This window comes from Dasypus novemcinctus, chromosome 9 (assembly GCF_030445035.2).
Source record: "Dasypus novemcinctus isolate mDasNov1 chromosome 9, mDasNov1.1.hap2, whole genome shotgun sequence".
In the NCBI taxonomy this organism is placed as follows: Eukaryota; Metazoa; Chordata; class Mammalia; order Cingulata; family Dasypodidae; genus Dasypus; species Dasypus novemcinctus.
This window is the reverse complement of record NC_080681.1, coordinates 79115081-79236976: the sequence shown is the minus strand read 5'-3', so window position 1 is coordinate 79236976 and position 121896 is coordinate 79115081. Positions and strand designations below refer to the sequence as shown.

The 121896-nt window shown below is 50.8% G+C and overlaps 2 protein-coding genes and 1 pseudogene across 5 annotated transcripts; 1 reads left to right on the top strand and 2 right to left on the bottom strand.

Moving 5' to 3' along the window:
- The first annotated feature begins 11145 nt into the window (after positions 1-11145).
- Positions 11146-32612, top strand: PODN (podocan). 4 transcript variants are annotated; one of them, XM_012529122.4, is made up of 12 exons: positions 11146-11405; positions 11872-11928; positions 18414-18721; positions 19812-19905; positions 21204-21268; positions 22102-22211; positions 23294-23450; positions 23759-23874; positions 24367-25024; positions 28098-28246; positions 29190-29400; positions 31698-32612. In XM_012529122.4, the coding sequence occupies exons 1-11, from the start codon at positions 11213-11215 to the stop codon at positions 29371-29373; spliced, it is 2091 nt and encodes a 696-aa protein (XP_012384576.2). In that variant the 5' UTR covers positions 11146-11212; the 3' UTR covers positions 29374-29400; positions 31698-32612. The 4 variants fall into 4 exon arrangements, with proteins under 4 accessions (XP_012384576.2, XP_004468886.2, XP_023447603.1 ...); XM_023591835.3 differs by lacking the exon at positions 11872-11928 and adding an exon at positions 16055-16169 and having other exon boundaries at positions 11283-11405; XM_012529121.4 differs by lacking the exons at positions 11146-11405; positions 11872-11928 and adding exons at positions 15164-15247; positions 16055-16169.
- Positions 32613-33907: 1295 nt separating this feature from the next.
- SLC1A7 (solute carrier family 1 member 7) lies at positions 33908-85051 on the bottom strand. Its single transcript, XM_058303570.2, has 11 exons — positions 84802-85051; positions 77986-78065; positions 57790-58005; positions 45467-45509; positions 43068-43290; positions 39799-39898; positions 38854-39087; positions 36806-37000; positions 36035-36169; positions 35546-35648; positions 33908-34972 (listed from the first exon to the last, which is right to left on the bottom strand). The coding sequence occupies exons 1-11, from the start codon at positions 84976-84978 to the stop codon at positions 34754-34756; spliced, it is 1725 nt and encodes a 574-aa protein (XP_058159553.1). The 5' UTR covers positions 84979-85051; the 3' UTR covers positions 33908-34753.
- LOC139439567 (growth hormone-inducible transmembrane protein pseudogene) lies at positions 48853-49874 on the bottom strand (annotated as a pseudogene).
- Positions 85052-121896: the final 36845 nt, after the last annotated feature.

Here is a 121896-nt window from a genome sequence, read left to right as displayed (position 1 = left end):
TTAATATTGATCTCCTAAAATGAGAATCTAGAGAGATAACATTTGTACCTAAAACAGATAAAATCAGTTATTCAGTGTTAGTTCCTTTATTGTCCCCACCACTACCACCACCTGCCACTGTGATATGTGATATGATATCTGTAGTGCTATACCTCACTTTTCATCCTTTTTTTATTCATTCATTTAACAAGTATTTGAGTGCCTAATATATGTAGGGTCCAGCACTAGGCATACTGGAGATAGTGGTGAGCCCCTCCCCTCATGGTACTTACAGTCTAGTAGGAAGACAGTCAATCCGAGAGAGAATAATTATTACAGACAGTGAAATACCGTGCAGGAAATGGTCAGGCTGCTGTGGCACAGGATAACAACAAGGAACCTTCTTTGATAAAGTGATTAAGGGAGACATTGTTGAGAAGTTAATATTTAAGGTGAGATCTGAAGGTTGTGAAGGAGTGAACCATGCAAAGAACCTTGAATGAAAAGATGAAAAGAGCTTTGCTTGTTTGAAAAATTGAAAGGAGGCCAATATGAGTGGATGGAAAGAGCAGAGGAGGAGGAAAAGACTAGCCTGCCTTACTTACCTGGCTGCTCTGACAAATATCACACAATAGGCTGGCTTAACAGCAGCAAATAGTTATCTCCCAGTTTGAGATTATAAGGCTTGCTTCTTGCCAGGGTTGGTAATGTTCTGGCAGGCTGGCAGTCCTCGGGTTCCTTGGCTTTTCCTGTCATATGGTGATGCCCTCTCCTTTCTCTTTGGCTTCCACTGACTTCCTGCTTCTGTCTCCTTCCTGTGGCTTTTTCTATCAGGCCTCCAGTAAAAACCAATCCCGGGGAGCAGATGGGGGCAAACGTTTGAGCACCTGCTTCCCACATGGGGGGTTCCGGGTTCTGTTCCCAGTGCCTCCTAAAAAAAAAAAACAAGCAAGCAAACTAAGAAACCAACCCAGAGGAGCCAATATGGCTCAGTGGTTGAGCACCAGCTTCCCACACGAGGTCCCAGGTTCATTCCCTGGCCCCTGGACCTCAAAAAAAAAAAAAAAAAAAGCCTGATTCAGTTGGCCACGCCTTAACTAAAAATAACATCTTCAAAAGGTCCTATATACGTTGGGTTCACACTCACAAGAATGGGATTAAGATTAAGGTTAAGAACATGTTTTTATCTGGAGAAAATAATTTAAATTACTATATGGCCTAAAATGAGATTAGACAGATACATGGGAGCCAGCTATATTGGAATTTGTTCGTTATGATATGACATTTGTGTTTCATTCTTAGTATAGTTGGGTGCCCTTCAAGGTACAGCTCTAAATATGTGTACTTCTCACTCATGCTGCATGTCTACTTTGCCATCATATCCTCAGTCTGGAACCCAGGCTGCTAGAGCACCCACTATCTGGAATACTGTGATTGCAAAGGCCGAGAAAAAGGTGATGTATTAATACACCTTAACTCATAAAGCTTCTGCCCAGTAGTGATATACATCACTGCTACAAAGATTTTATTCATCAAAGCAAGTCACGTTCTCATCCTTCCTTGTACTGGAAAAAAAGAATGGAGTTGGAAAATTTTTGAACAGACCTGATGACTATGGTGGAAAGCTGTCAGCAGGTGAATGAATTGAGTATGTAGAGAACGTACTGGGGCAAAGGACTGGAGAGTGGATGCCCAGGTGCAAGAAAATGGTGTCCTGGATTAGGGTATCAGCAGTGGAAATAGGTGTAGAAAAATAGAGGTAGAACTGACCAGATTTGGCAAGTGGCTGAAGGGACAGGACAGCTGGCCAGATTAATTGCGGGTCACTGGAATGGCAGGGGAAAAGCAGGTTTCAGAGGAATGGCTGAAATAGTAAGTTCTACTTTTGAACTTACCTTTGAGATGGCCTGAGAGGTTTCCAGGTAGAAATAGCATGGAGGCAGTTGGATTTACTGGAGGTGATGTCAGCTTGGAGGCATACATTTGAAAGTCCTGGCGTATGGGTGGTATTTAAAGCTATAGGAATGGATATCAATTTAGGTAGGGGAGGAGTAAGCCTTGAGGAACTAGCTTTTAGAGATAAGGTAGAGGAGGAGGGGCCAGAGAGGGAGAGGGAGAGGTCAAACTCAGAGGAGAGAGTATTGTGAAAAAGTGGGAATTGGCAACTGGTCAAATGCTACTGAGAGGTTAAGTAAGATGATGTCTGAAAAGTGTACTGGATTAAATTGTGCAACGTGGAAGTCACTGGTAACCACTATAAAATCAGTTTCAATGGAGTAGTAGGGATAAAAGATAGATTGGAGTTGGGTCCATAAAGTTCTATGAATAAAAAGAAGAGTTCCATTTGATGGGAAGTGTGTTTCAAATGAAAAATATAGAGCAAGCACATTAGCTAATACTTTTAACTCTAAAATTAGAGGTCATCTTGTGCATGCTCTTCTCTTTGTCTGCCCTTATAATCCTATGCCCATCCCTCCTTATCCACTCGGCAAATTCCTGTTCATCTTTTAAAACCTACCCCAGGTACCCTTGCTTTCAGGTAGCTATACCTGTTCACCACAAATAGCACTAATCATTCCTTACTAATAATTTGTTTCTGTCTCCCACAGAACAGATTGCTCCTTCAGAGCATGGACTGCATCTCATACTTTCATTTGGATTCCCACCCCCACCCCATCTTGGCTTATTACTATTGTTAAATGAATGAATGAGATTAACTTGGTCACAATTTTATATTCATAGGAAGCTTTTTTTCCTTAACATTTATTTATTTATTTATTTCTCTCCCCTTCCCACCCTCTCCACCCCCCCCCCCGCCCCAGTTGTCTGTTCTCTGTGTCTATTTGCTGCGTCTTCTTTGTCTGCTTCTGTTGTTGTCAGCAGCACGGGAATCTGTGTTTCTTTTTGCTGCGTCATCTTGTGTCATTTCTCCGTATGGGCGGCGCCATTCTTGGGCAGGCTGCACTTTCTTTCACGGTGGGCGGCTTGCCTTATGGGGCACACTCCTTGCGCGTGGGGCTCCCCTATGTGGGGAACACCCCTGTGTGGCAGGGCACTCCTTGCACACATCAGCACTGAGCATGGGCCAGCTCCACACGGGTCAAGGAGGCCTGGGGTTTGAACCGCGGACCTCCCATGTGGTAGGCGGACGCCCTAACCACTGGGCCAAGTCCGCCGCCACAGGAGGCATTTTTGAGGATAGGAGCCTAGTCACGGAATTGTATGCTACAATTACCTTCTGTTGTCCTGATGATGGAAGACATTAAATATTCTCCCTGAGCCAACTTAATCCTGATCTTTCTTTGAAAACATCTGCAGCTGCTCAGAACAGTCTTTCAACTTCAGACTGAAGCAGCATGAGGTAGTAAAAAAGGTCAGTTTGTGACTTTAAAAAACACAAAATGGCCTACTGGGTTCTGTGAGCATTAAAGTCAGTAGTCTTTTTGCATTACTCAGGCTCTCAGATTTGTATAATCCTTGTTGAATATGTAGAGAAAAATAATGGAGAGCATGACTATGAAGTTGAGTGTAGAGGTGGGTGCGGTCACCCCTCGGGCTGAAGTGTGGTTTGCTGGCCTGGCGGGGGAGCAGCTGCGGCAGGCCAAGCCGTTGTCCCCATAATAGGGTGGCTGGTCGGACTCACCGTCACCCCTGAAGGGAGCTCGGCATGGGCGCAGAGTGCCCTCGGGTCTCCCCTTCTCGGCAGCCATGCTTCCGCGGCCGCCCCTCCTCCCGGATGGCGCCAAACGATGCCTGTGGGGCGGCACCCTTCTTCTTCTTTCTCCCTGAGCAGGCGCAGGGCGGAAAATTCCAGTCTGCCCTTTTCCCTCCCCCCCCCCCCACAGCAGCAACAGCCAGGCGTGGGCGGAAAACTCAAGTCTGCCCTCTAACCCAGCAACAGCAGCCACCAATCACTAAGCCCTGCCACTTCCCCCAGCAACAGCAACAGCCAATCCCTAATCACCACCCCTCCCCCATCCAGTACCGCCCACTGACCTTTCGCTGGCAACCAATCAGAACAGGGCGTGGCTTCGACCAATCAGCCTTCCCCAGCCCCTATAAAACTGTTGCCTCTCCCTCAATAAAGTTGGACTTGCGTGTTTACCTTGTCTCCGCGGTAGTTCTTCTGCCGTGCGCCCTCCAGTCCTGAGAGCCCCCGACAAGGGCCTGGCCTCCCTTGTTCCCAGTTCGTCGCCTGCTTCTCCGGGCGACCCCCTCGTTGCCGGCTTCGCCGGGCGACCCCGTCAGCCGAACTGCGCAACCCCTGTGAGACCGACCCCTCGTCCCAAGCGGGACCGATCCCTCGTCCCAAGCGGGGCCGACCCCTCGTCCGCAGCCAGACCCCACCTCTACCGACCGAGCAAGCCGCTGCAGGTGGGGTGATGGAGAGGAGTCACTGAGGGGTGATCAGAGGATCCAGGATCAAGACAGATCAGGTCTCTGCCACTGGGAAGTTTAGTCAGGGCAAGTCATTTAGACCTTGCCCAGTCTTTACTTTCGTCCTCAGCAGAAAGAGATACTGTTCTTTTATTTTTTTTCTGATAATCACTCTCATTAGAACACCTTGAGGCTAGAAACTATGTTATTCATCTTTGTGTCTCCTATACTAGGGCACTATCCACCAGAGTAAACATCAATAAATGTTTCCTGAAAGAATGAGGACTAGACAATGATCATTATATTTTTAAATTGTAAAATCCTTGTTAAAGGTTCAATCACAAATAAATATAAGCTCTGTCCTTTTCCCCCATATATGTTGCCCTTAGAGAGAAGAAATAAGAAATTAACTCCTACAATTAACAACTCTATCTTCAGAAACTTTAGCAGTTTCAGAATATAAGCAGTTTAGAGTACAGTGGGAAAACTTTGGGACCCATCAGATCTGGGTTTTGGTCCTAGTTCTGGCACTTTAGCTGTGGAATCCTGAGCTATTAATAAGGACTCCAACCCTGTTTCCCCCCTCTGTAAAAAGGGAATAATGATACTTGCCTTGCTGGTTGTTGTTGCCAGGATTAACAATTGTGAAGTAAAATGTCAAGCTCATAGTAGGTACTCAGTGATGCCTAATGTTATTTGAGGAATTGTTTTAACATGTTTTTTGTTTTGTTTTGTTTTTTATTTCTCTCCCCTTCCCCCTTACCCCCTGTTGTCTGCTCTTCTGTGTCCATTCGCTGTGTGTGCATCTGTGACCGCTTCTATCCTTATCAGCAGCACCAGGAATCTGTTTCTTTTTGTTGCGTCATCCTGTTGTGTCAGCTCTCCGTGTGTGCGGCTCCATTTTTGGGCAGGCTGCACTGCACTTTCTTTCGCGCTGGGCGGCTCTCCTTACGGGGCGCACTCCTTGCGCATGGGGCTCCTCTACACGGGGGACACCCCTGCGTGGCACAGCACTCCTTGCGCATCAGCACTGCGCATGGGCCAGCTCCACACGGGTCAAGGAGGCCCGGGGTTTGAACCGCGGACCTCCCATGTGGTAGGCGGATGCCCTATCCATTGGGCCAAGTCCTCTTCCCTGTTTTAATATGTTCAAATTCATTCATTGGAACATCTTGTGAAAATCCTTTGAATTCAGATAACCAGCTGGCTTCAGAAGTGAGGACAATTTGTATTTTTTATTGATTGTTTACATCTCTACATTTTTCTCAAGAACCACTGAAATTTAACAGTCTCCCTAAGTGACCGGCTATAGAATTGTTTAGTTGATTTTCAGAAGGTTTGCATATCAGCCCAAGAAACCAAAGAGTACAGGTCTAGTGGCTCATGGCGTAGCTGCTACTGAATACAAAGAAGTTGCTTGATGTTATTGACTTGAAAAAAAGGCAATCAGCCAGATTTTACCTCTGGGTAAATTACTCTGTAGGATTGAGTTTGTTTAGAGACCACACTGATATGAATTAGGCATTTGGGGTATAGTACTAAACAGCATGTGCTATCAGGAACCACAACCCATCTGGCCAAATTTTATTTTTTCTCAATAGAGAGTTATAAAATTTACAGGAAAGGTCCAGTATTATATCTATCTGGAGACTGTATAAACAAATAGCCCTTAGTTCTTGGTAAGAACAAAGAATATTGGGCCAGATTTCTGGCCCTTAAGAAATGTGGAGTCTGATTCCATTTGAGCAGGAAGTTTAATCTGGTACAGAATTTTATCCAGCTTTCTTGGAGTAATTTTTTTTAATGTGTCAGGTCTAAAGCTGATTGCAAAAAGTGATGCCAAGTCCATTTAGTTTACCTATGTTATTAATAGTTATTTAAATACTTTATAAATATTCACAGTGCTGTTTTTAACAGCATGTGAGTACTTGACCTTATAGTTCCTGACCTTGTGGCCATAAACTTTTATGTAAAATTGGGAGAAATTCATTGTAGTCTGCCATTTATTTAAATTTCAAGCAAAGAAGCAATAAATGCTTCAGTTTTATAACCAACTACCAGTGATACATTTTCTTTTCCCTTGCAAGATATCTTGAGAGACAAAGTTCACTTTTAGAATATGGCACCTTCTGTAGTGTGCAGAGTGCTCTATTCAAGATCAGGCATTTCAGGGAGTAGATGTGGCTCAAGCAACTGGGCCACATGGGAGGTCCCAAGTTCGATTTCCGGTACCTCCTGAAAGAAGACTAGCAGACAGATGAGAGAGCCATCTGGGGTCGGTGGGGCTGGGGGGGAGGAGCTAAATTTTTTTTTTTTTAAATTTAAAAAAAGACCAGGCATTTCATCAGAACAGAAATAAACAGAAGTTCAGACATGAAGACTTAGGCAAGCTGAAAAAAGCCTTCAGTTTGGCAAAATGATACCCAAGGGCAGAGAGTGTGATATCAGTTCACAAATATTTGAGAAATGGAAAGACCAAAGAAGGAGAGGAATGATTTTGCTTAGTTACTGGAAGTAATGGGAAGAAATATAGAAAGGAAAATTTCAGACTGAAAATCACAGAAACTTTCTGACAACTTTGCATTTGGTCATGAGTGGGTTTGAAAGCGCCAGCCACAAAGATGCTCCTAAACCCAGAAAAACAAGGCATTTCATTGTGGGAGATGTATTTTAATAGGGGCTAAACAAGGAAATGGTATCTCATTGATAGCCACTCTTTTGAGAATTTATCCTTCTGCTGTTTATCAAAACTTTTTTCTTCTAAGTGCTAGAGAGAATATTTGATACTTGATTTACTTTATACTCTGACTTGTTCTATGACTGACCAAATAACTTTGGAAGAAATAGAAAGAAATAAGTATTCAAAAGTCTTTAAGTTTTCCTAGAGTGAAAGCAGACTGCATCTTTTTTTGAGTCCATTATTTATTCAGCTTAGATAAAGTAGTAAATCCTGAAACCACAGAATGGCAGCGGCAGTGCAGGAGACAGCACTCACTGGGGTTGAAACCTGAAGACTGGAGTTCGAATGCTGACTTAAGAACTCTCTAAGGCTCTCTCTGCCTAGAGGAGCCTGCACCAAACCTCGATGTGTATTTCCATCTTTTTCTCCCATTTTTCAGTGAGCTCTGTTCTTTCCCCCATTTCCCAATTAACTCTTTTTACTGGCCTAACTAAAAAAAACAAAACAACTCACTAGTCACCTGAGCAATTTTTGTAACCTCTCTGAGCATCAGTTTCCTGTACTAAGGAGGCAATGATACTATTATGCTTGTGAAGATTAAGTTAAATAGTGTGTGGGGAAAATGCCACACCAGTGTTATCTGTTAATGTTTCTATTGGTTTTCTATTGCTGCCATAACAAATTACCACAAGTTTAGTAGCTTAACACAACACAATTTACTACCTCAGAGTTATGTAGTTCAGAAGTCTGGGTGGACTTGGCAGATTTCTCTGCTCCAGTTCTCACAAGGCGGCAATCAAGCTGAAGTCTGGGTCTGGGTTATGATTTAGAGGCTCTGGGGAAGAAACTGCTCCCAGGCTCATTCAGGATACTGGGAGAATTCAGATCCATGCTGCTGTAGGGCTGAAGTCCCTGTCTGCTTGCTTCTTGCCTGGAGTAGTTCTCAGCTTCTGAAGTCTTCTGCATTACCTGGCTCCGTGCTCCTCTTCATCTTCAAAGCCCACAAGAGCCAGTTGAGTTCTTCTCACGCTTCAAATCTCTCTGACCTCGGCCCCTCTGCTTCATCTCTCCTGTCTCCATCCAGAGAAAACGCTCTGCTTTTAAAGGCTCCTCTGATTAGATTAGACCCGCCTAGATAACCCAGGCTAATTTCCCTGTTCTAAAGTCTATAACCTTAACTAACTCTGCAAAGTCCCCTTTGCCATGTACATAACGGGCATAGCGTCTAGGGATTTAGCTTATGGACATAACTAGGGGGGCATTCTGCCTTCCACAATGTTGTTACTTTAGAGCTCGAAAGAGACCATATAGATTATGAGACAAAGTTCTTGTTCTGGAGGGTTTATAATCCAGTGAGGGAAAGATGAAAAAAATAATATCAGAGCAAGAAAAGTTCAATAATGAAGAGTTTGTATGGGATGTTACAGGATCCCAGAAGGCTTTTTGTGTACCTGACTTGGCTTCTGACTTTTCCATCATATTTTGTTTGTTCCTCAGTGAGCCTTGTCATTTATAAAAATCCTTCAGATGTCTCCGTATATATGAAACACTACCATGTGATTTGATTCCTTAGTGGCCGGAAAGTCAAGATGCTGCCATAGCGCAGTATTTGGGACTCTGCTACTTAATAACAATAAGTTTGTGATTTTTACAGTTCAGGTATAAGAAAAGGTCTTGAGCCTTTGGCTCAAAGTAAAAGGAATTATTTTCTTCCCTGATGATGAAGTCTAACACCAGCTCATTGGCCCTTAGTGACTCTTATCAGCAATCCCCCTTGAGAGCTTCCTTGTCTTAGCTCTCTCTAGCCATATGTATGTCTTTACTCCTTCCCTCTTTTGAATTTTGTTCCTTATTTTTGATGTCTGATTATTTTTAAACTTTTTATCTTGAAATACTTTCTAACATATACAATAGTTTCAAAAATAATACAACCCCTTTACAGAGAACTCTAGCATATCCCTATTCCCCTCATAAATACCCAGATCCACCCATTTTAACATTTTGCCACATTTGCCATATCATTCTATTTGTTCTTTATTGTTTTGAATTAGAAAGCTCTTGCCCTAGGCAGTGTAGAGGTTTCTGTTTGATTCTTGTCACTTGTTTCTATTTTCAATAATAGATGTTAGCAATAGTTTTGTAATAATATTAATAGCAGCTACCCTTTATTGAGCACTTACCTGTGCCTGGCGCTGTGCATAGCCCTTGAAGTGCATTTTCTTATTTAGCTACGGCATTGTACAAGGTGCCTTTATCTTCATTTGAACCCAGGTCTAAGTCCAAAGCTCATACTTGACACCATGCTCTACTGCCTCCATTTTTTTACAGTAATATCAAACAGGAGTGAAACTGAGGGACAGCATGAAGGAATGGAAACAGCTCAGGTAGATTTAGGAAACCTAATTTCAAATCCAACTGTCTTGACAGTGCTTCTGAAAGTTAGAGGACTTGCTTCTAAAGCACCACAATGATTGCCTCCATTTTTCCACCAGACACTTGTCACTTAAGTGATTACAGTTTGTGTCCATAGCACTGGGCAGCCACAGAACACACGTGGGCATTAGAGGATGCATTCTGTGGCTGTTCCCTAAAAGACACGAGCCCCAGCAGTTACATGCTGGAGGTAACATAAAGAAGAGCTTCCCCATAGAGCTGGGATGATTAATATACATATTTAAGGATTTCGCATGGTGTTTGGCACATAGTAGCTCTCAGTTTGTGTTGGTTCCCATTATCCTTGTAGAAGATTTTCTTTAGCTCATAGGCATTCAAAGCAGTAGAATCTTGTCCTTTTAGCCCCCCTTGAATCTAGGCTCAGTGCTCAGGGTAAGACATGAGATGCATTGCTGTGTTGGCCCCTATCCAGTCCTGTGAATCATACCAACTCTTAAGTTTGAGCACAGAAAGAACTGGAATTTGAGGCCAAAGAAGGCAAAATATTTCCCCTTCCCATTCTTGCAAGTGCTTGAATGATTGGTGTAATGGAAACAGACAGTCTTGGGTTCAAATCCAAGCTCTATACTTGCATGCTCAGTTACCTGCCTGTTTTCCATCACAGAAAGAACTTGGGCTGTGGAGAAGGGTAAACCTGGCTGGGTTAAAAACTGCAGCTCTGCCAATTAATGGCCGTTTTACTTGATCACTCATTCACTTACCTTTCCCAGGCTGTCTCCCTTCCTGTAAAATGCAAATTCTTCTTTTACACCTTACCTTGAAAAATGCAAGTTCTTCCCTTGCATGTTGTGAACATTAGAGAACAATGCATATAGTACAATCAGGAGGCCACAGCAGCAGCATGGAGTGAGCCATTCACCCAGGGCCCTAGGAATTTAAGCTGAGCAATTGGTCCCAATTTTATTTATCCTTCTACTCCAGCAGGAGGGCATCCAGGTAAGGTAGCTGTGGGTGCCCTGCTCATAGGCCAGAGCAGTATGGCAGGAGAGGCTTACTATGCAGTGGAGATGTCATACCACCTAAACCCAGTCCCACCGTGATTAATTGCCGAAGCCGCTGGCACCAGTGTTGCTTCAGCTGCTAGCAGTTAATGCTCATTTACTTGGAAACATTCTCAGCTCCTGGGAGCAATATGGTGCCACGAGGGCTCACTGCTTACCCGCCCATTCTTGCAACTGGGATCCACATACAGCCCACGCTGGGTCCCATTTACTTCCGTCAAGGCTCACCAGGCTGTGGGTCCAGGGCCAAAGTGGGGGAGGGGTGGGGAAACTTTTCCGGGCAGGGGCGCAGCAGGGTCCTGGCTAGCGACCCTATTAGCCATGGCCCGGGACCCCAGGTTGGGAGAGTGAACCGAAAGGTACTCGTGGCTGGACGGGTTGCAAAAATGCTGTCATGAAGAACAAACTGCGCTCTGCGGCACTGGGTCGAAGGGGCCCTCTTCCCAGGTGCTGGGGCCTACAGGGGGTCCAGTTCCACCGCGGAAGGCTGGGAACAAGGAAGCGCCGCGGGCTAGACTCCCCGCCTTCCCGGTTTCCTAGGGGGGTGGGGGCGTGGCGCAGCGCGCCCGCCGGGCGGAGAGGGGTCCGTGCGGCCGCTCTGCCTCCCCGGGAAGTGGGGCCCCGCCAAGTCGAGCACCCGGGGCGGGGGGGGGACAGGCCCTCCGCTCCCCGCGCCTGTGGGGACCCTACGCCTGTGTCCGAGGAGGCCGGCGTCCAGCAGATGCACGCGGGCGGGGGGCGGGGTGGTGGAGGGGGGCCGGGGGAGGCGGGGAGGAGAAAACCCACAACAAAACTTGCGTCGCGGAGCTCGCGGCTCGTCTTGAATGGAAGGAGCCCGCGCCCGCCGAGCGCAGCCGAGACGCAGGAGAGCGCGTTTGGCCCGCGGGGCGCCGCGCCGCGCGGGGTCGCAGCAGGTACCGGGTCCGGGCGGCCGGGGTGGGCCGAGGGGCCGGGGACCGAGCCGGGACAGCGGACTTGGACTTCTCCCTCGTCTCCGGACGGGGCCGGCAGCTGCCCCGGGGCGGGGCCGCCGCGTCTAGCCCCCTCCCTCAGACCCCTGAGCTGAGGCCCGGCTGCGGAGCTCCTCCTCCGGGATGCGACCCTGGCGCCACCGGGACCCGGCAGGGGCCCTTTCTCCTCTCCGGTCAGAGGCCGCCTCAGCCCCCGGGCCCCTCCCGCTGCAAACATCTGGAAGGAATCTGAGGGCGGATGAGGGGGGAGTGGGAGAGCGCGGGCGGGGCGTCGGAGAATATGGGGGGCAGGTGGAACCGGGGAGGGGCATAGACCCCTGTACCCAGGCCCTGGCGTAAAGTATCCTCGCATTTTTCCACGTCGACTCATCAAGGGCCTTGGCGAGTCTAGCCTTCGACCTCTTTGTAGACGGAGAAACTGAGGCCCAGAGTGGGGCAGAGATCAGCCCTCGGGAGGTGCTGGCAGGTGAGGCCGAGCCCGGGCGTCCGCGGCGCGGATTTCGTGTTTCGCCCCCGGGACCTCTGCGCCGCCCCAGCCCAGAGCCCCGTACTCCCCGAGCCGAAACTCTCAGCCGGCGGCCTGGCATGTCCGTCTGTCTGTCTACGCGGCTGACTCCCAGCCCGGGCGATCGTACGAAGGAGGGGGCGGGGGTTGGAGGCCCTCGGAGCGCGCGGAGTTAGGGGTGCGCCCTCCAGCTAGAGCAGCGGACGCCCCCTGTCCTGGAGCGGGGAGCTAGACGCGACGGAATACCTGACGCGCGGTCAGGTGGAAGAGGCGACGGCGGCGGCGGCGAGCTCCTGGCAGCCTCCTGGGCTGCGGCCAGGGGTGGGAGGCAGCTGCAGCCTGAATTTCCAGAGGAGCAGCCGCCGCCGCAGGAGGCAAGCGCCCTGGCCTAGCTGCGTGCGGCGCTGACGGCCCGGTCCCGGGTCCCCGAGGCGCTGAGGGATGCGCGTCTAGGACTCGGCGTGCAGAAGCTGCGGCCTGCCTTAGCTGTAGGTGTCGCCTCCTCCGAGAGGCACCGACGGGCGTGAACCGGGAGAGCCCCTGCGTGGTCACATCCTCCACCCCTGCCTTGTATAGGAACCTTGCTCACTGGGAAGGCCATGCCCTGAGCACAGTGGGGCAGGAGGGGGCTCACACCACACCCCGGCAAGTTACTCAGAAGAACCTGTAGGCTGCCCTGGGACAGAGCAGTGACTGGTCCGGGGGTTCCCTCTGGCCTGCCGCCCTCAACATCCGCTCTTAGGGTCCAGCGCCTAGTCGAGTACAAGTTAAGAAGTCAGATCCACAGGGCCATTTTCATGAGCTCCTGTGGGAGCATGCTCTGAGGCTTCTGTCTGCACCTTGGGTAGGGGGTGACGAAAGCATGGCTAGGCGGCACCTTTAGGCCTGGCGTAGCTTGGACCATGACCCGCTTGGCGCCCTCGATGCCTCCCTCTCAGTGACACCTTAGCCCTTGGCAATCTGGTTCTCCATTCTCTGGAACTATTTACCCTTCCCTGAACCACCCCTGTCCCCTGCCGCCGCCACCACCGCTATGCCTTTGCAGATGCTATTCCCTCTGCCTGAGGCGCCTTTCCTCCCCTTTGACTTCTTGGAGAACATCTCCTCAGTCTTCAAGACCTGCTCGAGGATCTGGGCAGGAGTCAGAAGACCCACAGTCTCGTCCTGGCCTTGCCATGAACATCCTCATTCGTGAACTCGGGGCTGAACCAGATACTGTAGACTTTTCCAACTCTGCCTTTCACAAATTCAGTTTTCAGCCAACATTTCCTGAGCACACTCCATGCCTGGGAGTCAGGGAAGGCTCAGCTGAGCTTTGAAGGATGAAGGCATAAAGGGGTTGGGGTGCTATGAGAGCCAAGAGGGCAGGAAAGTCTTCCTGGAGCAGGAACATTTGTACAGGGCTTTGAAGAGGTGTAGAAGTTGGCAGGGGATGGGCAGCAATGGGAGCCCCTTTGTGCCTCAGTTTTCTCATCTGCAAAATGGGAAGACTAACTCCTAATCTCGGGATGCCTATTCCAGTCAACAAGATGCAGCTATATGGGGCCCAGCATGGAGCAGGTGTGCAGCGAGTGTTTGCTGAATTTGAGTCCCTTTGCAATGTATGGAGGAGGAAAATGGTGCTGGGGACTGAGAATTTGCCTCCTGAGGGTCTTCCTTCCCCTTTTGTCCTCTTCTGGTTCTACTTCAAGACTCCACTCAGGCCCTCCCGGGCTTAAGATTTAGTTCTCCAGGGGAGCAGATGTAGCTCAAGTGGTCAGATGACTGTTTTCCCTGTACGAGGCCCTGGGTTCAATCCCTGGTACCTCCTAAATAAAATAAAATAAAAAGATTCAGTTCTCCAGGGGAGAGGCAGCAGGTCAGTAACAGTAACCTCATGTAGGCTGTACTTGTCTGGTGCCAGCAGCAGGCTGGGCATATCACCAGTGTCATTTCATTTAATTCTCATGAGATAACTCCCATCTCCTTTTCCTCGACTAGAGAACTGAACCTCAAAGTAGTGTAGTGCCTCATTTGGGCTCATACAACAGTCAGGATGGGAGCCCACCTTCTGTCTCTAAAGCACTCACCTGCAGACTGTGCTGTCCCTCTTGCCCAATACTTGCTGCCTGAGGGTTTGAGTTTTCCTCTCCAGGACCTGTTCCCTCTTCTGTTCTCCACACACCTCCTGCAGGGCTGGACACACCGAGGGGGCTATGAGGGCTTGTCGTCTGCAGCATTCCTTGAAGAACAGGTAGGAAAACTGAGGTTTTCAGTGATGTGTGGGTCAGTGATGTGACTTTGATCACATCAAAGTGGGGTTGGCACTGCCCAGGATCCCAAGGTCCTGAGAACATCTGACCAAGCTGGGGGAAGAAGAAGGTGGCACTGGGGCCACCACTCCCCAAGCGCTGTCTGTCCTTTCTGTGTCTCCCTTGAATCTAGCTCTTCCTCTCCATCCCTGTAGCCCAACTCCTCCCTTTCCACCCAGACCAGGTTCATAATCACCTGCCTGCTTCACTGCACAGCCGCTGAGCGCTCCCCACTGGTCCGTCCTCCATGCGGCATGAACCTACTCTCCTGCTCTTCAGTGGCACCTCATCTTGCCTAAGATAAGGGTCACACTCCCTAACCTGGCCTCTTCCTGCCCTGGACTTGTGGCCCCTGCCCACTTCATCACTCCCAGTCCCGGACCCCGACCACACACTCCAGTGAGCTCAGGAGAGCTTCCCAGCCTGGACTCCTGCCCCCAGCCTTTGCACGTGCTCCCCCCTCAGCTTGTGTTTCCCTTTCCCTGTCCCTTTCGCCTGATAGTCATCCTTAGTGGCTAGATCAGTCATCACTTCTGGAAAGCCCTCTCTGGCCCCAGGCAAGGTTAAGTCTCCTCTGGGCCCCTTTGGGAGCCAAGGATCCACAGTCACATCTCAGATCACACAGATTATTCAGCTTAGGCTGGGACTGCCCAACGGAGACTGGGTGAGCCACAGATGTAAAATTTTCTAGTAGCCACATTAAAAAGAGTCAAATGAAGCAAGTGAAATCAATTTTAATAATTATCTTCTTTAACCCAATATATCCAAAGTATTATTATATAATCAGTACAAAATTACTGAGATATTTTTGGAGATAATAATAATATGAATGTGATCTTTTTCATTTTTTTTCATACTAAATCTTTGAAATCCGTGTACACTCTGGTTTACCCTCAGCAGCACATCTCAGTTTGGAATGGATGTAGTTCAAGGAAATGCCTGTAGCCACAAGTGGCCAGTGCCTCCTGTACTGGACAACGCAGCTCGAGGTGGGAGCCTGCATCTTCTGCTGGGCTTGGCCCAGGGAAGGGCAGCAAGACGTGATGCTTAAGATCTGGGATGGGAGCTCAGCTTTGCTGCTTAACACCCGTGTTACGCTGAGCCTCAGCTTCCTGATCCTTAAAACGGTGATGATCATATTTTCAAGATGGTCAGTAATGCTAATATTTATTAAGATATGTTGAATATATCTATAGACACAAAGCTGAAGATGAAGGAAAAGGAGTTTGTCCAGTGAGTGTGCAGGATACGTGAGGACCAGAGCCCCTTGCCCTGGGTCCTCCTCCCTGGCCCCTGCCCTGGTTGACTTTGGGCCCTGGGTTGATGCCCTGGGCTGCAGTGGGCGCAGGTGGGCGGGGAGGAGGCTGAGGCCTGCTCTGGCCTAACGCTGTAGAACGGGTGCAGTGGGTTTTGTTTGTTCCATGAGAATGGTGGTCCGTAGACTGACCGAGGATGGAGTGCCCATTGTGGTCAGCAGGGGCGTGGTTGGGTGGGCAGTGGGCCAGGCTGCTGCACGCGTCACTCATCGCTGCCCACGGTGCCGGAACCCGGGAGCTCCCAGTTCTCTGCCCGGCAGTGGCAGGGCGCCAGTCTGCTTGGGCCTTGTGGTTTTTAATGGTCACGCCAGGCAGGCTGCCGCCCTCTTCTCTCTCCTCACACCTTTTTCACTGGGGCCTCATGTTCTCTGGGACCCCTTTTACCTGGTAGCCTCAGTGCTCACCCAGCCTGGGTGGATAGTGGCGATTGGTCCTGGGGTCTGGGACCTTATCCACGTCCCCCGTGTCCCCTGTGTCCAGCATGAGGCCGGGCCCAGGCGGGGTCTCACCTCGGAGAGCTGGCTGAGCCAACGAGCGAGACAGTTGTATCCAAAAGACCGCAGCAGCCACAAGGGCAGCTGGAATTCACAGCAAGGTAGAGTCTGCAGCATCTTCTCGGAGGAGGTGGGACTGGGTGGGGTCAAGAGCATGGCAGGATCTAGATGAGGGAGGGGGGAAGCAGGGGACTCTGGGGCGGGCTGTGGTGTGGGCAGGATGTGGGCCATGCCCACGCATCACATGACTAACGCCAGAGGAGCTAACATTTACTGAGCACTCACTGTGCGGGGACGTGGGTCCCACTGACTGCTCACCACCTCCCCGAGGACGGTTCTGTCATCGCCATGGATGGGTGAGGGAGCTGGGATTTAGGGGTGTTACGTAATTTAGTTTCCTAGGCTGCGGTAACGAATTCCCACACACTGGATCGTTTAAAACAACAGACATTTATTTTCTCAGTGTTTGAGCCAGAAGTTGAGACTCAAGGTGTCAGCAGGGTTGGCTCTGCGGGCTCTGGGCACAGTCGGTCACATGCCTCTCTCTTGCCTGGTGGCTCCCGCGAGGTGGCCGTTCCTTGGCTCATAGGTGCAGCGCTCCAGGCTCGGCCTCCACCTTCCCGTAGCCATCTCCTCTGGCATCTTTTCCCCTTCTCTTTTCTGATAAGGTCACATCTTTGGATTTAGGGCCCACCCTACTCCAGGGTGATCTCATCTCAAAACATTTAATTTAATTACATCTGCAAAGGCCCTTCTTCCAAATAAGGTCACATTCGCCGATTCCAGTGGCCTTGTCTTTTGGGGGTCACCATTCGATCTACTGTAGAGCCTACTTTCTAGCTAGACATCGGTGTCACCGCCATTTCACAGGCCCAGCATCTTGGCAGGTCCTTCTGACTGCTCTGTGGGTCTTGGTCCCTGGGCTACTGGTGGGGAGAGAGAGGCTCAGCCTGGGTGCCCCGAGGCCTGGACCCTTGCCGCTCTGCCGCTACTTTCTTAACGCAACGTGTCAGTGCCTGAAAGTGCGACAGTAGAGGCAGCTGGTCCAGGGACTTGGTGTCTGTTACCTTGCAGACCCCTCCCCGAGGCTGGGAGTTTAGACATATTATCTGCATTACAGATGAAGAAACAGCCCAGCAAGGTCAAAGCCAGTAAGTGGCTTTCGAGATGGGCCTTGAACTGGGGTGGGTCTGTGGGACTCCAGAGCCAGTGTTTGCCTGTCTCCACGTACCATGGGCAGTTTGCCCAGAGATGTTTCCTAAGCGATTCCTGGTAAAGAGAATTCCAGGGACCCAGCCTTGAGCCAAGCCTGGACCCACAGGACTGTTGGGACCACGGGACCCCCCAACATCTTCCTCAGTGGCCCTGAGACCAACCCTGCTGCAGCAGGGGGCTGTGCGGGAGTGGTCTCCTGCAGGTAGCAGAGGTCGAGCAAGCACATCAGGCCCTGGTGAGGCAGCTGAGGGTGTAAACGTGAGGGGCAGGACTGGGAGGCGGGGGGCGTGGCGGCGGCAGCTCTGTTCCCTGATGGCTCCGTGTGCCCAGCTCCGGGCGGGGCCTAAGGCCAGACACGGTGGCTTACAGCGCTGTGTGGGCGAAAGCGCGCGTTCGGCTAAGGGAGCGGTTTATGCAAAGCCCTGTGGGAGCACAGGATGGAGAGCCCTGGGGCGTCTGAGTCTTCTCGGGGAACACAGTGGAGGAGCTGGTTCTTGGAGGAGGAGGAGTCGCTCATTGCACAAGAGAGGGGAAGGGCATTCCAGGCAGAAGGAACAGCATGTGCAAAGGCTGGGGGGAGGAGCTACTAAAGAGTCCTGTGTACCTGCCGGGAGGGAGTTGAAAAAGAGACAGAGGCTAAGTCCTGAAGTTCCTAGAGTGGCGCGCTGAAGAGCGGAGGCGAACGGTGCCGGTGCTGGGAGCCTGGAGCCCTGGCTCGCCCGCTGGCCCTGCCGTGGCCTGCGACTTCTGGAGGACGGAAGGGCCTCCCGGCACTGCCTGCACCAGGGCAGCAAGGGCTCAGCAAAGCCCAGCCCAGGCCTTGCAAAGGACAGCTCTTCCTGGGCCTCAGCTTCCCCTGCTTTGAAATGGGAGCATCTGGGGAGGAACTGTGAAATGCTTGCTAGAAACAGCCTAGAGTGCTTGGGTCTCGGGAAGGTTTTGCGATGAGATGACTCGCCCTCCCTGTCCCTGGCCAGAGAGCAGCCCTGATGAGGGTGGGCCCACCACCCCGGCCCCGCCCTGTGCTCAGGACGGCTGCGTTTTGACTCCCGTGGGCCCTCGCCCCTGTGCCCACGGTACCTGCCAGGTCTGCCCTGGCACGAAGGTGAGTCTGACTCGCCCCCCCGCAGGCACCATGGCCCGGAGCAGGGCGCTGCTGCTCCTGTTGCTCTTGCCACAGCAGCTGGGACGCGTGCTGGCGGCGAGGGCCTCTGCTTTCGGCCGAGCTGGGGCCCACAGCCTGAGCCCCGAAGAGAACGAGTTTGGGGAGGGCCCGGTGCTGGTCCTGAGCCCCGAGGAGCCCGTCCCCGGCCCAGCCACTATCGACTGCCCCCGAGACTGTGCCTGCTCCCAGGAGGGCGTGGTGGACTGCGGTGGCATCGACCTGCGCGAGTTCCCGGGGGACCTGCCCGAGCACACCAACCACCTGTCCCTGCAGGTGAGGCCAGTGCTGGGCCAGCGGCCACCACGGGCTGCTCCCCGCCTGTCCCAGGACCCCCAAACTCCCAACGCCCCGCTCTCCTGGAACCCCAGCACTCCTGGCTCCCACCTTCCCGGATGTAGGGTGCTAGTGCAGGTCAGACACATGGAGTCCCCCCGCCTGCGGCACCCCCTCCTGATAGCCCAGGTTCGGCGCGCACAGAGGCGCCCGGGAGGCGGAGTCAGGCTCGCTCTGAAGCTGGCCGCAGACTGACCAGCCGCTGACCTCTGAGGAGGGACAGCCAGGGCACCCCAGCCCCACTGCAGGCTGAGCGGAGCGGGCTCTGCGGGCTCAGGGGACAGTGTGCTCCCTCGCTGAGGAGCCGGGAGCCTGCTCAGGCCTAAGGCCAGGCTGGCACCTGGTACTGGGAAGGGGGAAGTGGCGTTCCCAGCGGGGACTGTGGGCCGCGGAGGCCCCCTGGGGGAGGGAGGAGCTGTACTGCCGGTCGATTTCCAAAGGACAGGCAGGCCCAGTGAGGTAAAGTGGCCGGCTCACGGCCCCCAGGATAGCCAGAGGGACAGGGAGGAGCGGAGCTCATTTACTGTGTGTTCTTTCAATCTCATTCCTAATGTATTTCCTGGGTACCTGCTGGACACTTGTGGCCCCGTGTGGGATATACTAGGGGTGCAGGGAGGACGCGCCCTGCCCTTGGCAGGGACCTGAAGAGGTAGCGGTGAGCCCGGGGGTCAGTGCTGTGGGCCAGCGCCGGCTCCCCACCCGGCCCTAAGCCAGCCCAGGAAGCTTCTGGAGGAGGTGCTGCCTGACCTGGCTGGGCGTTGAAGCTTTCCAAGGGGCAGGGGGCAGCAGAACCATGGGAGCGAACCACAGTGGGTTCTGGGTTGGGAGTGGGGACACCTGCCGCCGCGTGGGAACACAGCGGGGAGCGGGTGGGGGAGACGGCAGGCTCCGCGCTGGCGCAGCTTTGGTCGCGCAGTCCTGGTGGGTGGGCTCTCGGGCCAGCGCCTGGCTCCCCGCGCCCCGGCCTCAGGTGGGGGCGGCTCCGCGCCTCCCCCAGGGCTGCTTCCTCACAGACCCTGCCCGCCCCCAGAACAACCAGCTGGAGAAGATCTACCCCGGGGAGCTCTCTCGGCTGCACCGGCTAGAGACGCTGAACCTCCAGAACAACCGCCTGACTTCCCGAGGTGAGGGTCCCGCAGAGCCCGGCCCCGGGGCTCCAGGCGCGGGCTCGGGCCGGGTGCAGCCTGCACACCCTGGAACCCCCGGGGGCGCTTGTGCCTCTGCCTGAGACGCGGGAGGTCGGGCCAGGAGGGAGGCTTCAAGGCGACGAGTCCCGGATCCTTGTCATAGGATCTTCAACTCACAGAACGCCCTTAGAATCAGAGTCGGAAAGGCCTCAAATAATAAGAAGGTACTTTTTTTTCCTGATGCGAAAAATAACATTTCATTACAATAGAGAAATTGAAAATGTGGAAAAGAAAATGAAAGAGAAAACCACTCGATTCTGCCACTGGGAATTAATACTATTGACATTTTGGTAGATTTCTTTCCTTTTTTTTCCCAACTGCTTTATTCAGGTATAATTTACATACCATAAAATGTACCCAGTTTAAAGGTACGGTATGATGAGTTTTAGTAAGTTTGTACGGTTATGCAACCAGCACAAGCCAGTCCACTCTTTCTCCTTTGGGCTTTTAAATACGTAGCTGAACCCATACTATAGATACTATGCCCTGCTTCCTTTCACCTAGCAGTGAGCTCAGGAGCATTTCCCGGTTGCCCAGAACTCTCAGTAGCCGTCCCTTTAAGCGGTGGCAGGGTATTCTGAGGAGAGGATGCTCCACGGTTTATGTAACTGTTCCCTCTCCTTAGCTACTTGGCTGAGCCCCAGCAGCTGAGGGTCTTGGAGCCCAGAACCAAGTGTCAGAGGCGGCCTCAGGGCTGGAGAAGGGCCAGGCTGGCCGGGCTCCCAGCGACAGCCGAGTCTTGATGCCGCATCTGCTGGATGGGGCGGGCGGGCCAGGTAGCAGCACGGGGGCGACCGGGGGCACCTGTCCTGCCCTGCGCCGAGCCGTGCCTGGCTCGGCCCCCCTGCCGTGGGCTGGCGGTGAAGCGAGGCTCTGCTCCTCTGGGGCTGCCACAGAGGGGCGTCCTTCCTGGGAGGGCCCCCTGCCCTGTGGCCTGACCCCCTGGGATGGATCCCACCCCAGGCTGCCCCAGCAGCATGAAGATCAGTCAGTCACTCAGCAAACAATCACTGCCTCCACCTCTGAACTTGGGCCTGTTTGAACAAGGGGACGAAAATGGGGCAGGGCAGGCCTTTTGGGACTGATTGGGAAGGAGTTAGTGGAACCTGCCTCAGGGGGCACCCACCCCATCCTGGCAAGTGGGGTGGATGTGGGGGAGGGCAGGTCAGTGCTTGGCATGCTCCCCCGTAGCATCTCCTTCATCCAGGGCTCTGACCGCTGCCTGTCCTTTGAAGGGCTCCCAGAGGAGGCGTTTGAGCACCTGACCACTCTCAATTACCTGTACCTGGCCAATAACAAGGTGAGGGGCCTGGGGCAGGGTGGAGGTGTGCTGCCCTATCCCCTGGGTGTTGTCTTCAACTGAGTTCAGTGAACTTACACCAGGGCCTCTTCTGGGCTGGCCGCTGGGTCCCAAGGCTGCTTAGACATGGCCCTGTGTGTGTGGGGGGGTGGGGGGTGCATAGACACAGACCCCACACCTGTAATCCAGGGCGGTGTATGGTCAGATGATGAAGACAGGCCAAGGCTGGCAGGATGTAGCTGGGAAGAACTTGGAGGGCTTCCTGGAGGAGATGGCATTTGAGCGGGAGCAGGGAAGTTAATAGGATTTCAGCCAGGGACCCTTGAGGAGGATGGCACAGCAGTAGCGGGGCCAGCGTGAGTGAAGGCACAAGGACTCAATCTCAAAACATTTGACAGGCTCCTTCTTTCTCTGACATCTCCTGAGGTGACCCACCCGTTCCTTGGGCTTAACTCCCATCTCCGTGTATGTCAGTCTCCAGCCCTTTCCATTCCTAGGGACTCGAGGCTCAAAGACCCACCTGCCTGCCTGACCTCTCCCCTAAGATGACTAAGGCATCACCCTCACCCCAAGGAGAAGTACCAGTTCCTGCCCACAACCCCCAAACCGAATCCTCCTCCTCTGTAAAGGGCGTCACCAGCTGCCCACAGCTCCGTTAGTCTAAGTCAAGAATCCAGGAGCACGCCTGGGTGCTGTGCTCGCCCTCACCCCATCTAGCCCCGTGGAAGTCCCCACCTCCCCACCAGCACCGGCCGATGAGCGTCAGGCAGGCGGGGGACCCAGCCAGCCCCTGCCGCTCCACTGGTCTTTCCGCCCTGTGCCTGCCTTTCCAGCTGACCCTGGCCCCCCGAATCCTGCCCAACACCCTGATCAGCGTGGACTTTGCTGCCAACTATCTCACCAAGATCTACGGGCTCACCTTCGGCCAGAAGCCAAACTTGAGGTCAGAGGGCAGAGTGGGCGGCCCCAGCTCCAGCGGGGGTGGGGGGGTACTGGAGGGAAACCAGGGGCCAGAGGGGCCCAGACCACTCAGGCTGCCTGAGGAGGTGACCTGAAGGTTGGGGGGGATCAGTCCAGGAGGTAAGGACGGCGCGAGCTGCCGCGGGATTGCGCAGAGCCGGGTGAGGTGTTTCCCTCGTTCCAGCCCAGGAGAGGCGGCATCTTCCACTGTCCCCGTGTGAAGGCTGCCCTGGGAGGGCTGGGCTCCCCTCTGGCACAGGCGTGTGAGCGGGCAGGTGGTGCTGGGCGGGGGAAGTCGGCCTGGGCAGGCTTGGTGCCGCTTCTGTCCCCAAACCTGCCATCTCACTCGATTCTCTTCACCCCTTGAGGAGCCAGGGTTGCTGTGCATGGCCCCATCTCACAGATGAGAAGGCTGAGGCCCAAGGGGACCCATAGACGGCTGAGCTGTGCCTTACACGTGTTTCTCTGGCTCCTTGTGCCCTCCCCTGCTAGGCTGTCGCTCTGTGAGCACAGGGGTCTTGGCGTGCCCACTGCATATCTCCCGAGCCTAGAGCAGCCCTGGCACATAGTGGCTGTTCAGCATTGCGGGGTCACCCCCTGTGGCACAGGCCCTGTGCTGGGGGACACAGAGGCAAAGGGGACAGGCCCCGTCTGCAGGAAGTCCCCAGGACTGAGAGCGGGGCTGTGTGGGGCTGACCGACAGGAATACAGGGGCTGAGGGGGAGGGGGGGCCCAGGGCTGGAACGGGGATGAGACCTTGAAGGAACGGAGGAGCATGGGCTGGGGTCAGGAAAGCCGGTCTGAAGCCTCTTTCCGCACTGGCTTGCTGGGTGGGGGTTTCCCTCCTCCCCAGCCCTGGGTCAGGAAGCGTCCCCTCTGGGGTCACTGCCCCACCCGGGCCTTGGATCCCTGGGCTGTGCAGGGCCCCCTAACTCTACACTTGGGGTTCGGATGGGCTCAAGGAGGGCGCCCTGGGCCCCAGAACCAGCCTGAGTGAGGATTTGGAGCTGGTGCTGGGCAGAGGGCGACGGGGGGTGCAGGTGGCGTGAGGACTGTGCCCTTCAGGTCCGTGTACCTGCACAACAACAAGCTGGCAGACGCCGGCCTGCCAGACAACATGTTCAACGGCTCCAGCAACGTCGAGATCCTCATCCTGTCCAGCAACTTCCTGCGGCACGTGCCCAAACACCTGCCTCCCGCCCTCTACAAGCTGCATCTCAAGGTGAGGAAGGGAGAGGGTGGGAGGGGCAGAGCGCGGCATGGCCAGGGCGTGACGGCAGGATGTGCGGCAGGGGGCGGGCAGGTCCACATGGGCACCGGGAGGCTGTGGACACCTGCCGGAGAGCAGAGGCCACTGCGGAGAACCCGGTGGAAGCCTGGGCACCTGGCCCTCGGTGCAGGTTGAGGCGGGGAGCTCTGAGACGCTCCAGGCCTGGGTCCTCCCCATGGCTCCTCCAGACCCCTCTCCATCCTCACCCTGCGGCCCGTCCTTGCCCTCAGTGCTCCTTCGTGCTCCCCTCCCACCCCCAGAACAACAAGCTGGAGAAGATCCCGCCAGGTGCCTTCAACGAACTGAGCAACCTGCGTGAGCTGTACCTGCAGAATAACTACCTGACTGACGAGGGGCTGGACAACGAGACCTTCTGGTGAGCCCCAGTGTGACGGTGGTGTCTCTGGCAGCTCCTCAGGCCCCCCCCCCCCAGCCAGGCCCACCTTCCCTGGTGGGTTTCCTTGGAGAAGAAACTTCCAGGATTGTGCTTCTGTGGAATGTGTATCCATTAGTCCTGCCAGGCTTCTCCTGAGGCGAGGAAGCATTTGCAGAGACTGTTTCCTTGGTGTGAAATGCACACACAAGCGTTCTTGTTGAAGGCAAATGTATTTTGGTATTTTTTAGGGTCTGGGGTAGCCACAGAAGACCTAGTTAATTGGTCTTCAAACAGAGGGACAGAAACTGTGTTCAATCTTCCCCCCACGAATGTAGCATTCAATTAACCCAACGAGAGGCTGGGCCATGCCCCCCCCGAGCGGGTGGCAGAGCTAGGGTGAATTAGAGGCAGTGCCCCTGCCACCTCCCTGGAGAATAAGGGTGGACCCGGAGGGGCAATGTGGGCTCCCGCCAGCCTCCTGCCTCCCCGCAGGAAGCTGTCCAGCCTGGAGTACCTGGATCTGTCCAGCAACAACCTGTCGCGGGTGCCCGCGGGGCTGCCGCGCAGCCTGGTGCTGCTGCACCTGGAGAAGAACGCCATCCGCAGCGTGGACGCCGACGTGCTGACGCCCATCCGCAGCCTCGAGTACCTGCTGCTGCACAGCAACCAGCTGCGCGCGCGCGGCATCCACCCGCTGGCCTTCCAGGGCCTCAAGCGGCTGCACACGGTGCACCTGTACAACAACGCGCTGGAGCGCGTGCCCAGCGGCCTGCCGCGTCGCGTGCGCACCCTCATGATCCTGCACAACGACATCTCGGGCATCGGCCGCGACGACTTCGCCACCACCTACTTCCTGGAGGAGCTCAACCTCAGCTACAACCGCATCACCAGCCCGCAGGTGCACCGCGACGCCTTCCGCAAGCTGCGCCTGCTGCGCTCGCTGGACTTGTCCGGCAACAGGCTGCACACGCTGCCGCCCGGCCTGCCCCGCAACGTGCACGTGCTGAAGGTCAAGCGCAACGAGCTGGCCGCCCTGGCGCGCGGGGCGCTGGCCGGCATGGCCCAGCTGCGGGAGCTCTACCTCACCGGCAACCGGTTGCGCAGCAAAGCCCTGGGCCCGCGGGCCTGGGCAGACCTGCCCCGCCTGCAGGTATGGAGGGAGGGTGGGCCCCGGCAGCGCAGGTCCGGGCACTACTGGTGTGGCTGCCCTGAGCCCACCCAGTCCGCTGGGGTGGGGATGGGGCAGGAGGACTGGGCCAGGAGGGGGTTGGCTGAGCTCATTCACTGGCAGGTACTCGCGCTGGGAACCGGGACATGCTGGGGTTACGGCTGGCACGTCTGGGTCAGCCCAGCTTAGTGAAGGGCCTGGCGGGACAGGCCATGGGCAGAGGACAACCAGGCTGAGCTCACCACCTGCCGGTCCAGGCTTGAGGAGAGCTGCAGGGGTGGGGGCAGGTGGCGGGGCCCATGGTTCAGGATTGCTGGGGGCAGCGTGGGTGGCTTGGGAGAGGGACGCTCACTCACCAGCAGGTGGAGGAATGGGCGCTTGCGAAAACGGGGGGGTGGGGGGTCATAGCTGGTACCACCAGACCTGCCGCGCCAGTCTGCAGAGGGCATATGGGGCGCGGATCCTCTTCTGGGCATTCTGATTCTGGGGCCAGTCAGAGGGTTTGGCTGCTGTGGCTGTGGTCACAGAGGCCGGGGACATCTGGGCTATGAACTGAGTTGAGTGAAACCACCCAACTCAATCAGCGTGGGCCAAAGGGAATTCACCAGAGAACCCAGGAGGGAGGGCCAAGGGGCCGCCGGATCCCAGACTGGCGCTGTGGGGACCCTCTCAGCAGCTCACATGGCGCCCTGGCACGGCCCCCCCACAGCCCTCGTAGCAGCGCCGGCGCCCCGCCCTTCACCAGAGCAGACCTGAGCAGGAGGCCGCAGGGCGTCTTTGTCTCAGGCCCAGCACTGCTGTTCCCTCTTCCCCCACAAGTGCTGGCTTGCTCCCCCCCCCGCCCCCCCCCCCCCCCCCCCCCGCCCCGGCTCCCGTCACTGCCCCCCTCACCTTCCTCTGCTTTGTTTTTCTTGGTCAACTTCACCCCTTTGGGCATTCGCTCATCTATTTGTTTGAGGCCTGCCCCTCCCACTGGAATGAAGGGCACTGTCGTCACTGCTGGACCCCACGCCCTCCACGTGGTGGGCTGGCAGGAAGTGCTTGGGGACTGAGCCTAGTGACGGCTGAATGAGCGAATGCAGGCGGGAGCTGTGGGAAGAGGCATGTCTGCCCGGAATGCAGGAAGGAGCCCCAGAGAGCAGCGCTCACAGGGGCCGCCGTGCCCAGGCTTCCCTGCTGGGGGCTGGACACCCGTATCCAACCACCTGTGCCCATCCCTCATGGCATCCTCGGAAGCCATTCCCACACCCCGTTGTCTCCTCCTCCACACCTGCTTCTCCTGCTGCCTTTTCTTACTCAACGATGGGGTCGACATCTACCTGGTGCCCTCAAGGAACCTGGGAACTGCTCTGACATTCCCTTCCCTCTCACTGCTGGCCCCCACCAACTCTCAGTCTGTCTGCCTCTCTCCATCCCACTGCCCATACCCCAGGCCAGGCCACCCCCAGGGTAACGCTTTTGTGTGCAATCAGAGGGTGTCTTGAAAAACACATGCCCATCTCCTGCTCCTGCAAAGAACCCTTCCATGACTCCCCATTGCCTTTAGAATCCATGCCATGGCCTTCAAGTCTGCCCCTGCTCCCACCAACCCAGCCTCCCTTCTCACATTTGCTGCATGCACTGGGCTTGAGACACTTCCCACCTTCCTCACTAGAGGTGCCTTCACATTCATTCATTCATTCCGTGAGCCTGCACTGAGCTCCCACCATGTGCCAGACACAGCTTTCACACTGGGCACCCGGTGGGGAATAAGACAGATGGAGGGTCTGGAGCTTACAAGGATTCAGCTCAAGTTATCTGGGAAGGGCTGTTGCTCCCGTTTGCCAACAGTGGGCACGTTAGGCGCCTGCCTGAGCCTGGGCGAGTCCACCAGGTATGGGGTGTCTGGGATGGGGATGCTTCCTCGGACTGCTGGATATTTTAGCACGTAGCTATTCCCTCCACTTCAGAGTCCCCGTCCCTAACACCCCTCCCCATCTGCCCTGGCTGCCCTCGACTTGGGCGTCTCCTCCCTTGGGTGCTTTCCTTGCCCCGCACCAGGCTGAGTTGGGCCCCTTCTCCAGACTCCCTCTTCATAGCCCTATTTTGCTAGGTGGGCATTGTCTGGTTTTGTGTCTGTCTCTCCCACCAGACTGGCTCCCGGAGGGTGGGGGCAGTGTCTCAGTGTTTTCCACATCCTCTGCAGCTGGGAATGGTAAAGATGGTTGGAATGAATGAGGAAGTGCTAGAGCAGACGTGTGTGGAGGGCCCTGAGTGCTGTGGGAACACAGTGGGAAGGGGGGCCCCGCTGGGCAGGGGAATGGGGCAGGGAGGCTTCCAGAGGAGGCAGAGCTTCAGAGCCCCTTGGGCCCTGACACCACCCCCAGTTTCCTGAACTCCAGCCTGCCGGGGTGAGGAGGGAGCCCAGAGACCACGGAGTTCTGCCCTCTGGCTGCACAGGGTGTGTGCGGGGTGGGGTTTGGGGCTGCCTGCGGGGCCGTGAGCTTGGCACCAGAGCCTGGCGCATCACCCCGGTCTCCTACCCACCTCAGGGTTTGTTCCACTGCCTGGAAAACTCACTCCCAGCTCCCCGACCAGCTGGCTCTAGGAGCCTAGGCATGTGCCTGCATCCTCACACCCTCCCTGCCCTGCCCCTGCCCACGTGACCCCTGCACTCCACGGATGAGCAGCCCCACCCCTGTGACCCCCACCCTCCACCCTCATCCAGGCCATAGGGCTGACATTCCAAGGCTGGGGCATCTCTGGCCTCTGCTCACCTAGGGCCTTTGGTCTGATATGGTGACAGGTGTGTTATGGAGGCAGAACTGTGACACCCGAACATCTTGACTGTGAATTCATTCAGTAATTTAGGCACATGGACTCCAGCCTCTTCCAGGCTGTGTGACCTTGGACAAATTGCTTGCCCTCTCCGAGCCTCTGTTTCCCCATCTCGAAATGGGATAGTTACAGATCCTACCTCGGGGAGTTGTCCCGAGCCTTAGATGGGCCAGGGACTGGTGGGAGCTTTGCATGCTGTGTACAGGAGGGGCCCTGACTGCCCTGGTCACCCCTACAGCTGCTGGACGTCGCTGAGAATCAGCTCACGGAGATCCCCGAGGGGCTCCCCGAGTCTCTCGAGTACCTGTACCTGCAGAACAACAAGATCAGCACCGTGCCTGCCAATGCCTTTGCCGCCACACCCAACCTCAAGGGCATCTTTCTCAGGTAGGAGACCCCCGGGAACCCGCACGTCCCCTTTGGGGGCGGCCGCTGCTCCACCAGGACAGTCAGGGCACCTGGGAGCAGCTTGCAAGCGGAAGTCACCATTGGAAGCTTGGCTGTGCCGCCGACTGCCGGGTGGCCCTGGGTATGTCACCAGCCCTCAGTCCCCGTTTCCTTAGCTCTCAAGGGTGGGGACACTCCCGACTGCTCCAGGGTCACCCTGGGCCTCACACCCTCAAAAGTTTGTGTAAGGGCTTTGCTGACTTGAGAAAGTGTGTGCAGGGGTGTCATTGATGTGACTGGGGCAGGAAGAGGTCCCGAGAGCATCCCCCACCCCCAATTCATAGCTGGCAGGGCTGGACCCCGAGCGCACAGAGCACGCCCAGGCTCCTGCAGGGCGCTGAGGCTAGAGCGTGGAGGGGCCTGAGAGCCGAGCCACACCCCAGGGCGAGCCCCTGCCCCCGCTCGGCCCTGGCCTCACCTGCATGTCACCTGCACCGTGCACTGCGGTGACCCTGGACGCGCCGGGTCCCCACTTCCCAAATTACAGTGAGAACGTATATAGTGTCTCCGCTCTCCGGGGCCGCTGTAACCCAAGTACCACAGACTATTTGGTTTAGACAACAGAAACGTATTGTCCCCTGGTTCTGAAGGCTGGAAGTGACGTCAAGGCGTCGGTGGCCGTGCAGTCCGCAGGGCTGTGGCAGTGGCCGGCCACCCGGGACGTTCCTTGGCTTGTAGCTGCAAAACTCAGTCTCTGCCTCGGGCCCGTGGCTGTCTGTCTGTCAGCTCTGCATCCCAGCTGTAGTGGGCCGCCCTTGTCCCGTGGTGCACCACGCCTCTGGGCCCGTGTACCCTCTTCCTGGGTGCCCGCCCCCCTTTTACCTTCTGAAGTGGGTAAGGCCGGGCTCCTGGCATCGACCCACCCTGTGGGCGGTCCACCCAGGTTCAACAAGCTGGCCGTGGGCTCCGTGATGGAAAGCACCTTCCGGAAGCTGAAACACCTGCAGGTCTTGGACATCGAAGGCACCTTTGAGTTTGGAGATGTTTCCAAGGGTCACAGGCACTTAGAGGAGGAAGAAGAGGAGGATGAAGAAGAGGAGGACGAGGAGGAAGAGGAAGCTAGATAGCGACAAGGTGAAACGGATCTGATCCTGGTAGGTGAGGTGTATGGGGCAGCACTCACCTCTCCGCATGGCAGTTTCCTGTCCCTGTCCCTATTCTGGGACCGTCTGTCAGTTCCTCACTCTCTGTCCCTGCGTCATCCCTTCATTCTGCAAACACATGCAAGCACTTGGTATGTGCTGGGTACAAATGGGAGATGGTGATGGAGGGTGATGAGTGCTGCGCGGTGGTGCGGCGTGGACGTGGGGCCCACAGGAGGTTCCTGCTGTGTCCACGCCAGCGGTGACAGGGGCTGGGCACCAGGAGCAGAGACGGGCAGCTGGGGCCAGAGAGCCTGCTGGGCAGGGGAAGGGGCCGGGAAGGGAGAGTCTGCGTTTCTAGCTTGGAATTCCAGGTGGTGTGTCGACTAAGTGGGAGAACAGGTTTGTGGGGGGGGAAATGTTGAGGTTGAGGGGCCAGAGCATCGGGGGATCTCTGCAGGCGTGGCTGGATGTGTGGTCTGGGGCTCAGGAGTGAGGGCTGAGCTGGAGCTGGGACCAGGCGTGGTGGGCCTTGGAACGGTGTCTGAGGCTGCCGCAGGCCAGTGAGCTTGCCAGGGGGATGGAGTGAGAAAGGCTGGGCAAGTGGGGGCGGGGGGTAAACTGCAGAGCAGGAGGGAGCTGGGAGAGCCGGGAAAGGAGGTGGCAAAACCTGGCAGCCAAGGGCAGGGGCTGTTTACACACATGTGAAACAAAGCACCCACACATGTGTACAACACATGCATGCACACACACATGGCTAAAATGTGCATAGGACAGAATACATACATGTGCACACACCCATGACACACCTACATGTACAAAGCATGCACATAACTTGCACACGTGCAGACACACAAATGTGCACACCCATGGACACACAGAGACCCTTACCTGCGCGTCCACGACACGTGTCCCTTCTGACAGACTTGTACAGAACACATGCCCATGTGCACATCCCTGCACGTGTATACCAGGCCCCCCACGCGTGCACTTCTCCAGCAGTGGGGCAATCACAGTGCTGCTGCCGGGCTGCCCAGGGCCCACTGATGTACCTGCAGGAGGGTCATCCCTGACCTTGTAGAGGGGCTTCAGGGGACGAGGGCGCGGGGAGAGTGGCTGGACGGGAAGTGCATCCAGGCGTGTAGACAACTCCTCCAAGAAGTTTGGCAGTGAAGCGAGGAGAAGGACGGTGGTCGTGGGAAGGGAGCATGGTGTTCACGAGAGGCTCAGTTCATTTTACGCTTTTTGAAGGAATTGGGCCCGTTGAGCGCTCATGGGGAGGGGCTGGCGGGGAGGGAGGAGGTGAAGACAGAAGAGGGAGATGGGGTGAGCAGTAGGCAGGCTGGCTTTGGCAGGAGGGCCGGCGCTGCCTCTGAGGCTGAGGACGGGGGGCGGCTGCAGTCACAGGCAGGGGTGGCCCTGGGACTGGACACGAGGGCACGTCAGCCGGGCCTGCAGCCCGGGTTCATCCAGGGCTGGGCTTGGGTCAGATGTGGGGCCAGAAGGACAAGGAACAAGGAGGCAAGAGAATGGCTGGAGTCAGGGATCCTGGGAGGCAGCTGGGTGGGGAAGGGGGCACACACAGCAGGGGCTCGGGAGGGAGAAGGGGGTGGACAGCCCCGAGGAGAAGAGAGGGTGCTGTGGGTAGGGGGTCGGCGGAGGCTAGGACTTCTGTGCGGGCTGTGCGGGTGCTCACAAGACCTGGTTGGGGCGGGGGACAGCTGTTAGGATGTGGAATTGAAGGAGGGCAGCGGGGCAGAGAGGAGCTGAGCTGGGTGTTGAGGACCCCCTGGGGGGTGACACGTTGGGGGGGGGGTTTGGAAGGAGTCCTAGCTGGTGACAGGAGTGCGCCTGGGGCACTGCGCAGGAAGCTCCCTCTCCCTCCTGGGACCTGGGGGCGGGCAGGGGCCTGGAGCCTTCTTCTCCCAAGGCATTGTCCTCAGATGAGCCAGGGGTCAGGGACAGAAGGGACCAGCCTTCAGTGAAGGGCTGCGGAGTCCCAGCTGGAGGAGGGGCCGTCGCCTCTGCAGAGTCACCTGAGCACAGCCCTGAGGCCCCAGGGAGTGGCCAGGGGGCCGGAGGCTGAGGGCCCAGGACGCAAAGGCCCCTGTGCCTGGCCAGGAGCACCTTCCGGTGGGCGGCTCCCCAGCTCTGCACCCGGGGGCGGCTCCCCTGCCCACCCACAGGAGCCTGTCTTCCCGAAGCCCCCTCCAGCAGGGCCCCCTAAGCTCTCACCCACCTCCCCCAGGCCAGTCGCGGCTGCTGGGTCTGCCCTGGGCTGGCCTCTGACCCTCCTCCATGTTCTGCAGGACAGTGGACCACCGGACTCTTTTCTGCAGCCACAGGCTCTGCCCCGTGAGCCCTCCCTTCTGCCACTCTCGTCACAGATGCCACCAGACACACCCAGCACTGCCCCCGTGGCGTCCACAGGGACGCAGGCTGAGCGCGCAGTCCCGCCCTTCCTGTGCGTGCCCCCCGTGCAGACACACGCCTGCACAGCACACGGCTGCACAGACACGGCTGCACAGCACAGCCACACACGCACAGCCAGCTGCACGCCGCTGTCCAAAGGTCACACTTCCTGCGCACACCCACCACGGCCATCATACCCTGAGTCGTGCGGACTGGGGGGAAGGGTCCGACGCACACAGGCACTGTTGGCTCCCCCATGGACACACGTGTGCACACACACACAGACATACACGCGCACACACAGCCATACGTGAAGAGCGCCCGCGGCCTAGCCCACCAACAGCTCTTACCCAGCCCAAACTGTCCAGGACAGCTTGCCATCTGCCCTGTCTGTCCATCCATCCCCTGGAGAAGACACAAGGTGATCTCCGTGCTCTGTGCGGCCAGGTGCCTGCCGCCCTCTGGGACTCACAAAAGCTGGCTTTTGTCCCTTTCCTTCCCTTTGTGGGCAGGAGCCTGCGGGACTGCTGCCCTGCCCCTCCCAGCTCTGGGGCAGTCGCTCGGCTGAGCCCCCGCGCCGGCCACGTCCTGGCAGGGCCACAGGCACCCCGACTGGCAAGCCCCACCGGGGGCCAGAGCAAGGAGGAGGGGCCCCACTGCAGCCCACGAGACCCCTTTCTCATTCCTTGGGCCTGTGGGAATGTTCCGGCTGCCTTTTGATTTTTATTCTTTTTAAAGAAAAAAAATGATAAAAATCTCAAAGTTGATTTTTCTTGTTACAGAAAAACTAATATAAAAGCATTATCCCTGTCCTTGCCGCTGTGGCCGTGTCTGTGTGGCTTCAGGGGTGGGTAGGATACAAGCACCTCAGCACCCCGTCCAGACCTGCAGGAATCTGGGCAAAGATCTGTTCTTGGGGCTCCAAACCTAGTCGTGCAGGCAGAGGTCCAGGGAGGCAGGGCTTCGTGGCAGGGAAGGAGGGGCCCGGCAGGTGGGCCGGGGCTGCCGCTACGGCCTGTGAGCCCCCACTGCCTAGCCTCGGGCTGAGCGTGCAAGCCGAGCCCCTGCAGCTTTGGGCTGCTCAGGTCCCACCAGGAGGGCGGCTGTGCACTGAGGGGCATTACCCACAGGGCATCCCCGGTGTCCCACAGAGGATGGCTCAGGTGAGCAGAGGTGCCTGAGCACCCAGTCAGATTCAGGAAGAACCTGTGATCGCGGAGCTGCCCCAGGGTGGGCCAAGATGTAGGAAGTGGTGACCTCCCCGCTCCTGGAGGCATGTAAGCATGGGCTGGGGCCCTCCTGTCAAGCCTGATAAACAGAAGATTCCTGCCTCATGCTGGGACACACCTGATCTCCCCCAAGGGCCTTAGGGATGTGACACAGGGAAGGGGTGAATAAGCCAGTCTACGCTGGTGGCAGTGACCCCAGCTCGACGTCTGCCCTCTGCAAGGTGGTTAGGCCTTAACCAGGGCAGGATGCGCGAAGGGTGGGCCTCAGCGCCCCCAGCCCCGCGGAGTCAGGCTGCTGCTCCCTGGCAGGGCTGGTGGCCCCGGCCCTGGGAAGAGGGTGGGCAGTAGTTCGTAAGTCGGGGACTGGGAGGCAAGGGCCCTCCTGAGACCGAGTCACCTTGGGGAGGCCCGTCCCCAGCTTCCTCCATTCCAGAGACCACCAGACCCTGGTGCTGCGTCCTCGTGCCAGGGCACACCCGGAGCACGCCGTGTGGCCAGGGCGGTCCTGCGTCTTCTTCCCTGGAGGAGCCCGAGGGGTCGGGAGAATGAGGGAGAAAGCCTGGGAATGTCCTCGGCCAGGCCCCTCCCTCACGTGAAGCGTTCACAAAGGGAGCCAGACTCGCTGAGGACACTGGCTCCTTTGTGGGGCTGTGTCGGGGCCCTGTCTGCAGAGCAGAGCCCAGGCAAGGGCAGGGTGCTCTGTGCACACCTGGACAAGGCCCGGCTACATTGGGGGCCAGGTGGGCCCCTGGCCAGGCCTGTCCCCGCTCAGGCCACATGGACGGGCCCGTTTACACTCTGGCTGCCCAGGAGGCCCATCTGCACTCTGACCCAGTCAAGCAGTGCCGGCTGGAGAATGGTCTCTAAGTCCACAAGACTTAAGAAACAAAATGCCTTTATTTAGTTACCACTGAATATACTAGCACAGAAAGGAAGAGGAAACCTAACTCTGCCCTGTCACACAGGCTTTTGGGCCTTCTGACATCACGGCCCCACGGACAGCTTGACTGAGCACCCGAGACCAGGCCAAGCACTGCCCACCTGTCCAGTGTGAGGTGGCCTGGATGTTTCTAGGCCCTTCCAGTTCCTGTGAAGACAGCCCTGTCTCCATCCACACAGAGAGAGCTTTGCCAGAGCTTGCTGGTGGGCTAGGGGAGAGCACGGACAAGCCATGGAAGGCAGGAGGTCGTGGCCCTGGGCTGAGCTGAGCCAGGCCTTCAGGGCAGCTGTTCGGCTGAGGCCACATTAGAGGGTGGGGTGGGGGTGGGCCTGGGCCAGGGGACAGCTGGGGCCAAAACTGGGACATTGTTTTGTGTTTAGTAAACTGAAAGGGGAGGTGGGCACGGGGGCTCCTGGAGGGGCATCAGGCGCAGCCAGCACCCCGTCCTCCAGGGGGAGCGGCCAGGGTTGAAGGATTGGAGGAGTGCCTGGCCCTGACACTGCCTGCTCCGAGACCCTGAGCAGGTGTTTGCAGCTCTCTGAGCCTTGACTCAGTCATCCAGGAGGGGGGTGCGGCCGTCCCGCTGGTGCCTCACACGGCGGGACCTGCTGTGGTGCCACCGCCAGCGTGGGCTGTGCAGGGCCCCATGGCTCTCGGCCCGGGCATCCCGCCTGCGGCCTCTCCCCTCATCGAGACTCCACTTTTGGTCAAGCAGAGCTAATTCTGGCCTCTCGAGGGAGGGGAAGGAGCTCAGGCTCCCCCCTGGCCCCGCAGCACCCTAGGCTCAGACATTGGTCTCGAGCTCGCTGATCTCGATGGTGCAGTGGTCCAGACTGGCTGCGGCCAGCTCCTCATCTTGCTCCACCTGTACAGGGACGTGGTGGGGGCAGGCAGGGCCCAGGGTCAGCTCCGAGGCCTCGGCCACACTCTTCACACAACCGTTCCTCTGGGTTGCCACGATCTTCTGGAGGCTCACCGGCTTGGTCTCACAGGGTGGCAGTTTCTGTATAGGAGAAACAGCAGGAGGGACTAAGTTTAGACGCTGGGGAGGACAGAGGATCAGTGGAGCAGAATGAGCACAGAGCTGGGACCCACATGACCAGTTTTCCTGCAGACGTGCTGTGTGACCTTGGTAGATTGCAGGGCCTCTCTGGGCTCTAGTTCCCCAGTTGTCCTGCCTCCTCCAGGCGCTGCCTTAGTGAAAGAGGGGACTTGACATGCAGGGTCCGAAGAGGGAGTCAGAGGCTGACCTGCCCAAGCATCAGCTTCCTCTCCCATGAAGTGGGCACAGCCTACCATGCACGGTTTTGGAAGGCGCCCTGGATATGAAACCTATAGTCTTATTTGCTCATCACTGTTCCGTCTGTGTCTTGGTCAGTACCAGCCATGGTGGAGTCGCAGTAAATAGAGGCTAGAGGAACTAACTCGTCACCCCCATTTAACAGATGAAGAGACTGAGGCCCAGCAGCACGAAGGGGTTGGCTGAGGCTGCCCGGCTGGTCCTGGACGAGCTAGTGCCCTGCCTGCCCCGCCCCAGCTCCCCCCTCCTGCCACACCGCCCCAGCCAGGCACGTACCTCGGGGCCCGCATCCTGAGCAAAGTCCTTCCGGCAGACGTGGGCCATGATCCCCGCAGCCAGTGCGTCACCCAGCACGTTAATCATGGTGCGGAAACGGTCCCTGCGAGCCGAGGCGGGCGGTGAGCGGCGGGCGCTGTAACGCGGGGGCGCTGGCTCCCGGGGCAGAGGGGGCCGCGAGGGGGCTGCCCGGCGCGGGGCTGGCGCGGACCTGGCTCCCTGGGCGTGCGGCCTGTGCGGCCACACGGCGCCTACAAGGGCCTGTGCTTGTTTAAGCCTCTGTGCTTGCCGTCTTGACATTTTTCATACTTTTAAAACACGGGGCCTGCCTGTTCATGTTTGAACCCTGGGCCCTGCCCATCACAGGGCCCGTCCCACGTCGGGGATGGCCCCCGCTGCCCCACACCACGGCAGCTCCCAGTCCTCAGGCCCCCGCCGGCAATGCCGGCGCCCCCTCCCCGGGAGCTGGGGGGGGCGAGCTGCACTCACAGGGCCCAGTCGACAGCAATGATGAGGGTGATGTCGTCCGTGGGCAGGCCCACAGAGGTGAGCACGATGACCATGGTGACCAGCCCCGCCTGGGGGATGCCGGCCGCCCCGATGCTGGCCGCCGTCGCCGTGATGCTGCGGGGGGGGGGGGGAGAGACGGGGGGCGCCGTGGCACGTCACCACCACCCTGGCCCCAAGGAGGGGACAACCAGAGGGGGCAGGGGGTTGTTAGGAATGCCACCATGGGGGGCTTCTCAGGGGGGCACAGCCCTGTCCCACGGCCCCCCACCCCTGGCCTCAGGAGAACCTCTTGAGAAATTTGTGGAACATCCTGGGTCAGAAGACGGCGACTAAGGTTCCCAGGACGTGACCCGCAGGCTCTGACCACCCGCTGCAGCGCTCTGCCCACAGCCTCCCTGCTGGGCCTCGTCTGCAGGCCAAGCGCGCGCTCCAGGGCTGGCACGTGGGACCTTCCCTCGTGCCCGCCCCTGCGCTCCGACTCCCTGCTCTGCCTCAGTCCTGCCTGTGCCCACCTGCAGGGACCTCCCTCCCCTGCCTGTCCAAACCCCACGTCCTTCTCTGGCCACTGCTCCCAGCCCCTCGGGGCTCCCGCCCTCAGAGGCCCAGTGCTGACCTGCCGTGCGGCCTGGCTGAGCCCTGCGTCCCCTCCGGGCCTCAGAGGGCCCAGCAGGCCTGGGAGCCTGAGAGCCCCAAGGCCCCGCCAGGAACCGTCTCCCTCGACCGCCTGGGGTGTGGGGGTCGGGACTGCACCTGATGGTGATGATCTGGCCGAAGTCCAGCTCGTAGTGGTTCACCTGGGCAATGAAGATGGCGGCCACCGCTTCGTAGAGCGCGGTGCCGTCCATGTTGATGGTGGCACCCACCGGCAGCACGAAGCGGGCAATCCGCCGGTCGATGTGGTTGTTCTCCAGCAGGCACTTGAAGGTGATGGGCAGTGTGGCTGAGCTACGGGCAGAGGGGCCAGTGTCTGCCCACCACCCGGGAGGGCCCCTGCGCTGCCCACCTGCCTGCGATGGGGCCCCCAGCCCGCTGTTGGGAGGGAGCAGGCTGAAAGGCCTTGACCGTGGTCGAGCGCGGTGCCCTTAGAGACGCGTGCCGTCAGTGGCCAAGCCAGAGCCGGCCCAGGCCCAGCGCCTCAGGACGCGCCCCAGCGCCACACGGGGCCTGCTCGGGTCGGGAAGTGGGTCTCCATCTGCCTTGGACACTGCTTCACACACTCATCTGATCTCACAGCTTGCTGGGAGCTAGGGGTTTGGAGTCCCATTTTATAGATGAGGAACCTGAAGCCCAGAATGGGGAAGGGGCGTCCCCAAGTCCCACTGCTGTGCTGAGCGTGAGCGCTTAACAGCAGGGGCTCCGGGGCCGGAGTGCCTGGTTCCAGGTCCAGTTCCCCACTGGCCCGCTGACCTGGGACGTTCCTTAACTGCTGTGTGCTTTAGTTTCCTGTCCTGCCTGGGCCTCCTAGGGCCACCTGGCTCACAGGGTGCCTCGGAGGGTCTGGACGGCGTCTGGCTCGCGGCGAGCGGCGAGGCTGTCCCCCATGGCCAGCGCTGTCATGGTGTCTGTTGTTAGGGCTCCCAGAGGTGGTGCCAGGACTGACTCAGGGTGGCGTGGCCCCAGGAACCTGCCCACTCCACGCAGGCCACTGCCTGGGAGCCCGGTTCTGCTTGCCAGAGCCTGATGAGCCCCAGATGTGCTGGGCCCAAGGTGGTGGTTCCTGCCCGGCCATTGCCAGTGGGCTTGGCCTGAGGCACGGGGCTGGCGGCCGTGCAGGCTCCGACGCTCCCCTTCACAGTCCCCCGCCCGCGCCGGCCCTGGCCAGGCTGGAGGCTCCTGGGCAACAGCCTCCGGGCTTTCCTCGTGGGGCTCCTGCTCCTCCCGAGTGCTGCTGAGGTGCTCTGCCGCCAAGGGGCTCGGGCCTCAGCCCCGCTTGACAGACAGGGCACGGGGGCCCAGGGAAGCGTGGGCAGTGGGAGCCGGGGGGAAGCGCGCCCTTCAGTGCAGAGCCTGAGCCCCTGCCCCGCCCCTCCTGAGGTTGCTCGGAGGCCTCTGCCCTGCCTGCCAGGCAGTCTCCTCACCGTGGGAGGACGACCCTTTCTTCACAGGGTCGGAGGCCTCCTACCCTTCCCCCCTGATGGCCAGCCTGGCTTGCACGACTCCAACTCCCGGAGGCCTGCACTCTCAGGAGGGCTCCCTCCTTGGGGCCAGTGCTTCATCAGACCGGCCTGGCATTCTTGCTGCACTGCATTATCTCAACTAATGCCCACAGCAACCCCATGAGGTGGAGGCTAAAATTCCCCAGGCTGGAGAGGTTAAGTGACTGGCCCACAGCCACCCAGCCAGTGGGCGGTGGGGCCGAGATGCAAATCCGTGCCGTCTAGCCATGCTGGTTTAACAGGTGCAACAGGGCGTCCAGTTAGCATGTGCAGCCACACGGACGGCCCCCAGAGCCGTGCAGGGCCCGTCTCCAACAGCAGCAGCAGGTGGCGGCAAAAGGCAATGGCAATTGTGGATTCACCACGCTCTGGGGCTCTCCCTTCCCCTGCCCTGCGGAAGCTGACCCCCATTCCAGCTGAGCATGTTTTAGGGACGGTGGGCAACTGGGGGAGGGGAGAGCCTCAAGAAGAAACAAGAGCTTCCTGCTGCTCAGGCAGATGGCGACTTCAAGAGATGCATTTCAAAAGAGGTCTCTTTACCGCCGCAGTCCCCAAGCTTGTGCAGCGCGCTGTGCTGCCACTTCCCGTGGTCCTGTGGCTGGACAGCCCCCGCCTCCCGCTGTGCCGCTCGCCCAGGGCTACCTGGAGGAGGTGGCCAGCGCGATGAGCAGGGCCTGGAGGACACCGCGGATGAAGACAATGGGGTTCTTCTTGGTGATGAAGAAGTAGAGCAGGGGCAGGATGAAGAGGCCGTGGACCACGAGGCCGCACACCACAGTAGCCGCGTAGGAGCCCAGCTTCTTCCCGACCGTCTTGGGGTCGTCCATCTCCAGGATCTTTCCGGCAATAAGGAACACAATGCCGAAGGGGAAGTACCTGGGGGTGGGCAGGGCAGGCAGGGCAGCCAGGGCTCAGGTGCCAGGCAGGCAAGGGTCCCTCCCAGCCTCCCAGCCCCGAGCAGCCTCGGCCTCTCGGCCTCCTGGGCTCACACGTACGAGCTGCCCAGCCTTGCGTCCCACACACGGGATTAACCCCATTGCCCCTCAACCATCCCGGCCCTGGAGCACCTTTCGCTCCTCTTCCTCCCCTCACTCCTGCCCCCAGGAGGCCCCTGTCCCAGCCCCGGCAGTGCCCTGGCCCGTGGGTGCCATGGGCAGGTCTCAGCCTTTCCCCATCTGAATGGCTCAAGGTTGTGCCAGAAGGTTCTTGAAGCCTGAGCTCTGAACCCAGGAGTGGCAGGTGGGTCTCACTTCTGGTGCTTCATTTCTCCAAAAGCCAAGCTGACGAGGCTCTACGGGATGGAGAAACGAAGGCCAGGAGAGCAGCAGGGCCGGGCTTCGCTCCCAGCTGTCCTCCAGTGAGCCTCTGGGCCCACAACCAGCCCAGGCCCAGGACTGGAATGGGGCCTGGCCAGGGCCGGGGACACCCAGGGGAGGGCACGTAGCTCTGGAGGCCCCAGGCCCAGCGCTGGGCCCTGTGCAGTGTCCTGCTGCCTCCTGGGAGGGCCGAGGACGGGCAATGGTGTGCATCCCGCCATCCACCAGGGCGGAGCCGGAGGTGGGGGTACCCTTCCCCAACGAGGCTTACCACACGGCCACTGCCACGATCTTCATGACGGACTCATTGAGGCACTGGCAGAAGCTGACCAAGGGGGCCCCGCTGTCACCCATGCGGCCCAGCATGATGCCTGCGGAGGCAGGGACACGGGAGCTGTCACAGAGCACAGGCCCCTGCACACGCAGGGGCGGGGGGACAGCACAGGCGCACGCACATGCGCACGAGGACCAGGCTGACTTCCCAGAAGCCTCTGACGCGCTGATGCTTCCTCCCAGGGACCCAGGGCAGCAACCTCCCACAGGCCTTCTCCCCCTCCTTTCTAACCGTCCTCCACACAGCAGCAAAGGGCACCTCAAAATAAAATGCCCACCTCCCGGGCACTCCTTGCCAACCTCCCTGTTCCCTTAGACCCTAACCAAGCTCCCCATTGCCTCAGGCCCCTTGATCTACCCCGTCTATACCTCCAACCTTTGACTCTGCCCTTCCTCTCCTATTTTCTAAAATAACTCAGGTTCTTCACTACCTCAGGACCTGCACGTGCAGTTCCCTCTGCCTGAAGCACTGGCCACCCAGTTCTCACATGGCCCACTCCTTCCTGCCCTTAGGTCAATCCCCATCTCCTTTCATCTCTACCTGGGTATTCTATTTTCCACCCAAAGAAACTCCCCATCCATCCTTCGCTTGCTCATCTCTTGCTGGCTCCATCTAATCACTTACTATTACTTATAACTTATTTTCCATTTGTTTATTTTTTCTGACTCCTACAGAAGAGCATTAGCTCCTTGAGGGCAAGGACCATACCTCCTCAGCTGCATGAGGTAGATGCTCAACATTCATGTTGAAAGCAAAACAAAAATGAATGAATGAAGAAAAGCTTTTCCTGATACCCATTATTCTCTCCCTTGGGATTCTGGGCTTTTCCTTCACAGCACATTGGATGTACACCCCCTCTTTCAGAGAGGCAGGTGCTATTCCTGAAACAGTGGCTGGGTGGCTGCACCAAGGACCCTCTGGTGATACAAGAACAGGGAGCAAACCACACTCTGTGGCTGCCCTCGTGAGGTTCCCGCCTCTGGCTCAGAGATTCACTGGCTGACTCAGGCAGGAAGAGGCAGGGAAGGGAGTCAAACCCTGGCCTCTCCAGAGCAGAGCTCCTTCCCTGCCCCAGGAAGTCCTGAGCCCACACAATGCAGAAAGAAGATTCTGGGTAGTGATGGGGTGAGGTGGGGCCCTGCTGGAGTCAGCAAGGGGCCCCGGATTGGAAGTGACACTGGGCCTCACCCTGCCCACCTGGCCAGCCACAGCTCAGGTGCCCGTCGGCTCTGTCTCTCCCCAGGTCTTACCTGCCCCTCATCAGGCTCCACTTGGGTTTCTCTGGGGGCATCCAGGACTCTGATTGGCTGGGGCTAGTGTGCCTGGGTGCAGCAGTGGGGTTCCTCTAACAGGCAATGCCAATGAGACCTCAGCATTAGCCACATCCTAACACCAGGGAGGAGGTGGGAAAGGAGACTGGACTGGGGGTACCAAAGAACGCTGTGCAAGTCTGCTCACTCACACCCAGAGGCCAGCACACACAGGCGAGAGTGTGCAGACTCAGACTCGCAGGTGTGGGCGCACACACACACAGACACTGACGCAGAGATGGTGACACGTGCTTGGTAAGTACTTAGTGAATTGAGCTGAGGTCCCAGAGTTTCCTTCGCTCTGCTGATAGGTAACCCCTATCCTGAAGAGAGAGGCTCTGGGCCAAAGGTTGGAGGAAGGCAGCCCAGGACCGGGGCTGTCAGCTGGTCAGAGGGGCGCTTCCAAACGCACACTCGGGTCCCGGAGGCCCTGGCCCCTTTGCAGGCCTGGCGCTTGCGCCAAGATGATAAAAGCTCCATTAGCCATCGGTGTCCATCCAGCTAGCTGTCCATCTCTCCCACAGATGTTACTGGGGGCTTACTCTGTGCCAGCACTGTGGTGGGCTCTGGGGGTAAAATGGAGCCCACGCCAGGCACGGTGCCTGCCAGCTGCTGTGCAGACACTCAGCAATCACACGAGCAGTTATACAATTGCCACAGCGCCACCATTTAAGGAGTACGGGCTGTGACTGTGTAGCCGGAGTGCCTGACCTAGTTTGGGGGGTCAGGCAGACTTTCCTGAGGACAGGATGCTTGCACGGAGCCCCCCAAGGATGAGGAAGGTGGAGGGGTGTGGGGTGGGGCGCGCGCAGCCAGGTGGAGGGAAGTGGGGAGGTCCTCGGGGAGGCACTTCCGGCCCCTGAAAGCACAGTCACAGAGGCTGGGACCAGTGCAGGCTGCCTGGGGCCTCAGGGCCTTTCTCCCAGCAGTGAGGGCCTGGAGGCTTTACGCAGGGACCAGGCACAGTCAGTTGCGACACTATGGGGAGAGCAAGAGTGGAAGGAAGCAGAAAGCAGGCAAGGGATGGCAGAGGTCTCGAACCAGTTGGTGGCATGGGACAGAAGGGGGTGCGTGGGTCGGAGAGAGTTTGGAGGCAAGATCCAGGGGCTGAGACAGAGAGAGGTAGAAAACAGCCCCCAGGTTTCTTGCAGGAGGGTGGTTAGAACTTTTACTGAGAAAGCAGCTCTGTGGAGAAGTCAGGGAAGCAAGCGAGACCCCGTTGGCCCTGGGCTGGGACAATGGGGAAAGTTGATGATAATTTTAGAGTAAGACTCATGATGATCCTGGGTGGCCTAGAAGGACAAGCTTGGGCAGACAAGCTCGATTGTTCTGCAGGGCTTGGGAGTTGTCCCCAAAGAGTTAAAGGAAAGAAGCATTTTGTGTGTGTGTTTGTGTGTGTCTGAGGACCAGGCACTGAAGGCAGAGAGGCATATCCTGGTTTTATGGCGTCTGAAGCCCAAGCAATTTAGTAGCGGGCGGCAGAAGGGCTTTAAATAGACGGGATGTCTGACAGCTTTGGTAGTTTCCTGTTCTTTTTTGTAACTCCCCTCCTCATTATCCCCAGACCTCAGTTAGAGGTTCAGGAACAGGCAGCATGAAACAAGAGGGAAGCGGATGTCAGTGACGGCAAACCAGCACGCGGGGCTGGCACGGGGTGAGGGCAGGGAGAGGAGCTCCAGCTCAGGGGAGGGCTCGAGCCTCCCTCGGGAATGGGACGGGGACTCCAACCTCTCGATTTGGACAGTAAAAGAAGGAATGACCCAGCAGCCTGGAAGGCTTGAGGTTATTGAGATGATTGGGTGGGGGGTGGATGGGTGGAGGAAGGGGAGGTGGAGGGAGGGGAGGGAGGGAGGGAAGGCTCCGGGCCCCCGCCTGGTGAGTGTGGGCAGCACGTACCCATGGTGGCAGAGAAGATGACGATGCCCAGCACGTTCATGCCGTCGCTGGTGCCAGGCTCCGACAGGTAAATGACCTCAGGCGGCGGGGTCAGGTCCAGGGTGAAGTTCTGCACGTGGGAGCCATTCTCTTCCTGGACCCCGTAGAGGAGGATCCGCTGAGGAGGGGCCTCCCCGGATGCCAGCTTGGGGGACTGGACAATGGTGGTGGTCTTGGTGCGGTACTGGTGGGCAACAGCCCAGGTGGGAAAGGGGTCATTGCCAAGTGTCATCATCAGTATTAACAACAACAAAAGTTCTTGAAAGCACATTAGTATCTGCTCATATGCTAGTTGACCCCTACAATAACCTTGTGCACTAGGCAGGGCATTATCATCAACACTGTGCCAAATCTCAGCAAACTGAGATTGCTTCATCCAGCCACACGCACCCGGCCACGCCTCCCCCCTCCTCGACTTGCAGGCATCACCACACATCTGTGTCCCTCCCCAACCATCCTTCCATCTCCTCGTCCCCCGAATCACTCTCCACTCACTCACCTATGCCCTTCCAACCACCCACCACCCAGCCATCTCACAGCCAGCCAGCCCTGCCTCCCACCTGAAGGGGACATGGCCCTCCCTCCGAGTTTGTAAAGCTCAGCCTGCCCCCAAGTCTTTCTGATGAGGTGAGCCCTGGCTGGGAGGGCCTGAGCCGCCTGGGCCACCCACCTTGCTTCTCTTTCCCCGGTACTGGGAGCCCACGTAAGGCAGCCTCCCCTACTCCCAAACAACACATTATCAATCTATCCCTGCTGGAGGGAGAAGAGGAACCACTCAGGAAATACATCGGACCCAAAGTCTCTGGGCTGCAGTTTCCTCTTTTGTAAAACAGGGATCATTAAACCTCACTGGACTGAAAGAGACAATATATGTGAAGGGCCTACAACAGGGCCAGGAACATGTAAGTCCCAGGGAAGACTACTAGTTACTACTACTACTATAATTATCATTGTTCCAACATTGGGCATTCGGTGCTGGGTGCTGTCCCAAGCGCTGGGGACACAAAAATGAACCAGCTGGGATTTCTGGTCTGAGAGCCTAGGGGAGGAGTGACTAAGTCTGCCTGAGTGAGTGGAGACAGCTTTACAAAGGAAGGGGCATTTGATTTGGGTGAAGGATGGGCAGGAAGTTGCCAAGTGGACATTCTGGGCAGGTATGCAGTAGAGCAATGTTCTCTCTCATGCCCTCTCACATCATCAATAATTCCCCTCCCTGGCGGGATAAAATCCTAGCTCCCTAGCCTGGCATTCAGGGCCCTTTACAATCTGTCTCCTCTTTTGGAGCAGTTAGGAGACAGTGATTTACTGCAGGTTTCACAGCTCCATGTTTTGGAACCTCCTCTTCAACCCTCAGCTACCTGCTCTGTGTCCAGCACAGGAAAGCGGTTCAGGAAACACTTGCTAGATTGAGTCAACCACTCAGTTAAAACTTGGGGGGAGGAAGAAATGGAAATTATTAGAAGTGCGGAGAATGATAAAAAAGGATGTTTCCCATAATTTCTAAAAAAGCAAAACTTTAAAAACAATCTAAATGCAAGGGGATTGGGTAAAGAAATCCCAGCCCATCCTTATCACAGGCTATTATGTTACCATTACATATTGTATTTCCGAGAAACATTTAAGGACCTTGGAAAATACTCTGGACATTATGGGAGTGAGGGAAAAAAGGACAAGATTCAAAACTGTATATGTCCTATGATCCCAATTTTATTTTTAAAAACATATGCAGAGAAAAAAAGACTAGAAAGAAACATCATCTACTACCACTATTGCAAGGCGCTGGAATTAGAGATGATTTTTATTTTCTTTTTTCTATCTTCTAATATTTTCCTAACTTTCTACAGTGAACATTATTACTGCTCTTCTTAGGGGGAGAAAAGAATTATTTTAAAAGAAATAGAAAACAGGCTTAGAAGCCAGATAGACTAGGGTTTACCTACGAGCTCTGTCATTTACTAGTGGTATAAACTTGGTGAATTGTTTTCTCCTGCTGAGCCTCCATCTCCTCATGCACGAAGTAGGGCTAAGACTACCTCAGAGCAGGGATGCTGTGAGGACTGAGTGAGACGGTGTAGGTGTGAGCCCCAGTGTGAAACCTAGAGCAGAGCCAACACTCAATAAAGGCTCCCCTCCAACCCTTAACTTTCCTTCAAGAAAAACGCAGGCCAGGGGTGTGGCTGTGGGAGGCTCTAGGGATCTTGGCACTCTCCTCCCCTCCCCACATCCCACCCCCATGAGATGGGATAAGCGAGTGGCTGGAAACCCCGCAAGCCTGCCACTCCCGGCCGGGCTGACTGGCCCTGCCTGACCACCCTCCCACTGGCTGCCCCTTCCCCTCCATCCCCCAGGGACCCACTCACCTGCTTGAATGTGGCCTCCACCAGGTTGGCTGGGAACATGTTCCTGGGAAGAGAGTCAGTAATTAAGAATTCCAGAGCCCAGGACAGGCAGGCCCTTGGGGTCCTTTCTCCCTTGGCAGTCGAGGCCTCCCATGATCCTGCTCTACCTCCTTCTGCCACCCCCAAGACTTAAGGCTCCAACACCCCTTGCTTATACTTCCCTAAATATGCTATGTACTTTTCCAGCTCTGTGCCTTTGAACACACCATTCCTTCTGCCAAAGAATGCTCTGCCTGCTTCTCTGCATGGCCAACTCCTACTCAAATCAACCACAGGCCAAATTTCAAGTCCAACAGCACTTCCTCTGTCGAGTCTTCTCTGGCTGCTCCTGCAGACTCCTTGGTCCTTCTGCTGGCCTTTGCCTTCACTCCAGCATGCTGTCCTGGGGTTACTGGCTGAGACACTGCCTGCCCCACAGACTGGCCCCCTTGAAGGCATGGGCTTTGTCAGGCGTATCTTATCTGTTAGAGCCCAATGCAGGGCTTAGCATATATCCAGAATCATTAGTCTTATTAATATTATTAATATAAAGTTCAAGGTGGAGGTCTTGTCCTACCAGATATTAAAACATACTAAAAAGATGTAACTATTAAAAGTGTCATACCAACACAGCAATAAATAGAAAATCAATGTAACTGAAATAGAATCTAGTATGTCTAAGACTTCCATATTTGCTAAAAGTTACTTCACAAATCAGTGAGAAAAAGGAAAGATGCATTATAGGATGCTGTATAGCTGACCAACCATTTGGAAAAATCAGAGCCTTATTTCACACCTATCCCAAAATAAACTCCATATGGTTTAAATAAACAATAATAAAAAGAAAAGCTAGAAGAAAATATAGGTTAAAAATTTATCAGATCACAGGATATGGAAAAACTCTCTAAGAACAAACTAAGCAATAAAAACCAAGAGATTTTACTACATCAAATTTAAGAATTTCCTAAATGCAATGTGGTATCCTGGATTGGATGCTGGAATGGAAAAAAGATTAGTGGAAAAACTGGTGACATCCAAATAAACTCTGTAATTTAGTTAATAGTGTTGTACCAATTTATTTTCTTAGTTTCAAAAAATATGCCCAAGTTTTATAAGACATTAACCCCAGGGGAAGCTGGGGAAAAAGGGAATACAAAAACTCTCTGTGCTATCTTTGTAACTTTTCTGTAAATCTAAAATTGGCCCCAAATTAGAAGCCAAAAAAGATAGACACTCTCTAAAACAGATTACAATATAACTAAAATTATACAGCCAATGCCAAACTGGAAAAACTATATGCAAAGTGTTATCATTCAAAGTCTCTGAAAAGCTTTTTAGTCTTTGCCTTCTGTCTCCTCCCCTGAGGGCAGGGATCTTTTTAGTCTTTTCCTTCACTGTCTCCTCCCCTGAGGGCAGGGATCTCTGTTTTGTTCACTGTGTCCCCAGCTACAAGAGTGCCTGGCACATAACAAACACTCAGTAAATAGTTGTTGCATAAATACATGTGCCACATTATTAATGAAAACATTACTACCCAAACAGAAAAACAATCAAATAACATGAGCAGGCAATTCACTGCACACACAAAAAATGTAAATGGCCAAAAAACATTTTTAAAAGCATTTGGCTTCATCAATAAAAGACATTTTCACCGATCAAACAGACAAAGAATTTTTAAAAAATGACTATACACAATGCTGGGGAGGTCTGTTTGGAGTGGCACCCTCACTGGCTTCTGGCAGCAATTCATATCAAGGGTCTTAAAAAGCATTTATATCTTTGTCTTTATAATTCCCTCTAGGAATTAACTCTAAAAATAATTAGAGAGGCTAACAAAAGTTTTTTGTTCAAGAGGCTTGCATGTGCCTCACGCTCATGCTGCCCCCTCTACCTGGTTTGCCCCTTCCCACTCACTCTTTTTTTTTTTCCCACCTGCTGGCTAGAACTTTATTTCAGAAATAAGCATCCTATATAATTTGAGATGGTTAGAGTAGTTATTTCTGGATTAGTATAATAAATATTTATCAAAAAGAGCAATCATCTCAATAATCACAGACTTAGTTCATTCATTAAAGAATTCCAAAAAGAAACTCATCTGTATCAAAAATATTCTTACAAATGTCACAAGAAAGTTAAAAAAATGGTCTTTGCAGGAGAAGGAAAATTTTGTTAAAAGAAACCCTAAGGCCACAGTTTCCCATTCTACCTTTTACTGATATAGTTCATTAAAGACAGAACTAGTTTTCTTTTGCTTTTTAGTACTTAATCTGAGAGGAAACACAAGAAATCAATAGTCTTAGGAGAAAAACTGCTTCCATGTTCTCAAGTGTAAGCCACGGGTAGGCTATTTTTTCTTACTGGAATATTCTTCAGTGTAATATCTTATTTTATTTTTTAATATATATTTATTTTTTCTTTAAAGCTTTAGATTACATAGAAATTACATTGAAAATATAGGGGATTCCCATATACCTCATTCCCTTCTTTCCCACACTTTCCTGATTAACAACCATTAGTGTGGTTGGACAGGGTTTTTTGATAAAGGCTTCAAATCTTGAAGAGATGAGAAAGGTAAGCATGTACTCCATTACACATTTCAATAAAGAGGCAAAAAACCTCAACAATTATGAACACATTACTGTATACTTGAATATGCAACAACCTTCATGCTTTGAATGTTTTATCTTAATAATGTTAAGAGTATTTTGTTCTAGAAGTCCAAAAGTAAAACTTCCATAAACACATGATATTTGGGATTCTCCATGATTAACATCAGGGCTACTGTAACAATGAGAGGCCATACGGGACCATGACCACCTGAGGAGTAGCGGCAGGAGGACGAATCACCATCTTTGAAGTCCAGCAGAGGAAAAATAGTGATCGTGGTTTGTCTCTAAAGAGCCAGACAACCCTCACTGGCTCTCCATCATATACGCAAGTTCTAAGTCCTATTATTCAAAGAAAGACTTGTGGTGATCCTTTTCTTCTATCCCTCTATGCCACTTAGGGTATTAGTTATAATATTCTGCCATTCAAAAATACGCAGGTAAACCTAAGTTAGATAAAATACCTCAATTCAGATAATACGACCTTAGTTTCCATATTTATTAAAACATTTTAAATTGCTCAAACATGAGAACTGGAAATGTGAGTGCTTATTTGGAAGAGAACTACTGAATTTATTCTCTAGAAGAAAAAGCAGTATAATGAAACACTACATTATACTGGAACAATTTAAACAGTTGACATGTTCTTATCTTCTCAACTTCAATGACATTTGCTCTTACGAACAACTTAATGAATATCTGCCCCTATTAAACAAGCAAGATATCTGATGTATGAGAGAAGCCAGAAGCTGAGTCACTTCATTACTGTCTGTTGCTTCCAGTTGCTAGCACACTGGCCACTCACATAAATACTTTTAATGTATTCAAGTAGATTCCCCATCATGGAATTGATGAGATCGTATTTTTGACTGCCACGTAACAGTGCTATTTCAGCAAGCCCGATTACTTTCTGGGTGTTGTATAAGAAGAATAGGCTGTAAAGAACTAATCAACCATAAACTGCCACTCAGTACAGAGTGGCACCAGCCACTGTGGTAGAAGGAAGAACCAGATCCCAGAGATGAACAGAGACGCGACCTCGCCCATTCTCAGGGGTGTGCCCATGTTCACCACCTTCTCACTGGGAGCATGCCTGGCTGCAGTGGAGAGGCCGCCCACAATGCCATCTGTGTACCAAGCAGCTCTGATGAAAGGAGTGCCTCCTACTATCGTCAGAGGAGCCACCACTGCACCCATCACCCAGAAAGCAGCAACCAAGCAAGATGCTTTGGGCCAGGACTCTGGTCATAGGATATCAATTGCACCAGCATTTCAGCTCTAATCAGGTCTACAAAGGTTGCATTAACTATCACCCAAGAGCCTCTCATCATGTTCATGAGATAGGAGTTCTGCTCCCTGCCAAGGCAGACAAAGCTATTGAATCAGTCCTTCCTGCTAAGTACATACGGGTAGACTGAATCCTCTCCTTCACATAATGAGGCCAGATTGCAGCCTTTTCAAGAGCACCACTGTCTTTAGACATTCCCAAGCCATAGCAGCACAATGTTCCAAGACCAACCGCAGCTCCTCCAGCAACAAACCCTCTTCCTGTCTCATCAGTTTTAAGTATGTTTTCTACTGATGGCTCCAATACTGCATCTTTGAGTTCTTGACCAGTTTTCCCATGCTAGATACCAGTTCTTGTCTTGCTGGCATATTCCCCGGTGGGTGTTAAGAACCATTGACTTTGTGATGGAAGTCTTCAGACCAGGGGAGGCCTTGGTGAAAGCTGGGTGGGAAACCCAGGAAGGCAGCACTGAAAACACAAACCTTGTCACCAGCATGATGGCGCACCAGGTTTCCCAGCAGATCTGAGATGCTCAGTCCCCAGTCACCTCTCCTGTGCAGGTCCCCAAGTCCCCTTCTGGGTCGCCAAAACATATACACACTTACCCCTCCCCTGTCCTCTGCCTAACCCTCACCCCCGCACTCTTGGTCTTGGCAAATCTCTCCTCTTTCAAGACTCAGCTCACACATATATGAAGGTATATACATGGATACGAGTGTGCAGTACTTCTTAACTTCACACCCCAGCCACTGCTGGAAAGCAAAAACTATCTTTCTTTCACTGCTACTAAAATGCAGATTTTTCAGTGTAAATGTATGGCAGGAGGAAGAAGGCCTAGAATGAGCTACCAAGGCAGACCATAGGTAAGGAATGGTCACAGGTATGTCATGACCCAACGGTAATTTACCTTGCCCGCACTAATTTCAGCTTGGTCACAAGGGAGAGAAGCAGCAGAGGTCAGGAACTGGGATCTCAACAGCTCAACGGAGGCTGATAAAGGGAGGTAAGTAGATCTCTGCCACTGGTTTGGGAGCTGCCTGTGAGGCTTCCTGACATCAAGCAGGCCTGCAGCACTGAAGCCAGAGTCAGCGCTGGATGCGGGCCAGGTACATAGCTCGTCAGAGGCACCTGTCCTGGGCATTTATGACCAGAATGGAGATGCCTCTGCTGGACTGATTTTTGAAAACCTCTCCTGAGTATGTCCCAGGAGGTTCAAGGTTCATGGTTGTTTTTTATTGAAACTTAGAGGGAAGGCTGATTTAAACGGAGCAGGGGGAAGCAGACGTAGCTCAACTTATAGAGTGTCTGCCTACCATATGGAGGGTCGAGGGTGCAATACCCAGCGCCTCCTGACCCACGTGGTGAGCTGACCCACGCACAGTGCTTCTGCGCGCAAGGAGTGCCGTGCCACACAGGGGCATCCCTGCATAGGGGAGCCCCACCCACAAGGAGTGCACCCTGCAAGAAGAGTCACCCCACATGAAAAAAAAACACACAGCCTGCCCAGGAGTCACGCCGCACACATGGAGAGCTGACAAAGCAAGATGACGCAACAAAAAAGACACAGATTCTCGGTGCTGCCTAACAAGAATCAAGCTGACACAGAATAACACACAGTGAATGGACACAAAAGAGCAGACAACAGGGGGAGAGGGGAGAGAAATAAATAAAATAAATCTTTAAAAAAACCCAAAACTGTACTTCAAGAAGGAAAACCACTAGAGCAAGATGATCTGTAAAATAATGGAGAAAAATGAACACAACGATAGATCCACATCAACATTTAAAAAAATAAATGGAGCAGAAACTAAGAACATTTGAGAGGCCATGAGAAACCAACTGGAACTTATACCTAGTATATGCACATCTTTACAACTCCCTTTAAAATTAGAATGATTTAAAACGTGTGCTGTGGTAGGGATGGCTATTTGCCTACCCAATTTCCATTCTCCCTTCTTCCTAACAGAAGCTCTGTGATCACAGGGGGATCAACTGGGCCCTGCCACCAAACCCTGTTTCCCAATTTCTCTTGTAATGGGGTAGCCAATGAGATGTGAGTGGAAGTTGCTGGCTGCTGCTTTCTAGAAGACTCTTAAAGAGATGCCCACTCAGTTAGGACCTTTTTGTCCTTTCCTTTAACTTTCTTAATTTTTCATGGAACATGGATGCAATAACCAGAGCTTGAGCGACCTTCTTGGACCATGAGGCAATAGTGATGATGAAAGCTTAAAGTGCTAAGCATGGCAGAGCCCAAAGGTGGTGGGAGCTCTGGATCCTGATAACCATGAGCTGCCTACCTTAGGACTGCTTATTTGGGAGAAATTATAAACCTTTACCTTACTTAAGTCTCTGCTATTTCAGGTTTCTTTTAACTAGCAGGCAAAAGAAATTCCTGATTAATACATGTATTCATACTAATAATTAATGAAATTATCCTGAAGATTGTAATAAAAAATTTACTTCTGATTATTAAACAGGAAAATGTACAACAGCTTTTAGCTTTGAATGCCCACGGGGAGCCTTCCTGTCTGCGCCTTGATGCCTATGTTCCTGGTGGCAGGAACACAAACTATAAATAAAGCGCCTGGGAGAAATGAACAGCCGCGTCCGTCAAGTCCACGTGCACTTGGCCCCAGGCCCCCTTGCACTTCTCTCTGGGCAGGGGCAAAGCCCCCCTCCTTGGCTCCTCAGCCCACTTACTATTTTTAAGTTCCTGCTGTGATGGTTCCAAATTCAGCCCTAATCCTTGTCCCCAACCCAGGCTCCTGAGACAGGAACTGGTTCCTTTCAAGAACAGTTCCTGAGAGCTTCATCCAATCCCTGCGAGGGTAACTGGGAGCTAGATATAAATAGAGCCACGTCATTACTTAATCTCGCTGGTCTTTTAATAAGATTGGAAAAAAAGAAGGGGGCCAGCTCTGATTAGTGTCCCGCCTGGGATTTTTTCCTGTGAGGCCACACTGTGAACAGACGTCTGTTTCCCGGAGCCCCCACTTGGAGCTCTGGGAAATGAATTCATGTGTTGGCAGGTCATCCAGGGACACAGGCTGCTGTGTTCCTCTGGAATCATCTCAGAGAGATGGATGCATATCTTCCCACCCTGAGGTGTGCTACGGGGCTTAAGTCCCCGGGGAGTGGGCCCCCACATCTGCCTTTCACTTGCCTCAGCGGCCCGGGTTCCCAGGTTCCTGCTCTGGTCACACTGGTGACTGCTCAGTCATCAGCACCCGAGGCACCTGCTCTGGGCCGGAGCAGGGGTGAGGAGGCCCCTGGTGCCCTCACTGCCAGGGTCCCCATTCAGCACAGCCTCTCAGGGGGTCAGAGCGAGAGCGAGAAGGGGCCTTACAGGGTGGTAGCCTGGCCCGCCCTTCTCATCTGTCTGCCCTAAGATGGCAGACAGCTCTGATGCAGGGACTAGATTTGCCCCCAGCTCCCAGCACAATGTCTTCACTCAGAGCAGGCACTTAATAAAGGCGGTCTGAATGGAGGGAAGGGACTGCAACCCTCCTACGGCGTCCAAGCCTCCAGTCCCATCTTGCCCACTACCCCCTGCCACTCCATCCTTCCCAAACGTGCCCGCCTCGCCTTTAGAACGCGTACCAGCCGCGCCCCCGGCCTGCCCTGCAAGGCCTTCAAGGCTGGCTCGGCGCTGTGCTTCCAACCTCATCTCCCAGCACCCGCTTTGGCCCTGCCCTGCAGCCGCCTCTCTGGCTTGCAGGCCTTTGTGTTTCAGAAGCACGCAACGTCAGAGCTAGCAGGGCTCTTGAAAATCACTGGAGAAACTGAGGCCGAAGAGGGGAACCGGCCTCCCAGGGCCCTCCAGTGAATGGCTGGCAGAGCCGAGGGGAGACCCCAGGTCTCCTGGCTTCCAGTCCCTGTCCCGGGAAGCTGTGAGCTCTCCTTGCAGCCCCGTTCTCTGACCAAGAAGCTATGACAGTGGTGGCCAAGCACCCAGCTTTGCAAAACAACTTGCCTCGGAGTTGACAGCAACTGGGGATCAGCCTCAAACCCGAAGGATCAGTTTTCACTGCTTGAAGAGCAGCCGAGAGCAGGAAACGCTCCTGGAACATTTGGCTCTGACACGTGTGTCAGATCCAGAGCCCTGCAGCCCCTGAGCGGGGGGAGGTGGGGGGAGAGGGCGGGGGCTCCCCAAGCACCAACTTCTTCTACCACAAGGAAAAGCTGTTTTGAATCATAGAATCCAAGAAATGATGAATCATCATCACCAAATCTTAGAAATAATGGATCTTAGCAGTAAGGTTTCTAGAAACGCCTCTTCCTTTGGCTCCCAGGGCACCGGCTTTCCCTGCTCTCCTCCTGCCTCTCAGCCTGCTCCTGCCCCTCAGCTCCGCACAGCCAAGGCTCATCCGGGTCCCTGGGCCACCCACCCTGCACATTCTCCTGTGCAATTCCAGCTCCTCCCTGGCTTCAGCCACCAACTCCGCTGACCTCATATCCCACGTGGGTATTCAACAAGGAGAACCTACTCTGTGCCACGTGGTGCTCTAGGCTCTGGGGATACAGCAGGGGGCAGATTTTCAGAAGTCCAGCCCTCACAGAGTTTATTACCTTCCAGCAGGGCAGATAAAGCAGACATCTGATAATGTCAGGCAGTAATCAGGGCTATGTGGAAAGTGAGACAAGATAAGGGCAGAGAGAGACAGAGACTGGGGGGCTTCCCTGAAGAGGAGACACTGGGCAGAGACATGGATGGAGTGAGGGGCTGAGCCCCGAGGCTGACTGCAGGCAGGGCCACCCAGCAGAGGCAACGCCAGAGACGCGCACTAGGGTGGGCAGGCACCCGGCACTGGGGAGACCAGCATGGAGACCAGTGTGGCTGGAGTGGAGCGAGTGGAGGTGGAGTGGGAGAAGAGGTCAGAGAGGTTAAAGGTGGGCACATGGGGGTGGGCCACTGGCGCCTATGGTTTTTGTTGAAACGTGTCGGGTTTGGAGCAGGTGATACAAGCAATCCCTCTGGCTGCCACGCTGAGAAGAGGCTGGAGGGAGGCAACGGTAAGAGCTGTGAGAAGGGGTGGTGGCCTGGACGAGGGTGGGAGGGGCGCAGGTGGAGAGCAGGGCTCAGGCTTGGGAGACCTTCTGAAGGCAGAGATGCCAGAATTTGCTGAGGTGGGATATGAGGGAATAAGAGAGGTTGGACGAGATGCGCAGGACTAGAGAAGGGACAGGTAAGGGGAAGATCATGGCCAGCTGTGGCTATGTTAATTTCAAGATGCTTTTAGACAACTGTAGGCACGGCCCTGGAGGTCAGGCGAGAGGCTTCCAGGCTGGAGCCGGCACCTGAGAGTGTCTGCACGGAGCAGGGATTCAGGCCGTGACGGTGGCTGAAGTACCAGGTGAGGACGCACAGGCAGGGCGGAGCTGCTGGGTCTCTCTCGGGCTCTGGACCCTATTGGTGAGAACACACAATTAGTCACCAAGTTGCCTCTGTGGGGCAAGTATTTTTGTGGTCCTTAGTTAACCACACATCTCAAAGGATGAAAGAGAAGGAAGGGCCTGGAATTCGGAGAAAATGGGGAAGTGGTAGACTGATTGTGTTGCTGGCCCCGATTAAGGGACTCCCTTTCCTTGTATCCGTGTGGCCCCAACCTCCCTGAGCCTGGCTTGGCCACATTTCTTGCTTTGGCCAAGAGGATGCTGGCAGACCTGAGGTTCACAGAGGGTTGAAAACGCTTGCATGTTTCCATTTCATCTCTTGCTCCTCTACTGTCACCATAAGAACATGCCCCCGCATTCTCTCTTAGAACCCTGTCACTACCATGAAAATAAGTCCCAGATGGCCTGCTGAAGGAGGAGAGACCATACGGAGCACAGCTGAATCATCTCTGTCAAGACCATCCTAGACCAGCTGAGCCCGCCACCTGCAGACGCAAGAGTGAGCATCCAAATCAGAACCTCCCTATTATTTCCCTATAGTCTTTTCATGAGAAATAATAAATGGTTGTCATTTTAAGCCTCTGAGTTTTGGGTTTCCAAGTCTGATCAGACCCCAAATTCAACCCAAAAGGCTAGAATTTTGAGTTGGTGTATTACACAGCAATAACTAACTGATACAGAAGGTGAGATTTTCCTTAGATAGAGAGACCATGTGCTGGGCATCTCCTGGGCGAGGAGAAGAGTGCTTCTGCCTAACTTGAGGCCAGAAAACTACTTGAGTTGTTGGCTTGTGTCTCTGAGGTTGTGAGGAATGTGGGAGCTGGTTCCTGATCCATGTCCAAAGGTCTGAGCATCCAGCAGGGATATGCATGCTTCCCACGGGCCAGATGGGGACCTTGCAGAAGGGATCAGGCCTAAGAGGGTCAACTGGAGGGGCAAAGGGTCCCCTGCAGAGGAAATGACTGGGAATCAGGTCTGAGAAGGGAGCTGTAGGCAGTCAGATGGAGTAGGAATTGCTGGAGTCAAGGGAATAGCAGGTGAGAGAGACCAGTGAGAGCTGGGGTGCCAAAGAACCCACAAAGGCACCTCCGAAGAAACACATCCAGGAAGCACCTCCACCAGACCCTGCAACTAGCAGGAAAGGAGGACGTCTTCAGCCCTCTCTTCACTCCGCTCCTCCAACCCCAGCGCAGCAACAGGGGGGAGGTGGAGCAAGAAAGAGGAAAAAATTGTCATGACCCCCTTCTCACTATGGCTTTCCAAGTCTGATCAGACCCAAAAGGCTAGAACAGGAGAAGTTTTAAATTTGCTGAGACTGGAGTTTTAATATGAGACTCGACTGGACGTCTTGTATATGAAAATGACTAGAAAATGGGATGGGGGTTCAGGACTAGGAGTCCACAGAGTGAGTTCAATGGCGTATCCTGTTGAGCCCAATAAACCAGTCACCAATGCGGTGCTGCGCCTGGGCTCTGTCCCTGTTCTCCTCACACTCCTGCTCTCCTGGGAGAGACTCGTGATGTCTCACCAGGTGCTGGTGATTTCCAAGCCTCGGTCTCCCTCCCAGACTCTCCCACAAGTTTTTGATCTACTACCAGCCATCAGTGAGGACATCTCCCCCAAGATTTGCCACACTTCCTCCTGCTACCGTGCTCTCTGGCTCTGTGACCAAGTGGCTGTCCACTCAGATCCTCAGGCCGGGAACCTTCCTCATTATAAATAGCACCACCCACCGCCTCCACTCTGCCCTCCTGAGCCGCCCTCTGCCCCCGGTCCAGGCCCACCACCTGGCCAGTCCCCTGCTCCCTACCCCCTCCACCCGACCCACTTCTTTCTGGCAGCCACAGCGGCCCTTCTGAATCTGACCCTGTGTTTAAAGCCCATTTTCTGTGGCCTTGAGGATAAAAGCCACTCTTCGGCTGGTTCACCGTGCTTTCAGGGTTTGGCCCCAGCTGGCTTCTCCAGCGTTGGTTGTCCACTCCTCTTCTCACACCGGAAGCTCCAGGTCAGCTCGGTGGGATTTCCCCACACCATGCTCAGCGCAGGGCCTCTGCACAGAATGGCCTCCCTGCTTCCCCCACGCCCTCCCGTCCATCTCATCCTTCAAACCCGGGGCAGTTTGCCTCCCCAGGCTCACGTCTCGTTGCTGCCCCCTATAGCCCCCGCTCCTGCCCCCCACCTCCCAGGATGTCTCTGCCATCTGTGGGTCTTCATCTCCTCCAACTCTGACAGTTCCTGCAGGGCAAGGAGCAGATCGCCTTCTCCTTACAGGGCTTGGCACAGAGCTGCCCTGGTGAGGGGGTGCAGGAACAACTGAAAGAAGGGGGGGCCCGTAAGGAGACTTAGGAAAGGGGTGTCAGAGGTGGACATAGAGCGGGGCCTGCAACCCTTCCCTGGGGAGGAGGCCTCAGGTCCCTGAAGCCTACGGTGAGCCGGGCTGACGTGGCTAAGGCCCTCGCACCACAAGGCAGAGAGCACGATCCCTGGAGCCAGACAGAGCTGAGTGGAACCTGACTCCACTGCCAACCTGCTGGACGACGCGGGGGGAGTCACCGCACCCTCTTGAACATTGTTCTCTCATCTGTAAAAAGGGGTCAACTAATCAAAAGGTGGGGGTGGGGTCAAGAACTGCCTGCCTTCCACCTCAGAGCCTGGGTGGCACGGGGGCATCCAGGAATCAGTCAGTCAGTCAGCAAATGTTCAGGGCAGGCCACGTGCTGGGGCCTGGCACCCAGGAAGCACGAGTCCCCAGCCTATGGGATAGACCGTGCAGCGGGGCCGGGGGAGCAGGGACAGGAGTTTGCACAGAGCAGGTCGGCAGCAAGGGTTTGTCCTGGGCCTCAGTCCACCAGGGTCTCGTGGCCTTGGTGTGACCGTGGTGCTGCGCCCCCTGCGTAATCAAGAGCCGAGCCTGAGAGCCCCTTCCCCAGGCCCTGTCCTGCACCCGGCAGCAGGCTCTGGGGGCCCCGGGCAGGGTAGGGCAGGCGTGCCAGGCGCGGGGCGCGGGCGAGGCTCACCGGATGAGGTCCAGCAGGGCGTCGGCCGAGCTCAGGATGGGCTTCCCGCCCTGCTCCGCCGTCTCCTTCTGCGCCGCACCCCCCGGGTAGATGGCGGAGACCATGACGATGCCCACGACGACGGCCACGAAGGTGGTCCACAGGTAGTAGGCCACAGTGAGGACGCCCAGGCGGCTGGAGGTCTTGGGATCCAGGGAGGCAAGGCCGGACATCAGGCTGGGGGGGTGGGGGGCGTCAGGGTCTGTGAGGGTGGGGGAGCCCTGAGCCTGCCGGGCACTGGCGCGTCCCTACCCTGTCTCTCTCTCTCACATACATGCACACACGTGCACACACACAGACACACACACACCAACTGTGCCCAGTGCTTCAGGGAACGTGCAGGCAGGGGAATCCCCCCTCGTAATATAAGCCAGGCCTTGTAGCTCCTTCTAGCCTCTACCCCAGGGTCACAGCCAAGCAGTTTCAGCCCTCTAGGCCTTTGCCCATGCTGTTTCCTGTCTGGTGCCCTCTTATCAGCCTGTCTTCACGCGACTAACTCCTACTCACTCGGCAAAACTCAGCTTGAAGTCACCTTTCCAGTAAAGTCTTTTTTGGATCACCTACCTCTCCCGCAGAGTTAGAACCCCATTCCGGGGCTCCCACGGCCCCCGGCCTCCTCTGTCAGGACCCTGGGTGCCACTGTCTGTTCACCTGCCTGTCTCTTTCACCAGACTGAGGGCATGTGAGGGGAGGACCAGTCTGACTTCTCTATTGGCCCCCAGTGCCCAGCAGGGGCTGACCCAGAGCAGGACTCCCTGCAGGCTAAAATGAATGAACGCGTGAGAGAGCAAGTTAGAGCCCCGGGCTGGGAGGCGATGCCCTGGCCCTTTGCCTTAGCTCTGCCAACTGGTCACGTGGTCTTGGGCAAGCAGGCCACTCCCGATCTTTGGGCCTCGGGGTTCCTCTCTATAAAATGGGGCCAGGTTGGATTTTTCCCCGATAGGTGCCATAGTGGGGCCATCTGGTTTAGGGCCTGGGCCCAGACCCCTGGCGGGAGGTTTTGTTAAGGGGTTCGTGGATCTCTCTCCTCTTTGCTTCTCCCCACCCGGGGCTGCTCTAACTTGGGCTCTCTGCCCCCCAGTGTGGGTCAAACCCAGGGCCACGCTTCTCATAGCTGTTGGGGATGAGGGGGTAAAATACTAATTAAGGAAATGCTTGTGCTTCACTTTGCTGCCAAAATTTTTTTCCCCAAAGCCCTTTCATTCTTTCAGATAAAGGAAGTATTTGTCCGGTTTTAATCATGTAAACAAGAGCAGATAATCCCTCGCAGTCTCATCATTACATGACCCTGAAGCAGCATCTGGCACCGGGGCTGAGCGCACAGGCCCCCACCCCACCCCCGCCCAGGCTAGCCCCTCCACTGCCTGAGAGCACCCTTCTCTTCCCGTCTGCCACAGCAAAGGCTTGCTCTTCCATTAAGGCACGGTTTAAGGGTCCCCTCCTCCAGGAAGCCTTCCCCAACCCCCAGGCTGGTGAAGGCCCTTCTCTGCACAACCACAGCTTCGGGGCTCCCTCTGTTCCAGCCCCCACCTCGCTGGGTTGTTGTTTATTGGAAGTTATCTGGAAGTGTCTCCAGAAGTGGGCCAGGGTCCAGTTCAGGGCTGGGTCCATCGAGCCTGGCATAGGGCCCAGCCCCAAGCGTGGCTCCGAAGCAGTTGCGGAATGAATGAATGAATGAATGAGTCGATTGTTTGCAATCCCCCTCATCCTGTCTGCCAGAGGCCGTTCGTTAGTGAGGGGGTTTAGGGTGGGTCTCAGGCAAGGCCTGGAGGCCTCATAATGGGATCGTGCAGCCAGGGGAGGTGGGAGCCGTTCCACAATCCTTGGCCCTGAGACAGATTATCCCAGGCCAGGGCAGGTCATCAGCCCAGGCCAAAGGTCCTCTGACTACAACAGGACCCCCCTGCTCCTGGGCCCAACTGCCTCAGGCCCGAGGGAGGCTGTGCCCCGAGAGCTGGGGACCTGCCCGAGGTGACCCCGGACACCAGTGTCCCAGCTGGACTGGAACTTGGGGCCAACTCCAGGCCTTACACCCATGTATTTACCCAAACCTTTAGAGCACACCCCTCCACGCCATGCTCTGTGCCCACAGGAAGAGACCAGAAACTGTCCCCAACCTCAGGAGCTCCTGGGGAGGGAGAGAGGCATGGACACCCCGGACACAGTGGACACAACCCTGGACAAGGAGGATGCATCAATACAAGGAGGCAGAGATCACGTCTAGTTGGAGGAGTCCGGGAGGTCTTCCTGGAGGAGGTGGTATTTGATTTGGTTTTTGGAGGATGAGGAGGATTTGAAAATGGGGAGGTCAAGCCAGGTAGGGGGACAGCAGAAACAAATCAGGGGACTGGAAAGTGTGGGAACACTGTGCCACTGGATGTGGTCTGAGCTCAGGTCATATTTAAGGAACATTGATGGATGGAACCAAAAAAGAGATTGAGCTCAGGAAATCTAAAACTTACATAGATTTGAGAACATCAAATGTACAGGGAGTGAACAAAGTTTGGAAGAGCACAATCCTGGGAAGAACCTAAGAAATCATCAATGCAGATTAGAGAAAACATTACAGCAAGTCCATGCAATGGAATTCTGAGCAGCCATTAGAAGTGCGGTGTCATTGGAAGGATGTTCCTAATTGAAGGTTAAGTGGGAAAAAACAAGCTACAAGAGTTTGCAGCAGCGAGCCTTGGACCCTCCTGGGGAAGCTCTGTGGTCTGGACCTACCTAGACGTGTTTGAAGGGCTGTGTGGGAGAGGGGTGCGGCTTGAAACCAGACTCAGGAAGGCACCCAGGACCCGTGGGGAGAGGAAGAGAAAGAGACCCAACCCCAGGGTGGGCTGCCTCAGGGCACGCCCAGGTGCTGGGGGGAGTGCAGGTTCTAGACTTGGCAAGAGTTGGTCTCTGACCCCACCCCTGCCCGGCCCCACCCTGCGAACACAGGTTCTGGAAAGGAAAGGGTGGACCCATACAATGGAAAGACTTCTGTCACTTGGGGCCCAAGCAGTTCTGCTCTGGATCCTCCCCCCTCGCCAAATAATGGGGAGGGTTTCCTACTAGCTGAAGGGAGAGGCGAGCAGTGGAGGCGGCGAAGGCAGGTGAGGAAGCCTCCGCCAGCAAGAGCTGCCCAGGCTGGTGACCACAGAGCTGTGTACAGGGAGGGCGGGAGAGGGTGGGTCCCACGAGATAGACCCCCACGCCCGGAATTCAGCCACAAGAAAGGACGTTCAAGGACCTGCTGCTAGGCCATTTGGCCAGCAGGGAAGCTCATGGCCCAAGAGACTTGAGGCCCAAGCAGTTAAGCGCCTTTCTTGGGCAGGGCCCTGGGCGATGGTGGTGGTGGGCGCACTTGTTCACATGGACGTGGCCAGAGAACAAATCTCTAGAAAGAAAGTTTAGCAGGAATTGTCTTTGGGCTATGAGGAATTTTTGTCTTCTTTGTAATGTTTCTCCATGCTCTCTTATTATTTATAGAATGAGCCTGTCTTGCCTGTGTGATGGAAAACACAAGCCCTCAAGTACCAGGCAGCCACAGAAAGCATGCCTGGTTTTGAGCTTTACTGTTCTTCAAATACCTGAACATCCACCTCATACAAGTCTTAACCTTCTAACTTAGTGCTGCTCGACAGAATTATAATGAGTCACATTTTAGTTTAAAATTTCCTAGAAGTCCCCTTTAAAAGGTAAAAAGAAACAGGTGGAGTTTTTTGGTGAAATTAATTTTAATAATATACTTTACTGAGTGCAGTATTTTCAAAATATAATTTTTTACACTGCTTCGGACTTTATATTTAAATTTAAATTAGTTAAATAAAATCAAAGGTTTAGTTTTTCGGCCGCATTAGCCACTTATGGCTAGTGGCTACCGTGTGGACAGTGCAGTTCTGAGTTACTTATGGCTAGTAATAAGGAAAAGAAAGCTTAGGGAGGTGAAGATATTTGGCCAAGTCATCCAGCTGGTAAGCCAGAGTCAAGACCAGAACATGGATTTTGATTCAAAACCCACTGTGGTTTCCCCCTGTCCTACAGTGGCTCTCCATGGTACAAACCTGGTTTAGCTCCTGTGCAAATAAAAGTTCCTCCGATTTTGGCTACCCCAGATTTTAACTTGATCCAGTCCGTATAACACCTCTTTATTTCAGCTCTAAAGAGTTCACAGCCTTCCCCATGGCTATTGTTCCAGATTTGTGGTGGTGAGCTCTCCATCTTTGGAGGCATCCAAGTGGAGCCTGGATGGCCACCTGATGGGATGCTGGAGAGGGGCCTCCACATTGAGCAGGAAGTTGCATGAAGATGACTTCAAATGTCCCTTCTGGCTCTGTGATTTATGGTGGGGGCACAACAGGTAATCGTGCCACCCCCACTCACAGGCCTGGCTGGGTGGTCCCAAGAGCCCCAGGTGCCCCAGAGAGCCCTAGGGAAGAGCTGCGGCAGGAACTCCCTGCCGAGCCATCTGGCCACCAGGGATTGCCGATCAAGAGATTGCGGTGCTGAGAGCGATTAACCCCGGGAGGAAGTGGGGAGGCTGGGCTCCCAGGGCCCCGCCTGTTTCAATCTGGTAATTGTTGCCTGGGGGGGAGGGGGGAAGGGCGCCGGCTGTCAGCCTCTACCTGGGAGGGGAGAACGCTTGCTGGCCCTCACCGGATTCTGACACCAACCTCCCAAGTGGGTCTCATGACATCACCTTCCACTGGTTGGCGCCCCTCACCGCACCCAAAGCTGCCCGGCAGGCCTTACTGCAGAGAGCCGGACAATCTTTCTGGACTTCTGGGTGCCCCAGCAGTCAGGCACCCAGCCTGCTTGCTCCCCTTGAAGCCCCAGGACACCACCCGGCTGTGGCCCTCCGCAGGCTCACGTGCTGAGTGAAGCAGCAATCACTGAAGGAACCCGGTCCTCTCCACCCTGCCCTCCCTGCTTTTGTTTCCCAGGCCCCAAGTCTCAACTCAGGCACCGCCCCCCTCAGAAGAAGTCTCCAAGCCCCCCAGGGATGACGAGGAAGCCCCTGTGTTCCTGCAGGAGTCCCGCACGAGCCGGGAGCCCCTGGGCAAGTTACTCAGCCTCTGCGGGCCTCGGTTTCTATGGTAGGACAAAATGCGGATGATGGCGGTACCTTCCTCATAAGTTTACTGGGAGGGTTCAAGGTTAAGTTAGCCCAGGCTTACATAGTGCCTGGTATATAATAGTGTTCAGTAAGTATCTAGTACTATTGTGCCCTCTGTGTTGCCATCCTCTGTTCTGTGCTGCCTCTCACCAGACGGTGAACTTCTCCAGGGCAGGGCTAAATTCAGGTCGGTCCTAGGTCCTCCAGAGCCCAGGACCTGGCACGGGCTTGGGGGCCTGTGTGCTGATGTGACATTAGGCCATGGTAAAATTCTAGACCAGAGTGTCAAAAGGACGACGCGTGAGCCCTGGTGACTGAGGATCCATGGTCGGTTCCCTGAAAGCAAGACCCTTAGCCAGGTAGGGAAATGCCCCTGGCACGATGTGTCTGTAGGACACTGAGGCAGTTGGCACCAGAACCTTTGGGGACAGATGGGCCTTGGGGATGGCCCAAGGGGTCAATGACCGCAGGCAGTGGACCCTTCTGAGTGACGAGAGCCTAGAGGAGGTCTGGAGAGGAGAGCTTCAGCACTCTGCTCTCAGCCCTCTCCTTCCTGGTCGTTTTTATCAATGGCTTGGCCAAGGCCACTGGCAGCATGTGGATCAGATTTGTGGCAAGAGCTAATGTGCTGGATGAGGGAATTGGGATCTGAGCAGATCTCAGCAGGCCGGGACCAGAGGCCAATTCTGACATGACAAAACGTTAACTCGGACACATGCCGGGCCGTACTTGGCTTGAATGGAGAACACAAACACCAGTGGGAGAGGGGAGACTGTGGGTCTGGGGGGGTTTCTTTTCTGCCAACTCAGTAAGTCACCTGGAAATGGAGCTGCCAAAGGGCTGGTGGCCAGAAGCCCAGAGGACAGGGTGAGGGGGCCATGGGCCTGCCCTGACCTTGAGACCCACTGGAAAAGGGGTGGGGGAGGCAGAGTATGTCCCACAGGGGGCAGGGGGCAAGGGGCAGGTGACAAAGACACAGGCTTGGGGGAAGCAGCTGAGGGGGTGGGGGCATTGGAGGCCGGAGCTGAGCAGCCCTGGGGAAAGCGGAGTTTGATGGGAGAAGCCACAGGAAAGCTGATCTCAGCTCAGCATGAGGCTAACTTTCTATCAAACAGAGCTGGCCTGCCCTGGGAGGGACACCCCCGAGAGGCAGTGAATGCCCCATCACTGGAGGTGTGTAAACAACTTGTCAAAGTCACACAGCGAGTGAGTGACTCTGAGCCCTGGTCTGCCAGCACCACATCCACAGTCACAACATTCTGGCATGGGGAGGACCTGAGAGAGGGGGAGGCCTGCCAAGGCCCCCGGCCAAGTCCTTGGGCTACGGCCTCAGCTGACCTAGTCAAGGGGCTCTGCCAAGCTGGCCCGTGGGATGCAGCTGCAGGGAGTCTACCCACAAGGCAGCAGGGAGGAAGCAAGTGGAGGGCCTTGGGGGAGAGGTCCTTTCGGCCATCCCAAACATCACGGCTCACTCTTTACTTACCGAGCAGTTGACAAGCCCAGCAGCTGACAGCAAGTGGCACGTTAGTGCCACCCAGCCCCACCCCCAAGCCAGCCCCTTCTAAGGCCTGAAGCAGGAGGTCCTGCTCAGCCTCCACTCAGCAACAGTCTGAGTTGCCTGGTCTCAGCACCCACCTCCCCAGGGCAGAACTTCCTCTCCCACTTCAGCTTGTACATCTCAGAGGACGGGGAACTCACTGCCTCCTTGGTCAGCCCCCTCCACTGTGAGCTAGTTATGCTTATTAGAAGGCCCTTCAGAAAGCAGCCTGCCTCCAGGGGAGAGATGCCCCACACTGGGCCAGCCCTGCCCTCTGGAGCCACAGACCACATGGTGCGCTCTTCCTCTCAAGACAGTGCTCCACTTTAGACTCCACGGGGAAAAGGCGGGAGAGCGCGGGCTCCACGCCACGCTGTGGATGGTGAGGTGGGAGCGAGGGAGGGAGGGAGGAGGGCGCATGGGCAGGTGGGCACGGCATGGTCAGATGCGGAAGGCCCCTCCTTCCCAGGCCCTTGGGCATCAAGAGGGTGCTTGATCCACACTTGTGCAAACAACAACACCCAACAGAATTAAAAGCCAAAGCTGGAGGGGCTGTAGCTACACCCTCACTGAGCTCTCAGCCTGACCACCGACCATCCTCAACTATTTTTCCAAGCGTGAGAAGGGTCAGGCCCAATTCCCAGCTCCATGGGAGCTGAACCACTGCCCTGTTCACTCCCAGGTGGCAAAGAATGCCAGGTGCCAGGGAGCTGGCATGTTTCCAGGGATACCCATCAGTCTCTCTGCTCTACAGGTGCAGATGTGTGTCTACGACCGACTCGGGATACCTGTCCTGGCTGGCCACCCCTCCATGGTTAGGAGCCCTGTTCCCCTGGGAACTTCCCAAGATGAAGGGAAGACCCAGAGCACAGGGCACCCGGGCCTCCTGCCCTCACCAGCAGTGCTCCTGGTGTCGGGCTCAAGCCGGGCCTGCCGAGAGAGACTGCCCCAGGCGGGGCCCCAGCGGGGTCCAGTTCAGTGGTCATCCACGGAGCAGGGGAGCAGGAGCTTTTACAAAGTCACACCCCATCTCCCCAGACTCAGATATGTCCCCTCCCTACACCTGGTGAACACCTGCTCTGGGTGCTGTGGGGTCCCAGAAATGAATGGGGTGGGTTTGTGGTCCCCAAGGGGCTCACAGCTCAGTGGGTTAGAGACCTGCTGCTGGACAACACAAAATCCTGGGTTACGACTGAGACTGAGAGGCCAGAAGGTGAGTCTATCCCAGCCTGGGGATCAGCTTGGGCTTCCCAGAAGAGGTGACTGCTGAGTGGAACCTTGACAGATGAAAAGGAATTCTTTAACTGGACGCGGGTAAGAACAAGGGAATCTGCTGGGTGATAAACCTGGGTGTTTCTTGGAACCACCAGGCAAAAGATCTGACTCCACCCATGGGCCACAGCTGGGCCATGTTTCCCCTCTTGATGAGTAAGATGTCAGCTGATGGGGCAAGAGGGCCAAAAGAAAGATCCCAGGGCTCCCATGAAAGGCCCAGCCGAGCCTCTGCTACGAACGGCTGTCCCATGACTTGCAGGCAGAGCCCGGGCTGCACTGAGTGTGACCCTCTGGCTGCCCGCTCCTCCAGCCTCTCTCCTCCGGCCTCCCTCCCACGTACCGCCTATCTGGGGAGCCTGGCAGCTGCCCCCTGCACACCAGCTCCCAAACCAGGCCTCGACACTGCTTGGCCCAGGACCATCTCCAACAAGTTAGGATGTGGGTGTTTGGGAGTTTTCTGCCAAACTAGAGTTCCTTAGGAGGGGGGAGAAGGGAGTGTTGAGTTTCTTGGGCCAAACATGATTTCCTGATTCTAAGAAAAAGCAGTTCAAAATGCTTACAAGAAATGGAAAGGAAAACAATTCATGCACAGGAAACTACACACGTGTAAAGGCACCACACAGGCACACACAAACTCACACAAACACTTGGATTTCTTGGCTATGATGTGGAGCTTACAAACACTCTGCCATGTTCAGCATCGGTGAATCACAACCACATGGATTCAGTTTTCCTCAAGTGATGCCTCATTTAAGAAAATCAAGAATGAGGGAAAGAAGCGTTTGCCAAAAAGCAAGTGGAGACCTGGACGTCCAACCTGGGTCCAGATGTTGGTTTGACCAACCCCTGGTTTCCTGTGTTGCTTTTATCTGGAGATGCGTGTCAATAAGGCTCAGTTGACTTCCCAAGGCTAGAAGCAAACTCCCACCTCATCAGAGCCACAATGGGCCACAAAAAACCATCTTCTGGGAGCTGCTTTGTAAAGTGGCACGTGCCATGTGTCCATTCTACGGCTGAGGCTGAGTGTGGTAAATAACAGAAGTCGAGGTAAATTGAGAGTGACCCCTCAACAGCATCTCCAGCAGCATCTAAGCACCTACTGACAGGAAAAGGACCCTGAAATCTCTGCTCCATCCCTGAGTGCAAGAGTAAACCAGGAGCACAAAGGCGAGAGAGCAGCAGAGGCAATGCTTATGACATCATATTAAGCAAAAAAAAAAATGTCCCAAAAAGCAGGATACAGATTTATTTTTGCAGAAGTAATGTAAGGTATCCTCTAAGAACTTAAAGGAAGAGAAAGTGGTTAATACTCTTTGGATTAAACTCTAAATTAAAAGCAAAAAGAATCAGAGTAGTGACAAGCAACATCCCAGGAGAGAAAGGGAAAGGAGGTTGTCAGGCCCAAAAGAGTTGACTGTCCTAAAGAAAGACGGTGTCACTGGCATGGGATCAGTCAGTGGTGGAAGCCCGAGGAAAGGGCTGAGGGTAGCAAAGCAGTCAGCTCCCATCCACCATCACCAGGGGAGGCGGCTCTGGGACAAGGACATGACCCTGTGATGCTATGGCCTCACTGCTAGTTCCTGTGCCAACGTAACATGAGGCAGAACTTCCTAAATTTCGGCAGGGGCTTCTGTGTCCCTGTGTAAGGTGAGAAGGCATGCCTTTTTTCCCGGGGAAGGGACTCTTTTGTGGTTTGATGAAGTTTCCCTCCCTGAGACCTCAGGATCTGCAGATATGGAAAGATGCACCTATTTGCAGAAGAGGCTCAGGGGTCTTCTGGGGGAGAGGAGACTAGGGCCCGGACCCCTGCTCCCTTGACTTGAGGTCGGTGTCCAGGCACACCAGAAAGCCTCCTGCAGGGGCCACCAGGGCAAACCTACTACAACTACCAAGGAGGACAGATGCCCAGCTGGCCGGATCATTTCTCCCTGGAGGCTCCCCACATGGGAAAACCACTGGATGAATGTGTTTGCTGGCAAGACAATTTCATCAGCTACTTGTGCCATGAGTGTGACTCCCGTCATGCCATTTTCAGTGAATTTCTGGGCCCCCGCCTGCCCTTACAGTAGAATCCCACCATATGTGATTTCAATTTGGTAAATTCCATTACATATGGTCTGAAAGCGAGAGGAAGAAACTATATGAGGCAGGAGAGCCTCTCCGTCCAGAGGGGTGTGTCCCCGAGCACATCTGCCTGTCGCTCAGCCAGCCTCACCCGCCCCCTGTGCCTCCAAGGTGTGAGGGGCTCCCTGAAGCCAATGTGGTCCCAGGGCCTGAGGAGAGGTGTTTGAGTTTGTTTTGTTTTGATCACGGCTTCTCCATGTTTGCTGTCTGCTTCATCTGGTGCTTACCTAAAGGGACAGTAACCTATTCCATAGCTGGAAGGAAAACTATCTTGAATGAACTTGTACATGATTGTGAGCAAAGTCATGAAATTGATGAACTCCTTGGAGCTCAGGGAAAGGGGGGCTTGGTGCCTGCGGTACTGCGGAGAGGCGTGGGACCTGCTCAGATGGGCACAGCTACAGTGCTCAGGGAGTGCCCAGGTGTGCTCCAGTCAGAGGACACTTCCTGGGGAGGTGACGAGCAGGCTACAGGTGCCAGCTAAGACCAGGAAGGAGGAAGAGGCCACCCAAGTGGGCTGCCTGCTGAGAGCAGAACCTTGCAAAGAGGGGGAGTGTTTCATGAACTAGCTCATCTGGGCCTCAGGGGGCGTGAACCAGAAGCTGTGCTGGGTGCTTCAGGTGTGTTAGTTGATCTGATTCCCATAATAACCCTGCCAGGAGATGTTCTTAACATTTTACAGATAAAGACACTGAGGGGCAGATGCTAAGAGACTTGTTAGGCTCGCGCAGTTAGTGACTCCAGGGCGCCTGTTCAGCCGCTAGGCCCGTGGAGCCTCAGTGGCCCCCACCTGTGCTGTCTGCGTACCTCCCTCATCGTGACTCTGCTCCAGTCCCACAGCTGGCCATGGGTAGGCTGCAGTCAGCTGGACTATGGCCTGCTGTCTGAGGAGAGGCCCCAGGCTAGGGGCTGGGTGGAAGAAGACTCCAGAGGAAAAAGGCCCAGGAGCTGGAAGATGCTGAATTGTGGGAAGAGTGGCTGAGCTGGGCTCCAACGCAGGCCTGCTGCCCCTACTTCCCTACCCCTGGGTCTCGTTTCTCTGGAACAAAGTGTCTCTGTCACTGTCTCCCTGCCAGGTGGTGAGACCCTCCCAGGTCTTCTCACCCCTCCTGTCAATCCTCACTGTCACTGCCCGCACTTCTTTACATTTCTTCATCTCTCTTGGCTTCTCTGTCAGATTCCCAGTTTCCTGTATCTGGTGTGAATAAGGGGGAGGAAATGAACCCTGATCCCAAGATAACCTTGGAACAGGGATTTTTAAAAAATCATCGGACACTATTAAAAAGACAGATCCCAATACTGTATATATGAATTACTGTGATCTAACACTTTTGTGAAGATAAGCTTAATAATTAGGAAAAAAGAAAAGAAAAAGAAAGGATGAAAGATACTGAGGAAAAGATGTAAGAAGTTGCCTTGCCAATTTGCATACAGGGCAACACTTATTGCAGTGATGGAAGGCAAAACATCAGAAACAAAGCTTTTGCATTTTTAAATTTTTTGATACCCCAATTAATTTTTACCTTAATTTTTCTAAATTAATATGTATTCTATATCTAACCTTTAAACTCATCACTATATTCCATTTTACTGTTAATGGAACCTGGCAATATATTGGGCTTCAGTTTTGAAGACGTTTTGGATCACAGAGAGGTTCAACAATGGCAGGGGAGGAATACTGGTGTGGGATGGTACTGAGAGGGGACACATGGTTGGCAGGGAGTTCTCCAGGCATATATCCAGGGTACATAAAAGTGTTTGGATATTTTCATAGTGGTTACAATTAAAAACAACAACTGAGGGAATGCAGAGTTCCTAGCCAGGGGAGCTCTATCACAGTCCCTAAAGGAACAGCAATAATCCCCCAAGTGCAATGGCAAAGATTAAAAAAGAAGGAAGGCCCAACAATGAGCCCTTGATACTAATGACTATGCTTGTGAGCCTGTGCACCTGAAATAAGAACAAGGCCTAGAGCTGCAGGGTGGCTAAGATTTACCTCCTGAGAGCCTCCATGTTGCTCAAATGTGGCCAGTCTCGAAGCCAAACTCAGCATGTAAATGTGTTGCCTTTCCCCCAGCACGGGACATGACTCCCGGGGATGACCCTCCCTGGCACCAAGGGATTACTACCAAGTACCAGCTGATGACATAACTAGAAAATGACCTTGAATAAAAGGGTCAACTCAGACCAGCCGACTATCTCAATCTACATATAATACCAGGAATTAAAAATGCTTTTTGACCTGAATAAAAGGGGGAAATGGAAAGGACAAATAAGTTTATATGGCTATGAGTCTCCAAAAAGAGCCAGGAGATTATCAGAGGGATTGCCCTTATGCACACCTGAGCAGAGTCCCAGAGACAGATAAAGTAGATACCACCCCAGGTATTGGTTCTTCTGAGGGCTCCAGAGACCCACAGGTTCTATGTTCATGGCAGATGGAGTTCAGTGCCATGTCAGTTGGCCCTGCTTTGGAGTTTGTGTTTCTGTGTGATGGAGCTGGACTCAGATGTGATCTTTGTCCACAAGCCTCTCCTGCTACTTTTATCGGAACTGTAGTTGGTGCTGGGGTTCAGCACCTGAATCTCTGGACTGACCATGTGATAGCCAGGCCCTGAGCCTCAACAGACTTGCAACTCCTACACTCTGGTTTATTGGACTTACCTCACTCAGCTAACATGGAGGTGAAGAAGGTCAACCACCACACCAGGGAGCCAAGAGCACCTGCAACTGAAAGCAGGAGGATTGCATCCAGCATCCATGTGGAATCTAAGCCCCCTCTTGATATAGATGTGGAGTGGACACAACCATTCCAAGGTCCACAGGATGTAGGAACAGAGTATGAATTAGAGTGGACTTACTGATATTCTATTCATGAACTATTGTGATTAGTAATCGAAGAAAATGTGGCATTGGTATGGAGAAAGTGGCCATGGTGGCTTCTGGGGGTAGGGAGTGGGTGGAAGAGATGTGATGTGGGGGCGTTTTTGGGGGTTGGAGTTGTCCTGGGTAGTGCTGCAGGGACAGTTACCAGACATTGTTTATGTCCTCCCATGGCCCACTGGGTGGACTGTGGGAGAGTGTGGGCTATGATGTGGACCATTGACCATGAGGTGCAGTGGTGCTCAGAGATGTATTCACCAAATGCAATGACTGTCTCATGATGATGGAGGAGGTTGTTGTTATGGGGGGAGGAGTGGGATGAGGGGGGTGGGAGTATATGGGGACCTCATATTTTTTAATGTAACATTAAAAAAATAAATAAAGACAAAAAATAAAAAATAACAAACAGGTATTCCCAAATTAAAAAAAAAAAAAAGATCCCAGCTTGTTACAGAGAAGCACAGCACTATGCATGTCCCTTCTGCATGGAGGGCTCACATGGGCTGGTGCTACCCCTTGGCAGGGGCCCTCCCTGTTCAGCGAGATGAGTGGCTAGCCCAGATGAGCAAGCTCATTCATCTGCTCAAATATATTACCAGGGCACTAAGATAAGGTGCTTAGACTCCAGAGCATGGAAAGCCAGCCACGACCGTGAATTCATTTAGTAACAACACTGAGCACATCCGTGGTAGAGAAAGGTCATCACCAATGGAGGAGCTGAGAGGACTTCACAGAGACAGACACTTTAGCTAGACCTTGGCATAGGGTGAGACTTTCACATACGAGGAGGCGGGTGGGCATTGCATGAGCAAAGGGGCGGAGGCAGGAAAGCATGTGGCATGCTTAGGAACTAATGCTGTGACCAGCCTGATTCCAGGAGGCTCGGTGTGGAAAGGGGCAATGGGTTCACTTGGAGACAAGGTGGGAGCAAAAAGAGTTACGGGTGCCAAGCTTTGGAGCCCAGACTTGGCAGTTACTGAGGTTGGAAGTAAACGAGCCTAAATGTGTCTGCTCCTAGCTGCAGAAACCCCCCACCTCCAGGTGGCACAGCTGGAGCCCTTGGGGATGGCAAGCTGCAGCCAGAAGGCCTGACCCCAAGATAACCTTGGAACAGGGATTTTAAAGAAACCTCATCAGACACTATTAAAAAGACAGAGAACTACAAGTTTTGGAGAGGATGTGGAGAGACAGGAACACTTATCCACTGTTGGTGGGAATGCAGAATAGTACAGCCACTGTGGAGGACTGTTGGGCAGTTCCTAAGGTAGTTGAATACAGAGTTACCACATGGCCCTGCAGTAACACTACTGAGAAGAACGGAGAGCGGTGATACAAACAGACATCTGCACAACGATGTTCATAGCGGCGTTATTCACGATTGCCAAAAGTTGGAAACAACCCAGGTGTCCATCAACCCATGAATGGATAAATAAACTGTGGTCTATTCACATGATGAAATATTATGCAGCTGTAAGAAGAAAAGAAGTCATAAAGCACATGACAACATGGATGAACCTGGAGGACATTATGTTGAGCAAAGCAAGCCAGACACAAGAGGACAAATACTGTATGACTGCATTACTATGAACCAAATATAGTGTGTAGCATATTGTATGATTAAAAAGAAGTGGTAGGTATCCAGTACACTTAATTGAGAAATGTATGTTTTTATTCAATTGTATTTTCTTTTTATTTTTTAATTGTTTATATTTTGAATTATTAAATATACAAAATAAAGTTTAAAAAAAACACATCAGAACACTTGCGGAACATGTAGAACAAACCCCTGCTTGGACCCTTTGGTGATTCTGGTTCAAGAAGGCTGGGGTGAGGCCTGGCATGTGACTTTTTCAAAGCAGTTCTGGATTCTTCTCTGCAGCCCTGTACCAGAGTGGTTGCTCCTCAGGTGGGGACTTCTAGCACTGAGCTGTCCAGAAGCAAGAGCTCAGGGGACAGAGGGGATAGATGGATAGATTATAGGGCAGTTTGAGGCTAAAAGAAGAAAAGTTCAGGGATGGAGGAGTTTGGAGTTCAGAAATGTGTCAATTCTCCTCCATAAAGGCTTAATTCTCCCTTGATAGGAAATTTTCCTAGCACTTTCATTTTTCAGTGACATAGGTGCTCTGCATCAGCACAAATTGTATAATAAACGTACAAAATGTATGAACACATACTGGTTTTTCCCAAATTAATGCTACATTGCATTTTCAGCCAAGAGAGAGTGCTTTAGCCTGGTGGAATAAGACCAGTAGTTTGTGAGCCAGGATTCAGAAAACTGGAGGGCTCATAGTGACTGGGTAAACTGAGGCCCAAGGTGGGGGTGACTTACTGAAGTTCACCTGATAATATGTGACGAGAGCAGGTCTAAGACCCAGACCGACTCCTGACCAGCACCTTTTTTTTTTTAATAGTTAAGTGACTTCCCCAAGGCCACACAGCTAGCACATGGCCAAGCCAGGGTGGGAACCCAGGTCTGTCTGACTGCGGTGTTCACACAAGGGCCTTTGTCTTTGAGGTGTTTCTGTCCTGACTGGAGATGAGAAGCCCAGGCAGTAGGGAAGGCCACTGGGACAGGTTGGTAACAGCTGCAGAACAGCACTCCTGGCTTCCCCCACCAACACACATTTACTTAGCAGTCAGGTTATTATTTGTTTTTTTTGTTCGTCTCCTCCAAGCCTAGGAACTCCTTGAAAGCAGGTTCAGTACCACATTCATCTCTGCACCTGCGGTGCCTAGAACAGGGCCAAGTGCCCTGAAAGCACCAATGAATGATTCATTCATGGATGACCATGTGCTAGGCACTTGGTTAGGGGCTGAGAGGTGCACCTCAACCTTGTGGAGCTTAGGTCCAGTGGGAGATAAAGAAACAAGCCGACAAATGAAGTCACTTGGACTAACAATCTGTGATAAGTGCTGTGGAGGAAAAGGAAGAGGGCACTGTGAAGGAGAGGAGGGTGGTGACTGGGCGTGGGGTGGGCAGAGCCTGTCTAAGGACGTGACATATTAGTGAGATCTGAAGGAAGAGGATGATGAAGAGATGTAACGTGCTGGGGAAGAAGGAACACTTGTACAAGGAGCAGTTGTAGGTTTATAGAAACATCATGCAGAAAGTAGAGTTCCCATCTATCCCCCTTTCCCACACGGTGTTCACTATTACTATCACTTTGCATTAGTGTGATACCTTTGTTACAACAGATGAAATAATATTATTATAATTATACTATTACCTATAGCCCACAGTTTACATTAGGATTCACTGTTTCTGTTGTACAGATTTATGTTGTGCTTGTTCCTGGTAACTTATATACAACCTAAAATGTCATATTTTACCCACTTTCAACTACAATTCAATGGTGTTAATTACATCCACAAAGTTGTGCCTCCATCACCATCACCCACTGCCAAAACTTTTCCATTAATTGTATAAACACAGTGAACCTTGTTGTGGATGAGGATTGTGGTGAATAATACAAATAAAAGAATATTCTTTCAGGATCTACAAAAAAGTACATCATTAAATGTACCTGAAGCAAAAAATGAACTATAGTTAACAGAAATATTTTAACATTCTTGCATCAGTTGTAACAAAGGTACCACATCAATCTGTTATAATTGTTAACATTGTTACAATGTCGCAATGCTAAGTGTCCTCAAGAGAGGGATATATGGAAATGTTGCATTTTTTATTCTTAGAAAAATATATTATGTCATAGAAATAATCAAATTTCCTTGTCAGTTATATTGTTTTAGTCTGAGGATTCTCTGAAAGCACATGCAGGTCATTTTTTTCTTCAGAAAGAAAAAAACCTTACATGAGAAGTAAGGCAAGTATACAAATTATGTTCTACTTGTCTATTAACATAACCCAGGTAAGAAGGTAAAGGTGAGGCATCGTCAGGTGTCTTGATGGACAGGGCCTTTTGAATATCTTGAACATTATATAACTATATACTTCTAAGGGGTATAAATGTGTCCTTGTTGCCATAGGTAAGTTTTATTAAACTTCTCCTTCTGGGGAAGTCCTATTATTTTCACAAATAAGATGGTCAAAAGCACTGGAATACATAAGCCTTGCCTAATAACAGAAAACAGGCTAATATACCAAGTCTTCAATCTTAATGTTTGTGTTATGAACCTTATTCCCATAATAACGAAACTAAGCCTAATTATAATTAATGCCTAAGAGTTACCACCTGAAAACTTCTTTGTTGCTCAACTGTGTCCTCTCTCTAAGCTGAACTTTGCACATAAACTCACTACTCAGTCCCCAACATGAGACATGTCTCCCAGGGATTGAGCTACCTACCTGGCACCAAGGGATCATTACCAAGCGATAATCAGTGATGTATTTGGAGAAAGACCTTGATCAAAATGGGGAAATATTAACTAAAAAACAGTTTTTATGGATGAGAGATTTCAAAGTGAGTCTGGAGGTCATTCTGGAGGTTATGCTAATGCAGTTCTCAGCCAGATTTCAAAAACTGCCACAATAAACAAAGACTCAGACAAAAGTGCTCCTGAGACCTCTAAGGATATCCAGACACCATAGGCAAGCCATGAAATCAACACGCCCTTGGCAGGCTCTATCGGGGAATATATGAAAATTTGATTTTCCAATATAACATAGTTATACGCATTTATAAATCCCCTAATCATGATTCTTCTACTCTTTTTATCTGAATCTATAATTTCCAAATACCTGTTAAGTGTATTTCTCAGACGCTTAAAGCTTTCAGATTGTTCCTAGGCCAGCTGAGCCCTGAAATCCAGCAGATATGAGGCCGACTCGTACTCTTCAGTTTTTCTGGCCTGCCCTGGACAACTAACAATATGATGATGATGGACCAGTCCTATCCCAGAAGCTAAGAGTATCTTCAACTGCAAACAAAACAATTCCATTCCTCTGCCTCATAATATCAGCCTGAAGCAGTGAAAGCAAACATCATCCCAAATCCCTTAGGACTGAGGAATGAACAAGAATAAAGGGGAGAGTAATTGATCGCTAAAGCAGATTTATTCATATTGAAGTGACTATCTTGTGTTAACTGAGTAAGCTGTAACGTTGACACATACACATCCACCCATCCATCCATCCATCCATATGTATATATATATATATATTTTAAACTTTCCCACCACCCCACACAGAATGCCTGTACCAATCAAACACCAATCATCTGCTCTTCACAAGATCCTTTTGGCCACTGGGTGGAGAGTGGACGGAAGGGGAACCAGACTGCAAGCTGGGAGGCCAGTTCGGCTCCTGTGGAGGCCAAGCATGAGAAGAGGGTGCCCTGGACTGTGTGCCGGGGATGGGTTGTGTTCCATCCAGGAGGAGGAATCAGCTGGACGTACTGATGGACTGGCAGCGCAGGTGGGGTGGGGGTGGAGATGGGGGGTGGGGAGGGAGAGGGAATAACCAAGGAGGCTTGAGTGCCTGGGTAGACGGAGCTGCCATTTACTGACAAACAGAAAATCGGAGGAGGAGCCAGTTTGCAGGGTTAGTTCACAAGTTAGTTAAGTTTGAAATGCTTATGAGATGTCCAGGTGGAGATGGGAAATTCGTGAGAAAAAGAGTGGGAGGCGCAGAGGACAGGTCTGGGCGAGGCCTATATGTGGGAGTGTCTGGCTTTCAGGTGGCGTATTAAAGCCACGAGAAGAGAAGAGCAAGGGCCCGAGGAATCCAGCATGCAGAGGCTGAGTAGAGGGAGAGACCCTGGGTTAGAGGGACAGAGTGCAGGGACAAAGCCAGGAGAGCAGAATGCCATAAGGAAGAGTACTTCAAGAGAGAAAGAGTGAGCAACTCCATCAACTGCTGTGGAGAGGTCATGGAGAGCACGAACTGAAAGTGCCCTCTGAATTTAGTAAGATGGGGCTCCTGGTGACTGTAACAAGTCACTCAGTGAGTGACTCAAAAGACGCATAAAGAGGAACAACAAGCCCGAGTAGGTTGAGGAGTCAAGGCAGGCTTCCTGAGGGAGGTGGTATTTCAGCAGAGCCTTGAAGGCTGGGTCCTGATGGACCTACATGCTGCCTGCAAGGAGCCGTACTGTGCTTGACAAAGCCTCACTTGGGGCATCAAAGTCCCATTAACTGATCTTCTGGCATGAGGAACATTACCTCTGTCTCACAAAGAGAGAAGATGGAGGAGCCGGCTCGTCTGTCCACTTCCCTCACTGCAGAGGAGTCCTGGGAGCAAGGCTTCCAGACCCAAGGACCCAGAGCAGAATCGTTTGACACCACCCGAAGCAGCCAGCTCATTAGACACCCAGAAAAATCGAGGCCTAGAGAGGTGCAGGGGTGTGCCCAGTGTCACCCGGCACATCAGTGGTGGGGACCAAAGTGGTTTCGGGTGATTTCCCATGGCCTTCACCCTACTGGGTAAAGTCTGAACTCTAGCTTGGCATCCAAGGTCTGTTAGGATTGACCTAGAGTCCCCCATCCGACGTCATTTCTCACCATCCCTCCCACACGCCCTGGGAGCTAGCCTCATAAACGCCGTGTGTCCACAAACAGGGAGCCTCATATCATCTTCACAACATCCCTTCAAGGCAGGTGTTATTATTCCCATTTTACGACAAGGAAGCTCCCTTTCCACAGCCAGTACAGTAAACGGGGGGGGGGGGGGCAGGACATAATCTCCCGAGCGTCTCCAAAGTCTTTTCTGCACGCCTTACTGCCTTCACCATAGAGAGGCCCATCTCTGGGAAGCAATCCCGAACTCCTCGGCCACGAGCTCCCTCGGAGGAGCCTCTCTCATTGCTCCCGTTTCAGTGTGTCACAGTCAATGGTGTGCCCACCTGTTTTCAGCCCTAGACAATGAAGGCCTTGAGGGAACCCAGCAGATAGCAACATAATTAGCTGAATAACATCATAATGGGAATAAAGCAACTCTCATTCTACAGTTGGGAGGAAAGCAAGGCACAAAGACGTGAACTGGTTGATCCAAGATCCCAGAGTAGCAGAGCCACATCCTATGACTCCAAATCACTTGTTCAGTCCACTAAAAACTTCTAAGTCTTTTGGAGGGGTCTGAAGTAACTGGTACCACTGCACATTCCAGAATCCAGCAGCCCGTGACCCAGAAAGGCCCCACAATCCCACTACCCACAGGGCCTGCAGCTGCAGTCCAGCCCAGCCACCCACAGCAGGAACCGGGCACCTACAGAATCTGTTCTCTCCCCTCCCTGCCCCAGGCGGCCTAGCCGAACCCCCTGTCCCATGTCGCCACCTCCCTCACCTGGAAACCACCAGTGGTAGGATCAGCATCTTCAACATCCTCATCAAGAGCTCTCCCGGGAACTGTAAGTAACTAATCTCCTGAAAACAGAGCAAGAGGCTGGGGTTATAGCCGGTGACGCAGACTTTGTAGTTGTTCCATTCCTGACACTCTTCAAAGCGCTATCTCATTTCCACTTTCCCGGCTGGGTGTTTAGCACATGGGCAACAGAGTCAATGGAGAAAGCACTAACTTTGAAGTCAAACATACTTGGGTTCTGATCCTGACTCTCCCCATTACTAGTTGTGTGGCCTTAACCAAGTTACTCAACCTCTCTGAGTGCATTTTCTCATCTGTTAACGTGAGGACAATAGCTATCTCATAGGATATTCATAGGATCATAATGAGATTTAAATGAGAGAATACACAGCAAGCCCTTAGCACAGTGGCTAGATGAGAGTAAATGTTCAGTAATCGCAGTACATAACAGCTCCGCCCACCCCCATCCACACCATTCACCTGCCTATCTGTGGTGTAAGGTAAGTATTACAACCGCCTGTGTACTGTGCACACGTTTATTCAATCCGCATTGTGCCAGGCATCATACTGGGTACCCAAAGATGAAGCAGGCATGGTCCCTGCTCCGGAAAGGTTCCCAGTCTAGTTCAGAAGGAATCTGACTATGGCATTCAGTCTCCTTTGTCTTGGGCCCATTCCCTACTCATCTCAGCCCTGCACCGGCTTTTAGAAATTCTTACCACCCTTTTCAGCAAGTATGACAGATAAAACGGTGAAAGAGATTACAGTGAGTTGGGACTACTCAGTTTGAAGAGCCCCTATTGGGCAGAGTTCTTACATCCTACTGCCTCATAGGCTGCTGGTCCAGCCTATCCATGGGGCCTTTGTTAGGGCTGCCTCATCCTTGCCCAATCAGCTGTCTCCATAGTAAGGAGATCAAATGACCTGAACCTGACTGTCTTAGAGGATGGGAGCAAAAAACCATAAACAATTCTTTCTAGACGTAAAAAAATTATTTGTTGATTATTTAAAATTTGACTTTAACTGAGCATTCTATTCTATTTTTTAAATTTTTATTTTCCGTTATCTGCCAACTCTAGCTTGGGGCCTCTACTCAGAGAGTTCGGCTATGGTTGAGGCAACATCATCCAGGTTAAAATTTGTACTTGAACATATATATATATATATATATATATATATGTTTAAGCCAAAGCCAAACATAGCATTTGGCTAATGGCCTGATGCTTTGAAAAGCCCCACATCATAGAATGTTGGGACAAGAAAGGGTTTTAAAGATCTAGCTCAGCTCACTAATTTATTCATTAGGAAGCTGAGCCCAGAGAGGAGGTGACTTGCTGGCAGAATGTGTTAGCAGCACTGCAGGACCGAAAATCAGGCCTCCTAGTTCCATTCTATCATTTTCAGTGCACCAGACAATCTATGTATTTTTTAAATTAATTTTAATCCAAGTTAAATAGAGCTGTAATGATTTTCATTTTTAAAAAGCAGCCCTTTCTTCACCTCCCTCTATCCCCGTCCACCAACTCTGCAGGAGCAAAAATCCTCCACTTCTCTAGCTGTTTTCCCTAGTACCCTTACGTGGGAAAGGGTCAAGTTTGATTTTCACAAAGGAAGCCAGAGCTGGCTCTTCTGTTGGAGAAGGGAGGGTAGGGGCTCCAGCAGCTTTGGAGCCCCAAGAATTTGAAAAGTGGCACCAAAATGAGGGGGCCAATGGTGAGTGCTGGGGGCGGGGCCAGGGGTAAAAGCAGCGCCAAATTTGAAAATCGTGCAAGGGGTGAAAGCCCTGAGCCCGCCCAGCTGAAGGGAGTGTAGGGAGCCCCAGAGCTGGGAATCAGGGCAGGAACCGGGCAAGTTAGTTAGATCTCTCCATAGGCTGTAACCCCTGAAGTACCCAATCAATGGGGAACAGGGGAGGGACCCGCATGTTAGGTTTAGGTTACAAATATCACTGTTTCTTGTTGCTTAGCGCATTGGCCATTTAGTCCAGGTCGCCTGCCTGTTCTTGCAAGATCGCTAATAAAATTTTTTCTCCTCCACAATCAGGTGAGCTTTTGTTTTCTTATAGGTGCAGCGTTCTTTCTAACAATCTTGGGGGCTCGTCTGGAATCCAAAGCTTCTGAGGAGGACCCTCAGGGTGGACAAGGGGAAGGCGCACCCCGCTGATTGAGCCATCTCGGACTCCGGCCACTGGGGGCCTGCTTCTAACAGCTAGAAGGACCTGAGACCAGACGCTTGGATCTGCTGATTGTGGACAAGAAAAGGGAAAGGGAAAGCCTGCCTCTTAATGACCAGGAAACCCTGTGCACGGGCCAAGGTAAGAAAAGGGGACTAATAGGTATTGCCTGGTTTCTAACACCTTATTTCTAAATAATATGGTTGTAATGCTATTTCTTGGTTTCTAGTTTTGACATCTATTAACTTTCCTGCCCTGACAAATGAGGACTTGGTTCCTACCCTCTTTTCTTCCTATTTCCTCATAGTGTGTATATCAACTTTTGGTTAAATCAGTAGTCAAATTTTACCATATTTTAATCATTAAATATTGTTCATTGTTGAGCCAAGTAGTATACTACAACCATGCCTCTTTCCTTATACAACCTTTCTTTTTTCTTCCCCTCATGTTAATAATAACCTGATTTTTCATTTGCCTTGTTTTCCAAATGCTCTATCAAAGTTCCTAACAGTATTTTCCATTTACCCTTTTATCCTACTTAGGACTTTCTTAAAAATGTATTTTTAATTAAAAAAATATATTTAGATTATATAAATGTTGCATAAAAATATAGGGGATTACTATATGCCCTACTCCCTATACCTCTCACATTTTCCCACATTAACAACATCCTTCATTAGTGTGGTACATTTTGGAGCATTGCCTCTAAGCATAGATTATAGTTTACATTGTGGTTTACACTCTCTCTCCCACACAATGTTGTAGGTTATGGCAACACATGTAATGGCCTGTATCTGTTGTTCCTACCTAGGACTTAAGTCCAAGGGCTCTCCATCTTCCTGTTCCAGTTTGGACAAAGGTTGCTCTCTAGGCTCAGTGGTTGTCATTGGTCTTTTCTTTGCTGTCACCCTGAGACTTTATCCTGTACAGGATCCCCTTTCTCCTTGGTCTATTTCTTTGTTTTGCTGTAACATCTCCTTTGGTATTCCTGAATAAAGGTGGATGGGAAAGAAATTTTTCTGAGTCTTTACATGAAAATGCCTTTATCCTACCCTTATCTCTGATTAATAGACTGGCCATATATAAAATTCTTAGTTGAAAATAATTTTCCCTCCACATTTTTGAAAACATTTCTCTTTTGTCTTCTACCTTACAGCATTGCTTAAGTTGTTTGACATCTTTCTTGTTTCCTATCCTTTGCAGAACAAGTTCGGAGCTGTTTTATTCCCTTAGAACTGTTTAAGGATCACCTGTTTATCTCCAGTTTTCACTGTTTTCGTGGTGATGTGCCATAGCATGGGCATTTCTTCTTTCTTCTTTCTTTTAAAAAATTCATAGTGCTGTGCATACATGTCCCTTTTGGGAAACTGTCTTGTATTCCCTGTGAAATTTTTCTCTCCATGTTTTCTGTTAGTTCTCTCTAAAACTCTTACTAGATGGTTGGGTGATATACATTCTAATTTTTTTATATTTGCTATCCTATTTTCATCTCTTTTTGCTTCACTTTCTGGGAGAGTTCTACAACATTATCTCAACTATTAAAGTTTATATCTCAGCCCTTCTATTTTGAATTTCCGAAAGCTCTTTCTTGTTCTATGTCCCTTTCTTTTTAGCATCTTGTCCTGTTGTATGGTTGCTATATATTCTCTCAAATCTCCAAAAATCCTAGAAAATATTTTAAAAAGTTTTTTCTACTCTCTGCATTGTCTTTGCTTCATCAGAGACCCTCTTTTCTGTTTGCTTAGGTTCTGTCCTTCACATTAAAAGCTTTTCTTAAATGTCTGATACCTTGGTTTTCTTCTCATATAGAAGTGTGAGGCACTAAAATTCTGTGGACATGAGTGGGACTTGTCAATTGAAAGTCCCTCAGGGCAGGGTGATGGGTGATGATCTGGCTTTTTCACTGGGGGTAGGGGAGGAATCTGGAGATCTTTTCTCTGAAGTTTCATTGAGAGACCTCTTCCTCCCTCTGGCTGAGGTGGGGTAGGGCTGTGCCTAAGCCAGGTGACAGTAGCCTTGAAGCTGCAGTGGGTCTCCCATACCCAGAATGCAGATGGTCACTGATCAGTCTTTGCCACCCTCCCCCACCCCCCAGAGATGGGACTAAGATCCCTAAGTCAAGCCTATCTGGTTTCTTGGGGGCAGACAGAGGAGTAGAGATGGGTGGATGAGGAATCTCTCAGCTACATGAACTGGAAGGGACTTAGGGATCTAAGTGCTCTGAGTACAAAATTCTACCCAATGCCTCTGCCTTCTACGTCCTACATCTCCTCTGAAGTCCCTTGCACTTTCAAGTCAGGAACCCTTCTGGCGTTCTCTGAGACAAATCAGCTTGATGTCTACTTCAGTAAACATAAGCTTTTAGCTTCCTCTGCTCTACTAAATCTGATCTCTCAACCTCCATTCACTTTCCATCTTGCCTAAATTTATTGTCATCTCTCAATTTCTGTTGTCTCCTTCTTTATTCTCCTTCTTAGGGATTTATATTTTTTAAAAATTCTTTTACTCTAATTTTAGTGGAATCCCAGCAAGGAAAAGAAAATGGATGCAACTGCAATTTCAATGTGCATGATTTAACTGGAAGTTGCAAAATGGTCTCTATTTTTAAACAGACTACACATATCCAAACATCAAATCTTGTGATTTTGTAAGTTCTTCTTACAAATAAGGCATCCTACCATTTTTCCAAATTGTTTATGATTTTTGTCTGTTGCATAAGAAGCATTTGGTTACTGAGTCACAGGCAAAGAGATCAGAGGAATCCTGGATTTCAAAGTAAGATGCTGAGAAAGCCAATTCCTGCCTAATAATTGTTCTAAGACTCCACATCCTTCCTTCAGTTTATCTGGCAGGTTAATCCAGGCCGGAATATATTTGCATTTCCAAACAGATGGGGAAGGCAGCTTTGGCAAAGAGGTCCCAGATGAATTTGGCTTTTAATCATAGGCATTCCAATTTGTTTTCACAAAATAATCTTCCTTTGGGAAATATGTTTTTGTCACTGAGGAAAATTAAAAAGAGCAGATTGGGCCATTGCCAATTAAATTCAGCAACCAGCTGAGAGTTCTCTCTGTGCCGGGCACTGATCTAGGCTCCTGTTTTGGTTCGAGAAAGCCCGCATGATGTCAGAAAGTTGCAGTCTGGTAGGAGAAATAGATACCTATATAAACAGCTCTGAAGCAAGGCAGCCAGCAGCGGTGTTACAATGGAGGCATGAGCACTGCGTGAGTGTGGGAGGAGAGTATTATTTCAGAGGTGGGCAGGTCTGGAGGACTTTTTACAAGATATGTGATACGATTCTTGATTTAGATAGAACTTCGACAGGTGGATAGGGAGGGAGGGGTAAAGTGACATTCAGTAAGCACCTACTATGTGCCGGCCACTCATGAATCCTGTACAAACTTTGTTTAACCCTCAACACAATTCTGATAGATATTCTCACCCTCTTCGGTTTATAGAGAAGGAAACTGAGGCCCAGAGAGGAGACAGGACTTTGCCCAGAGCCACACAGGCAGTTAGTTGCAGAGCAAAGTTCAGGCCGGTTCATCTGCATGCAGAGTCCCTGCTCCTCCTCCTTAAAAAATGCCAACAGCTTAACAGTATTACCGAAGTAATAGTGAGCTCAGTTCCTGGGGACAGGGTCTTTTCCTTTCAGGGGAGGCAAAGTCTGATGCCTTGAGCCTCAGTTGTGAAGTTAGTGCTGGACAGTGAGCTGCGGGAAGGGGACTTTTATGAAATAGGGAATCAAATCTTCCAGGAGCCTGCGTGAGTGCCCCTGGCTCTCCCATGGGAGATGGGGCTGAGGGGAAGGGGCCCTTCCCCAGGAAAGGAGTCTTCACCCTTTACGGTGATACCAGCCAGAAATCTGGGGGCCTGCCTCGCCTCCCCATCCCACAGCCCCACGTCCAGTCAGCCACCACATCCTGAAGGTTGCTTGATGGAAACAGTTCTCATTTCTGCCCCACTCCATCCCCACTGTCATATCTCACCCTTGCAGCTGCCCCCTCCTTCCACCTCCTCCCTTCCCTATCCCATCCTTCACTTGGCACCAGAGGAATCTCTCCAAAGCTTGGCTCTGACCGTACTCTCTTTTGCTCAAAAGCGTCTCATAGTTGCCCCAAGTCTGAGCCTGGTGATGGGATCTCGAGGCCCGGGTGCTAGCCCCTGCCTCCCACGGTACCTTCCAGTGGCTATGAAGGGCTGGCTCCACGCCCTCCGGCACCCCTCATGCCGCCGTGCCTTGGCTCCTGCTGTAAGCTCTGCCCAGAATGCCCTCCCTGTGTCTTCCCAGGTCTCTCTTCATATGAGCTTCCTTTGCGAAGTGTTTTGTGGTGCCTGCTCTGAGCTCTTTACAGGATCCACTCTGACCCCAGGCTCTGAGTGCTGTGTTTATTCTAACCCCACGTCCTTGCCTCTCATTCTCCTGGTCACAGTCGGGTTTGTAACATCCCCCAGCCTTTTCATTGGAGCCTCACTCTAGTTCTGCAAGGTGTTTATCACCCCCCTGTTACAGATGAGCAAACTGACACCCAGAGAGGCAAAGGCCCCCGCCCAGGGTCACGTTGCTGGGTCGAACCCCACAAGCCCCTCCTGCTGGGGACCCTGCAGCGCCGCCGGTGGCTGACCTGGGGGGAGAGGCGCCGTGTCCTCAAGAAGAAGCCAAGGAGGCAGCCCACGATGACTGACAGCACCGACAGGATGAGCAGCCCATTCCGCCTGCACACGTCCCTCCCGCGTGCCAGGATGGCGCCCGGCACCATGGCGGGCCCAGCCTGCTGGCCCGGGGCACAGCACCACTCCATGCGCGCAGGCGAGGACAGCTGAGCGCCCCGCGGTGGGGGCTCTGGCCGCTCAGCAGACCGGCTGTCAGGGTCACCAGGCGCCAGGTGGCCGTCCCAGGGCCGTGGCCCGCATGGCCTCCGCAGAGAGAAGCCACAATCCTATTACCAGCTGCAGCATTAGGAGCCAGGCAGATTAGGGCCTGGGAAATTAGAGCAGGCCACGTGGTCTGGGGCTCCGCCCTCAAAGCCAAGAGATCGTCTTAAACGGGGAGGGGACCAGGTACTGGTGGGAGGAACAGGAGGGATATGGGTTTGGTTGGTTTGATTTCACTTGATTCCAGAAAGGGTTGAAGGCAATAAAATACGAGTAGAAATCGCAGGCCTTAATTAAGCATCTGCTTGCACCAGGTGCTGTTCTAGAAGCACATTACTTGTGTTAGCACATTTAGTCCTAACCCAGCCCCAAGAAGTAAGCACTGTGAGTGCCAGCATCTTGCAGCTGAGGAAACCGAGGCACAGAGAGGATGAATAACGAGCACCCACTGTCGGGCAGGCCTGTCCTCATTGTTTTACCTATTCTAGAATTAGGGAAGCATCCCAACAGCCCTAGGATTCTGGCCTTCGTGTGACTGAAAGGAGGCCTGAGACCCTGTCCCAGAACTAGAAGCAGCAGAATGAAATTTAGGTCTATGAGGGTTTGGTTTCCACCACATGAACAGGTGAATGGGTTCAAGGACACCTGGAGTATTGTGGAGAATATACGATTTCAGTCCAGTGAACCTGAATTCAAACTTGGGTTCTGCCCCTCCCTGTGGAATAGGGATACTGCGTATCCTCCAGGGCCATTTTAAGCCTAGAACCGTGGGCAACCTGTAGGTCCTCAGGGCCTATCATTTTTTAAAAGGTGACAGAGCCCAAGGGATATGCATTCAAGTCCCAGCTCAGCCACTTACTAGCCATGTGAGGTTGGACAGGCCATTTAATCACACCTGCCTCAGTTTCCCCAACCATAAAACAGATAACAATAGCACCGACTTCTTTGGGGCTCGTGCAAAGTTCCATCCAGAGACTCTCTGGGAAAGCAGCGGTGCACTGCAGTGTGCTGAACACAAGTGCTGGTAGGCTCATCCTTACAGAGCTTTTTCAGACAGAGGTTTTCTTATGCTATTTCTTGTGGCCTGGGCACAAGGGGGAAATAACCCTCATCTAGTCAACCAGGAATCCTTATTCTCCCTCGGGTAGTCAGGGTGATGGCAGGAAGCAGGCTGGGGGGGCATGTGATGGGGTGTGTGCTGGGGTTTACACAGGCAGGGGCGAGGAGGAAGCAGGGGCAGGCCAAGGAGGTGTGCGGCCGGTTAGGGAAGGGCCTGGGGCACAGACCCCGAAGCCGTGGGCAGAATTCACCTGGGAGGAAGCACGTGGATTCTGGGTCCAAATCAACCTTAACCGTCCATCGTGACCTTGGCCAGACCCTCCCCACTCTGGGTTTCAGCCTCGCCCACTTCAGAATCGGGCTAGAGGCTTTCTGAGGACCTCTCAGTTCAACAAGCCTGCCTTTCGAAGCCCCTGCGCTGTGCTCAGACTGAGCAGCTCCTCGGGGGCGGGGGAACAGAACTCTGAGATTTCCCCCCAACTCGGCTTTTAAAACCAGGCATTTCCTGGTTTACCTTCAACTCCAACATTTTCCAATTAACCAGGGGGTTTAGTGACTGGAAGAGAAAACCATGTAGAGTAGACATGTGGATCTGCATTTCGACAAGGTCCAGGTCTGCCTCTGGCCATGCCATAGGCTGGGTGAGTCTTGCTTTCCACTCCAGCACCAGGACTCTGACTCCCAGGGGCCCTTTCTCCAACTGCCCTTGCCTCTACCCCCCCCATCCCCACCGTCCCACCCCCTGCCTCCCACTTGCTTCCCATTCTACCACTGTCCTCCACAGGGGAGTTAATTCATTCATCCCAGCCAGGGTTCTGAGAGCACTTGCCCTGTGCCACCCGTCCTGGGTACCAGAGAAGGACTTAGCGGTGAATCAGACACAGTGTGATTGTTCTCAGGCTGCTTACAAGAGAAACGAGGGGATCCAAGAAAGGACTAATTCGTTGCAATTGACCGGCAATGAACTTTTAAAGGATATTTGCAAATCACATCAGAAGGCTTCAGGATCAGAACCCTTTAAATAGCTCCTCAATAAAATGTTGCTAGATTTTAGGTGCAAATGTTTTCCCCAGAAGTGTGGGAAATAATGCTAAATAGGTCCTTTGTTCCAGGACTTCTCAAAGCCAGATTGCATTAGTTCAAATCCTAACTCTACCACTTACTAGCTGTGCGACCTTGGGCAAACTCCTTAACCTCTCTGAGCCAGTGTTTTAAAATCTGTAAATAGAAAAAAAATCTGTAAATGGGGATGTGTAACAATACCTAGTCCATAGAATTGTGATGTGGATCCAATACAGTGATGCATGCCAAAGGCTTAGAGCAGTGCCTGGTGCCTTGCAGGCATTCTCGGGTAATTACTACCAGTTTTAGTGATGCCTTTACAATGTAACATATATAGGACCAAGTCTGCAAGTTGGGGGTCCAGAATCCCGCCACTCGTTTTGAACAGAGATTTCCATGGCTCTGGTATTTGGGGAACCTGCTTTGGAAACCTCCAGCCTCCAGGATCAGGGCCTGCTCCTTAGTGCGGCGTTCGAGGCCCTCCGGGGCTCGTCTCTGCTCCCCTCTCTAGTGCACCATCTCCTCCCTCTCGCCAGGCCTCCAGTGGCCACGACACCAAGCAGCTGGGAGTTCCTTGAGCCCTGCATCCTCTACCAGGCCTCCACACCTTGGCTCATGCTTTCTCCTTGGCCTGCCATGTCCTTCCTTCTGTCACTAAAGGTCACAGGTCCAATCACCCCTTCTTCCTCAAAGCCTTCCCTGACTACCCCAGATATAAAAGCCCCTCTTCCTTCCTTTTCCCTAACTCAGGCCCTTCCACATTCACCAGCCCGGGGATGAAACTCAGTTCCCCTCTAAATGAAACAGAATTCTTCACCTTCGTATTCTTGGTTCTGAAAGGAAATAATCTATAAGAATCAAGTTTCTGTTCGCTACCATGTCACTTGAAAACGCTTTGATGGATCATCCCCCGAGTTGAAGCAAGGAGTTGTCTTCTAGAGCAGTTGAAACCCGTGTACAGCAGGAAGCCCAAGAGATGCTTCCCGGGAGACTCAAGCTGCACAGATTAAGATGCTATAGGCAAAACAGGGAAGCGGACATGGCTCAACTCTTAGAGCATCCGTTTCCATATGGAGGGTCCAGGGTTCCATCCCAGGGTCTCCTGACCCATGTGGTGAGCTGGCCCATGTGCAGTGCTGATGCGCGCAAGGAGTGCCGTGCCACGCAGGGGTGTCCCCGCGTAGGGGAGACCCACATGCAAGGAGTGCGCCCCATAAGGAGAGCCTCCCCACGTGAAAAATGTGCAGCCCGCCCAGGAGTGTCATCGCACACATGGAGGGCTGACGCAGAAGATGACGCAACCAAAAAGAAAAAAGAGACGCAGTTTCCCAGTGCCACCAGGTAATGCAAGCAGATGCAGAAGAACACACAGCGAATGGACACAGAGAGCAGACAGAGAGGCGGGGGGAAAGGAGAGAGAAATAAATAAAAAACGAACAAACAAAAAAGATGCTATAGGAAAAATAACACCAAAAATTTTAAATAAAAAAAAAAAAGATGCTATAGGCAGAGAAAAACAGTGTTTTCAAAAAGAGTCCAAATCACAAATCGTTAGTGCACTGCCCACTCTGCAGAAGCCGGTTTGCAGGGTTGAGCTGTTTCTTAGCAATTCCATGCAGTGTGCGGCCACCGGAATTGACTTCTTTCCTGCTAATTAATGATTCCCCAGAGCTATCCGGGCAGCCTGACTTAGCCTGAGGGGGCGAGGTATAGGAAGGTGGGGGGCCATTTAGACTAAGACCTTAATAAAGCCAGAAGTCAACCCAGGGAAGGGGGTGCTGGCCACAGGGGGAGGTGTGCCAAGAAGAGCCCCTTCTGAAACAGGGACGCAGGGCAGAGCAGCAAAGGCAGAGCACTCTGGAAACTGGAAACTGATGAGTGGGCTGCAGTGTGGCCAGGGGGACTGGGCCCTCACCCCTTCCACCCCTTAAACCGCGTCAAAACGGGTTTAGGTTACGCTGTCAGCCCCCAGCTCTGTTTATGACACTGACAGCTCTGGGTTTATCTGCTGCTTTCCAGAGATGCACGCAGGCATGGTAATCACCTCGCTGACCCATCTCCCAAGCTCACTGTAGGCTGGGACCTTCCGGGAAGGTTTTCTGTGGACAGCTAATCCAGGCAGGCGTGAATTCCTGCAAGCATTAGTCACCAGTCACCACAGGCCCGTCCTGACCTCCGCGGAGGGCGGAGAGGTGCTCTCCGTGGGGCAGGCTCACACCCCTCACCTGCCTTCCTCCTCACCCAGCCCCGCCTGTCTAGATTGTCATGTGTGGAGATCAGGCCTAAGCACCCATGAAACCACTTAGCTCCCATTCGTTAAGCTCCTACTATGTGCCAGGATCTGTCTGGGCGCCCTAATGCTGTCCTCATCAGGAAAGTGTCACCATACCAGGGGAAGTGAGTAAGTGATTGAGCCTCTCCACAAGCATTCCCTCAGTCACTCAAGCGTCAGGGTTTAGGGCCCAGGTTCTAGGTTGGTGCAGTCCAAGACAGTAGTGCTTGCCACAAGTGGCTATATACATTAATTAAAATGAAATAAAATTTAAAAATTCATTTCCTCAGTTGCACCAGCCAACTGCAAGTGCTCAATAGCCACATGTGGCTAGTGGCTACTGTATTGGACAGCACAGTTACAGAACATTTCCACGATCACAGAGAGTTCTACTGAACTTTCTAGAGTCTCATCATCCCTTGCAAGCTGTGTGACCTTGCCCAAATTAGTGAATCTCTCTGAGCTTATTTTCTGCATCTATAAAAGCCCATGTTCTTTACATTGCATCACACTTTCTCTCACCTGAATATGATAGTTGGTGCAAAATATAAGGATAAAACCCCCAACTAGTTCAAATTAAGCTTCCAAACTAGTTAGGACTCTTGTTAGCAAGTAATAGGAAATTAAATCAAACTAACTTAGGTAAAAAGGGAGTGGATAAGCAAGGCTGACTACATAATTTGTGGGGCTGGTGCAAAATGAACATGAGGAGCCCTTCAGAGAGCAGTAAAAAAAAAGTTGTCATTAAAGATTCTAGAATATGAAGGTTTTTTCATCTTCTGCAGTCTCTTTCTTGACTTATCATTAAGTAAAGAAAATTTTAAAGCCCCGTGAATTTTACTGTTCATCTTTATATTGTGTAATGTCAGTTTTAAAAGCAAATATGAGTATTTACCTCTTATATCAGCAAAATTATACAATTCTTGGTTCATAGCTCATGAATACATATGTATTTTGTTCTTACCAGAACAGTATTTTGTCCTTACCCAAAACTAACTCACCTGTTTTAATACTCTCTTTGATATGTATGCAGTCTACTGGGATTCTCTACTCAGTCTTGGTTTCTGGAAAAAGTAGAGAGATGAGAGCAGGCCAAAGCACAGGAGACTCTGGGAAGAGATGGAATTAGTCAGGAGAAGAGCAAGATTTGGGTTCTTGTTCTGACACTGAGAAATGATCTCAGGGAAGTCATTTGACCTCTCTGAGCTTCAGCTTGCTCTGCTCTGAGAGGACTCTTTACTTCAGGAAGCTACAATGAGCCTGTGAGGCAGGAAAGTACAGTGGTCAAGAGCACGGACTTTGGTCTCAGGCAGACCCAGATTTATTTTATTTTTTATATTTATTTATTTTTTTAATATTACATTCAAAAAATATGAGGTCCCCATATACCCTCCATCCCCTCACCCCACTCCTCCCCCCACAGCAACAACCTCCTCCATCATCATTAGATATTCATTGCATTTGGTGAATACATCTCTGAGCACCGCTGCCCCTCATGGTCAATGGTCCACATCATAGCCCACACTCTCCCACAGTCCACCCAGTGGGCCATGGGAGGACATACAATGTCCGGTAACTGTCCCTGCAACACCACCCAGGACAACTCCAACCCCCGAAAATGCCTCCACATCTCATCTCTTCCTCCCATTCCCCACCCCCAGCAGCCACCATGGCCACTTTCTCCACACCAATGCCACATTTTCTTTGATTACTAATCACAATAGTTCATGAATAGAATATCAGTAAGTCCACTCTAATTCATACTCTATTCCTCTATCCTGTGGACCTTGGAATGGTTGTGTCCACTCCACATCTATATCAAGAGGGGGCTTAGATTCCACATGGATGCTGGATGCACTCCTCCTGCTTTCAGTTGTAGGCACTCTAGGCTCCATGGTGTGGTGGTTGACCTTCTTCAACTCCATGTTAGCTGAGTGGGGTAAGTCCAATAAACCAGAGTGTAGGAGCTGAAGTCTGTTGTCAGTTGGCCCTTCTTTGGAGTTAGTGTTTCTGTGTGATGGAGCTGGACTCAGATGTGATCTTTTTTTCACAAGCCTCTCCTGTTACTTTTACCAGAACTGTAGTTGATGCTGGGGTTTAATATATACCCAGGGGACCTGAATCTCTGGACTGACCATGTGATAGCCAGGCCCTGAGCCTCAACAGACCCAGATTTAAATCCCAGTCCCACCATTAACTAATTGTGTGTCTTTTAGGCAAGTAGCTTCATGGCTCTGAGTCTTGGTTTCCTCATCTGATAGTAAATCTCATTTAAGACTCACCCATGAAGGAAGTGCTAATATTATCCCCCGTTTTACAGGGGAAGAACAACTTCTCTAATAAAAAATAAAGGAGTAAACCAAGCCTTCTGAGTCCTGATCCACACTAGTTCCACTGTACCCCAGCACAGGGCTTCCATCCTTCCTTTCTCTCTTTAAAAAGGCAAATCTGTGGGACCCAGCTTTTGGTAAGGTTTTGCACTTTTTCGTTGGTGGTGGTGTTTCTGAGAGATCACATTCAGTAATACTCGTCCCCACTATATCCCTAGCACCTAGAACAATCACTGGCATATAGCAGAAGCATAAGAAATAATGAAAGAATATAGCAATGGAAGCGAAATCCTCAGCTTTCAGTACCCCAGTGTCTGTAAATAAGTTAACTGGTTGGCTAATGAGAATGAACATAGTTTTGAGGACCTGCTTTGTGGACATATGATGGACTCCCTGCTCCTGAGCTGCTCACAGTTAAGGTGGGAAACACTGACAAGTGAGACTCAAATACAGGGTGTACATGGAGATAAAGTCACCTGCCAAGGAAATGACTTCTCCCCTTAGAAATAATCAATGATCCCCTTGTGGTCAATAAGGGCTAAAAATGGAATCAAGTCCATTTAGAATGATTGTCACCTTGTTACTGAGCTATCTGCAATCAGACAGGAAGAACTGGAGTCCTCTGGAAAAATTTTATGAAGGGCATTTACAACAAAGTGCAATGTGAATTGGAGCGCTGAAAGTTTGGGTGATGGATGGCAGTGATGGTAGCACAACACTGTGAATGTAATTAATGACACTGAATTATACATTTAAAACGGGAAATTTTATGTTACATACATGCTACCTCAATGGAAACAATTTTTACTTTGAAGAATTTTCAGGTAAAATACTCTTCTTTTGCTAGGACAGGCTTACTGAGATCCAACAGAGATATTAAGTTTAATGTGTTTGATCAAAATAATTTCTATCAGCATTTCCCTCTCCAAGACTTTTTGAGATTCCCGGCAAGGACTTTAGTCTGTTCAAGGCAGGAGGAATAAAATAGCCAAAAATTTAAGAAACCAATAAAAAAGTTTTTGTGGAGCAGGTAGAGTTCAGTGGTTGAGTGCTTACTTCCCATGTGCAATGTCCTGGTTTCAATCCCCAGTACTTCCTCCACTGCAGTAGTTTGATACAGTTATGAATTCCAGAAATAGATATTGGATTATGTTTGTAAACTGGTCTGTCTGAAGTTTGACATTTACTTAAATTATGATTAGAGTTTTGATTGGGCTACGTCAGGGCATTGAGTTCACACCCTTTGGTGGGTGGGAACTCATGGATAAAAGACATGGCAAAGGACAGAGTTGAAGTTTTGCTGTTGGAATTTTGATGCTGTTGTCTTGAGCTGGAACCCTGGGAAGTAAGCACATAGAGGAGCTTGGTTGTGAGAAAAGAGAGAAGACCCTGGGAAGAGAAACAAGCTGTTTGCCTAATAGTCTATAGCTGGCCTTGTGGAGAAAACAGAGGAGCTGAGTCCAGGGAGAAATGAACCCTGGGAAGAGAGGAACCCAGGAAGCCTGAACCCTAGCAGACATTGCAGCCATCTTGCTCCAACATATGGAAGTAGACTTCGGTGAGTGAAGTAACTTATACTTTATGGCCTGGTAACTGTAAGCATTTACCCCAAATAAATACCCTTTATAAAAGCCATTGGACTTATGGTATTTTGCATCAGCACCCCTTTGGCTGACTAATATACCCCCAAAATTTTTTAATAAAAAAAGTTTTTAAAAGTTAAAATAGTCATATCAGAAGACAGAAACATTGTAAAAGGTTTTCATATTTTTCTCACACATTAGATATTTAATTAATCCCATTATTACTGTTAATTGCCACTGTTAACTAGTCCCATTGTGTTTTTTAATATTAGGACTTATTAACAGAAAAGTAAATAATACAGAATAATATTTAATTTCAAATAAATACTTCTTTCATATTTTTATGTCAAATTAATAATATATATGCACATATATTATTTATTATATATTATATATTTTTGGTTTGGTAGGGATGTATTCCATAAAAGTTGGTCACCCTAGCAGTGTCTGCTTCCCTTTTCTTTTTCTTCCCTCAGTCCTTCCCTTCCTTCCTTCCTCCCTCCCTTTTCTCTTTCCATCTGTTCATCCTTCCTTCCTCTCCCTGCACTCCTTCCTTCTTCCCTCCCTCCCTCCCTTCCTTCCATTTACCCTCTGCCCCTACAATAATCCTGCAAAGTAGGCTGGGCATGGATTATCATTACAATTCAATGGGGAACTGAGCCTGAAAGAGGTCACGTCTCTCAATTTAGGATTATCCAGCCCCTGCATCCCACTCCCCACCCTAGGTTGTCGGGATCACAGGCTTGTGTCACTCCTGCCACACCACAAACCTGATTTCCCTGCAGGAGCACAGCCTGCACCAAGACCTTGCTGCTCTAACTGTGACATGATTAAATAAACAAGACACCCCAAATCCCAAAGTTTATGATTCACCTTCCTTAATTATTGTCTTAATTTTCAAAATGGAGTTTGAATGGGAGCTATACACCCAGCTGCTAGCCCTGGATGAAGAAGATGAAGAAACTTGTCATGCCTCAGAAGGAGATGAGTCTGTTCAGCTGGGAATTGGGATGGGCACCAAGGATGCAGAGCTGCACAAGCATGGCACAGCCTCAAGGAGCTCGGGGTCTGCAGGGGGAAACCAACAAGAAACCACTATTTCTTGTTCTAGGTGCTGGGTGCTACATGGATGGAAGTTGGGGGATTGTAGGAGGCCAGTGTAGGGTTCCAAACAGCCTGGTGGGTCAGGGAAGCCTTCCTGGAGGGGGTGTCACCTAAGCTAAATCTTTTTAATGAATAAATGCCATCCAGGTAAAGAAGGGAGAACAAAGGTATAAGCGAAAGGATAGAAAAAGTGCAAGGCAGAGTTGAGAGTTAAGAGTTGGTCTGGAAATCTCACAGCTTGGTTCTGTGATTCTCTGTGGACTTGATGTTTGCCTAAATGTCCACACATGCAAAGGGTAGAAGGAGGAGTCTGGGCTCTGTGTCCAGCAGGTGGGATCCCACCAGGGATAATTAGTGTCTGCCCTGTAATGAATGGAATTGTCTGGTACATGCAGGTGGAAGTGCCCCCTTCTCAGCTGCCACTGGCCACTAGTGGGCAGGCCAAGTCCCTTTGTGCCTGTCCTGCCCTGCCTTCTTCCTTTTTCAACTAAAGGAGAAAATACTGTAAACAATATATGTTGTCAAAAAGAAGAAGAGAGAAAAATACCCTATAATCCAACACCCAGAGATAACCTTTTAGTTTCTACGTACATTTACATATTTTTCTATGTCTAAATACCTTTTTACAAAAGCATGGATATTGTTTATTAACTTAATATATTATGAGCATTTTTTCATATGAATAGCTTAATTTCTCATACACCTTTTAGTGGCTGCTTTCTGGTACATTATGTGGTTGTTCCCTAGTTTGATTGTCCAAACCCTAATAGTTGGACATTAGGTTTGTTTCTAGAGTTTTGCTGTTGTATACAATGATGAAATAACTACCCTTGTGGATAACATCTTTTCAGAGCTGATTGATTATGACCTTTAGACAAAAGAGTATTCACAATTTTGGGGCCTTTGGTACCCATTACTGGGCCTTTGTTACAAATGTTCCCCCCACCCCTGCAACACACAGAGTAGACCTACGCCTGAGTGAGCTGCTGCTGACAGGCATCCATGACCAGAGAGCACTGGGATGTCCAGGTGTCCCTGCACCTGCCGGTGTGAGGACCACAGGGTTCCTGTAACAGAGGCCAATCAGCCCTTACCTGTTCACCCATCGTGGGGTCCTTGGGTGGGGCTCTCCCTAGAAAGTCAGGCTGAACCTCTGCACCATGTGTCAGCGGGGTATTCACCAAGGAAAAATTGGTTAAACAGAACTTTGCTCAAACAAAAGAAGGTGGAGACTATATGAGAAGGGAACGGGAGATCCCCCAGGAACCTGAAGGCAAGACCGCCCGGTCTTTACAAGGGTGCGGAGCCAAGAACGGAAGAGCCAGGAACTCCGTGGCTTCTCCATCCCCCCGGGGCCATCTGCTTCTCTCTGTGCATCTCCTTCACTCTTGTCTCTCTTTCTGTGCAGACCAGTTTCTCTTCCTCCAACATGCTGTGATGGCCCGTGGGTCCCAGGCCCAGCAGTGCAGGACCTCTCAGCTTTAGCACAATCATTGAGGAATAACAGTCTCTGAGTTCCAATGCCAAATTCCTGGGAGAGGGCCACCCTACCTAGATGAGGCATCCATCTTGGGCAAGTGGGAAGGGTCTCATGGAGACCTAGCCTACTTTTCATGTAAGCGCCATGGGTGGAAGGCTGGACAGAAACCTCCAGAAAGGTCTCCTCGGAAGGGAGCCCACACCACCTGGCTAATCTTTCTTGCACTTCCAGATCTCAGGCCTTAATAGGAATATTCACTGCCCTACAAACTTGAGAATTGACACACCCATTCTCAGGAAGGAAATGTCACACTCAAAAGGTTAACTGAAGAGAGGACATATACAAGATGTGGGCGGAGTTATGGGAATCACCAAGGGGTGGTGGAGCATTCTGGGACAGGCAACAGGGGCAAGGGAAGAGAAGGAGCCTTTACAGGAGCCAGAGAGGGCCAGAGCCAGGGGAAGAGGCCACGTGGCAGCAGTCAGGGGCCAGGGGGGAGGGCTGCAGCCACTGTCCAAACTGCAGGCCAATCTGCGGCGGCAGAGCACTAAATACCCCATCAGCCCTCTCATCACCCAACCCAAAGCCAGAGGGCAAGAGCACAGGGTGATGTGGTTCACGGGGTGCAGCCTCCCAGGTCACAGAACAGAGTAGAGAAGGAGAGGAGGGTGGATGGGGGTGCGGGGCACAATGGACAGTAACCAGCCCAAGTGGTATGGCAGCTTGTTTCTAGGACATGTGGGTATTTAACCCCTGATTTTGTCATCTTACTCCTGGGGAATGTAACTTAAAAATAGGATGCAAACAAAAAAACATAGTAATTTGCACTGACTTTTGGGAGGCAGCATGGCTTAATGGCAAAGCATGGGCTTTGGAGTCACACAGCAGCCTGGGCTGCTTCCTAGCGTTACGCCTTGACCGTGTTCACTCACCTCTCAGAGCCCTAGCTTCTTCATTGGTAATCCCCCCCACCCCCCCACCTCCCCACACCTCTTTTTTTGCTTCAAAGAGTTATCGACTGAAAGGCTTAGGTAAAACCATGTAAAGAGAAGTGTCTGGGCACTGGGGCATCGTGGGCACACCATAAGTGGTGGTTAATGTTGCTCTTGCTTTTCATTACTTTTCATCCATATCACAAAAAAAGTTGGAAACAGCCTAAATGCCTAACAATAAAGTAATGATTAAGTAATTAATGCTTGGAGTTCCTTCTGAAATACAACCAGGAATCGTGAAGACAATATAGCTACAAGGAACAATGTTTCCATTACAAAGTTGAGTGAAAACAAAGAATTGCAAATACTGGTATTACAATATTCATAAGTACAGGAGATGGAAGAAAATATATCAAAAATAAAAATAATAGTTGTGCCTGACGCAGGTCATGGGTATTGTTTATTTCTTTTGGTAGTTTTTGAAATAATGTTCAGAATCACACAATTATTGGACCTGAACAAAAAAAATACCTTCTGTCTATGAATGACTTTATTAGTTTCCTGAGGCTTCCATAACAAATTTCCATACTCTTGGTGGCTTAAAACAACAAAAACTTAAAAAATTTCTTCTCTCATGGTTCCAGAGGGCAGAATCCCAAGCCAAGGTGTCAGCAGGGCCGTGCTTCCTGCAGAGGCGCTGGGAGAGGGTCCGTTCCTGGGCTCTTCCAGCTCCTGGTGCTCCCGGTGAGCCTTGTGCGCTGCGGGCTCTAAGCCCTGCCTCTGTGGCCACGTGGGCGCCTCCTCCCCTCTTTGAGTCTCTCCTCTGTGTATCCTTTACAAAGATGCTTGTCATTGGATTTAGGGCCCACTGGACAATCCAGGATGAGCTCACCTCAAGATCCATAACTTAAACAAACAAAAAAAAGATCCATAACTTATCTGCAAAGAGCCTTTTCCAAATAAGGTCACTGTCACAGGTTCCAGAGATTGTATGTGGGCCACTTTAACCCACTACCATGACTGAGCTTGGAAAACTGATCTGAGAGGCACAAAAATTAAGTTCAGTTGGGCTCTTTTAGCTGTTAGTCTACAAACCACCTTTCAACCCAACTGTGTTGTTATTTAAAATAGTCCAATTCTATACCAATTGGAACAGCATAAAATTCACAATTATAGAATATCCACCATGATTGGGTACTTCCCACATACAGTATCTCATTTTTCCTCACAACCACCCAATTTACAGGTAAAGGAACTGAGGCAGAGACAAGACAAGACTCTTGCCCAAAGCCACAAAGCTTGTATGGAGCTGGGATTTGAGCTGAGCAGGACTTTCTGATTTCAGACAGTGGTTTGTTTTTTTTTAAAGATTTACTTTTTATTTCTTTCTTTCCTTACCGCCCCCCCCCCACCAGTTGTCTGCTCGCTGTGTCCATTCACTATGTGTTCTTCTGTGTCCGCTTCTATTCTTGTCAGCGGCCCGGGAATCTGTGTTTCTTTTTGTTGCATCATCTTGCTGCATCATCTCTCTGGTGTGTGGTGCCACTCCTGGGCAGGCTGGACTTTCTTTCATGCTGGGTGGCTCTCCTTATGGGGTGCACTCCTTGCGTGTGGGGCTCCAGGGAACACGCCTGTGTGGCACGGCACTCCTTGCATGCATCAGCACTGTGCATGGGCCAGCTCATCACACAGGTCAGGAGGCCCGGGGTTTGAACCACAGACCTCCCATGTGGTAGGTGGATGCTCTATTCATTGAACCAAATCCACTTCCCTCAGACAGTGTTTTTATCCATGTATCTGGATGCTCTTTAGTTGATAACCTTGTTTTCAGTGTATTTATTTTGCTCCCAATTCTGTGACATATGGCTGTTTTCTCAACTGCACTTTTGGAGTCTTCTAGTAATGTGGCTAGGTTCTCACTTAAGACTGAAATTCTCTGGTTTTCCGTTACAACGGAGGATTAGCTTTCCAGGCAGACCCCACTCCTGACCAGAATGAGCAGTTCTCCTGGATGCTGACTGATTCCTGAGGACCTTCTGAGCCTGAGGTGACACATCTCCACCCAGAAAAGAATGAGTAACCACCTGTTTTAAAGATTGATCCTGCTTACATCTCCCCGCCCGGGGAGCACAGCAGCCTCTGCAGCCAGTGCCTCCCCTTGGATATGTCACTGTTCTTCTGACTTTTCAACTTGCCTTCCCTTCTGATGAAAACAAATCCATGTTCTTATTCTGAGATATGCAAACTTTTATACCTTTGATGTTCTGGACAAAAAGATAAGTAGAGTAAAATGCTCAGAATCCAGGCTCACTTGCAATACATTCTCTCAGAGGAAAGCGCCACACCTGGGGAATCTGACCTGTGAAAACCTAAATCACATGGCCAAAGCTAAGGTGATTATTACCAAATCCTGGAAACCCTGGTAGAAATTGACTCAGCCGTGTTCAGCTCGGGCCTGGATGCTTTCCCCATCCCAGGTCTGCACCACTGTGTTTAGATGCTGCACCACAGAGATGGCAGGGGAGGCTGGTTTGACAAAGCCCTCAACCTGATCTTCACTGTATTAGCTTCCTAGGACTGCCGTGACAACATACCACAAACTAGGTGGCTTAAAGCAACAGGAATTTATTTATTCTTTCACTGTCCTGGGGGCCAGAAGTCCAAAATCAAAGTGCGCAGGGCCTTGCTCACCCCGAAGGCTCCACAGGAGGAATCCCTCCTTGCTTCTTCCTAGCTTCTGGCGGCTGCCAACAATCTTTGGCTTATAGTTGCATCCCTCTAATCTCTGCCTGCAACTTCTTCCCTGTGTGTATCCTCTGTCTCTTTGTGTCTCCAAATCTCGCTCTTCTTAAGGACACCAGTCGTTGGATTTAGATCCACCCTAATCGAGTGTAACCTCATCTTAACTTGATCGCTTCTGCAGAGACCCTATTTCCAAATAAGGTCCCATTCATGGAACTGGGGGATTGGGACTTTGGCGTGTCTCTTTGGGAGGCACGATTTAGCCTGCAGCACTCACCCAGGATGGCTCCTGGGGGGTGGGGTGGCCATGATCAGGTTCACAACGACGTCTCGAGGCATCAAGGCGCCGGCCATCACCTGAACTCCCACCCTGCCGCCGCCAACAACTCCAGGACTGTAACAAAGCTGAAGTTTCAGTGCTACGATGTTCGAAGGGCTGCCATCTCCAAGGCCAAGGGAAACTCGGAAGGCCTGAAGAAAACCTTGACTTTTCAGAGTTTCTCCTTCAAAGATGGGGAGCAAAGGCTTTCTCCAAAAGAACGGGCTCAGCTCAGACTCCACCGTCCAGCTGGCCTTGCAGGTGGCCCCCTCTCGCTGTATGGACAGACGGTGCCCGTCAAGGAGGCAGGTGCAACACCCCCTCCAAGCACGGCCACGTGAAGACCATCTGCCCTTCTCCAACCACGCTAAGTGGGCTCAGAGCAGATGTCAGGGATGCCACCAGACACACAGCGAGGGGTCTCCCGGCCGTAATGACCCAGCGCCCCCGCATCCTGTGCAGCGCACAAGGGAGGGCGCCAGGGCTAAGGGGTACTCCATGCTGCACGCCGTTTGTGGAAGGGTCCTCAGGCTGTTTTTGTGCCAGGTTCATGCAAGTTAGCGAAGAGCCACCAAGTTAAAATCCTGTCCACATTTATACTCCGAGGAGATAATGGTGATTCAAAAAGTATGTGAAATATAACAAATGGCGGTGAAAGTAGCATAGCACTGTGAGGGTGATTATCATTGGCAGTGATTGAAGGGAAAGTTTACGTTGTATATATTTTTCCACAATAAAAAAAAAAAAAAGAGCAACTGAAGAGGCAATGAGAACTAAATGCAATACGTGATCCGGATGGGATCTAACCAGGGAGGAGAAAAGGCTCAAAAGGACATTACGGGGGCATGTGAAAAACTGGAGTAAAGGCTAAGCTTTCTGCTTTACATTAAAGTGAAGTTTCTTGAACTTGATAACTGTACTTAAGGTGGTTACATAAGTGAATATCCTTGTTCTTAGGAAATGTACATGGCACATGGTGCATGATGTATACAAGGTGCATGATGTATACAACCTACTCAGATGTTCAGATAGTAGGTCAAGGATTTGATGGACACCTATTTGCTCTGCCTCCAAATAGGATGAAGGCAGCCTGCCCTCTTCATACTCTGGCTCTATTAACCTCAGCTTCCTCTCCGCCACTAACTTGAACAGCCCCTTGTTGCCGCTTCAGCACCTCCAGGCGTTGCCTCTGGCTATTCAGTTTACAAGGACTATCTCAAGTTTTCTGTGTGAAAATGGGCTTCAAAAACATCTTTCAGGTTTTAGGAGGGAAACCCACTCACAGCTAGAAACTCTCACGGTGGTGCTAAGTCGGCAGCCCAGGAGGGCAGGCTGGTTGCAGTGTGGTTGTCCAAACTCAGCCTCCTCTAGAAGCAGTTAGGGAAGGCCGCCCCTCCTGCCTGGCCAGCTCTCTTGGCCTTTGCCTGTAAATGCCTCAGGCCAGAAATGGAAAACCCATTCTCTCCTGGCAGGCCTTTTGGGGTGCCTGTCCCTTCTGAAGAGCTCTAGGAACACTGGCTCCTGTTTTAGTCTGGAGTGCAATTAGCACTTTTCCCCACACCTCTCACTTGCAGAAAATGAAATATCAGTATTAGGTAGGACAGGAGGAGGCTGGACTGCATTTCTTCGATTTGATAACACCTGATTATTTCTAAGTGCAGAGATGCTGACTGAGTGAACTCAATTGCTATGGACAGGAGCTATTGAATGACCCTTCCATTGAGTTTCCCCGGAAGCCTAGAGGAACCCTCTAACTGGATGCTGTTGGCTGACTTTGTGTGTTTGTGGCCAAGTCACATTCCCAGGACATCTCCATCTAGTTAAACACTCAAACAGCCAAGACCTCATTGGAGAAGATCCTTCTTTATAGCTGTTCCCTGTTAAAAGCTTTTGTTTCATTGCTATTTCTTTTGAACTCTTCCCTACTGACTGCTTCCTGTGTGGGCATCTGGCTTCCCGACGAGGCTGTAAGGGAAGGGGCGTTGGTATTTCTGTGTGTCTTCCCTGAACTGCTGGGTGTCTGGAGGTGCCCTGAGAAGGCTTCCTGCACTGGCTTAACTGACTCTCCTCAGCTGTATTTGTTGGTTTTGTTTTTTTATTAAAAAAAATATTGAAGTGTGGCATTCATACATGAACATCCAGAAACAATAAGTGTATAGTAAAACATGTCATGATACAGGGTTCCCATACATCAACCCACCACCAACACCTTGTGTTGTTGTGAAACTTTTTTTACAAACTATGAAAGAGCATCATCAAAATATTGTGACTAAATATAGCCCTCATTTGGTGTATTTTCCCCAATAGTTTGGTATTATTTATGTATTCCAAAAATAGATATTGGATTATGTTCGTAAACTGGCCTGTTTGCAGATTAGATTGTATTGGAGAGGTTTCGCTTTTTCTTGATTAAATAATGATTAAGGCTTTGATAGGGCCACATCAGTAGAACATTGAGTTTCCGCCCCCTCGGTGGAGAGGACTCACAGAATAAACTACACAGCAGAGCAGAGGAGTTAGTTGGAGTTTTGATGCTGGAGTTCTGAGCTGGAGACCAGGAAGTAAGCACACAGAGGAGCAGAGCAGCTGAGCCCAGAGAGAAACAACCCCCAGAAAGAGAGGAACCTAGGAAGCCTGAACTCTTGGCAGACATTGGCAGCCCTCTTGCTCCAACATGTGGCAACAGATTTTGGTGAGTGAAGTAACTTATGCTTTATGGCCTGGTAACTATAAACTTCTACCCCAAATAAATACCCTTGATAAAAGCCAGCAGATTTCTGGTATTTTGTATCAGCACCCCTTTGGCTGACTAATACACCATCTAATTATTAATGCTCTATTAGCATTATATATTTGTTATAGTTCATTAAAGAATATTCTCATCCTTGTTCTGTTAACCACAGTACATCATCTACCACTGGATTCCTTGTGTTATACAGTCCCATGCTTTGTACAATCCATTCAAAGTGTAAACTCAGTGACCTTCATTGTCATCACAGAGTTATGCTCCATCACCTCAGTCAATTTTAGAACGTTTTCATTACTCCAAAAGGAAAAGTCCCATACTCCCTTTTACCCCCTCCATTCTTGTCCCTTAGAATTGATATATCTTCTTTGCCGTTGTGCAAAAACATTACAATATTACTCTAAACTATCATCCATAAACAACATTAGTTGTAATGTTCCCAAGCATGACCATATTAATAGTTTGTAAAAGAAGAACATTCTTATATTTGTACTATTAACCACAATCTTCATCCACCACCAAAATCACTGTGTTATAGTCCCTAGATTATCCTTTAGCTTCCTTCCAACTGACATTTATGTCCATAGACTACCCCTTTCAGTCAATCATATATACAAATCAGCAGTGTTACTATACTCACTATAATGTGTTACCATCAACTCTATTCATTTCCATACTTTTACAATAAACCTTAAAAATTCTATATACATTAAGCATCAGCTCCCATTCTCAACCCACATTCTATCTCCTAATGACCTATATTCTGAAGTTTACCTCCATGAGTTCATATTAGTAAGACCATACAATATTTGCCCTTTTGTGTCTAGCTTATTTCATTCAACACAGTGTCCTGAAGGCTCATCCAAATTGTCACATGCATCCTGACTTCATTTCTTCTTACAGCTGAATAGTATCCATCACATGTACATGCCACATTTTGTTTATCCATTCACTGATTAATAGACATTTGGGCTGGTTCCATATGTTAGCAATTGTGAATAATGCTACCATGAACATTGGTGTGCAAATGTCAGTTTACATTCTTGCTTTCAGTTCTTCTGAATATATTCCTAGAAATGGAATTGCTAGATCATATGGCAGTTCTATATTCAGCTTCATGAGGTACCACCAAACCTAATCTTCCACAGAGGCTGTGCCCATTCTACATTCTCACCAACAGTGAAGAAGTGTTCCTGTTTCTCCACGTCCTCTCCAGCACTTGTCGCTTTGTTTGTTTAATGGCCATTCTTCAAGGTGTGAAATGATATTTCATTGTAGTTTTGATCTGCATTTCCCTAAGAGCTAGTGATGCTAACATTTTATATGTGCTTTTAGGCCATTTGTATTTCCATTTTGGAAAAATGATTATTCAAGTCTTTTGCCTATTTTTTAATTGGGTTGTTTAGCAGTTTGGTATTGTTTATGAATTCCAAATATAGATATTGGAGTATGTTTGTAAACTGGACTGTTCCTCTGGGTGTGATTAAATTATGATTAGAGCTTTGACTGGGCCACCTCAGTAGGAGGGTAGGGACTCACAGAGAAAACCATAAGGCAGAGAAGAGAGTTGGAGCTTTTTTATATTGGAGCCCTGGGAAGTAAGCACACAGAGAAGAAGATACATGAGGAAGGAGAGAAGGCTCCTTTAGACATGGTAAATGCCCTGGGAAGAGAGACGAGCCATTAGCTTGATAGTCTACAGATGGCCTTGTGGAGAGAGCTGAAGCAGCTAGGCCAGGAAAGAAATGAGCCCCGGGAGAGAGACGATACATTATCCAGCCTACAGATGATATTGGAAGAAGCTGGGACCACAGAGCCTTAAGAGGAAGAGCAAGCCTGAACCCTTGCAGATATTGGCAGCCATCTTATTTCAACATGTGGCAAAAGACTTTGGTGAGTCAAGTAACTGACACTTTATGGCCTTGTGACTGTACTTCTACCCTAAATAAATACCCTTTATAAAAGTGAACGGATTTCTGGTATTTTGCATTGGCACCCCTTTGGCTAACTAATACAGGTTGCTTATCTTTTTGTGATTGAGTTGTCTGATCTCTTTATATAGCATGGAGATCAAACCCTTACTGGATATGTGCGGTCACCCCTCGGGCTGAAGTGTGGTTTGCTGGCCTGGCGGGGGAGCAGCCGCGGCAGGCCAAGCCGCTGCCCCCATAATAGGGTGGCTGGTCGGACTCACCGCCACCCCTGAAGGGAGCTCGGCATGGGCGCAGAGTGCCCTCGGGTCTCCCCTTCTCGGCAGCCATGCTTCCACGGCCGCCCCTCCTCCCGGATGGCGCCACCCGATGCCTGTGGGGCGGCACCCTTCTTCTTCTTTCTCCCTGCGCAGGCGCAGGGCGGAAAATTCCAGTCTGCCCTTTTTCCCTCCCCCGACAGCAGCAACAGCCAGGCGTGGGCAGAAAAATCCAGTCTGCCCTTTTCCCTTCCCCCGACAGCAGCAACAGCCAGGCGTGGGCGGGAAACTCAAGTCTGCCCTCCACCCCAGCAACAGCAGCCACCAATCCCTAAACCCTGCCCCTTCCCCCAGCAACAGCGACAGCCAATCCCTAACCACCACCCCTCCCCCGTCCAGTACCACCCACTGACCTTTCACCGGCAACCAATCAGAACAGGGCGTGGCTTCGACCAATCAGCCTTCCCCAGCCCCTATAAAACTGTTGCCTCTCCCTCAATAAAGTGGACTTGCGTGTTTACCTTGTCTCCGCGGTAGTTCTTCTGCCATGCGCCCTCCAGTCCTGAGAGCCCCCGACAAGGGCCTGGCCTCCCTTGTCCCCAGTTCGTCGCCTGCTTCTCCGGGCGACCCCTTCGTCGCCTGCTTCTCCGGGCGACCCCTTCGTCGCCGGCTTTGCCGGGCGACCCCGTCAGCCGAACCGCGCGACCCCTTGTGAGACCGATCCCTCGTCTGCTGCCGGACCGACCCCTCGTCCCAAGTGGGACCGACCCCTCGTCCCAAGCGGGACCACCCCTCATCCAGAGCTGGACCGACCCCTCGTCCGCAGCCAGACCCCACCTCTACCGACCGAGCAAGCCGCCGCAGATATGTGGTTTCCAAATATTTTCTCCCATTGAATAGGATGCCTTATTACTTTCTTGACAAAGTCTTCTGAAGATCAAAATTGTTTAATTTTGGGGAAATCCCATTTATCTATTTGTTTCTCTCATTGGTCATGCTTTGGGTGTAATGTTTAAGAAACTACATCCTACCACAAGATCTTGAAGATGTTTCCTTACATTTTCTTGTAGGAGTTATATGGTTTTAGCTTTTATTTTTAGGTCCTTGATCCATTTTGAGTTACTTTTTGTATATGGTGTGAGATAGGGTCTTCTTTCTTTCTTTTGAATGTGGCTATCCAGTTCTCCCAGCACCATTTGTTGAATAGACTGTTCTGGCCCAGCTGGGTGGGTTTGACTTCTTGTCAAAAATCACTTGACTGTAGATGCGAGGGTCTTTTCTTTTCTTAGCTGTTTTTGGTGAGCCTGAGTGTGAACAGGGCTTGAGGTGAGACTTCTGCTGCTGCCAGTTCAGTGGTCCAGATTTCAGAGAAAAATCTGGAATTTGAATTTGAATAAGAATTTGACACTGAATCAAACAATGAGTGTTCTGTTTTTCTTGGTAAGTTTGAAATGAAGCCTTACCAGGAGATTTTATGTAAATTAAACCAAGCTAAGTGTGGGACTGGTCCTCCTCAATGGAAGAAGCAGGCCAGGTCGTCTTGGAGGTTTAGCCTTTCCTGAACCTTGGCCTTCCTCCCAGGGACTCTGGATTCTCCTTTTCTCTTCTCCTCCCTTCCCCCCTCACATATGCACATATGACCTAAGAAATATGTCTGCTCTAGGAAAGGACCAAAGAAACTCACTTCCATAAAGGTATTGGTGACCAAAAGAGCTGGAAAGTATTTCCTTAGGGGTGACTGCATTCTTCTAGCCAAAGACTGAAACTAGGAGAATAGAGGAGTAAATAAACATTCTGTCTACCTTCCCCTCTCCATCTCCCCCATGAAGCACTGGAGAGAATCAAGGTGCCCCTGAGGTTCTGGTTTTTTGGGAGATGACAGTTGATGGGTGGCCCCATTGTCTATGGTGCTGAGTGGGAATCCACTATCCAGGAAGGCAGGAAAGGCCAAGGCTCTCTAGTGGTTTTTGGATTCCAGACTGCAAGGGGGTGGGAGAGCAAATGCCAGTGAGTCCCCTCCTCCAGACAGGCCCCTCACAGCCTGTGTAGTGCACATATCTTCAGAGGGTTGCTGGACAGCTGGGAAAACCTGGAGGGACCCTCAGAAGATAGCCCCAGTTTTGCATCCTGATTCACAGCAGGCCCATTAGGAAAAAAAACACTGGGCATCATCCACGGTTAGTCTGTGTTGAGGATTGAATCATGCCCCCCGCAAAAGATGAGTCTTGATCCATGTTGCTGTGGGAATGAGCCCATTTGTAAATAGGACATTTGAATATATTCAGGTGAGTCAGAGTGTGGACTCATTTGTGAATAGGATCTTTGAAGATCCTGTTTAGGTGAGGCAAACTGATTCAGGGTGGGCCTTAATCCATATGACTGGAATCTTTATCAGCTAAGGAAATTGGACATGGAGGAAGAAGCCAGAAGTCAGCAGAAATGAGAGAAGCAGATACAAGGAGAGGCAGATAGCTATGTGACAGAGGCAGAGAGGCGAGCCAGCAAACCCCATGGATTATAACAAACCAACACCAGAAGATTACAGAAGAAAGCATGGCCTGTTGAACTTGATTTTGGACTTCTAGCCTCCAAACCTATGAGACAGTAAACTCCTCTTGCTTAAGCCAACCAGTCTGTGGATTTGTCATAGCAACCCTGGCAATCTAAGTCTGGTTTTCAGTGCTGGAGAGACCCAACTACCTGACTTGTGTGAGTACTGAGGGAAGTCACAGACACGAGTAGGCAAAGAACAATTAAAACCCACTCAAGATGACTCAGAAACTGGGGGGAAGGAGACCAAGAACAGATGTAGTTATTGGGGGAGAACTAATGGATGATACAAAAGACAACTTAAATGCAATAGCAACAAATAAAAATATTTGTTGAATGAATGGAATGAATTAAAGGATTCTAGAGGTCTGAAGTCCCAGACACATCCCCCAGCTTCAATAATAAGATATGGACTGTATTAAATATTTGTTGTCTGCCCATCACTACATTGAACTCCCTCCTTACTTCTTGACCTAGTCTTGCCTCTACTTGTCCTATTTGCTAAATGTTTCAAGGAATCTGTAAATGAAAATCAGGGTTGAACGTGTGCAGTCTCTCTGTCCTGCCCTGATGGCGTGTGCTTCAGGCCCTGCATTTTGGTCATGACATCACCTCTGAAGTTGAACCATTGCTCCAGTGCATGGCACCTGACACACAGCAAATGCATATTAAATTAGTGTCAAGTGAATGAATAGCTCTCTAGGCTAAAGTGAAGTATGCTGCTGTAGGTCTTAGCTCTTAGAGTAAACCTGGGGCAGTAAGTCCAGAGACTTATTTCTAGGGAGATTCCAATGAACTCCTGGTTAATGAACTCTATTGGAAAATGGAGTTTTCTGGTGAATTGAACTTTCTGACTGACTATCCCATCTGTGAAGTATCCATCATCAGAAGCTCTGAATGTCCTCAAACATGCCTGTCACCGAACAGCAGTCTGTGTTGTGATAAGCCCTCTGAGATTCTGATGCATGCCAAAGTTTGAGAACCATTGTAACAGGAATATAAGAGAAGAGTGTTAAGATTATTGTGCTGACCCCTGGGCCAGCACCCAGCCACCCCACGCCCTCACTTCCCTGGGAACAATGGGTCTTGCTCTGGGAGAACAGGGACACACTTTCTTCAGCAGAGCTGCTATTTCCTTAGCAATGTTGGAGGAGGTCAGGCTGCCTGTTGCCCCGGAGGGATGTGGGGAGGCTGGGGTGGGTGGATTCGCAGCCCTTGGCCAGCTTCTGGTTCCACAGTCTCCAAGGACCCTGATCACTCACCAGCAGGATGGAGGGTACAGCTCCATAAGGGGCCTCTTGCCCAGCAGCTGCCTGCCCTGTAGAATCGTGCCCACTCCATACTACCAGGACAGCCTGCCCAAGTGAGTTTGCCCAGTAGCCCAATCCCTGCTACAGGGCACCTTCCACAGCCCACCCAGGGCCCCAGGACCCCCAAGGCCTGAATCTACAGGTGCAGCAAAGCTCAGAAGCCTGGCTGCTGCCCTGACTCCTTCCTCCCCGCTCCCTAACCCTCATCAACCTATCTAGTGGCTGATCCTTTCCACTTCCAGCATTTTATCTCTTTTACTGCTACCACCCTAGTCAGAGCCATCTGTCTGTAGACATCCTCAGCACAGTCTAACCCTCGGTGCCGACCTCTGCCCTTCCCACAATTTGCCCTATGCGCTGGCCATGCAGAACTCACCACTACTTTGTATCCCATGTGCTTTTCTGCCTCTGTGCTTGTCGTTTATCTAGAAGATCTCTAATAAGAGCTGAGTATTTGTATGACCCTCTGCTAAGGGCTGACAACACAGTCTGAGACCTCAAGAAGCTCAGAGTCTAAGAGAAAGACAGACTTGGAAACGGATAAGTGCAACCAAGTGTTGGCAGTGCCCCGAGAGGGGTACTTACAGGCTACAGAGAGGAGGAAAGTGGCCGGGGGGTCACTGTTGTGGGCCCTGGGAGAGCAGCGGCAATCCTCCAGGTGCAACGGCAAGAACCAGGAAGGAAGGAGGGCCCAACAGTGGGCTCGTGATACTAATGGTTACACTTTTGAGCCTATACACCTGCAATAAGAACAAGGCCTAGAGTAGCACTGTGCCTGGGGGCTTCCTCCTGACAGCCTGCATGTTACTCAAATGTGGCCACTCTCACAGCCAAACTCAGGGTGTAGATGCGATGCATTCCCCCCAGCGTGGGACATGACACCCGGGGATGAGCCTCCCTGGCACCGAGGGATCACTACCACATACCAGCTGAAGAAGCAACTAGAAAATGACCTTGAATTAAAGATTCAATGCGGAACAGCAGAATATACCTGTCTACATATAATGACATGACTTCGGGAAGCTGTTTGACCTAATGTAAGGGGGAAATGGAAAGGAGAAATGAGATTATAAGGCTGTGAGTCTCTAAAAAAGAGTCTGGAGGTTGTCAGAAGGAATACCCCTATGTACAACTGAACAGAGTCTAAGAGACAGATAAGGTAGATACAACCCCAGGTATTGGTTCTTTTGAGGGATAAAGAGACCCACGGGTTCTATGGTCATGGCAGAAGGGGTTCACTGCCACGACAGATAGCCCTTCTTTGGAGCTGGTGTTTCTGCGTGATGGAATTGGACTCAGAGGGGATCTCTTTTCACAAGACTTGCATGCTACTTTATTGGAATTGTAGTCAGTGCTGGGTTTAAGATATATGTAGGGGATTTGAATCTCTGGACTGATAATATGACACCCAGGCCCAGAGCCTCAACAGACTTCAGCTCCTACACTTTGATTTATTGGACTTACTCCACTCAGCTAACATGGAGTTGAAGAAGGTCAACCACCACAACATGGAGCCTAGAGTGTCTACAACTGGAAGCGGGAGGAGTGCATCCAGTACCCATATGGAATCTAAGCCCTCACTTGACATAGATGTGCAATGGACACAACCAATCCAATGTCCACAGAGAAAATGTGGAATGGGTGTGGGAACAGTAGCCATGGTGGCTGCTGGGTGTGGGGAACGGGAGGAAGAGATGAGATGTGGAGGCGTTTTCGGGACGTGGAGTTGTCCTGGATAGTGCTTCACGGACAATTACGGGACATTATAGATCCCCCCAGGGCCCACTGGATGGAACGTGAGAGAGTCTGGGCTATGATGTGGACCATTGACTATGGGGTGCAGTGATGCTCAGAGATGAACTTACCAGGTGCAATGGATGTGTCATGATGATGGGAGAGAGTGTTGCTGTGGGGGGAGTGGGGGGCGGGGGCGGTGGGGTTGAATGGGACCTCATATTTTTCGTAATGTAATTTAAAAAAATAAATAAATAAATAATTTAAAAAAAAAAAAAAAGAGAGGAGGAAAGCAGCCCGTGGTGAAGCCACTGCACAGAGGGAGGGAAACTGCATTTTTGCACATGCTCTTTCCTCTACTGTCCTGTGCCTCTTCCCCAGTGAGTTTCTTATGGCTCAGCTAACAGGCATCTCGGCACAGCCAAATAGCATCCTTCTTTTCAGTAGAAGTTACTGCCACCTCCCCTGCTCCCTCCGGAGACAATCAACTGTCCCCTCCCCAGTGCTCCCTAATATTTTATATTTATCACTTTCTTCATTGATCACATCAAGTAATACTACTAACTACCTCTTGTCGAGTGTTTACACTGTGCAAGCACATGCTAGCCTCAGCAACGACCTTATGAGGCACATTGACTCATCACTGGCTCAGAGGGCTCAAGTAACTGGCCCAGCATCTCATGGCCAATGGGCAGAAGCATCTGAAACACCCACTGCTGAGCACCCAGCCTGACAGAAAGTAGAGAGTTAGCAACTGTTGGTCGAATGGAATGGTGTTTGTAAAAGTGCTGGGCTTTGGCAGCTAAATGGAATGGGATAAAATAAACCAGAGGGATTTGTCAGGGAAGACTTTAAATGCAGAGGGCGTTTATTTCTGTTTTGTTCCCACAGACCTTTCTCATCGCCTGGGGAGAGAGCCAGGAGAGAGAAGCTGGTTGGTCCCTTCGTCAGTGCCAGCCGCCTTGCTGCCACCAGCCGACAGCAGCGTTTAACTCTGCAGCTCTGGAAAGGTCTGTGCAAGAAGCTCTGGTGCCAGTGTCTCTCTCTTCTGTGCGCCAGTGAGGGTCTCTCCCAGTCAGAGCTGGTTTTACGGAATGCCAAACATCTGCAGACAAGGTTTGCAAACAACTGGCTGAAAGTTCTGAGTTTTTGTGATCTCATCCAAATGCCTGCTTGTCTTCCTAAGCTACCAGCTCTTGGGTGGTGGAAATTACACTAGACTTGGGCTGCAAGGTCTGGATTTGATTTTCAGTCCTGCCACTTTGCAGCTGAATGACACTGAGCCTCAGTTTCCTTAACTCCTACCTCACAAGGTTGCAAAGAAGAGTAAACCAATGGATATGAGACATACTTTACAGCTGTATTTTTCTGTAAACATGTGACCTATTGTCAGCAATTCAAAGAAGCAAGTCACAGTCCCAGGTCAATGTAAATAGCATGGTGAATACGCCCTTAATAGTACATGCCAAGACGTCTAGACAACCCTGTCAATTTATCTGAATTCATTGTTGCAATGTGAGATCTACACAGCATGGAAAGAATGGGTTGAGCTGACTGGAGCAGATGTAGTTAGTTTTACAGGCAGGATGGCACCTTGGAACTAGGCCAGGATCTGGAGGCACAGATTCTAGAAATGAATCCTGAACCCTATGTTTCTGTTTGCATAAGCTAAGGATCACTTTTTCAGCTCTAAAATCAAGACGATAATCTTTATTTTGTGTATGCTCTGTCACCCAGCAATTCTGCTCTTAAATTATTTCCCAGAGATATTCTCTTACAGGCAAACAAGGAGATGTGTAGGAGGCTATTCATCATGGTGGTGTGTGTCATAGCAGAGCGTTAGAGGTACTGAAAGTTTTCCTCATCAGGGGAATGAATAAGAAAACCCTGATGGACACAGTTATGAAACTCTGGGCAGCAGGAAGGAACAATAAATAAGATGCATATATGACAACGTGAATGAGTCTTCAAAACAATGTTGAGTGAAAAATTAAGAGGCAGAACACAAAGTCTGGCACAAAACCATGGACATAAATAAAAGGCAGATGCAGACCTGGGGATCAAGATGGTGGAATGGGATGCTTCAGAGCTCCATTTTCCCACAAAAACTGAACAATATCAAGAACTGGCCAGAATCATCTTTCTCAAAGCTCCAGAAAACAGTTAAAAGGACTGCAGTAATAGGGTGAATGCCAAATCAAGAAACAATCTACTGGGTGGTGGATTTAACTCAACTGATAGAGCATCCGCATACCATATGGGAGGTCCAGGGTTCAAACCCAGGGCCTCCTGACCCGTGTGGTGAGCTGGCCCACGTGCAGTGCTGATGCGCGCAAGGAGTTCCGTGCCACACAGAGGTGTCCCCCGCATAGGGGGCCCCATGTGCAAGGAGTGCACCCTGCAAGGAAAGTCACCCCATGTGAAAAAAGCACAATCTGCCCAGGAGTGGTGCCGCACACACAGAGAGCTGACGCAGCAAGATGATGCGACAAAAAAGAGACACACATTCTCAGTGCTGCTGACAAGATCGCAAGTAGACACAGAAGAACACACAGTGAATGGACACAGAGAACAGATAATGGGGGCGGGGGGAGAAGGGGAGAGAAATAAATGAATCTTAAAAAAAAAAAAAAGAAACAATCTACTTAAAAGTGGTAGGATCTCCTGGGCGCCTGGCTGGTCCTGGCTGGTCCCTCCTCCACCCTTTACCAGCTTGATGTGGAGGTGGCCCAACCTCACAGAGAGGACTGCTGGTCCTGGTTCTGGAGGGAGCAGAGTAACCCTAGTGCACATAAGGAGAGCATGTATGTCTGGCCCAGGATTTCTGGTGGTAGCCTGAGGGACTCATCATCTCAGAATTTGCCCTTCGTGCAGAAGGCAGCTCACCGAGCTCCCCTACAGAATGCTGTGAGAGAGCAGTCCTGTCATGTTGCCTGGGGTAGGGTATTGCTGGCTGTTGGACATATAGTGCAGTGCCTGGGATTAGGGAAGAGGGGACATTCGTATCTGTGTAAACGGGAATTCCTAGGGCCACCTGTACTTGCCCAAGACAAGATACAGGAGCAGAAAGGGTCAGGGAGGCTACTATTGGCTTGGAGCTATTCTCAAAACTCATTGTATGGATAAATCCTGAAGAAGAACATGGAGCAGGTCTATCTGCAAAGACTGGGAAAGGATTTTTCTTTATTTTCTTCTCCTTCTCTTCCTTTATTACCTCCTAGCATTCAAAGAAATCTCTTTCCAACACTAGCATGATAAAAGCTTAAAGAACAGACACATCACTGTCTAAATTCCAGTGTTAACACATTGAAATATAAAAATGTCCAGGTTTCAACGAAAGGTTGTAAAATATACAAAGAAACCGGAAGCAGTGGTCCAGAAATGGAGAAGATGAAAGCATTAGAAACCATAGATGAGGAGGATCAGACCTGGGATATATCAAAGACTTTAAAAATAATCCTAAATATACTCAAAGAACTAAAGGAAAACATGGACAATGAACTAAAGGAAATTAGGAAAATGATAGATGAACAAAAAGAGAATGTTAATAGAGAGATGGAAATTATGCAAAAGAATCAAACAGAGTTGAAGACCACAATAACAGAAATGTAAAATTTCCTAGATGGGTTCAACAGCAGGTTGGAGCTGACAGAAGAAAGAATCAGATAACTTGAAGACAAGACAATTGAAATTATTTGGTCTGAGGAGCAGAAAGAGGAAAGAATGAAAACTGAACAGAACTTGAGAAAAGTGGGACATCATCAAACATATCAATATATACATTATGCAAGTTCCAGAAGGAGAAAAAAGAGAGAAAGGGGCAGAAGGAATATTCAAAGAACCAATAGCAGAAACTTTCCAAATTTAATGAAAGACATTAATATGCACATTCAACAATCTTAACAAGCCCCAAACAAGATAAACTCAAAGATAACCATGCCTAGACACATAATAATTAAATTGTCCAATGCCAAGGAAAGGAAATAATTCTGATAGCAAGAGAAAAGCAAGGAGTTATGTACAAGTGAATACCAATAAGATTAAATGCTGATTTCTCATCAGAAAACATAGAGGCAAGAAGACAGTGGTACAAAATATTTAAAGTGCTGAAAGAAAACAATTATTTATGTCCACAAGACTTTCTTTCAAAAATGAAAGATTAAGATATTACCAGATAAACAAAAGCTGAGGGAGTTCATCATCACTAGACTTGTCCTATAAGCAATGCTAAAGGAAGTTCTTCAGGATGAAAAAGAAAGGACACTAGGCAGTGGATCAAAACAACATAATAAAATAAATAATTCTTATAAAAATAACTGTATGGGTAATTTTAAATGTCAGTACTATTGTATTGCATTTTTTTGTTACGTAATTCCACTTCTTACTTCTTACATGTGCTAAAATGCAAACACAAAGTAATGATAAATCTGTGGTTTGAGACATACAATGTACAAAGAATTTATAACAACTGAACAAAAAAGATGGGGATGGAGGGGTATAGGAAAAGTGTATGTATATATTAATGAAGATATGTTGGTATAAAATAAAATGATTGTTATAGATTTAGGATGCTAAATTTTAACTCCATGGTAACCACAAAGAAAATACATGAAAAATATATTCATAAAGAAATGAGAAAGGACTCAAAACGGTACAATAATAAAGCCAAATATATATGGAGGTAAGCATTAATGGAAAAATTGAGGGTCAAAAAAGGTATAAGACTTACAAAAACAAAATAGCAAAATGGCAGAAGAAAGTCCTGTATTATCAGTAGTTACCTTAATTGTAAATGGATTAAACTCTCCAGTCAAAATCTGCAGATTTTGGCAGAGTAGATGAAAAATTTGACTTGACTATATGCTGTTTCCAAGACACTCATCTTAAATTCAAGACATAAGTAGGTTGAAAGTGAAAAAATGGGGGAACGGATGTAGCTCAAGTTGAGCACCTTCTTCCGATGCACAAGTTCCTGGGTTCAATTCCCTCCTAAAACGAACCTTCTAAAAACAAACAAATGAAAAACCCAACTCTCATTGGGGAGCAGATGTAACTCAGTGGTTGAGTGCCTGCTTCTCATGTATGCAGTCCTGGATTCATTCCTAGATACCGCCTAAAAAAAAAGTGAAATGATGAAAAAATATATATACTGTAAAGTACTAACCAAAAGAGACATGGAGTAGCTGTATTAGTGCCAGATAAAATAGATTTTAAGTCAAAAATTGTTACAAGGGACAACTAATAAAGAAATCAATTCAATAAGAAGATACAAAAATTATATGTCTTGTTACATGTATCAACTAATAGCAGAACCCCAAAACGTGACAGATTTGAAGGGAGAAATAGATTTCTACCTTAATAGTAAAATATTTCAACACACCACTTTCAATAATGAATAAAACATCCAGACAGAAGACAAATAAAGAAATAAAAGACTTGACAATACTCTAAACCAGCTAGACCTAATATATACATAGAATACTTCACCCAACAGCAGCAAAATACACATTCTCCTGTAACGAATGTGAATCATTCTCCAGGATAGATCATATGTTAGAGCACAACACGAGTCTCAATAAATTTAAAAAATATTGAAATCTTACGATGTATCTTCTCCAACCACAATAGAATGAAGCTTAGAAATCAGTAACATAAGGGGAAATGAAAAATTTACAAATATGTGGAAATTAAACAACATACTCTTAAACAACCAATGGATTAAAGAGGAAATCAAAAGGGAAATTAGGAAATAAGTTAAGGCAAATGAAAATGAAAATACAAAATATCAAAACTTACGAGATGCAACAAAGCAATGCAAAAAGGGAAATTTATAGCTCTAAATGTTTACATTAAAAAAGAAGAGGATTTTAAAATCAGAGACCTATCCTAAAAACTGGAGGATCTTGAAAAAGAACAAACCAAACACTAAGTTTAGAGTAGAAATAGAGAAATAGAGAATTTTTAAAACCATAGAGAAAATCAACAAAACCAAAAGTTGATTCATTAACAAGATCAATAAAATAAGCAAACCTTTATCTAGACTGACAAAACAAGGAGAGGAAAAAATAACTAAAATCAGAAATGAAAAGGGCACATTACTACCAATCCCACAGAAATAAAAAACTCTGTAAGAGAATACAATAAACAACAGTATGCCAACAAATTAGATCACCTAGATGAGATGGACAAATTCTTAGAAACACAAAAACTACCTACACTGACACAAGAAGAAATAGAAGATCTTGACAAACCAATTACTAGTAAAGATATTGAACTGATAAATCTTCCAACAAAGAAAAGCCCAGGACCAGATGATATCACAGGGGAATTTTACCAAACATTCCAAGAAGAATTAAAACCAATCCTGGGGAGAGGATTTGGCTCAACTGATAGAGCATCTGCCTACCACATGGGAGGTCCAGGATTCAAACCCAGGGCCTCCTGACCCATGTGGTGAGCTGGCCCACGCGTAGTGCTGATGCTCGCAAGGAGTGCCGTGCCATACAGGGGTGTCCCCCACGAAGGGGAGCCCCACATGCAAGGAGTGCACTCCATAAGGAGAGCCCCCCCCTTGCAAAAAAAGTGCAGACTGCCCAGGAGTGGCGCTGCACATACCGAGAGTTGACAGAGCAAGATGATGCAACAACAGCAATGAAAAGAAACTCAGATTCCTGGTGCTGCCAAGAATACAAGCAGACACAGAAGAACACACAGTGAATGGACAGAGAGAGCAAACAACTGGGGGTGGGAAGGGGAGAGAAAGAAATAAAAAATAAATCTTTAAAAACAAAAAAACCCCACACAGTCCTGCTCTAGGTCTTCCAAAAAACTGAAGAGGGAACACTCCCTAACTCATCACCTTGATACCAAGGCCAGATAAAGACATTACCAAAAAAGAAAATGATAGCTAATATCCCTTATGTATATAGATGTCAAAATTGTCAACAAAATATTAGCAAATCAATTCCAATAGCACATTAAAAGAATTATACACCATGATCAAGAGGGATTTATCCCAGGTAGGTAAATGTAGTTGAACATAAGAAAATCAATTAATGTAATACACCATGCTAACAGAACAAAGGAAAAAAAACACATTATCATTTCATTTGATGCAGAAAAAACATTTGACAACATCCAACATCCATTCATGATAAAAACTCTTAGAAAATTGGGAAGAGAAGGAAACTTTCTCAACATAATAAAGGGCATATATAAAAAACCCATTGCTGACATTATATTCAATGATGAAAGACTGAAAGTTTTCCCTCATAGAACAGGAACTAGACAAGGGTGCCCACTATCACCACTGTTATTCAACATTATACTGGAGGTTCCAGCTAGAGCAATTAGGTAAGAGAAAGAAATAAAAGGCATCCATTTTGAAAGAAAGAAGTTAAACTTTTCCTATTTGCAGATGCCCTATATACACAAAATCCTGTCAAACAACAAAGCTACTAGAACTAATAAATGAATTCAGCAAAATGGTGGGGTATGAAAATCAGTAGCGTTTCTACACACTACTAATGAATAATTGGAAGAAGAAGAAATTAAGAAAAAATTCCATCTACAGTAGCGACTAAAAGAATCAAACATCTATGAATAAATCTAACAAAGGATGTAAAGGACTTGTAAACAGAAAACTATAAAACATTGCTAACAGATGTCAAAAAAGACCTAATAAATGGAGGATATTCCTTTTAATAATGTTAAGATGGTAATTCTACCCATATTAATTTATAGATTCAACACAATCCCAATAAAAATTCCCATCCTTCTTTGCAGAAATGGAAAAACCAATCATCTAATTTATATGGAAGGAAAAGGGGTCCAAATAGCTAATGCCATCTTGGAAAAGAAGAAAGAATTTGGAGGACTCACAGTTCCCGAGTTTAAAACTTGTTACAAAGCCACAGTAAGGAAAACAGCATGGTACTGGCACAAGGATAGACACATAGACCAATGGAATCAAATTGAGAGTTCAGAAATCAACCCTCACATTTATGGTCAACTGATTTTTGACAAGGGGCCACTCAATTGGGAAAGAATAGTTTCTTCAACAAATGGTGCTGGGAAAACTGGATATCATACGCAAAAGAATGAAGGTGGACACCTACCTCACCCCACATACAAAAATCAACTCAAAATGATCAAAAATCTTAATATAAGAGCTAAAACTATAAAACTTCTAGGAGAAAACATAGGGAAGCATCTTCAGGACCTTGTGTCAGGCAATGGTTTCTTGGACTTTATACCCAGAGCACAAGCAACAAAAGAAAAATTAGATAAATGGGGCCTCATCAAAACAAACAAACAAAAGTTTAGTGAATCAAAGAACTGTATTTGGAAATAAAAACACAACTTCCTCAATGGGGTAAATATTTGGAAACCACATATCTAATATGGGTTTAATATCTAGAATATATTTTTTTAAATCTTACAAATCTACAATAAAAAGACAAACTACCCAATAAAAATGGGCAAAAGACTTGAATAGACAGTTCTCCAAAGATGACATAAACCGGCCAAAAAGCATATGAAAAGAAGCTCAATCATTAGTCTTTAGGGAAATGCAAATAAAAAACCACAATGAGATACCATTTCATACCCACTAGACTGGCTACTATCAAATAAATGGAAAACTACAAGAGTTAGAGAGGAGGTGGAGAAATAAGAACACTAATTCATTGTTGGTGGGAATGTAAAATTGTATAGTCACTCTGGAAGGCAGTTTGGCAGTTCTTCAGAAAGTTAATATGACCCAGGAATCCCACTTCTAAGAATATAAGCAAGAGAATTGAAAGCAGGAACTCAAACAGATATTTGCACACCAATGTTCATAGGACATTATTCATAATTCCCAAAAGATGGAGGCATCCCAAGTGTCATCAACCGATGAATGGATAAATAAAATGGTATATACATAAACTATTATTCAGCCATAAAAAGATATGAATGTAATGGCATGGATGAACCTTGAAGATATCAGTTTGAGTGTAATAATCCAGGCACAAAAGGACAAACATTGTATGATCTCACTGATATGAAATAATTAGAATAAGCAAATTCATAGAGTCAGAAACTAGAATGTAGGTTACCAGGGGCCAGAGTAGTAGTAGTAGGAAATGCAGGGTTATTTAGGTTGATGAAAAAGTTTTGGTAATGGATGGTAGTGATGGTAACACAACATTGTGAAAGTAATTAACAGCACTGAAATATATATTTGAATGTGTTTTAAAGGGGAAACTTTAAATTGTATTACGTTACTAGAATAAACGAGAGGAGGTGAAGAGGAATGGAAATTAGAGATAAGGGGACAACACAAAAAAACAGACAGGAGCCTTGCACAGATAAATGAAAACAGCAGGCTATTAACAAAGTATGATCAACTCAATTTTGTACATCAGAAGTTAAAGAAAATCGGTACCATGAAGCATTATAGGAATTACACATAATATTTATAAGGTCCCTGGTACAGTGCTTGGCACATGATAGATGCTCCGGAAATGGCAGCTCTTTTTATCACTCACTCATTGAACAAAAGATGTACCAAGTACCTACTTTGTGTCCAGCACTGTGCAGGAAATACTGGAAAGACAAAGGCAAATAGGACGACCACCCTTGTCCTCCACGGGTGCACAGCAAAGCAAGGATTCCAACAACTAGGTTGCAAGATGGAAGCTGATGAGAAGCCTGCTCCATGGCCACGGCCAAGGGTGCTTTCCTCTCTAAGTGGTGCCCCTGTCTCAGGATGACATCTTCCCAGAACACGAAGCACCTTTTCCAACTTCTACAAAGGCACTCTGTGGGCTAATGACAGCCTGCCCCTACTATGCAACCAGCACCACATAAGGCTGACCTTCATTCTACATAGCATGGCCCAAATGCCGTCCCACTCTGTCCTTGGCTTTCCTAGCTTCTGACCTTAATCTTCCTTTTCCCTTTTGTGGCCTCACCTCAACTGCTCCAACATGAAATTCAGTTCTACCTCTTCCCCTTTGACTTCTGGCTCCCCTTCATTCAGCAAGTATTCGCTGAGTGTCTACCTGGTGGGCCAGGTACTGCGTTCTATGCATGATTACACACATCCTGCTTTTGACCACTGTGGGCCTAGGGCTCTAGACCTCCTGGGCTGGTTGCTCCTACTCTCTGGTTCCTCTTTGTCCTTCTTTGCTGGTTTCTCTTTCCTCAGCCTCTAGAAGTTGGGTTGAGTCCTAGGCCCCTTCTCTCTTCTACCCCCTCTCTCTAGGGGGTCTCATCCTGCCCCATGCCCTTAAATACCAGCTTCATGCTGCCAGCCCTCACTTGACACAGCTGGCCCATGTCTGCACTCCAGATTGTGCATTGAACCACCTCCTTAACACCAACACTGAGATGCCTCCAGCCGCTCACGTTCACAACTGAACTCTTTTCCTCCTGAAACCTATTCCTCGCCTTGATTCATCTCCGTCTTCATAAATGGCTCCAATGTACCCAATTCCCCAAGCAAGCATCCCTTGGAGTCATCCTTGATTTTTCCTTTGCCTGCCCTCTCCCGCCCATTCCAGCCTGTGAGCATTAACTCCTCTGCGAGGGCCCCGAACCCATCCTCCTGTCCTCTGCAGCTGCCATCGCAGTCCAGGCTGCCTGCCTCTCCTACCGGGCTCCTCCGGTCCCCTCGTGGCTCCCCCAGTCCATTCTCCACAGAGCACCAGTGCGACCTTTCTAAAATGTAATTCAGGCCATAGTGCTCTTCTTTAAAACCCTCTACCAGCCTCCCACCCTCCTGACAATAGCATTAAAACCCCCTCCACAAGGCCAGGTGCAGTCCCGTGACTCTCCTCCTCCTTGCCTCCTCGTCTGCCCCTTGGGTGCCTCCCTTGCTCACCTTCTCCCCCGGGGCTTCTGCAGCGCCCGGCTCCCTCAGCCGCAGGGCTCCGGCTCCTGCCCTTTGCCTGGCTGCTTCCTTCCAACCTTCCAGTCTGCCCTAAGTATTACCCACCTCTCCTGTTGCTCTCCGTCACAGGACCTCCAATGAAGCCCCTTTGTGGTACTTTTCTCAGTGTTGCCGTAATGTATTGTTTTCTCATTTTCTGAGTTATTGTCCCTCTTCCCTGAGTGCTGAGCTCCAAGCGCTACATAGTGATGGCCATTTGCTCACCACCACAGACCCAGGGCCTAGCACAGCCCCTGGCATCCAGTTTGAACTTTAAAAACATATTGATGAATTAATTCAACAGGGCTCTGACGGTCACGAGCCTAAGCGAGGTGTGCAGTGGTAAAGTACTGAATGCCGGTGCGGGGGGGGACATTGCTTTTGTTCGTAGAGCCCCTTGCTGAGCCTCGTAGACACCAGTTTGGCCTTTCCCTCCTATAACTGCCTATTTCTAAGCTCAAACTTTCACCATCAAAAGATGTTGACTGCACAAATGCCCTTGCTGCCTCAGACCAGCTG

Coding starts and splice junctions, on each gene's coding strand:
- PODN (XM_012529122.4), top strand. CDS start 11,213: ATGCACGCGGGCGGGGGGCGGGGTGGTGGAGGGGGGCCGGGGGAGGCG. Junction 11,406..11,871: donor GCCGCGCGGGGTCGCAGCAG/GTACCGGGTCCG, acceptor ACCTCTTTGTAG/ACGGAGAAACTGAGGCCCAG. Junction 25,025..28,097: donor CAGACCTGCCCCGCCTGCAG/GTATGGAGGGAG, acceptor TCACCCCTACAG/CTGCTGGACGTCGCTGAGAA.
- SLC1A7 (XM_058303570.2), bottom strand. CDS start 84,978: ATGGAGTGGTGCTGTGCCCCGGGCCAGCAGGCTGGGCCCGCCATGGTG. Junction 78,066..84,801: donor CACGGCGCCTCTCCCCCCAG/GTCAGCCACCGG, acceptor CTCTGTTTTCAG/GAGATTAGTTACTTACAGTT. Junction 43,291..45,466: donor TGGAGGCCACATTCAAGCAG/GTGAGTGGGTCC, acceptor GTTGCCCACCAG/TACCGCACCAAGACCACCAC.